Raw genomic sequence first — 144,179 nt, 5'->3', positions numbered from 1 at the left:
TTTTGCACATAGTGTGGGCTCTAAAAATGTTTGCTAATATTATCACATTATTATTTTTCTTAGTTGTCTTTGTGATTCCACTTTCTCTCTCTCCTTTTAAAGGAATGTGTCCCTCACCCAATGCCCTCATTATCTACACTGTATAATCTTACTGGTCTTTTGATTTCAACAACTATTGTGTTGTGACTGTCACATCCATATCTCCAGCTCAGTGCTCTACTAAAGCTTTATATGTATATATCTAACTTCCTGATGCAGATTTCTATCTCAATTGGCAATATGTTCTATAGAGGACAGTTGAGGGTAGGGGTGAAATCACCCCCAGTTGAGAACTGGTGGTTAACTTATACGTGGTCATTTGCATCTTTCCTCAGGTGACTGTAAACTTCCTGAAAGCCAGCACAATGGCGATTCATCCCTGTGTCCCTCAGACATAGCACAGAGTCTCACATATACTGAAGCCAAATATCTAACTTCCCAAATTCTCAATTTAGAACATCTCATTTTAATGAGGAATCGTATTTACACACCCCTCCCAAACAGTCTCTGTACAAACTATTATATTTAGTCCTGACTTCTTTAAAAAGGAAGCATCTGGAATATTTTAATAATGAGAAAAATACATTGTTAAGTGGATGGTGACTAAAATTTTGAGATAAGAGCATACTGTTAAATTTAGAAATCATATGAAACTTTTTTTTCAGAGAAGGTTTGAATAATAATACTCTATTAAAAGACTGATTTCCTGGGTTTTTTAAATAACCCAAAGAAATAGGAACTTCTAAAAATTTCACAGCCAGCCTAAATCTAAGACATGAAAAACATAATAAAGTACTGGGGTTTCTATGTTTGAAGCCATCACGTCTATGGCTCCATGTCAATTTATAATGGTAAATGTGCCACAGAAACAAATTCGTCATGGGAATTTTCACAGCAATAAATATCACAGTCTGGTGGCAGTAGATGGAGTTATGGATCACACCCTCACAAGTCTTAGGCCTAGTTTGGGGAATGTGACATGTGTAATGCACATTAGCTGAGACTTTCAGATCTTTTCATGCTTCAAAAACCAGACCAGATTGGCTGAATTGCAGAATATATTTGCTGCAACACAGTAAATTGTCCTCTTAAACCACACCCCAGCTGATTGTGGGAGACAAATTAGCTGAAATCAGATCTTCAAAACAATGTGATACACTGGGAATGAGGATCAATCTTAAAATAATTTCAATTAAAAAATTATGTTTTCCATTGCTTGAAGGCATGGAACTATTTAAATGGAATATGATTTACTGATAATAGCATCAATTAAAAGGTAAAGTAGTAGAACTTCAGGTTCCACAAGTGGTATATTATCAACCTTGAACTTAAAATCTTTATAATTGTGCCTCTTATAACGCTTTTCTTATGCTTCCTTTTTTTCACTATTCCTCCCCTACTCTCTCTCTCCCCACCCACACCAAAACAAAACAAAACAAAACTTGGTCACCTTGCCTTTTTCATTTTATAAAGTTCCTTTTCCTTCTTTTGAATTTTTAATTTAGCAAATATCTGTATTCTAGACAACAGCCCACACACCTCAGGTGGGCCCTAAAAGAGTCAATAATCATCTTATCCTTAAGGAATTAATAATCTATTATTAAAAACCACAAGTTCAAAATGATCAAAAAACCAGATAGAATGTGAACGTACTATAGAAGGGGAAAATGAAGTGCCATAGAGGTGATAGATTACAAGCAGAAATTGGGCTGGGATATGGTCAGGAAAACATCAAGTCAACTATTTTTTAATGTACATGAAAGCATAAAACACAGTGCATGACTCATGGTAGGCATTCAACAAACATTTATCTTCTTCCCTCCTATAGAGGTGTTATAGGCTGAATTGAGATCCCTCTAAATTCGTGTGTTGAAATTTTAACCCCCAATACCTCAAACCCGTACTTAGAGGTAGGGCCTTTGTAGAGGTAATGAAGGTAAAATGAGGTCATATGGGTGCTCTGTTCCAATATGATTGATGTCTTTGTAAGAAGAGATCAGGACACAGACACACAGAGGAAAGGCCATGTGAAGACACAGGGATAAGATAACCACCTATGAGCCAAGAAGAGAAGCCCTCAGAAGAAACCAACCTGCCAACAGCTTCATCTTGGACTGCTAGCCTCCAGAACTGTGAAAAATTGAATTTCTGCTATATAAGTCACCCGGTTTTTTTGTTACAGCAAACTAATATAAGTGTCAGTGAATACAGGAGTAAGAGGATCCCTTTAATCTGTATTTTTAAGGAGCTGAAGCTTGGGAATTTGATTTGTAAGTCAAACAAGGTTTGTGAGCTGAAAATGTCCTGAAGACCTGAGTTTTGATAAAAAAGATTTGGCTTTTGTGTTTGGATTGTGATAGTAGGGGAGACAAATTTGAAAGATAAGTTTGGGGAGCACTGGTCACTGGATCAGCCCAAGTACAAAATAACTGGGATCTGAATATTTTGATACAGAAAATGGAATTGAAGTAAAGTGTATTTAACTTAGCAACTGATTATATATTGGAAAGCCAGGGAATAAGAAAGCTCAATGGTACCCCGTGTTTACATGGTAGAGGTATTAAAAACAAAGATAATAGTATAATTTTTGTGAAGTTAAGAACATAACTGTTCTGTATAGAATGAATATGTTAAATATTTTATTCAACATATTAATTTATGAAAAAAAAAAACAGTAACACACACACACACACTCCTAACAAGGGCAATCGTAAGTGCTGAAGTCAATTTGCTAATAAATGTCAAATTGGTTAGTCTTATAAAGGGCAACAAAATTATTTTGGTCATCGTTTCCATAGTGCAGCAATCAAATATCTGTCTCTGGGACAAAATTCCTGTGTACTACGGGGTAGAGGATCGTTTACATGACTATCAGTTCTTTAAGTCTTAACTTCTTTATGACTTAACTTCTGTGCCTTCAGAGCTGTAAAATAACCTAGCCAACAGAAAGTCAATCAAAGGTACGTACTCCTATAGAATCATCTAATCCCCAGAGAGTCCCCTTAAACAATGCCCAGCACTCCACTGAGAGGAAAGATACCCTGTAATCTCTTTTGCCCATTTCCAAGTCTTGCGCTATTTTTTTTTTCCTGACGGTAAATACAGGAGAAGCGATTTTTCATTTTAGATATGTTAAATATGCAGTGCCAAAGAAACACTCTGGGGAGAAAGTCCAGCAGGCAATCAGAAATGTGTGGCTACATATCCGTAAAGGACCAGGTTTGAATAAATTTGTCAGTTCTGCTTGATTTTTCCACATACCTCATCAGTGAGCTCATTGAATTGGGACACAACCACAGGCTGGAATTGGAGGCAACTGCTAAGACTCCATTCCTGCCCTCCTCTGTGCTTGTTAATAACCTACTTTCTGTGATCCTTTGTGTCTAACAAGCTTAAAAGTCATGGTTCTGTGTTCTTGACCTAGCTTCTCTTTTTTCACCCTTTGATCCCTGGTATTTATTTTTTCTTTCTGGTATCTGGACCTCAGCTTTTCTCTTCTGCTAGGCAGGACCTCTGAATCCAGTTTTCAGCTGATGCGGAATTGCTTTCTCCATTCTAGACTTAAGAAAGAACCCAATTCTCATCTTTGTAATTTGGCTGGTGCTCTGATGATCCTTGCCCAAAAAGAGGGACTAGAGAAGTAGATGTGAGTCACCTGCACGAAGACGACATTTTGCATATAAATGTCAAGATTTGCAATTTTTCCTCTGGCCTTTAACTTCTGTGGTTCACTGACAGTCTCCTTCTCTTTACTCTCTTTGCCATGTGTTTTATAAATAGCTCTGGTAACCTCTAAGTAAAACAAGTGTTCATTCATTAACTCATTAATTCTTTCACTGATTCATTCGTTTGTCAAAAATTACTAAATTTCTCATATGTGTTAAACACTATGCTAGGTGCCAGAAGATATATAGATAAATAAAATATACCCTTGCCTTCTAAAAACTTAGCCACCGAGGGCTATAAAGCAATGAATTTTTGACCTTTTCAAGTACATTCCACATCTGCAACATGTCCACTTAGAAGCCCTGCACATAAAGGAGCCATCTGTCAAAACAGAGTAGGCTGTAACCCTGAATGGCTGGAAGTCTGAGCTGAACCCCAAGGAGTTCTCCTTATAGCATATCCAACTCTCTCCCTAAGGAGTTTGATAATGCCATAATGGAGCTAACTTCTTTCTAATCATAAATATCATCCCCTGGTGTTACCTCAAAGATCTCAATTTTCACAAAGAAGTAAAGTGGTGGATTAACTGATTTTTCCAATTATGTGATTGTTTTTGCAATACACTTAATGTTACATTCAAAGGAAAATATCAATAGCTTCTATTTCTCAGAAATTTGGTTTAGTTACTAGTCATCTAAAATTTTCAATCCAAAGCTCTTATTTATCTAATAATTTTGAAGAAACTTTAACAGAATACATTTATCCTAATTTTATCGAATTTATTTGATCAAAGATGTGTTAAACAATATCACCAAACTAACCAGGAAATTAGTATGAGATGAGAAAAGCACAGATGATTCTTCATACTTGATTTAGGTTAATTAAAAGAATATAAATTTCTTTTTAATGGAGATAATTGATGTGTTTCAATTAATATGAAGAATTGAAAGCCACATCCCTTCATGGAGAGAGAAGATTCTGTGGCTGAAGAAGCTGTATATAATTTAAATTTCATAAACAATAGATCATAATCAAGTTCTCTAAATCTTCAAAGGGACTAGGGATAACCAGCAGCTCCTTCCTGGCAGACTTTTGTTTCTTTCAAAAGTCCTTCCAATTCAAATGTCTTGAGGACCAAATGAAACTCCAGAGAACCAGGTGGTAGCTATGTTTGAAGCATCTGTGCTTCATCTGAGGCAGTGAGAGTAATGGTAGACTAGGGTCCACTGGTGTGTTCCCCCACCATCCTACCTCCCCTCTCCCCAAAAAGATCTAACTACAAATAAAGTACAAACAGGGAAATAAATACATAGATATTCATATAGGTAGGTATCTCCCATATATAACTGGGATATATGTACAGTGTGTTGCCTTTGGTTGTTGTACATTTTAGGATAGGCCAACAAATGATTTTGGAAAAAAGTTTTTCAAATCAGCATGGTAAGAAAATAACAATAGCCAAATAATACCACCACTGAAACAAACACACAAAAACCTTGTTCTGTAATTATATCTGATGAAGAATGCTTTAGAGAATAAACTTTAAAGAGGATAAAAAAATCCAAAGGGCCATATTTATTTTGAACAATGCCTTTCTGCCTCTTTTGCTATAGATACATATTTAACCCACAGATAATTACTTATTTTTTTATTTATATTTAACCCACAGATTATTACTTATTATCATGGACATAACAACATAAAACTCCATGTTTCCAGAATTTTATTTTTAAATCAACTTCAAGTAATCAAGATGTATGTATGTCATTCTATCCTTTAGCCACACAAAGACCTAGTAGGTAGCTTTGAAACATATATACATATCGTAGAGGGGTACATTTTCAAAATTTACCAAGGTCATTAATACACCAAATGTAAATGGTCTCCCATTTATCAAATCCCCTGGAGAAATCAGGAGATAATTGAAATGATAGATGAAGAGATGAAACTCTAGGCTAATGGGCTGTATATCAATGAATCAATGTCAAATTTATGAAAGGTTTTGGAGAATGATTCCTATTCTTTGCTTATTTCTGAAGTTTTAAACCTCATGAAGGTAAGCTGTAGAAGGACCAAAAAGTGAATTAAAAAGAGACTCTATCAATCGATCAGAAACATTTCTGCTATAATTTTTCTCATGGAAGTTTGCATATTCCTATCCTAAGTTCAGCAGAACTTACCACTATCTCTGCTTTTGAATTGTATTGCCTTCCTTTTTCTTTCTGGGAAATCCTCAGTTCATAAATGATCTCACCCAATGATCAATTCTACTTCTTTCCCCTGACAAATTTATAGGAAACTTCTATAAGGGAGGAAAAAAAGATAAGTATGCTGAATAAAGATTTAAAAGTAAAAGATACTTTCAATTTGGTTAAAAATAAGAATGCTTTCTTGACAAAAAAAGTCATTAAAATGAGTTTAATGTGATGTGTTCAATGGGGAGTCTGCTTGAGGATTCTCTCCTTCTCCCTCTGTCCCTCCACCTGTTCTCTCTCTCTCTCCCTCTCTCTCTCTCAAATAAATAAATCTTTTAAAAAATGAGTTTTGGGTGACTCAAAGTTAAACTTCTCAAAGAGAAAATTTATTTTCTAGAGCAAGTTATTTAAGGTGAAGTCAGACATGGGTCTGTGGAAAACAAATGGTACACTCAAAAACAGACTTTCTCTGCTCCCAAAAGTGACAAAAAATCAGCAATCCAAATCCTGGATGAGGGAAGACATGTTAAAATACAAATGTAAAATCCAACCATTAATGAGTTTAAGGAATGACAAACATGTTTTCTCAAGGCAAGTGGGTTTTTATTTATTGAACAAATACATACTTTGCTACCTTTAATTCTTTCTTTCTTTCTTTCTTTCTTTCTTTCTTTCTTTCTTTCTTTCTTTCTTTCTTTCTTTCTTTCTTTCTTTATTTTTAATTCATAATTTAAAAGCTGCCTGTGTTGAGTCATCTTTCCTGCAATTCAGGCCCAGATGTTGGGGCTCACTGGAACTGTCAGGGTTGCTCAGTGAGTCAGAGAAACACTGAAGGTGGCTGTGGGCACAGGTGATCAGCCTCAGAGGAGAGGTTCACGGGAGAAGACCTCCAATTCCAGCACAGGGTCAGCACCTTGACAGTTGTTTCTGTCAGAAGCCACATGGGACATGATCTTGCTGATGATTGCACCAGGCCAATGATAATTGCCCCTCTTAGGGCCTGAGCTGGGAAACATGATCAACCAAGGTCAGCCAAAAGAACAAAACCCTTGAACTGAAAAGGGAAGGGATGGCAGGCAATGTCTGGAAGAAATCTCTTCAAATTGAAAATGTTTGAATTCTAAGCTCTTTTAGAATCTGAAATTCTCGACACAAACTCCCCAAATAAATGCCCTGAAAGAACTTTAGTTGCTGATATGTACACTAATTAAGATATTTGCTGTATGTATTTCCATACCAGTTGGAAAGTAATCTCTGCCCTAAGGTCTCTGAGTGCCCCCACCCACTAGACTGCTCCCTTGGCCTCCCCTGGATCTTGTAGACTTCTCCTAGTCCAGATAATAAATTAGTAAAGTCTAGCAGCAGGGGGCTTTGAGGAACCTGGCAACTCTAGTATCTGCTTTGAACTTGTGGATGTCCTGTGACATACAAGTTACAAAATAATTTTAAATATCACCTTGCATATATCCCACACTTAAAATGAAGCAGTATGAATTCTATTGGCTTTCTTATCCCATCTTCATCACAACCACCTTTCCTTTCATACCAGTCTTCCATACACCTCACACAAAAGTAAACTTCCCCACCCCACCCCCGCCACCATCACCTGTACCTATGATGTTAACAAAAGAGAACATTAATATCACTATCTGGTACTGAATTCAAAGCTTCAATTATTGTCCCCAATTCCAATGGCCCTCTCTGAGATTGGCACAGCATGAAATAAAGGAAAAATGAGATGTGACTATAAAGTGATGAAACTGATTTTCACATGTGGCCTCTGGGATTTCCTTGATTACTTTTTAGTCATGCCTTATATTAGTCGGTAGGTAAAGCTAGCCTTCTGAGCAGGAAGATTTCTTACATGGCCCAAATAAAATATGCATTCTCTTCCTCACGCTCACTAGGGTTCTTTACATAGGAAAAATGTAGTGCTTATAGAGAACTCCAGAGCCTAATTAGGCTTTTTTTTGCACCATTAATCTGCTCTTTTAAACTATTTTGCTCTAAGAGCAGGACACAGAATTTTATCTGGCATAATAGAATACTATCAATGTCCCTAATGGTCAGCCAACCAATTAATGACCAAAATAGCAAAGCTATACTCAGTACACAGTTTCTATGAGGATAGAATTTTCAAAGGCTGCCAAATGAAGTAGCTGAGTGGCTTGGTCTTGTCACCACTAATCTCTCACGTAACTCTTCAGACGTAAGAACGAGGCAAAAGCAGCAAAGAAAGAATTCTGCATAAATAGTTCAAGACCGACATCTATCCTGGGGTTTTCTTTATTGGGATGAACCTCTTCCTTTACTTGTGCAGAGCTTAGAAATTGATGGCATGATGTTGGGGTATGTCTGAGAGGATGCTTCCTGAAATTTTATCACTGAACTTTGTTAATGGCACAGCCAAAGAAAAAACAAGAGTAGTATTTAATGCCAGAGTTTTGTTTTCCTCTCTGAACAAAAACCTAGCATCCTAAGAAAGTGAAATATGCGGTGTTTATGCTGTTAAGTCAACCTCCTCAAAATAATTTCAGCTCATACCAATTGTCTATTTATAGTTTTAAAAAAATCAGAGAAAGTCAAAGAAACAACCAGTGCAGATAGCTGCTCAATTCTCCTGTTGATGTATACATGTAATATATCCACATGGAGATAGCCAGGTAATCTTCATTAGTGTCATGTCAGTTTCTTGCAAGCATTTTCCCCTCTGCTTTATAGACAAAGAAAATAATATGCACATTGTTTTACCAATGTGAGATCACATTGTACATTCTCTTTTATAAAATATGTGGTTTAATTAACTTAATGATATTCCATGAATATTTTCCAGGTTATCACCATTCCATAATATTTTAAAACTATATTATGATTTACATAAAGAGTTTCCTATTAATGGGGCTCAGTTTATTTCTATGTTTTCAACATTATCAGTAATATTTCTATCAACATTCTTCTAGCTAAATATTGGTGCATATTCAGGCTTACAATATGACTCCTTAATGTTGCTGAAAACAGTCAGACACAATTGAGGCTAACCTGTCATTTGTATGCTGGTCTAAAAGTTCTGTCTTCAAAGGAAATAATGCAAGTATAGTCTGCACTCGATACTTTAATAGTGATTTCAGTGTTCTGTCCTCAGAGAGCTATTTCAAAGTGCCTGGAATGTGTGTACCTTGCATTAGAAATGAGTATCACAATATTTTGCATTTTAAAAAAAGTGTCTTGATTTTTAAAATTTAAATTTAAAGCAATGTTTTCAACCAGAGATAGTTGTATCTTCTGTAAAATCTGAATCATAGATTGAGCATAACAAATCACAGGGGAATGGCACATTATTCAATAATTTGTGTTTGAATAAATGATAAGCAATCTTGGGGAAAATCCATTTAGAGCCTCACCTCACACCATTTACCAAAACAGATCCAAGTGGATTAGAGTTAAATGTTTTTTAAAACAAGCTAGTGAAAAGCTAGAATTCATTAAATCTCTGAAGAGAGGGAGTTTTTATAATCAGAAGTTAGAAAAATCACAAAGACAATAATCAATGAATTTGTGCTCACAAAAATTTTTAAACCTTTGCATGTTATAAGCATTGATAAAATGAAAGAACAAAGTGTAATGTTTGAAAATATATCAAAATAACAGATCACCATCTTCACTAAAGAAAACACAATGATCAGGAGAAATCACTAAATAGATAAATCCTACAGAGGCAATTCACAACAGTGGGCAATTCCACATTTTAACAAACATTTTTGAAACACCATCCTCACTAAAAACCAAACAAAGCAAATGGATACAATAATAATATAGACTGTTTTAACCTATAAAAGATGGCAATTTAAAATATAAGATAAGGTACACTGGGAACATGTTTACTTTTTCAGATATTGCTGGTAGAAATACATATGGCTATCTATTGCTGGAAAAGACTATGTCAGTATGAATCAAACACTTTAAAAAATATGGAATAATAACAACATAAATGACCAATAATATTTTATAAATTTGAATACATTTATGTTGAATGAGGTTTCAAAAACTCATACATGCAAGTATTTAAATATATGCCACATACATGCTAGTATATAAATATAAAATCACATTAAGTGAAAATAATATCTATTCCCATAATTGGCTACCATAGTGTACCTGGCGTGTATAATTCAGGCAATAAATATTTGTTGGATGAGTGACATACAGACATATTTTAGTAATGTGTAGGACCAAAACAAACAAACAAACAAACAAACAAAAAAAAAAAACAAGGAGGCCAGAATGAAATGCACCAAAATGCTAAAGCATTTGTATTAGTATGGTGAGATTATGGGTGATTATTTTTCATATCCCTAATGTCCTTATGATCCTTTTTATTTTAAATGAAACTGATTTTTAAAAGCAAAATTATCATTCAATAAACATATGTCTTTGTCTCTGTCTTATCACAGTTTAAACACTTTCAATTTGTTCTATTTAACCGTGTGGTTTATTCTAATCCTGAGACCATTCCTTATAAAAGTATAGGGAAGGCAGGCTGCTTTCGAATATAGTTCTACTTCTTCAGTAAATAAATCTCGTATCTTATTTGGGAGGTAGGAAAAAAAAAATTCTGGAAAGAACTCTTGGGGGAGGAGGAATGTTTGAGAGATGGCTAGCATTTTTAAATTTCCACAATATTTTTATATTAGTTTTACCTAAATGCAATTACCTGGAATACTTAGCATGTAGGCTTAAGAACAGCCACATCAAAGCCTAGAGATACAAATAGATCAATGTTCTGGGATCAATAACAGATTTGCTAGAGTTTATAGTTTGTGCAGCATATTTGGTGGAAATCCAGATAGAGTATGACAAGCACATGCAAAACCACTGCAAATGTGCTCATTCCCACCTGAGGAAGGGAACTGTATGAGCTCAAACAGATCCATTTGCTAGTGCCCTCACCTTCTCTCTGAGCTTGGCTTCGTGTTGCTCCTTGGAAGTCTCTCTTCCATTCCTAGCCCTTTCCTCGCACTGCCTTTAGAACATAATTGATTTCTATTTTTATTCCCTTGATACTCTTCTCTCTGCCATGTAACTGGTGGTTAATCTGAACTGATGTGTCAATAAGTCTCCCCTTTCACATAGCAAGAACATTTTAACAAAGGCCTTCTGGTGATAATGCCTAACTCAAGAAGGACAAAGGGATTTTTATGAGTCAGCTCCAATGAATTGAATGTGGCTTCCTAGCCATTGTGGTGAGGACAAGATCTGATACCATTTCTGGTCTCAGAAGTAAAGATTACCCTGAATAGTAAGTTTGCCATTAGCGTAAGATGGGTCAATGATGGCACCTATATAGTGTTTGCCATTTCAGATTATCCTAAAAGTAAGGCAACTATTTCAGACAATTGGAAGGGAAGTAATTTGCCACACCCAACACTTTACATCATGCATGTGACTGGCAGTGGACTAGTAACACACAGCAGCCACCAAACAGGTATGAATTGCATGTATACTTATAGAAGATAAGAAAAACAAGCAATCCCAGATATTCACAATCCTTCACAATAGGTCAGTGGTCCCTACACATCCATCTCTAGACTGGTGATGATCTGCGACCATGTTTTTTGTGCTAATTTGCACCAAAATTTTTTAAATGAGAAAATGTATGATGTCTTTCCCACAAAGTTTAGCTCTTCCTCAGCTTAAAAATTTTAACTCCAAGATTGTATCATTCCTTTTGGGGGCACCAAAATGATCTTATGTATAAAACGATAGTAATCACAGGTAGATTTTTCGTCCTAACACCTCCACTATGTTAATTTCCCCATTAAAAAGTAAAAGAAGTGGAGATTCACAAAATCTAAAAGTCTTGGAAACTCTCTTCTACTTAGTAAAGGATTTTAGATGGTCTAAGTTTGCTTCTCTATATAATGTTACATTTTCAACTATGAATACACAGAAAATAAATATTTTTGCCATCTCCTTATTAGAAAAAAAATACTCAACATAGTTTCCTTCTTCTTGAGAATTCAGCGACCAAGGATAAGCTCATTATTTATTGTACTCTACTGTAACAATAAGGAACTTCTCATTTATATATTAAATGAACCCAGGCTACCCCATGACTTGAGTACTTCTATAAGGATTGTTTTAATATTTCTTTATCCTGCAGTTTTGATTTACCAACTATGAGTGCTCTCTGTTGGCTGCTTCCTCACCTAGCAACAGTTCTGGTAAGAACTGGGCAACACACTTGAGGGGTGAGAGCAAAAATTTATAACTTTGAGTGTTTAACCTCTGAGACATCTAATTTGGCTGGAGAAAAATGTTGGTGATGATTTTATGGTTTAAGTAGTATCCTAGAGAGGTACGTGGCAGTTACTGGAGACAAGGACACTCAACACCAATGCCTAATCCCTGCCTTGTTTTTTTCTTCTATAGATACCTGGAAGCTTTCTGCAGCTGGTGGTGGCCATATGACTGAGTGGCAGCTTATAGGATGTAAACAGGAGTCTGGCCAGGCTTTCTGGAGGCATTCCCTAACACAAGCACTGACCATCCTACTTGTGAGTCATTTGTTAGACTGGAATGTAGATGAGGTACTTGGAGGTGCAAAAGTTATCCTAAAACCGTGGATGAAAATATGAAATGAGAGCGAACATTCTGCAGATGCAGATGTGGGAAAGTTAAGAACCTGGGTACCTGGAGGCATTCTTGACCTACTACCAGTCTTGCAAGCCTTCCCCTAGATTACTTGTAATGGAAGACAAACCACTAAATAATTGTTTAGGTTTCTCTTAGTTATCTGCACTTGAGCATATTCTATACCATAGCTGAGTATCATTTACCTGATTTCTCTCGAGGTAAATATGATTAAATTTGTTTGACCCTTAAAATATTCCACAAGGAGATTTCAGAATTATAAAGTACACTCAAGGTCACTGAAAAATTGCTGAATAGAGTTTTATATGAGCAAAGTAAAAATGTATATCCAAAGTACATTACTAAGTCACCTCAGTTTTCACTTGAAGAGAAGTGTCTACATAAGCAAATATTCCCAAGACCACAAGCCAAGAGAGCTTTGTTTTACTACAAAATTATTCAATTCTGTTCTTCTCTTTCAAAACTCAAACTAATAGATATTTTTTTAATGTCAAATTGAATGTGGACATATTTTGAAAATTTTGTTTCTGGTGCATCTTTAAATGACAAGTCATATACTATGGGGAAAAATTGTAAAAAGTATCAGAAACTCAGAAGCACTTGTTCAGCATTCAAGACTGTGAGGAGTTTAAGCAAGTTGCAGAAAGCTTCACAATGGATTTAATAACTAACAATTTGGTGCAAATTGAAATCAAATGTGTTCCACCTACAGGATGTTTATCATTGATTTTCCCTCCTTCCATTTCAATAATAATGATGTTAAAAATTCTGTGTGAAATACCTTTAAACACTAAAGCGCTTATTTGGGGGATTAAAAAAAATCTCATGTAAATTAAATAACATAGAAATGTTTGCATCAGCTTCTCTTCATTTTGCATTTTATTATCTGATCATTCACAGAGAGCGCAAAAAGGAGAATGCTGAGGTCCATGTATTTAGTCTGCACAAATGTTTGAAGCTTTATACTAAAGCCTCCCCATTAATCAGTGTAGGCCTGAGTAGGAGTATCCTTGGCTGGTTGAAGAAATTCCCTAACACCTTACAGTTAGGCTGCCTGCACTGGGTGAAAAGGACAGGCATTGTTTATCATTAGAAAAATTAACAAATCTTACTCATTCAGAAGTCAAAGTTTGAATACAAAAGGAGGGTAATTGCCTCCAGTTTTCTCTTACTGAACAAAAATATCTTTGAAGTACTATCATAAATACTAGCTAACCACATTGTTATAAAGAATCAGAAAAAAAAAAGGAAAATCATGCATAAACCTACCAGCTAAAAATACAAAACAAAACACCTAAGTACTCTTAGCATTTCTTGCATTTTCCTTGAGAAATTTTCCTTTGCCTCTTTTGTAATTTATAAAATCATTCAGTATATATAGTTTTGCATTTTCCTTTTTATTGATTTCTCTTAAGAATTTTCATATTATTAGTCTTTATAATCATAACTTCAATGGCTATAATTCACATTTAATATAGTATAATTTTGGGATGCCTGGGTGGCTCAGTGGTTGAGCATCTGCCTTCGGCTCAGGGTGTGATCCTGGAGTCACGGGATCAAGTCCCACATCGGGCTCCTTGTGTGCAGCCTGCTTCTCTCTCTGCCTGTATCTCTGACTCTCTTTCTGTCTGTCATGAATAAATAAATAAAATCTTAAAAAAATATATAGTATAATTTTATTACTTACTTTTGGGCATTTAAGTTGTTTCTAGTACTATAATGTGTTGTTTAAAAATGTTACACTAAAAATAAGTCATATATCATGTTCTCTATTTTTGATTCTTTCTTTAGGATATATTTTCCAAAGTGGAATTTCTGGGTCAAAAGGTATGAACACTTTAATGGCTCTTTATATATACTGGCAATGGTTTTTAAGAAGGTTGCCATAATTACTCTATCAGAAATATATAGAAAATACTAAGAATTTAGACTAGCAAAGGGAATATGACATTTTGTACCTAAGCAAGTGGAAACTACTCAAATGTCTATTTCTTCAATAGCATTTTTTTTTCCATAGAGCATTCCTAGAAATACTTGTCTGTGTTGTTGCTTTCTGAAAAAGTTTTTGGTTAAATATTAGAAAAGAGTAGTCTCATTAATCTGTCTCATAAATACCCTTTACATAGTAGTATATTTAATCTTCTGTGATATCCTGCTAGAAATACAACTGTTAATTTTGTTTAATAACATTTCTCAAGCACAACTCCCACTGAGTGCCCACACCTTTTTATAGCACCTTTTCTCATTTGACTTAGAAACATACTCTAACAAACTTGCGTTAAGAAAAAAAAAATGAGGCACACATCCCATGCAGTTGTTTATTTTTATTATTTTTTTTTAAGATTTTTTATTTATTTATTCACGATAGTCACAGAGGAGAGAGAGAGAGAGAGAGAGAGAGAGAGAGAGGCAGAGACACAGGCAGAGGGAGAGGCAGGCTCCATGCACCGGGAGCCTGACGTGGGATTCGATCCTGGGTCTCCAGGATCGCGCCCTGGGCCAAAGGCAGGCGCCAAACCGCTGCGCCACCCAGGGATCCCCCATGCAGTTGTTTAAAAGACACACAAAATCCTCCTAAAATCTGAATCCATTCTAAAAAATCCCTGCTACAAAATGATGGCAGGAATAGCCAAAAGCAGCTTTAAAAATGCCTAGACATTAGCAGATCTGGATTAACCCAAACCTTGTCTGTGTGGGCCCCAAGGTTTCAGGTGTCTCCAGGTATTTGGGGAGGGCTAGAAACAGAAAAATTTATCTTTAACCAGTTGAGTATATCCTCACAAAAAGAAGTCTTTTTTCCTCTCCCTTCCTTTTCTTTCAGGTGTATTTAAACCACTTCTGATTTCTCTGATTCTTTTTTTGCAATGAAGCTTCTGCTGTGTTACAAATAAGAACATAACTATAGGAAAAAGAGAAGCCCTAGGGTAACAGCAACTTTTGGTAAAATATTTCACATGAGTCACTTGGCACTGGATGAGATCATAGTGAATGGTATCACTTGTTATTAATAGTAGTGTCTATATTTGTTCCTGGCTAATAAAAGGATTATACAATTTTTCCAAAAGATAAATTGGCAGTTTATTAGAATTTTCTTTCCGTTTGATACTGCCCCATTAACAACACATAAGTACCATCTTCAGGTAGTAATTTTCAATCACTTGTTAACAACATTAACTGACACAGATACTTAATAATAGTTTGACAAGTGAATAAGCTACACAGAATGAAGATAAACAGATCAAGTCCTAGGCCATTAAGAGCAGAAAACAGAAAATGTCAATAGGAACAAAACCGAGAAAAAAATAGAAAAATAAAATAGAATTCAAACTGAATAAATTAAACAAATGTCATCCACAAGTTCAATAACTTGCTCTATGTAAGAACCTGAGTCTCTGATATGTGAAATAACATTCAAAGATAAAATGAAGATTTAGTGGACTATCAGAGAGACACAGTCAAAAAAGATTGTTTTGAAATGTAAAACTGAGAAGTTTCATTAAAGTTTTCAACTTTATCTATATCCCTCTCTAATAAATACCTGGTTGATAAAGGAATATGGAACTTAGTTAAAGTAGTTTTAGTAGCAATATTGGTTATCTATTTAAATGTGGACTCAAAAGCCAAAAAGACATACATTGCTATAATTTATAAACTTTCGGGCTTTGAGAAAAAAATGTTTATTTTTCTTTAGTGTGGGGAAGAACAAAATTACCTTCCCTTCAAGGCTCTTCTGGCTGGACTAAGAATTAAATCAACATGAGAGGGATTAACAGGAAAAAATCCAATTTAATGTACAAGGAATCCACACAGATATGGTAATTCCAAAGATAGGAAAAACGAAGTATATGTGTCACTCTGAACTAAGGAGAAGGTGATAGGGATCTGTGACTTCAAAGGGAAGAAATGCAATTCATAGAAAGATGAAAAAGAGTAAATATTTGGTACATAAATGTTTGCTAGGTCATTCAGAAACAATGGGACATAGCATAGAGAGGCCTTTGATCAAATAGGCCTTGCTGGGTTCCTATCTATCTACTTTACCTAGTTCATATTATACTGTAGTTATCTATGGTCATAGCTCTCCTCCTGGAGCAGGTCCTCTATCTAAACTCTTTAAGGCAGTTGCGTGTCTGGGGGGTGTTATGTCAAAGTTTCTTCCAGGACCTTTTGGTCTTTGATTTTTTTTTCAGCTTGCATAATCTGTATGCCAAAATAACCCATGTTGGAGTGGCCTGACCTTGGCCCCTATACTAGCTTCTTCCTGCATAAGATATCACTTAGTGTGGGAGAGTAAATAAAATCATACATAGGAAGTATTTATGCAATGCCTAGCACATAGCAAATATTCAATAAATATCAACTATTATTAAAATATTATGAATTTTATTTGGAAACACAAATAACAAAATACAAGAGTAATTTTGGGTTGAGACCCAGACTAAAGTAATAGCTATATAAAAGAGCTACTAAACTTCATTTTGGGCTGAGGTCCAGAGAGACTGAGTGTCTTTCTGAATTGGCAAAAACCAAGAATTTTAATTCCTAATTGGAGTCTCTTGACATGACTCAGCAGTCCTATGCCTCGGAGAGTCATAACTGTGTTAGACTTGCCTTCTAATTTCATCAATGTTAACTTTGATTCACACTTAAAATGGCAAGGCTGGATCGACAATACATAGTAAGATCTTTAAGGAACTCACTCCTACAGGAATAAAGGGATATTTCCCAATTTTCTCACACCAGACTTAAACTGAGAAGGGACTACCAAATAATGTCAAAGGAAAAATCAGTATAATGAACTAATAGGGAAAGTACCAGAGAAATAGCAGTGTCTCACTGAGAAGACTTCTAAAAGTTTTCATTTTTGTTAGGGAAACTTGTCAGAGAACAAAAGCTGAAGCAGATTTCAGTCTGTATTAGATATTTTTCCTCATGGGTATTTACCCCCATGTTTCAAAATTAAAAGGAAGGAATCAAGGCCAGATTTTAGAATTTCTGAATCATTGAATGTAACTTCCCAAACAATATAGTATCAGATCTCCTTTCCTCCACATGAAGTTGAGATAAAAGAGGTAAAACAACCTGTTTCAAGGATATCAGTTCCAGGGATGAGGGAGCAATGAAAAGCTGGTTCTACCCCAAACCAACAAAGTTCTGGGATAAGCACTATAAAACATGTGTGTCCTATTTCCTAATATGCCAGATGCCAAGCTGATATTACATTTCTGTCATGAATTTGATAACCTGGAGTCCAAACCTACTGTCTCTTCCACCTTACAAAAACAGGATGGAAAGAACAAGGAGTGATATAGGAGATGCCATTTGCATCATAATCAACCACCTTCCTCCATAGCACTCAGATACCTGAGAGGAGATCTGGGGCCAGGAGTGCAGGAATGAGGAGCCAATGATTGGAACCTTCTCAATCTTATCTTTTTTGCCCATAAATCTAATAAATATATTTTAAAAAATATCTGCTCTCCATGCATATTTAATGGAGTTAAACCACATGTGTGGGCTGGGAAAACTGTAATAGACTATAATCTTTGAAATTACCCACATAAGTCATTCTGCATCACTTGTTCTTAATGGGAATTCCCAAGATGTCATTAAAAATGAGTTTCACATATAAGACTCATAGGTGGAGAGTGATAAATCAGATACGCAGTACCTAAACAGGGATGTTCTTACTGAGCAACAGCAGAGGGGAATGTAACATTAAGAGAATCTCTAAAGTTAAGACTATACTTAGTAGCCTTGGCCTCAAATAAATGGATCTGTGTATCCATGACAAGTTGATAGGAGACTTTCTTATTGCCCTGGAATTGATAACTAGCCCCCAAACTAAGTCCAAATAGATATTTAGTATCCTGTGTTCTAAAAAGAATTGGCAACAATTGAGACTTCTTAAGAGGTCATCACATTAGCTTTGCTACCCAATGGCTCCCAATCTTGATAAGCAGAAGGCTGAGGATAGGAAGAGTAGCTTGCATTTCTACCACTTTGTACAGCAGTGACGTGATTGCTGAGAGACAAAAAAATAGCATCTTGGCTCTATGGTCAATGCCTTCCCACAAGAGTGGCCTGCCTATTGAGGAGACCCCAGCTATGGGGTTCACCAGCTGACAGGAAATAGGGGAATTGTGAAACAGTACCAAAGATGTCAAGCAGGAGCCAGAATCTATATCAGGGAACTATGCTTTGGGGAAATTCCACAGCAACCTCTACCAAGACCACATATATGTGCCCCATGAGAAAGCCAGGAAGGGTTTTTGATACAGTTCCTGCATTTCCAGCTACCACCTATGGTGTCAATCTCCTCTATGTGGCAACAGCCACAAGTCTGGCTTTCTTATGGGAATCCTTGCCTTCTTCCCAAGAACCCAGATGTTTGTCAAGATACCAGGAGAGTTAGAACCTAAGAGAAGATTGAAAGAGATCTTGTGTTCTTCTTTAAAGCAGTTCCCTGGAATCTAAATAGAGAAAAGTGAAGTGATACAATTAGAATTTTAGAAAATACTGGATTGAGTTTTCAATAATCAAATATGACTGGAAAATAGGGATGCCTGGGTGGCTCAGTGGTTGAGCATCTGCCTCTGGCTCAGGGCGTGATCCCAGGGTCCGGGATCAATTCCCACATCAGGCTCCTTGCAGGGAGCTTGTTTCTCCCTCTGCCTATGTCTTTGCCTCTTTCCGTGTCTCTCATGAATAAATAAATAAAATCCTTAAAAAAAATGACTGGAAAAAATGGAATTTGAGATATTATTAGAGCTAACATTTGTTATTTTGTATTAGGCTCTGTGACTTCAATAGAGTAGTTCAATGAATTCTCACAATTCCTTTGAAGTAATACAATCACTCCCATTTTATAGATGTGAAAATTGATGCATTAAAAATTAAGTAACTGTCCCAAAGTCACACAGCTAGCAAATACTGGAGCCAGGCAGTTCAGTCCTCAGTATCAATCACCACAGTCATCTACCTGCCCAAATTAAGAGGCTCTAAGGGAGACATAAAAGTGTGCACGAAGGAGAAGACTGGGAAAACAAAACCATTTCTATATTACTCTACTGAACTCGGCTGCTCAATAAACTGGTGACATATTCATATGAGAGGTTTAATAAATATTTAATAAAATTTGTTCATTATGAAGGGACTAGGGACCATCCATCCTATTATTTTCAGATATTCTTATATTTCTAGACAGAAAACATCATCACTAGCCCTATCCTTTGCATTCTATCAACTGAAAATAATATTAAGAAAAATAAATACAGGTACATTTCTTATTTAACTTAAAGTTCTATAATTTTCAGAAAGGCATTTAGCTCATTTATCTAATTTTGTGATGGAAAGTCTGTGTTCATTGCTGATTAAGATATGAATGCTTGACTTGGGAAGAAATGGTCCAGTTTCTTTGTCAAAATGGAAAGAAATTTTGTTAAAAGGTACATATTACGAGCATCTCCTATATGTAAAATCAGTTACAATGATTGCATCTCCAGCTATTCGATAATAATGGGTGAGGTTTCCTAAAAAGTCTCTTTAAGACTGATTTGTAGAATTTTGTCCAAACCCCCAAAACTCCATAAAAACCTAGTCTTTGGAAATAATATTCTCATCAACTTCACAGATTATGACAGACAATCTATTGCACTTAGCTAAAATGGGTAAAGATTTAATTGCCTGTTCTTTCCTTTAATGACTCTCTCTGAGCCCCTGTTTGTGGGCTATATTTAGAATCTCCTATTGCAGATGCTTTTTTTTATGGTCATAATCTAAAAATAAATAAAAATAAAGATGTAAAACCTAAGACTTCTCTGTGTCATGTTATTTGTTTCCCCTCCTTGTTAACTGGGGAGCCTGTACTTCCTTTTGCCTTGTTCTTGTTTCAAATGTGTTATGAAAGGCTTCTTCCTTCTCCTTGGTGACCTGCTCTAATTGGAACTCATTTTGTGTCCTGGCCTCTCTGACTGCCCCACAGGCTTCTGCTGTTCCCTAACTCTCGTCCTTCCAGATCTGCCTTTGTTCTATTCAGCAGATAATTGCTTTTTGCATTTCAGATCTTAAAAACAGACTATGCTTTACAGATGGCAGCCTCCTATGGTTTTCTTATCTTTCTTTTCATCTGCATGGTTATCTCTAGGCTTTGCCTTTAATATGGTCGTATTTTTACTTTTAAAGAAATTCCCAGAACTCTTTCAGACCACTTTTCCTCTGAGTGTCCACAGGATATTCCCCTCAAATATGCTAAGCTCAAACGTGTGTCTGTTTTATCCTTCTCTGAATCTGCTCCTCTGTTTCTTCTCCTTCCTTAGTGTGCTGTCATTTCCCCACTACAAGTGACTGAAAAGGTAACTCAGAACTATAATTACTCTACTTGCCACATATTGAATTACTGGTGTGCTTGTAGCCTCTTCCACTGAAAACCAAAACTGTATCTTCAAGCAAATATTGTTCCCATTGTGATGAGTATAAGAAAATAAAACTAGAGCTATAGAATTCAGAACACTCTTTCCCAATGAGTGCATTTTCTAAAATCTGGTTATTTTCTTTCATCAAGGTCCTTTTATAGGAAGAGTCTCTCTTTTTTTTTTTTTTTAAACTCCAGTTCAGCTAATCATTTTATTTTTATTTACATATTTACAAGGAGCTTTAGGCTCACCCAGCACTTTCAGAGCAGTAAAGAGAATCAAAATCAAAACATGGTCTTTGCCCCAAGAGCTTACAATCTATTTTCACTTTTCCAGTATTTTCCAGAACTGTCCTAAATGAGTCTTTTAGGAGACAGTTTGAATATACAATAGTAATTGCAATATCTGCAGAACCCAGACAACTCAGAAATAAATTTATTTTATCCCAGACATAGCTATCAGGGTTGTGAATATGTAAATAGGTCCCAGCCTTTCACACCTGAATGAATGGATTATATCCTGCAGAAACCTGCTTGGTTTGAGAGATTTAATTAAGACAGAAATGCAAGAGTTTTCTTGGGACAAACAGGATTACAGCATTTCATAGATAATATGAAAAATTTTATAAACATGTCACAGTCACAAAACTTAACATTAGTTGGTTGGATATTCTTTCTGTGCTTCTGGGTGAATCTGAATTCAGCAATGAGCAAAAATCATGATAGCGATGAAATTCTTTGGCAGAGGGGAATGGTAGTGCGCAAACCAGGACTCTTCCAGCAAACAAGCAAATTGGAAACCTAAGATTACATACCCAGTATTGACTACCAGAAACTTCAGTGAAGCCACTCAGAGTTAAAAATGTCTCCAAAGATGGGGCACCTGGGTGGCTTAGTCAGTTGAGTGCCTGACTCTTGGTTTTGGCTGAGTTCCTGATCTCTCTGCTCAGCAGAGTCTGCTTGAGACCCTCTCTCTCTTTCTCCTTCTGCTACCCCCACCCAAATAAATAAATAATCTTAAAAAAAAAAAAAAACTTCAACTATGACTGCCTATATACATATGCATTAAAACTAAGGGAAATAAGAATTATAATCTTCTTGAGGGCAAGGAACATTTCCTATCTTGGTGGGCACTGGGTTTTGGTCACTGTTGGCACCTCATCCTCTTGCCTTCTATGTGATTTTCACATTATATGTGAGTTAGAGCCTGCACCGCTTGCCTGGCCTGTGTGCTTCCAGATTTCCCTGTTATTCCCAGCATAAAACTCGTGCTGCCCTCGGGTACTGCAATTACATCTCCGTCTTTACCACAAGACCATGAATTCTTTGATGGTGTCTTTGATCCCTGTATCCCCAGAGCTTTGCCCAGAGCCTGACACAAAATAGGTTTTTCAATAAATGCTGGTTGATTGAATAAATGAATTAAGGGATGGATAGATAGATGGAATTAATTGAACTGAACTAATCATAAATGGTAATTTTATGTTCTAAACTTAATCACTGTTCACTTTAACTCTCTCAGGAAATCTATTCATGTTCCTCATTTCTTTTCTCCCTAAATACACAGGCATCAATTGAATGATTTTAAAGGGTGCCATACTGATTAGGAATCCTACTTTTGCTCCTGAAATAGACATTTTAAAAAGTCCTTCTGTGTCTGTATCACCAAATATTTCTTTGCATAGGGTGAGTCACTGTTATGCCACTCAAGATTAAAAATAAATGGGCAACTTTGTTATTTGGTTCCATAGTAGTTATTCAGATAGGCTTTAATATCATTATATTATATATGAACATTTTATATACATAATCCTTTCATCTTTTAAAAGAGAATCATCTTTCAAAACACTCTGGATTAATCTAAAGTATTTCAGAGATTAAAAGGAGAATTATTTAATTCCATTTTGCATGTGGAGAATGTTATTTCTGTTTGTATGAATAGTAAGTACATTAATGGCATTTTTCTATGCCCCCATGCCAGGTATTGTGTGAGATGCGGGAGATAGAGGGCGATGAGAACAAAGGAAGGGTTAATCTCTAACCTCATGGATCTCAGGTCTCACAAATCCAGTGATTCTGGATGGCTAGATGATGTTCTTGAGATTTCACAGTCAGAGGTACAAACTGTTCCCCACTTTCTGCGCCTCCCTGCTCACTGGTGTTTGGTGTGCGGTTCCATGAGCCCTATACTGTCTGTAAGCCACCATCTCTAGCTTACTGCCTTCTGCCACACATCAAGTTTTACATAAAAGGGAAAATTAAGCTCTCATTCAACAAATAATTATTGAGTAACTGTTAAGGTAAAATGCAGAGTGCTAGAGGCATAATACAGTTTTTCATCAGTCTTTTAATATCTTCCTGTCAAGCTACAGGATGGGAAGCTGAGCGAGGGGAATCAGGAAATAGGAGCTTGTCAAGAAGAACACAATTGAAGTCAGAAACCAGAATCAACTCTTAAAAACAATTAAATCAGAATTTTTTATGTTACAAGGAAAATCATTCATGCTTTGCCTTCCCTTAAAAGAATAATCACAATGAAAACATAAATCTATGGTAAGAGAGATAGATGGTGAAAGAAAGACACGCTTTCATTTTTTTTCCCCTCGAAGCATACATCTGAATTTAATTGTGCAAAGTCAATGGTGTCAAGAAAGTAGCAAGTGAGTTTTGTTTGCAAAATTCCAATTTGCAAATGGAATCAATTACGGTAACACAAAGGCATTTATTGGCTAATCTTCTAGATAACTGAATCATAGTTTAATCTCAAAAATGTGTATCCATTTTCTCACCAAGCAATACATGCTGTCTTTTTCTTAAATATAGGGCACGATGTCCTTTTGGTTATTAAAGAAGTAAGCTACTGTCCGGAAACGAGAATTTCCTGTCCTCTCAAGGTCCTTCTAGCTGGACTAAGAATCAAACTGACATGAGACAGATTAACAGGAGAAAATAAAATTTAATTTTGTATGTACAGGGAATCCACACAGACATGGTAATTCCAAAGGCAGTCAAGCAAAATGAGGTATATGTGGGGGTAGGGTCTGGGACTTTGAAAGGAAGGAATGACTTCTCAGGGCAATAAGAAGAACAGATGTTTAGTAATTAGTTGTTCACCCTGCCATACAGATGGGTCACTCACATAAAATGTATCTCTGAAAGTCACCATTATTCTGGCAAATTTAGATCCTTCTGTGAAGTTAATGGAGGGGTAAAAAGTTTCTCTTGATCCTGCAGCGTCTTGATACCCTTCAGCTTAAAACAATCTTAATACCCTCGGCTCCTACAGTTCAGATGTGTTCTTGTTGTTTTTCAAAAGGCAATTCAACAAAAATCTTAAGGAATAAAGCAGTGACCTATAGTAAAGTATCATATTTTAACACTAGACCCAGTTGCCATAACAGCAAAATGTATCTTGCTTTAAATCATAGATTATCAGGGATTCTTTCTCATCTAATGACCTAAAACACGATCCACAACTCTCCTTGGTCCTTCTATGGGAAATGCAGCTGAAATGACACCAGTCACTGACTTCCTTTTATTCAGTTCCTGAAACTTTGAAAAAAGGTCAGATTTGGGGAGGGTCTACTTTATCTTTAAACAGAGTGTATATAAAGTGTGAAAATTTTAAAAAAGAGCTTCATTTGAAACTTTCAAACTGGAAGAAGAGAGGGCTCACAGATTTAGTGATGGCATAGCAGCTTTCACTGTGAGGTTCCTGGCATGGGTTCTGCCTAAATCAGCAGTTATCAGAATTGCTACCAACTAGAAAAAAAAATAATCTCTCACATTGCTGAATTATTGGTACAATGAGCAATCTCAGTGGCAACAAGAGTCAACATGGGCCCAAAGAATTAATCTTTCAGATTGTTTTTTCTCTGTAACATTTATTGATGGGAGAATAATAATAATAACAAAAGGATGCTGTCCATCAGTAATGACTAGTTAAATCTAATATTTCTATTTCTGGGGGCACCTGGGTGGCTCAATGGTTGAGCGCCTGCCTTCGACTCAGATTGTGATCCAGGGCCCAGGGATCGAGTACCGCGTCAGGCTCCCTGCATGGAGCCTGCTTCTCCCTATGCCTGTGTCTCTGCCTCTCTCTCTCTCTGTCTCTCATAAAATAAATAAATAAATAAATAAATAAATAAATAAATAAATAAATAAATCTTTTTTAAAAATAATACTTTTATTTCTGACTCAAATTCAGTCAACTAAGTGCAGTCATTTGTCTAATTCTCATGTAACTAGAAGAGGTGTTGTTCTATAGGTAAATTAGACAAGAAACTTGAGATACACACCTATACTAAAGTGTGGAAAGTAGTCAGTACAATAAATACAAATAAGTAACATTTTTAAGAAAAATAAAAAAAAACTCCATAAAAGTTTGGGGTGAGAAAAGTTACTTCCAGCTAAGGAGCTCAAATAAAAATATAAAAGTCAGGTTGGGCCTTCAAAGACTTACAGAACTGCACTATCTGTAGATGGAAAGAACGAAGGATAAAGGGGGTACTTATAGGCAAGGTTACTATATGGCTTCTGCGTGTTTATGCAGCAGGACAAAAATGATAAATGTTTACATCTCCTCAGTCTCCTACCACTTCACTGTCTTTGCCCCTTATCAGCTTCTTCCCCCTTCCACCCCAACCTCTAAATAGGATTGCCCAACTGGAAGATATTGAGTTAACAGACAAAAAAAGAAATGGAAGACAATTAAGAATAAAGTCCAGGAATACTAGGAGGAGAGAAGCACTTTCTTTAGAAGACTTGAAAAGGGAGCAGTGCCCTACGGAGGCAGTGGGTAACAGGCATTTGTTCCCACAACAGTCACATAACATTTTACTTTCCTTTACAGGTATGATGTTGAAGCTCCAAGAAGTGAGTAACCAACCTTGTTTAGGTTGAAGGGGTCAGAATATACCACTCTAAAATTTACCACTTTGGCAGAAGCATTATTTTCAGCTAAAAGAAACTGAAAAACACCAGACTCAAAGAAATCTCTCTTCTCTACCAACTTCCCCATTTACCTATACCAATAGATAATTCTAGACCCTTCTCAGCCCAGAGATGGCACTAAAGGATATCTATAACAAACCTTACTAGATAACCCTTACCTTCCACTAGTTTCCTCAAAAATTTACCTTCCACAGTTTGCCTCCCATAAAACCTCTTTCCTTTATCTTGTTACTTTTCCACAAATGTGCCATTCTTTGTTGAAATAGTATACAAGCCTCGGATTCTCTCCACTTCTCTGGATCTTCACTATTTTTCTATGGAAGCCTCCGTATGCATGTGCAATAAACCATTTTCCCTGTTAAACCATTTCTTTTGTCACTTTAACTTGCTTCCCCTAGGTACTGAATATAACAAGGTAGAAGAAAAAGTACTTTTTCCTTCCCCACAAGGTCAAGCAGAGGGGAAGCACCAGGATCCAAGAAGAAACTGAACTGATTCCAAACCTGGGATCTTCTCTACACTAAACATCTTCTGCCCTTTGCTTGAGCAGGAAGGTATGTGGTGTGTGTTGTGGCTGGGCCTTGAGGTAAAGAGTAGAGCAGAAATATGACTGAGAGGGGTCAATAGCAGAGGGTCAGAATATTTTAGAAATACTAGAAGTGTTCCTAGGTATGAAGGAAGTGACTTTTCTTCCTCCAGCTTCCTTAGGCAGGAAGAGAATTAGATCCCCAAAACTTAGCAGCAGAAAATGGTAGGCAAAGCGGTGACTTTTAGTTACTTAATGGAAAACCAAAGGAAGATTTCTGGAATTAAAATAGCTATACACCTTTTGGATTTATGCTTCAAAGCTGTGAATAAACACCCTCTGGTATGCCATCCTGGGCTCCACTGTCATTAATTCCCAGATACAGACACGACCTCTACTTGCCCTGGCACCACCCTGCTGCCTGCAGAGGTCCCAAGACAACTGATCTGGGGCCTGTTTTTTTTTCAGTTACAAAATGGGAGAATAGCATCTACCTAATGTTGAACCAGAAGTACAATAGACACATTCGTGCCTAAATGAAGCCTTCTCTTTAATAGAATCAGGAGAATCAGGGGAGGGGGTGGGGGTGTAAGAAGACACTGGAAAAAGAAAACTCAAGAGACCCATTACTGCAACTGTCTGAAGCACTTTGTAAAAGGTATAATTACCCCTAGAATATTTTTTTAATATTTATAGGAACTTTAAAACTTATCTCTCAGCAATCAGGAGAGTAGCCTTTCAGTGAAACTGCCTCATTTCCATCTCAACAATTATTGTCTCTCTGAGAATAAAAAGGGGAGAAGAAAACATTTGGGCACGTTTTGATTGTGTTTATTTCTTCTATTGTTACCTGTCATCTTCAAGCTCACCTCTTGTAATTTAATGACTTAACTTTGCTTACGCCAAAGGCTCCGTGTACCTTTTATTTAAGCTGAAACTTTGGTGCTTAAAAAGAGACCTAAGCAAAACATTTAACAGACTATTCCTGAGAGAGCTTAGAATTAAATTGTTAAATGTTCTACTATAATGAAATTTTGTATAATCAGCAGGGAAGTAGCTGTTGGCCATTTATCAGTTTTCCTAGCTGCATTTTTTTTTTAATGCACGGAAAGCATAATTAGAAACCTCCACAGGTGGAAAATCTTATATAATAATAGTACATTTTATCGGAATGGTGCTCTTTAACTCACAAATTTTAGAGCATTTTACAGCAATGATCTATTAGCAATAATAACTGTCACATCTTTAAATATTTTAATATAGAACTGTATGTAGAAGAAAGGAAGCAGTTACAAAATTCACTAGACTCAGGTAGGGAATCTTGTACCTATGATGTCAACTACTTTTAAATATGTGCAAATTGGTTAACATTTAGATCACGTGTGTTAGAAGGTATCCACGGACGGAAAAATGTACACTGGATAAAGTAACGAGAATAAGTAAAACTACTTTACACTTTCTTTTTTTTCTCTTTAAAGATTTTATTTATTTATTTTATCTTAGAGAGGAAAAGAGTGCATGTGCAAGAGGGGAAAGGGGAGGGAACCTCGAGCAGACTCCCAGCTGAGGACAGAGCCTCACAACCCTGAGATCATGACCTGAGCTGAAACCAAGAGTTGGACACTCAATGGACTGAGCTACCCAGGCACCCCAACTAATTGATTTTCAAAGCATTTTTCTTTTTTTTTTTTTAAGTTTTACAAATAAATATGTTTTACAAATAAATAAGTTTTACAAATACCCTTTAATCCTCACTACAGCTCTCTATTTTCGAGATGTGGCAACTCAGGAAGACAAGAGCTTTTCTTGAGACCCTTCATCTGATGACTGTCACTCATAATGAGATTCCCTCACACTGGGGCTTCTCCACAGAAATGTCGGTGATGGAGCAGATCATCTCAGCTTTCTGATTCAGTTTCCCTATCTGAAAAGTGATGTAATGCCTCCAGAAAACTAATTCACCTTCACCCATAGCTATAAAAGCTCTATAGAGTTGTCCAAATTCTACTCTAGTCAGGAAGAAAGGAACCTAAGTTGCAACTTACAAAGAATCTGTGCATTGTGAGAAAAATGAATTATGACTTTTATAAAAAGTCTTATCACCTTATAGAATACTGAGGCCTCTGAAGACAGAGAGCTGAGGCTTGTTAAATTAATTACACAAGGAGTCCATTAGACCGAGGTGGCTCTCATGCTGTGGAGGCCTGTGTAAGCAAACCTAAATCCAAATCTACAAAGCTCTCAAGGTTACAAAACCAAAACACTAAGGACAACCAACCAAACACAAACTGCCAACTAGGCTTTAAGATATAGCCAAATAACTTTCTTTGCTTCTCTATAGGTCTTTCCCCTGGCTCTGGTGGAGTGTTCCTAACCACTTTTGGTTCGGCACTGCCCTAATTTATTCATTTTTTGCTCAACTAAGCCTTAATGTTTTTAATATACCTCAGTTTATCTGTTAACAGGCTCTTGCTTCTCTTTTTCTTCGTTCCACTCCCCAACCCCTCCTTCTCCTTGTTACCTTTTTATTCACAACAAAAGAAACTTGGGTGTTTAGGGGTGTCATTATTTGTATGATAGAGTGGTATTATTTATGATGAGTTGTGGCCTACTAATGGCACATGAAAATAATTTGATGAGCCCTATCAACATTTTAAAAATAAAAGAGAATACAAAAGAAAATATTGGAAGGCAGCCTATTAAGAAGAATTAACCAAATTTGTGAGAAATGACTAAGAAAGTTGGACATTGTTGTCTTTCGACATCACATAGGTACATTTTTTAATAGACTCAACCAATCATTATATAGGGGAATAAAACTTTGACTTCGCTATTCATGGAAGGTCCTGGATTTAGTGAAAGTACATGCAAACATAAATTTTCATACGGTAGATATGCAAATAATCTCTGCCCAGTAGAAAATAAAGCCTTCCAGGTTGTGACTGGTTGTCTGCAGCACCTTAACCAGTTTTATAGCTAACTTATCAATCTTAATATCTCTATTAAATTCCCTATGAATACCCAGATCCTCAATGATCTTTGAGCCAATCTTAATATCTCACCGGTTCCCTCAATAATTAATGAGCTGAATGAAATCTTTGACATGTGTTCATTTTTGTATGAAAATCATGTTTTTGACTCTAAAAAAGATTGCACTTTGACAATCCCATGTCACGTGGATAAGTATTGCTTATAAAACTTTGGTTTTAATAATAGTATATAAATGAATATAAGCCACATTGTAAATTACATTTCTTATTATAGACCTTGCTCAAAAGAGTTTGAAGCCTCTGAATGAGAAAATTTATCTCATGACCTCTTGTTATTCCTTCTATTTCTCCAATTCAAATGATCCTACTTTATTGCTTCTCCTTGTTTTTAAGCTTAAGCTTCAAATAACAAATATTTTGTCATGTTTCCCTAAGAATTACCTTCAAGAAACCCAAATCCTAGGAGTAATTTTTAAAGTAACTGAAGTGTTAGATGATTGATAGCAAATCTCTTCCTGGGGAGGATAGTCCCCTGGGGTGTGAATTGGTGGTTAGGCCTGCAGCAGCAGACTGTCAATTGCTGAAAAGAAGCACTGCTTCGTGGCCAGCCGATTTGCCGGAAGAGACTTGGAAAATGTCAGAAAAAGGGTAAAAGCACAGAGATTACAAGCCCAAAGTAAATACAGTGGTGGCATGAGGCATTTATTGACTTAGCACAAAATATCATGTGGCATTTTACAATAACAGCAAGATAACTACATGGGAATTCGATTCATAAATAACTGAAATCCCAGTAATAAAGACAGTGAAATCAGGGAACAACTGGGCTATATTAAAGCCACAGCGAGAGGCCTGGCTCAGAATTTTCTCATTCAGACTTGGGTTCCATCTGCCTGTTGGCATCATTTTAACTTTGGCTTCTACATAAAGCCTTCCTTGTGGCTTCTCCACTGGGAACAGTTTCTCTTCTTTGATTCTCAACCAAAACAAGGAGGATGCAAAAGGGTGGTGAGATTTTTATTGGAAACTGTGTGGTTTTTTTCCAGCTATAATTTATTTTGGGAGTCTGCAATGATAGAAATTACATTGTTCTAAGGAAAGGGAAAAAAAGAATAACGAAGTGAATTGTAACTGGTAACATGGTAGGTGCTTTAGAATTCTCTGTGGTCTGTGTCAGAATAGCATTGTTTTTGCGTGCAGGCATCTAACAGTTCAATTGCAATTTGTTGTTGTTGTTCAGGAAGTCCTTATTCACCTTTTTTTTCATGCACCAGCACAGAGGCCTGTACCTGCACTAGGGCATATTCCAAACCTGATAATCTGGCAGTGAATAAATTGGACAGATATTATTTGTGAACTTCTTCAGTGACATGATTCATTCATGTTATCAGATATCAAGGTATGGCCACATACCTTGAGAGAAAGGCCACATACCTTATTGAGAAAGAAATCTTGATATGTTACATAAATTCCACTCCATTGAATTATGTATTACTTTTGGTGTACTGTAGTAGACATGATATTCAACTATATCTGTGCTCTAGCCTTTGTTTTGCCAACTAGGCATATGACCTTTCACTGGTCAAGTAAACCTCCTCACTTCAATCTCCTCAATTCAGATATGAGACAGTATAAATTTCATGATGAGATAAACAATAATGAAAAATAAGTGAAATAATATAACTGAATGTTTTACAGATTATAGCATGCTGAAAAAATGAAACATTTTAATACATATCTTTTAAAACATGTATATACTCAATATGTTTTAATTAATTTGTGACTTATAATATTTAACTTCAAGATTATAAGTGATGTCCGTCAAAAAGTCACTGGCACATTTGTAACTTATAATATTTAACTTCAAGATTATAAGTGATGTCCATCAAAAAGTTACTGGCACAACAATACAAAATTTAAGCAAAATTCCTGATCTCTCATGATTCATTAAAAATTGAACTACTATTTAAGTGTTAAAGGTCTCAAGGACAGATATAATGAAATGCACATCTAATCAAGTAAAAAAAAAAACCCAACTATATGATTCCTCCAAATCAAACATTCTTAAGGGGAGAAAACTGATAAACCTACTGGCAAAATGGGGTCTCTGATGGAACTGAGAGTTTTTGCAGTTTTTGCAGCTCAAAAAAACCCCATGAGATTATATGAGAGATGGCTGAGGAACATTTTAGTGCACAGACTTTAACATAATATCTTTCATTATATATAAAAAAAAATCCTGAGAAATTACACATTATATCCAATTTATTACCTAATGGCTTGGAGAAGAGACATGGACAGTTAGCATTCTGACAAGCCACTCCTTAACTATGGAAACAACCAATATAATGGGATTAATGCTCTCAGGTGGTAAGCAATGGCTTGGAAATTTATAACCTACAGAAACAACCAATTTTCTACTTCTCTGAAGACAGAGCTCCCATTAGGTCAACAAAGCATGACTTCTACAGATGCCCCACAACCACACTGTAATCAGATGGCATCTGCCACACACTGATTTATGTATAGAAGAACGCTTTAATATGGACACAAGGATAGTCTAGGGTGCGTAGAAAATATGGAATTTGGTAGAGTAGCCCAGTTCCTGCTCTCTGGGTTTGCCAGAGATTTATTGTAGTTTCCAGAACAGTGAATAACCTCACTTCATCAAGCTTCAAAATGAGCACGTGATGGCGTTTCAAAAGCCAAGAAAATATATACATTAATAACTCTCCAGACAATTGTTTGATCTAGGCTGGGTTGAAGTGCTCAGAAGAAAAAAAAGGATTTATAACAAAGTCCTAAAAAAATTAACATTGTAAATATTCCTTTAAAAAGGTTTGTGGTGCTTAAAAGAAATTTTGCTGTGAAAAAAAATTAAACAGGTTTTGTTTCTTAAAGCAGAACAGACTCTCAGAAAAAAAAATTATTTTTTATTCTTGTTGTTTGTTTTTATTCTTGTTGTTTGTACAGATAAGTGCCAAAACCATGTTTCTTTAAAGGTATTTCATTATAATTAATGATGTTTACATGACTGTGGATGAAGCTCACAACACGCAACAACTTTATGATGTGGACACTGCAGCTATGTCTATTTTTTAGATGTCAAAAGTAAAAATCCTGAAAGGTGTGACAAACTTCCTTATGATCAGTTAGCTTATAAATATTAGAAGCAACATTCCAGTTTAAATTTCATTAAAAAATAAATGAGCTTTCATTCAGAAAAGACTTTTTGTGCATATTAATCTGAATTACTGAAGATGCACTATACTTAACTTGGATAATATTTCAGGGATACATAATGAACAGTACATAAGCTTGCAAATTTTAAAGTATTTTTTAACCTTTCCTCAGAGACAGAATGTGCATGTTTCCTCGGCAAACATATTTGAAATCAGCACACAGCAAGCCTGATTATTGACACTAGTGAACAAAAAGAGTTCCTACAATTATGCAAGAATGTATTAGTGGCCAGATGTGCCTAAAAGAAAACCTTAATTCAACGACAATCAGTTTTTTCCGACTTCTTCATCTCTGAAAGTATGAGAAAGGTCTTTCTTGTTTCATTATTCCCCTTCTACAATAACCAGAAAAGATATCAATTATTTTTGCTGGACAGGCTGTCACTGCCCCTAGTAAGTAAATATGTTTTTAGAAGGTTTCATCTGAAAGGAAGTAAAATATATGTCACTTTCCTAATCAGCTGTCAGGCATCTTTTATTCTAACATGAGTTCAGAGAGAAAGATAGAATTGCCATTTTAGAAAAGTGATGGAAACTTTGGGTGTTTTCTGAGAAAATTATTCCAGAAGAGATGGTTTTCAAATGTGGCAATTGGGGCAAAGTATTTTTTCCTTTCCCAAAGAAGACTGAAGGGAAATGAGAAGATTTAAATGGAGTGTCTAATTTTACTCTACGTTGTTGATAAAAATGGTAAGTGGTAAATCATTAAGCATGTGTGATTTGGTGAATAAATTAGGGAGGACCAAGAGGTCTTAATAAAGGGCTCTCATAGAATTAATAATTGCATGGATAATCATTGTAAATTTATGGTTCTGGGTCTGAACAAAGTTTCATTCAGAAAAGGTGGGGATGGGCCAGACTGTTGAGGGCCTTTATGCCCTGCTAACTTGAAGAATAAACATGCAGATAAATTTTGCTCTATTTTTACATTTTTAAGAATGAAAGATGAACATGTTTCTAAAAGAATACAAAACCCAGAGACCACCCAAGGAAACAGAATAAACATAGAAACTCATTGAATTGTTTCTTTTGATCAATCTTATTAACAGAGGACTTAAAATGAAAGCTGACAAGAAAAATATTAACAAATAGTGCTTCATGTGCCTACCACATTTGGCTCTTCATCCCATATTTAACAGGAAAATTCAGCATTTTTTGGCTCATTCTGGCTAATTTAACACACAAAACAAAAACTAAACACAAAGATAAGAAGAAAAGCAGTAAGTATGAAGTTATAAGCAATTTTGCCACTCTCTGGTTCCCATTCACGCTTGATTTGCCAACAAAACAAAACTCAAAGTTTATTACCATCCTAGCTTCTTTCCATTCTTTCTGTAACTTCCACTATTTTAATAGGATAGTGAATTTTTATGCTGATCAATGACATGATTATGCTTCTGAAACTGCAGAATGTTTGTTCCCTCTCTGTACTGAATCCTTTCATGGCATTGAAGTGGGTGATAGCTTCTCAGGAAAGTGGGTTAGGACAAATGCAATTATTTTAGTTTGACATATTTATTTCTAAAACTAGAAATACTTTTTTTTCCTTGCTATGTCAGTTTGGTTTTCCTAGATTTACCCAGTTTAATAATTGATTCTATTCTATTCTTGACAGTCACAGCTGTCAAAAATACTCTTAAAATTGTCAATCTTTGGTCAAGATGAAAATCTCAATATTAACGAGAAAAGCTAAACTATATTTTTTAATGGAAGGAGGAAATCATGAATAGTCTGTGATTATGTTGTAAAAATATTTAAAGGACATTCTATTCTTAGTGGAATCCATCGAGAAAAGGACAATACCAAGATACCTGACAAATAGGGAAAAAAATCTTTTTTTTTTTAAGAAAAATAAGCCCTTTCTATGCTCCAAAGAGCTAATATGACACGTATACACTCTTACACATAAACCCCCTAATGCATTAACGTCTTAACGGAGATTAAAAGGAAAATTAGAGTAAAGTACTTTGATGAATACAACTCGCAGGGATATTAATGAAGCTGCTTTAAAAAAAAATAAAGACTTTGTCTTTATGGACATTTTACCTAGTTTGGCTTTTTAACGGACTACAGAAATCAAATAAGGATTAAAAGAAAGGGGATTGACAATCCTCTGGCAGATTTAAAATATTATCTATCTTGCTATTTTCAGGAAACCAATGATAATAGTTAATTGTTCAGCTTAGCATACTGGTCCACAGTGCAGCTTGCCACTGGGACATAAATAATCAGTGGTTTATAATTTCTTGTTTCCAATTATGCTAGGATGCTGACATTTCTGGAGACTTCCAATTTCATGGTTTTTCTGTGAAGACAACAATGACCCTACGGCTGAACACAAAACATAACAAGCACTAAGGGAAAGTAACACCACAATAGATTCTGCTACTAACCTTGCACATTCAAAGTGAACAAATACCTTTTTATTTTAATCAGCATGTTGGTGAGAAAGCTGGTTTTGAGTTTCATTTGCATTTTCTAAGCTGACACCAAGCAGCACTAATGGCAAATTGATGATTCTGTGTAATGGAGACTGCCTATAATTATTTTTTAATCAGTAAATAACATTTAACAGCATTTTCTAACCCGATAAAAGATCTTCCGTTGGTTGAGGAAGTCTTCACAGGCAAGCTCCCTGAAAGAGAGCACTTAGCAACAGCAAATCAAATGCAGCCCTTCAATGAAGTTGTTAGACACACAACATCAGCAACTGCTGCCATATCGAGGGCTTGTTAAAAATCGATTCATTCTAGTGATCAAAGCTGAAAAATCGTTCCACAGCCTGCTTCATATCAATAGACAATTTGTGCAGTACATCACACACACAAAAATAAAGTCTAGTAACAGTGGAGAACATCAGAAACCTGGCTTCCAAAACAATAGTTAAAATGGATTTCTGTCAGACTATAAAGGATGAGCTTAAAGAGATCACAGTGTCAAATAGAAAGGTTGAGCTTTTTAACATAATAAAAAATAATCAATGAAACTTCTTTTCTGGGTTCAATATGCAAAAAAAAAAAAAAAAAGTGAAGTCTGTTTTTTTCCAGAATGGAAACACAACATAGACCTTGACATGGAGCTTTTTTATTTTTAAAAATTTCTTATCAAGCAATACATTGCTTCCAATCTCCAGATATCTTAATATAAGTGACTATGTGTACTTATATGTGGATGTGTGCTCACATATACATAGAATATCAATAAATTAACTACTGAGATTTAGAAACATCATGGCTGATACGTTTCATTTTTTTTTAATCAAACAAAGTCCCATATTTTGGAGCTACCTAAACATAGTCACAGAATAAACAGATAAATTATTTTCCACAATTGAGAAGGGAGAAGTATGTCAGGTGTCCAAGTCTATTATCTTAATGCTATAAGGTAAAAGTTTCTTCTACATTTATGTGGAAAAGATTCCCTAGTTATTACTGTAAAAGCCTCAGCTAAAATTAAATCACACTATAGCTATTCCAATAAGAATTGAGCAATCAGTCATAATTACAGCCAAAATAAATGAATTGGAAAATAGCTGATTTAAAGAGGTCATACATAGTCTGAGTTTTAATTTGAAATTAATAACAGCATGAGTTGTGCCTCCTAATAATTCCTTATTAAAAATGAATAAAGGCAGTGCCTGAAAGTAAATGTTTCTTATTTCATCGTTTCATTCTCCTGATCACTGGAAGGAGTTTGAAGAAGATGGGGGACATGGTTATGGCCCTTGGTGGCCCCTCTCCTGTCACAGGATAAGAGAAATTGTGTGAGCAGGTAATGTAATAGCAAGAGGCAGAGAAATCCCAATTTAGTAACATTGGTCTGTTTATTCAGTTACCTCTTCCTCCCAGGAGTTCTCATCTACATCTCGGCATTTTCTACAGTCCCCATCATTTCAAAGCCTGGATATAAGGAGGTATGACAGTTGGGAATACTTCAGGAGAGTCTATCCTTTGGAGAACCCATGTTCTCCTCCAAAGCCAGAGACATCTGTGCCCTCCACCCTTGCAAGGTATTATCTTTGCGCTAAAATGTACCTCCTGGTACAGCACTGTCTATGCCTTGAGCTGTTATAGTTGCTGCATAATGATGCATCATTGCCTTTTATTTATTGTATTTTCCAAAATAGGAATGAATCCCAATCATAATTAACTCTCCCTTCTAAAGCTCCACATTTCATATGCCTTATGATTAGACACTCAAAACATGATTCTTGGAATCATGTGCCACATATTAATCTTAGATTGGATGTATCATAGAAACTACTCTCTAATGAATATTTTTCAAACCTCTGATTAGTTTATGTACATATCATAGAAGCCACTCTTTGATGAACATTTTTCAAACCCCTGATTAGTTTAAAAATAATTAGCATCTACTCTATAAAATATTAACCAGAATATGTGTTATAAGATTTCTCTTTCAGTTTGGGCAATTAGTTACTTCTAAATTATAATATCTCCTTTTTAACACTTACTGGGTTGCATTTTCTATTCTATTTGTTTAAGCCTCTAACTCAACCTCAGTGCCATGAGCAAATGGAAGACAGAAGCTGTACCTATTGGTCTTCACAGCATGGGTACCCAGGGTGGAGTTTACATAAAATAGGCTGTCAGTAATTATCTGTTGAGTTGATGAATAACTTTCCCTGCTCCCCCAGATGTTCACAGTGAAAAAATAAAAGCCTATAATTCTTGTGTGGTTCATCCTAATTTCCCCCTCTCCTCTCAATGCTTTCTAGCCATCTATGGACAACCCTTGTCTCACTATGCCCACCACCACTAGGCACATTTCCTTTGGAACATTCCAGTGACATTATTGGCCTCTTACCCCAATTTATCAATAATTTCCATTCTCCACTTACATTCCCAAGGCTGCAACATAGTGTACCCCTACATGTGTTTATCTCCTTTCTGTTCAGAAATGACATTGAAATCATTGGAAATAAATAAGTAATAATAATAATAATAATACCTAACACACACACACACACACACACACACACACACACACACACACACAAAAGAATGAAGAAGGGGACATCTCTGCGTGAGAGCTCTCGTTACAATGAGTAGATAGAGAACACTTAAAAAAGGAGTAGAAGTCAAAACCTGAAGTGATCACAAAAGGGGAAAAGGCCAGACAGAAAGGGGAATTGCCAGACAAAAGATTTGGGACTTGTAGTATCAGATAGGGGCTAATAAACAGAGGATTAACTGGAAGATTGCCAACAGAACTGTAAACTCCCAAGCCCACTACACATAGAACAGCAGAGAGACACAGAGAGAAAGAGAAAGTTGTGCAAGAAGAGGCAGAAGACAGAATGTAAAGTCTTAGAGATCACCTGGTATATCTCCCTCACTTATAAATGGCCTTCCGGAAATTAATTAACTCACATACCAAGTCAGCAAGAGTGTAAAACACTGGCCTTAACTCTAGCAGGTTTTCCACTACATCACCAGTTCATACATCCACCTAGTCTTCACACCCTGACATTTTCCTGAAAAATGAGTTTTACAGTCTCCTTACTACAGGAACAATTCTTGTGAGATAAGAAAGACATGATTTCCCACTTTTCTGAAGTTTTTTTTTTTTTTTTTTTTAATAAGCATAGTCCACAAAACCAGTTTCAAAAGGTCCTTTCAGAACTTTTAAGAAGTAAGGAATACTGCTACTTACTGGGTTAAGTAATGTTTTTAAATGAACACATCAGTTTTCTAGATATTGGCCAATATCTATACTGTATGCCGATATCTATACTGTAAAGTATACCTGGCAGGTTGTTTGGGACAATGTGGTAACCTCCTCAGTTTCTTCAGATAAGCTGAGAAGCATACTACCTACCTGAGAGCATAACTGAAGACTAATGGTGAAAACCCACATAAAATATTTAAATGCCTCCTTAATATATAGTGGGCTCTTAAAATGTTATTTTTTTCTGTTTCCAAATGAATGTGTATTACTTTATAGTATTCTGGGGTGCCTTATATGGAAAGCTTGTTTGATAGATTAAGATTCACTTTATTAGTTTTATTTTTCTTTAAAAGACCATGGATCTTTATCTTAATTTTATTAGCATGATATCGTGGATAGAAGCAAAACATGTTAAATCTTAAAGAAATGTTTTACATTATCTAGTACAACTGTCCCCACTTACACACAGAAATATTCCCCAAGGTGTAAAGTGACTTATCTAACATCATGCAGTCAATGAGGGGCAGAGATAGGACTTGAATCCACTCTTTTCAATTCAAATATAGAGCTTGACATTATTTTAATTAATTTAGCTAGGTTTCATTTAATTAAAATGCTCAAGGTTCCTTCCAGTATTAAAATTGGAGGATTTGAACAGAAGATAAGGAACATTTTCTGAGCACCTACCAAGTAGCAGGTGCTGTGCTGTGACTCAGAAGAGAATTTTACTCTTGAATAAGAGTGTTGATCCTATTGCTAAGACTGATATAGAGACATAATCATAAATTATACCATATATTCTGTGGGAAATGGTCTATTTTTAAATCCATCTAAATCACAGCATTAAAATAATAATCAGGAAAACAATATGGCAACATGAAAAATGCTGATAGTGTAATATTAAATGAAAAACCAGACTATAAAATTGCATCTCTTCCATAACTACAACTTGAGGTACTAGCCTAAGAGTTTCTTTGATGTCTTCATCCTTATCATCTTCATCTCTGTGTGTCTCTGTCTCAACTAAGAAGCACATGTTGAATTAAATCACATTAAGAAGGGGGAAAAAAAAAACATGAAGCTAGTACTTCTTAAAAGCCTGAACTAATATACAAAAATGATAATGGTTGCTGTTGGGTTATCAACTAGATTATGAATAAATTTTCCATTGTTTTCAACTTTTCACTAAATTACGGGTATAAGAGAAGACTGTCCTTGATTTCTGACCCTCAGTTCAATTCACTGAAGTGTTATAAAGATTAAGGTATGATGCTTTCAACTCCCTATTTCCGTATAGAGAATAGGTCAGTTTTCCTTAACTTCCCAACTGCAGAGGAAATTTAGTCAGAAGTGAGGAAAATCTATGCTTTACTAATATGTACTTCTTTCCTATCCTGCATTATTATGCATCAGCTTCTATTTCTTTTTCAAGTATCAAAAGTGTCAATCAGGAAAAGATACAGTCAGCTGAGAAAAACGTTGTCCTGTAGAAAATGGAATGAAGCATTCATTAAAATGGTCACAGTGACAGATAATACATGTTTTAACATTTCTTTACCATTTATTTCAAAAGATAAAAAAAATCAAATGTAAGAAAGCAGCCATAGAATGAAAGAAAGGGATAAGAAATGTGAAAGGGAGAACTCTAGACCAGCTCGCCATGTCTACTTCCTCTAGGTATGTTCAGAAAATATAAATCAAGTGTTTATTTAAACACACACACACACACACACCAAATTTGAATTGCATGGAAAATCTTTGCAGTGTTGAGAAAAATTACCCAAAACTTGGAAAGAAAACAAGAAAAATTACTTGGTTCCTTTCAGGGTCATGCTGGAGTCCTAAGAGGACTGCACAAAGATTATTCAATTCTCTAGAGCAGTTTCTCAATTGGAACATCACTGAGATTTTGAGCTGGATGACCCTTTCTTGGGAGTGTAGAGGAGGCAAGGAAGTTGTCCTGTGCATTGTAAGATGTTTAGCAGTATTCCTGGACTCTACATGCCAGAAGCTAGTAGCACCTTCCAGGTTGCCAGGATCAAAATATCCCCAGCCTTTGCCAAATATCTGTTGGAGCAAAATCACCTGGATTCCCAAGAAGTACAAGAAATACTGCTCTTGGGAAATTTACCATTGTTTCATATACTATTTACTTTTGTTAAGGCCAAGAGTTGGTCAAATTACTTTTGTAGTTTTTTTTTTTAATATATATAGTAGAGGTACAAATGGTTTTTCTCTGGTAGAACAGATATACTCAAAGGTTATGATTTTATTGCCCTATTGGACATTCATCAGTATTTTCTATAAATTCAGCAAACTTCACATAATTCGCAATCAACTAAATAGTCTCTCTTCCTTTAAGGCTCTTTGAATCAACTCTACCTCCTAAGAGTTCTCTCATTAATGAGTTAAATAAACCATGATGTATCCTTATTTGGTACTTGCATGAAAGTCAGGTTTTTAAAAAATTTTAATGGTACTTTGACAACAGGTCCTTTTAAAAGAAATATGCGTATCATCGTTTCCCTTAATAAACCACTTTCATAAGCCACAGTTACCTATGGGTTCCTGACTGCTATACTAACAACTGTAATTTTTTTCACTAAATGAATGATAAGAATTATATATTTGTAGATAAAGAATCTATATAAGTTCTATTTAACATTAAAAAATAAAATTACTTAATAATACAATTACTGTCCGTATGGAGGAAGACCACAGTAAAAGCAGCAACCAGTAGACAAAACAAGCTTTGTTTCAGCTAACAGAACAAATTAGAACACTTAACACAATTACCATACAACTTTAAAAAGTAACCACTACTAACCCCACCACCAAGCAGCACACATACGAACTACTATGCTGATGTAAACATGCATGAATGCTGGTACAGACATAAGGGTCCCTGGCTAAATTCTTCCTGAAGCTGTAATAAAACAGCCATGGTTGTAGGGATGTGGAATGAAAGGGATTAGATTCAGCAATGAGACCCTGCAAGTCTCACAGTTTTAAAACTGGAAGTGAAGGAATGGATTGCTTTTTATAGTAATGTGTGACTATTACATCTAATGCTCTCCAGCACTTGCTAAATTCCTCTAAAAAAGACAACAGGCCCCTCTGGCTTAGGTGAAGAATCTGGCTGGCAATGTATAGCACAGTTTAATTTTTCTTTTCCAGGTATTTATTTTCCAGTTATCTTTACTTACAATAAATGATACTGGTTTTCCATTTTCCTTGTAATAAATTTAAATTTAAACAAATAAAATAACATGATAGTACAGATAGTAGAATGATATTGCAAAACTTATGAATGCGTTAAGTAACTAAAGTTTGAGGAACACTCAGAGAAAACGGATATTTAAAACAGGTCTTGCTTTATAATTGCTTGACCTCAAGCTTTCTTTTTAGTGAATTATTAAAAACAATCCTCTCTGGACCGCAGTCTTATAGGCACAGTAGTGTGGAAAGACCAATGGTTTGAGGGTGAGGAAAACCTTCCATTCATATTCTGGACATGTCATTACCTGGCTGTGAAATCCTAAGTGGGTAAAACCACTGGACAACAACTTTATCATGTCCAAAATTCAGAACACTTGATTTCTAAGGATCTTTTAGACTTTAAAGTGCAGAAATTGGCTACTATGGTTACACTGATTCACCCTCTTTTACACTCCTATTTTGCATAATAGAGTTTAGCACTGATTGATTTTTAATTATTTCATGCCTGCTAGTTTTATCTTTCCAGCAATACTTTAAGATGGTTGAAAAGAGGAATTACATCAAATCGTCTTTTTGTAATTTAAGGAATAGTTTATGCAATACTGGACAAAGTCAATTACTCTGTGGTCATTGTTTGGTAATTGGCTAGCTGTTACCATTCAGCAAAAATCTGATGAGTGTTTTTCTTAAAAATAAAGTGACAGGATCTCTGGGTGGCGCAGCGGTTTGGTGCCTGCCTTTGGCCCAGGGCGCGATCCTGGAGACCCTGGATCGAATCCCACGTCGGGCTCCCAGTGCATGGAGCCTGCTTCTCCCTCTGCCTGTGTCTCTGCCTCTCTCTCTCTGTGACTATCATAAATAAATAAAAGTTAAAATAAAATAAAATAAAATAATGTGACATCCATAGAAATAGCGTAAAAATTGGAAAATAGTTTTGGTTCACTATTTTGTAGACTGTTTATCATATAAGTACTAGTGACAAATTAAAATTGTTCCAAATATATAAACTTAGGCTACTAATCAAAACCTACCATATTCATAAGAAAACTAAAAAAAGGTGCATTGGTGAAATCTTAACCTAAAGGAAATTGTCTAAATGACATATTCTAGAACTGTGCTGTCCAATAAAGTGTTATTAAGGACCTATAGCTATATAAATGAAGAAAAAAAAAAAAGCTCCTCAATTGTCCTAGCCATATTTCAAATCCATGACTATTGGCTACCATATTAGACCTAAAATCTGGTAGGTCACTTCCATCACTGGAGAAAAATCTATTGGACAGTACTTCTCTAGATCATCCAAGAGAGGTTCTTTAATTGAGAAGACAGTTAAAAGGGAGCTGAGTTGCTCCAACTCATTTCTCAACCAAGAAAAAGCCTGAGCAAAGAATTTGCTCTAAGTATCAGAGTCTAACAAAATGGAGATGTGTCCTTTATTAATTTTGCATATTTATAGATTAAATTATCATAAGTGAGACAAAGGAATACCATTTGTAAAGAGAAAATGTATTACAAGCATGAAAATCAAGTAAGGCAATACAGAAGAAGTCTTCATTGGAAACAAATTTCGTATTTCTCTAAGTAAACCTACCAAAATCCATGGCCAGGAGGTATATAATATATACTTAACAGAACTTGCTTTTCTAGCTTAAATTTTTATGCCAAGAATCCAGGTCTTCAGAATTCTAGTTGAAAAAATAAAAAGCAATTTTTTTAAAATCTTTTTTTAAAATTTTTATTTATTTATGATAGTCACACAGAGAGAGAGAGACAGGCAGAGACACAGGCAGAGGGAGAAGCAGGCTCCATGCACCCGGAGCCCAATGTGGGACTCGATCCCGGGTCCCCAGGATCGCGCCCTGGGCCAAAGGCAGGCGCTAAACCGCTGCGTTACCCAGGGATCCCTAAAAAGCAATTTTGAAAGGGTTTCTATAGCTTAACGGATGACAACCCATATCAACACTACTATGTGCTCCCCTCCAAGCAAAATTAAATTAAATTTAAAAGTATAGGATAAAAAAGAAATCACACACACACACATATATATATGAATATATTGATTGGAATATATATATTTATTCCGTATATATCTATGATATCTATATCTATAATTATTTATCCATTCATATATATCCCAATCTTTTATACAGAAAAAAAAAATGCAATTCTAGCAAATCACTAACTCAGTATATTTGGCCCTATAGGTAATCAGCTGTGAGTGGGGCTCGGTATGTGAAAAAGATGTGGTTAGAAAAATAGTGGGTAGATGCCAAAGCATAAATGAGGACCCCAGTCAAAGCTGTTCTCTTGCCCTTGCATCTCTGTCCACCTCTGTTCACTCCCAAGGAGCTAGTCCAGGATCATGGGCAAACTGACCACCACAGTTGAAGTGGTGTGGGGAGAAGAGGTATGTGCTTAAGGAGGAAGAAGCTTCGTATTTGTACAATGTTTTAAAAATCATTGACAGGTGTCAAATCATTATGTGTCAACCGGTTCCTGTTATTTAAAAGGTTCTAAAAAATTCTATTGGACCAGAAATATAAAATAATTATGAGTTTATCTCTGTTTCTTATTTCTCTCTCTCTTTAATAAAACAAAGTCGCCCTGAAGTTTTTGTTCTCTGAAAGGCCTGTATAAACATGTGTGGCATCCTCTCATCTCAAAACTGTAGATATTCTCGCAGCCTCTGAAACCAAGTATGGGTCGCCTTCCCGCTGTGCACCAGGTCTCACCCACACTTGATTTCATGGGCCAGGAGAGCACATCTGGAACTTCTTACAGAGCTCTCTGAAGTCAGGAAAATCAGCAGAAGAAGGTAAAGGAATAAAGCAAGAGAAGATACAACAAAATCATTGGATAAGTAACATTTTACAAAACAGCTGGTATAAATGGCTCAGAGGAAGATATTTCTGGTACAATTTTCCATTCAGATTATCTGTACTATCTCCAAAATAATTTGTAATGACAAGTAAACATCCAACAACTCTTGATTTATTTTATATATATTTCTTTATTGCCTATTTCCTATCATTTGGGAAATCCAACTACACAGTTTCATTCAACATACTTTATACCAATCATTCCAAACTTAAATGTCTAACTTTCTCCATCGCCAAGCTGTATTTACAAGGCCTGCATTTTAATATAGTCTATCTAATGTTGGCATACATTCGCATGTGCTACCAAAAGAGAAAAGATATAAAAACACAATCTAAGGTATATTGCCAAAATATAAGTCCACCGAATCTCTTCAAACTACCTTAAGCTTCACCTGACGAATCTGATTTTAGAAAATGTAGAGCTTTCCAAAAATCATACCATGTAATTTTAAGAAACTCTAAAGACTCAAGTAATTTTTATTAATTTAGGATATTATACATATGTATCACAAACTTTCAATATTAAAAGGAAAACAGAAACTAAGTTACAGAGAAAAAGCATGCTGATATGACTTATTTCCAAATTAGCAAAATACAATTATGGTTTACCACAGATAACCAAATAAAATAAAATCATAGATGTGAAACACAGTTGAGCTAAAGGATACCTTAGAAATAACCCCCCCCCCCAAAAAAAAGAATAAACCCCATAATCCAATTCCAATCCCAATTATTTAGAGACAGCAGAGCAGGATTTATCGGCCTTCATTTTAATCTGAATTTGGAAATGGGACACCAGAGGTTGCTGAAATCAGTGGCCTGTGTCAGTCCAATGTGCCCAAGCTTCATGCTTTATGTTCCTTCCAAAAAAAGGACAAACTAAGGACATTTCATGCTTGATCCTGACAATGGTCCAGAAACCCCCTCACTCCATTCCCTCTCTGTTCCTACGCAGTTCCATTTCTACCTGATTCTCTGCTCAGCTTCAGTTCATTATCAGCCTTACACCAACATTTAAACCTAGGGATTGTACTTTGTATCTTACCTTGATCTTCAGTGTCCTCTAAAAACTTAGTTTTGTGGTTGCTTCTTTGGCTTTTACCTTTCTGGCATCTTGAGACAGAAAGATCCATCTTGCCTGGGCCTCTCACCTCCACTCTAACCACCAGGACCACCACCCCTCTACCCCCAACACACCATGATCTCAGACTCTGTTATAGACATCATACCCCGAAGTGACAAGTAAACATCCAACAACAACTCTTGATTTATTATATATATATATAATATAATTATTTTATATATATATAAATATATATATATTTCTTTACTATTTCTAGTTCTTTACAAGGTCATTGGACTTTACTTCTCAAAACACTATGCTTTAATTCCCACCTGGCATTTCACTAACACTGACTTCTTTGTAGAAAGTTTCATGTCGGGATCCCTGGGTGGCGCAGCGGTTTGGCTCCTGCCTTTGGCCCAGGGCGCAATCCTGGAGACCCGGGATCGAATCCCACATCGGGCTCCCGGTGCATGGAGCCTGCTTCTCCCTCTGCCTGTGTCTCTGCCTCTTTCTCTCTCTCTCTCTCTGTCTCTCTCTCTGTGTGTGTGACTATCATAAATAAATTTAAAAAATTTAAAAAGAAAAAGAAAGTTTCATGTCAAGGTAGCATTTGCTCAAAGGGCACAGGCCACATAACAGGGTCATTGCGCAGACTATCACTCATACAGGACGTGGGGTGAGAGAGTGGAACTAATGACACAGGAGATGAAAAGGGACTCACCAACGAGTAATTAAAATAAAATGAGCCTCTCAAGAAGAGGGAGAAGGGAGATGAAAAATTAAGGAGCTCCTAGAAGTCCATTATCACCAGAGAACAAGGAAGAGGGAGGGTCTGGGGAGAGATGCAGAAACTGGTGGAAGATTAGGATTGCAGAGGCCACACTGGGACAGGCCATGAACACAATGCCAGAGAGTGTGGGTGTTTTACCAGAAGTGGTAAGATACTAGCAACTAGTTAGAAAGTAGCAGCAATGTTCAGGTGAAAAAGAACCTGAATTTTGATTTGTAGCAGTGAAAGAATGTTGAACATCCACTGAGGCTGAAGACTGGGTGTTGGGATGGAGGAAGAATGCATGATAATATCCGGGTTTCTAGCTCATCTGAACATGGGGCTGCAAGGCCATTGATTGAGAGCAATAGAGAAAACACAAAGGGGTTTAAAGAATGCAGGCAATAGCTTGATTTAAAATATGGTAAATTGGAAATAACAGAAAATACTGGCTTTTAAACCCCGAGTAATAGTCAAGACTAACCCAAGGACATGTAAAGACAGAGTGATGACTGGAGGAAGAAAAAACAGGTACTTCAAATGGAATGTAATGAGAAAGTAAAGGGGAAAAAAATCAAAAGAAAGAACATGCTAACTTTTGCACAGGCAACAGGAAGTCATTTTATCATACTAGAAATACTTTAGCACAAAGCATTTGTATTGTGTTATCAGATCTCAGTTTTTAACTGTTTTTGATGTTGACATAGATGATATTTACCTTTCTGTTATCTTGAAAGTAAACTTCCACTTAGTTTATAGCAAGATTGAAACAATTTCCAACCATACACATACAGGTCCATAACTGAAATAAACATTGCAATATGGTTTTGTATTGATTTCTCTGTAGTATAATTAACTTGAGGACCTCTAGTAATCATTTGCTTTCCTTTACGCTAAAGTTTAGTGTAAAAATTGCTTTTCCCATATTCACTCAATAGGATTCCTCCATGAAATCAATTAGGGAAATAAAATAAATTTGTAGAGCTCATTTATGCACACACATCACAGAAAAGAAGATTCTTTCTTGTTCTTGTTTACTCATCATCTATACTTCAGGACATAGCACTTTGTCCATAAGCAGAATTAAGTTTCAGTATAATTCTTGAGAAATATAACAACTGGCAGATCTCACCTTGCCGGGGGCTCTAATCTCCCCACTTCATTGCTATTCATGGTACTGCACGGATTACATGCAGATAAGTCTCATCAGTTTCTGCATTATGCTTTGGACTCCTAACATTATTTCCAGGAAAGTCTGATACATACCTTTTTAAGAACAGGTGACCATCACACAAAGAAACAAAACTTTAATATACCAACCCTCCCATACACACATACACATAAAAGACACCACAGGAAGCTGATTATATGTGAAAAGTAACCATTCACATAATCTTTATTAAGCACAGCACACACCTCACCTAAAAGGACTTGGAATCCTTAAACTAAAAAGGCCTTTTGCTGCAGATTACTTTAGATTTAGCTTTAGGATCAAAGGGATAATTTTATTTTATTTTATTTTTGATCGTTGGCCTTAACTTTGAGTTTTGTTTTTTCCGTAGTTGGAATTTTTCATTTCAATGCTGATTTTTTTAAGAAAATCCTGGAGACATGCGTTGAAGCAAATAGTCTCAACATACAGAGAAGGCTTCATTGAACCACTTTTCTGGATCTTCTGGAATAAATCAACTTTTATAACTCTAACGCCAAAGATCTCATGTCATCTTAAATCTTTGAATACCTGTATGTATTCTTTACTCCACCTGTAATTACTTTTTAAGGAAAAAAAGAGAAAAAGAAATATTACCTATTTGATGGCTTCACCCAGTCTGAGACATTAATCTTTCACTTCAGATACAGTATTAGATTACTCTCCCCACTCGCAATCAAGTCTTGATTTGGGATGACACTGTTGAGCCATCGCGACACTTTTTAATCAGCTACTTTTGAAGGTCAACAAATAAATAGTTCGATTATTTCAAGTCTTTTGTGAGTAGCTCAGATGCAAACACTTATTCTGTTAGCTATGGAAAATATTAGTGAGAAAGGAGCTTTGCTAGTAACAAGCAAAATTGCAACAGCATCATTATACAAGCTACATTTCTATCCATCCCAGATTACTCTAGAGCCTTGTAAATTCCCTAACTATAGTGGCTAAGAATTCTCTCCTATATAAAACCCTGCAACTGGACAAATGGTTTGCATACTATTTGCAAATATGTTTTTCCATTTCCTGGGGGTAATATATTTAAGAATTATTAAAAAGAAGGTAGCATAGTCCTTAGTTCCTTTGAAAAGCCTCACCAACTTTTAAACAATGTACTTTCAACTCTAGCTATAAGTGAGTTAAGAATAATCCCACTGGGGAAAGAGAGTACAAATTACAAATCTCTAGTTATGAAGTTTGTTCTTTTAAACAGAGAACATAAAAAAGCAATTGATATATGAAAATCCTTTTACCATTATTTTATCTCTAGCCATTCTATTATCAGAGTTTCAATACTTATATTAGCTCAAAATAATGTCCTCTCACTGATGCTATTTTGCCCTCTATAAATATATTAAGAAATTAGTAGCCCCATCAGAAAATTAGGACACTTCCTCTCCTATCCAATCAAACAGGAAGGTTAATAATTTTTCCACCTTGAGGCACTGCCAATTTATCAGCTCTGGCTGGAGGCCCCTGCCCAAACCCAACCTTTCTATACTATATCCCCAAACCTCATTATTTCAAACCATTCCTCAAATCTCTAACCCTTAAAGCAGTGAGTGGTCCTAAATCCTGGATGCACATTAGACTCTCCTGGGAAGCTTTTACAAAATATGGATACCTGGAAATTCTGATGTAATTGGGCTGGGATAGGACTTAAGCATCAACATTTTTATAAGTTCCCCAGGTGATCTAAGGTGCAGACAGGTTGAGAGTACCACTGCCCCAAAGCAATCGCCTAGTAGCTCCATCATCCGTTTTTACTGCCTATTTCCCCAAACTGTATATCTAACCACTTTCCCTTCACAAACACATAGAATGAGAGATCCAAGCATTCTGATTTCCAATGCACTTCTATCAAGTAATTTGAACAACCTCACAGCATTTTCTATATACCAACAGAAGAGAACTTCTGTAGTTTCTATTTTCAAACAACATATTTAAAAACAAGGGGGAAAAAAACAATAGAAAACAAATATCTATTATACATGCCCTCAAATATTCAAATATTTTGTTTTTCCAAACCAAATTTCCACAATTTCCATGCCTACTATTTCCCACAGTTATTCATCATTAATTAAGAAACACACACACACACACACACACACACAGAAAAACCCACCTTGCTTGGTTAAAAATAAAAGGTGGGGATCTTGTACTTTAGAGATGTGAGGAAGGTCAATACAGTAGTGTCCCCTAACGAGAAATGCTCTACCCTATAACTATATCCTTTGCAATGTGACTTTACAATCTGTCCATTGAGATGTGAACTTTTTCTACCCCCCTTAAAAATGGGCTGATTAAAAAAAAAAAAAAAGGCTGGTGTTGTGATTTGCTATTATCAAAGAGAATATGATGGAAGAACCATTGTATGACTTCTAAGGCTAAGCCTTAAGAGAAATGCAGCTTCTGTTTTTCCCTTTTGGAATGCTTCCACTATCTGAAGAAACCTATCTAGCCTAATAGCAAATAAGAGGCAGTATAGAGGAGGGTGCCACAGTCAACAGGCAGCATCAACTGCCAGGCTTGTGAGTGAGATTCTTTTGGATCCTTGCAGCCTCGGTTAAGCTGTCAAACTTCTACAACTGCCATGAGTGAGCCTAGGCAGGATCATTGGCAAGATGTGCAAGAGAACCCACCGGTTGAGCAGAGACCCAAACTGCAGAATCATTAACAAATAAATGGCTGTGGTTTCAAGCTACTAAGTCCTGGTGTGGTTTGTCATGTACCAAAAGAGAACTGATATGGACGTTTATGTAATATTCAAAGAATCAATGACTACTGTGCTTGTTTTCATACACCTCTGTTGTACGCTATTTGTAAGTAGCACATTTTTGAAGTCTCATTTTGAAACACTCTTCATAAAGCATTTTTTCAGTTCAATCTCTCCCCATTAAGCTTCATGAATACCACACATTTGAACATGTGATTCTCATGTTCTTCCATGATTACTCGTAAGAAAATAAACAACTACCATAGTCATCTCTAAAAAAGTCAGTAAACAAATTAGCCTGAAGTTCCCCTGTAATTACTAATATAATTCACTTCATTTTCACTTAGAGAACAAGGTATAAAAAGAAAAATTCCAGGAGGGTTTAAAACAAAATTGTTCTGTTGCTGAACCTGAGGATATTTCCAAGCTTGGCTACCTCCAATAACTTTTACAAACCGTTTCACCTAATGGAAAAAAATCTCACAAACATTCCTACAAAAAAGAGTGGTAACTGGAATATTTTGCAAATATTCCATCAGAATCTTCCTTCAGCATGGACCTAGGTTATGGTTGAATGGAGGCTTTGTGGCTTTCTTTTCCTATTTTTGGTTTTATATATATATATACGTATATATTTTTGTAGGGATTTGGGGAGTAACTTTCTGTATTCATTTCCTATTGCTGCTATAACGAAATTAACAAAATACACTTAAACATCACAAATCTATCTCTTACACTCCTAGAGGCCAGAAGTCTGAAATCAATTTCCCTGAGTCAAAGTGAAGGTGTTGGAAGAGCCACGTTCCCTCTGGAAACTCTATAAGAGAATCCTCACCTGGCCCTTTCCAGCTTCTAGAGCTGCACTCCTTGCTTTTCTTAGTTCATGGGACCTTCTTCATCTTCAAAGCCAGCAGTGCAGCATCTCCAGTCTGTCTTTGCTCTTATCATCACATCACCTTCTCCTCTTCTGTGGTCTCCTCTCCCTCTGTTTTCCCCTTGTAAGTACACTTGTGCTTACATCATTGGACTCACCTGGATAATTCCAGGTAGTCTTCCCATCTCCAGATCTTTAATTACATCTGCGAAGTCCCTTCTGCCACATATTCATGGGGTCTGGAAAATTGGAATGTGAGTGTAGTAGGCATTACTTATGCTATCACTATCTTTGATTCTGTTTGCTACGGGGGTCAGGATTCTTCAAGTAATTTCTGTGTTGAATTAGCTTAATTAAGGAAAAACAATGAAAACCCTTAGTTTACTCACCCCACATGGTAGAGAGTAAACTTTCCACTTAAACCAAGTGACAATCAAGTCATCACTGAAGCTTATCTAAAGTCAAAATGTGACTAGTTAAAAAGAATGATTAGTTAAAAAGTCATTTAGGTGAACTGTTATTTTTCCAGCCACTTATTCTACTTAAAAATATGATTGTAAAAACAAAAAAAAAAAAAAAGATTGTCATCATTTGCTTGCCAAATTCAATAAGAACTTCAGCTGGAATGGTTGCTTCAGAGAATGCTCGGTAAATATTGCTTTTTGTTTCAATTTCAACACAAACACAAGTCAGTAGTTTCCTGTTTAACTTTAACTATCACTTTTTAAATGTATTCTTACCTAACACAGTTTCATTTTATTAGCAGCATAAAAACAATCTCACACAATAATTTTTCCACTGACAATGTTGCCTACTTGAAAGCATCATAAACTTATAAGCAGATTTATAATTCATACATTATTTAAAAAGAAGATATCCTTAATACATTTTATCTGCAAAAGAAAGTAATATATTTCCATTGAAAATTACGTTAGCAGAGAATGATCCGAGCATGTATGCAGAAGTATTCTAACCATATAACTAGATTACAATATTTACATGTATGCAATCTCATTGACTCCGAGAATAAGTAATAAACTACTTCTAATCTCTGATAAAGGGAATATTTCATAAAGTAAATCAGATAAAGAAAACAAAGCATTAAATGCAAATACTTATGAGAATGATAGGAAATCAGATGTGCATTAAAATGTCTTATTATAGAATAGATAAGATAAACTTAAGAACATAATCTAAAGTACATTCAAAAGCAACAATGTGAAAATTAACTGTTCACATTTTAAGGTATCTCTCAGACTGTTTATTTTTCAGGTAATGGAAATAAACAATAAATGGTTGTAGTGGTTTTAAGAGTACAGATTTAGGAAAGTTAATATCCAAAGTCAAAATATATTAACCAAAGGTCAGAACTAATAAATATAAATTAATAGCAGTTACTATACAATATATTTAGCATTTTTTTAAAAGGCAATATTAGTTTCTTCTTACTAGTGAGAGAAGAAACTCAAGTCTTTATCCTATTCTCTCCACAAATTTTACTAAAATCAAAGAGCTCAACTGTAAACACAGAAGTGCAAAGAAAATAGGACCTGGGACATCAGCAGACAATATATGGCAGTCAATTCTGCAAGGAGCAACATGGATGGACACAGGGTACTGTGTTAGCCAGAGAAATTTCACTGCCTGGGGAGAGGAAGGCTATTTGCCAGTCAGATGAAAACCACACACAGATGCACAATTTCTGCTAGGCTTGGGGAATTAGTTACCAGGACCTAGGAAGTCCAGGGTACAGGAGGATTATTTTTAAGTACATAGAAGAAAATTCAGACTCTCAGATCCTATTTTTCACTCATTAATTGCCCTTTTTCCACCTTCACTGAAAATTGGAAGTTGACTTACTAAAAAGATTCAGGGACACTAGCAGGGGTGGGGGTGAACTACTATACTGAAAACAGCTTAAATATACTTGTCCATATGGAATGAGAGCAGAGGATTCTTTTCTGGGGAAATTAAATGGCCCAAGAAAAAAGAACTAGAGATTCTGACTGACATTTGTGTGTCATCAAAAAAAAAAAAAAAAAAAAAAAAAAAGCTGGTCTCTGTCCCTGTCCATTTACCCAAAGATAGCTTCCTTCATGCACAAACATATGGAGTTTCCCATCAGTCTTTTCTGTACTGTTTGGTACCAAGATCAGGACCAAAAACAACACAAAAACCTCGGAGGAAACAGATAAGACAAGAAGAAACTAAAGTCTGTGTGTGTGTGTGCATGCACATATTTGGTACATGTATCCTCAGACATAAAAGAAGGAAAGATGTGTAGATATTGCACCTATGTAATTTGATCAGTAAACCATAACAAAAGCATTTAGAAATAGGAAAGGACTCTTAGAAATTAAAAGATGGTCCAATAAAAAAATCCAATATAAAGGTTGAAGAAATATCTCAAAGCATATAAATAGGGGCAACCCCAGTGGCCCAGCGGTTTGGCGCCACCTGCAGCCTGGGGTGTGATCCTGGAGACCCGGGATCGAGTCCCACATCGGGCTCCCTGCATGGAGCCTGCTTCTCCCTCTGCCTGTGTCTCTGCCTCTCTCTGTGTGTCTATGAATAAATAAATAAAATCTTTTTTAAAAGCATATAAATAAAACAGATAATAGAAAATAGGATATCAAAAACTTACATATAGTAGAGAATCAATCCAGAAGATCAACATCTGATTAATGGCAGTTCCAGAAAGAGAAAAGAGACAATACAGAGGGTCAGAATGATCCAAGAAAATAGAATACAATTTTCCAGTACTGAAGGCATGCATTTCTGTATTAAAGAGTCAGCCAAGTGCAGAGCACAAATGAATGAAAAAAAGGCCCACATCAGGATACAATATTGTAAAACTTCAGAACACCAGGTAGAAAGAAAAAAATTAGAAAAGCCTTTAAAAATAACCAATCAGATACAATAGAGGTATTAGGCTTCTCAAACCAGAAGCTAGATGAGAATAGAATGCAGCATTGCTTTTAAAATTGTGAGGAACAACTGCTTTCAACCTAGTATTCTTTAAGCATGATCAATTACCTGTGGTGGTATAAGAAAGCTTTTTTTTGAGAAAGTGAGGATTTTAAGGAATTTACCCCTCAATCAGTCTTTCTGGATAGTTACTAAGAAGTGTTCTCACAAGAAATAATTAGGAGATTCAGAAAATAGGGAACCTAATATAAGGAAAAAACAGAAACAATTTCCAGAGCAGTGATGAAGAGAAATCCCAAGCATCAACTGTGACAAAGTCAAGGGAAAGCAGCCCCACTGGAGCAGTGGCTGGAAGGCCTCAGAAGAACTGTCTTTAAAGAGAAAATAGGACTGTTAGATTTCTTGCTGATTTGGCCTTACTGAAGAGGGCCTATAAATTTTCTCTGAAAGTTTGTGCTAAATTAGGGTTAGTTACAAAGGAAAATAAACAAACAAGAAAAATGAAGCAATTACTGGCTCCCCCCAAAAATATTGCTTTAATAACAACATGTAACATAAGTTTTGGAGGGTGGAAGAGAGAAAAATGTATATAAGATGAGGTGGAGTTAGACATGAAGGAAGAAAAAAAAAAATACAAAGTAAGAGAGCTCAATTCTCATTTTGTATAGTAGAAAGATGGACCATAATTGGAATAGGAATATCAGAAAACAGTGATAAGGTCATATTATTTAGAAATATAGAAATACATGGGAAGAAACAGCTGCGAAAGAGTTGAAATTAGGTCCAATCTAAGGAACAGAGACCAAGGAATGGGAGTGGTGAGTCAGCAGATAGCTTGTTAAAACAGGAATCTTAGACCTTGTATTAGTCTGACTTTTAAAACTGTGAACAGGTACAACTTCCATAAAATACAAATACATTTTTATAGAAAGTTAACATCTAGTGAAAACCCTATAATCCATTAATGACCAGCTCTTTTCAATGCTTGTATTGAAGAGAGTAATCCAAACATGTTTCGACATTGTATACCAAATGTCACTTGATTCATTTGATTTCTAGCATTTTTAGGACTGCAATTGTAATTTGCAGTAGCTTCAAGATGGCTCTAAGATAATTCCAAAGCTTTCAGCATAAATTGGCCCTCTTAAACACTGTGCATAAATTTTCTCAGGCTCAAGCTGACCAAATGGCAGTCAAAATGAAATACAGACAGGATGTTAATATTGTCTGATTGCTCAGTGAGCACGTGGGAAAACAAGACAAAGTACAACTACTACTCCTATCCTTAGAAGGAACAGTTACCTTTTGGGATAATTATGTTGTCAAATGTATTAATTCAAATGCAGAAACAAATGCATCTATTATGTGCCAGGTATGGTGCTAGGTAAATAGGTTATACAAAGATACATAAGATGCAGACATTTCATTCATGAAGTTTAAAATCAAGGAAATTAAAACACTAGAAGTTCTCTTAACTGACCTCCATTTATGTGACCTGTCATACTAACCCTCCCTAGCCATTTTCCTCCTTTAAACACAATGACTGATGTCCATGACATACTGAACACTCAAACTAGTGACTGCTCTTTCACCATTAGCTTCTTAGCCCACCAACTGAGTTGTATGCCTATTTGGGGGAGGAAAAATTTTCTTCTACCCTTTTAGGTTTGGTAGGTAGGCCTGCGAAATAAACCGGCAGAAAATGGATTAGCAAGAGAAAAACATACAGAATTTATTAATGTGTATATTGAGCATATACATGGGAAAACTCAGTGATGAGTAACTCAAAGAAGTGGTTATAACTTGGGCTTATGTAGCATCTTAACAAAGAACAATAATTTTTTACATAAGTGACAAGATGAAGGAAAAGGAGCTTAGACTTTAAGGGTGACCAATCACAGGAAGATAAATATATGGGAACATTAATGGTAGGTAAAGGCTAGTTAGTAAGATTTGCTTGTGTAGACAGACTCTCAGTGGCATCTTTTTTCACCGATTAAGTTCTTATCTACTTCTTGGTATGGGAAATGGAGGGGAGAACATCTTCACTACGAGAATTTATGTTTTTCTTTTAGAACATATTTTAAATTATATATTTTGATTACATATTATTAAAAAATGCAATTTGGAAATTAAATTTAATAAAATTAAAGTTTTAGGGAGCCTTGCTAAAGGTGAAAAGTTGAAAAAATGCTGTTCAATTAGATATGGGGAAAAAAAGTCATAAAAACACAGAAGGATTTTTCACTTAACTTTATAAACATCTTTACACATTTGCTTCTTTTTCAAGAAAATGAAACTGGATAAGGAGAGGGTACAAAATGGATGAGGTTTATACTAAAAATACAACACAAAGCATCCCAGAGAGGGCCCGCATTCAAAGAAAAAGCCTCAATTCTTCATTCAAAGATGAATCATCAGAAGTATATTTATATGTCTTAGCTTTAAATAAACACTTAAAGTTGTATGTATCATTAATCTTAGTTGTATGTATTGACTTTCCATACTCTAGCCATTGGTCCATTAACCAGCCAACTACAGTTCTGATCTTACTGAATAAGAGAGCTTCCTCTGTTTGCAGAAGTCACTTGGATCCTGAGAGGATGTGTTTATAACAGATTTCCTTGGAGTGCTGATGGATATACTGTTCTAGTCATATTCTTTCACCTTATGTCCCCAGTTGTGTTCTGTAAAACTAATTGATAAGGTGCATTTGCAAGGTGGCTGGCAATGATTAGCAAAAACAAATAAACAAAAACACAGAAACACAACAAACCAAAAACTGACCCAATTTTAAGGATTTCACATAAGATCGCATCCATTTGAAAACGATTTTCTAAAGCACTGAGCTGAGTATTAACATAGAAAAAAGTAAATTCTATCAAAGAAAAAATATGCAGATTATCAAGAAAAGGAACATAAAAGAGAATTGAATACTAGAACATCAGGTTAGAATGATCTTTGTCATATAACCTATTCAATTCATTAAGGCTAGAGATACACCCAAAACTGGAGAAAAGGGAGAACACAGTTCTAAGTGCCCATGGCAATAGTGAGTGTTTTCTGATGGCAATAGAAAATATGTCGCCTCACATCTTTACCTATTAGGTCAAAGGCTTTGATTTTGGCCATCATGAGGAGAAGTTTGCAAGCTATAGCATTTTCCATGTGACAACTTAGATTTCCTTGAAATGATTCAAAATAAAAAAATTAAAAATAAATATGGTAGACAACTTATATTTTACTTCCTTTGATTCTTATTTATGTTTAATTAAATTAGACTATATTAACTCAAATAACTCTTATTAACTATATTTAGGGAATGTCAAAATCCAGCCCTGCAACATAAAACAAAGATCCTTCAATTTTATGGAATATATCTCAGAAATCCCAGTTAAATTCTCATTTTCTATCAATTTTCATTATAAATCAAAGGCATTGGACCAAAAAAAAAAAATAAATCAAAGGCATTGTCCCACATGGTAGATTCATACTAGATTGGCTTAAAATATTGTATAAATTCTGAATTGAACTTGAAGTGTTATGACAATTGTCATAGAAGAATATGTTTGGCCTCACAAGAGTTGGAACACTGGCCTCACAGTTTACTTCACTTTCCGCATATGGTTTCACCAGCATCTGAAAATTCCCCTTCCTCATCAGTCATTCCTCTCTTCTGGGAGATCTATGCCTTTCTCCATGCTACTCCACATTCCAGATTTTGCTCTCTACTTTTGTCCTCCTAAGAGTTGGCTAATAGAGCTAACCTGTAATATCACAATTTCCCACTGCGGGGTCACATGAAATAATACTCTCTAAATATTCTTAAATTTGAAATGATGAGTTACATAAAATAGGGTTTTCTTTCAATTCTGTAAATATTATATTCTGTGTATTGCATTAGAACATAGGGGATGCAACCTAACTCTTTTCAAAAAAGAGAAATTTATATTCATATCCTGTAACCTAGGTTATTAACTAGTATGGTGTTTTATAAAATTGCATCCTTCTAAAAAATTAAATATAGAAAAATTAACAAAATCATAAAACATCAGACTGTATGGACATTTAAAAATCATCTATTCTGGGACACCTCGGTGGCTCAGGGGTTGGGCTCCTGCCTTCGGCTCAGGTCGTGATCCTGGGATCCAGGATCGAGTCCCACGTTGGGCTCCCTGAAAGGAGCCTGCTTCTCCCTCTGCCTATGTCTCTGCTTCTCTCTCTAAGTCTGTGTCTCTCATGAATAAATAAATAAAATTTTTTAAAAAATCATCTGTTTCTATCACTCATGCTTGAACCCTCTTTACAATTCTCTGACCAAGAAGTTGTTCACTGGTTTCAACATTTCCCAGAAGTAAGGAATTTTACCTTCTAACGCAGCCCTATTTCATTTTTAGAAAAAACTATTACAGAATTATTGTGAGAGAGGATACAAGCCTCCCTATTCTTTTGATCCTTATCCAGATAAGGCAAGCCTCTGTAATTCAGAGCCAACCATTTATTTCCCAACCCTTCCTCTCTCTTCCATCGTCCCAGCCATTTACTGAAAGAAACAATGAAACTTCAAGTCATGCTCCCAAAATCTTCAGTTTCCTGCCTATATCTTTAGAAATACCAAAGATATCTTCTTAGAGTTTTCACATATTAAGTGTCATTAGCCTCGCTACTTAAATGGGCATTTCATCAAATTCTACCTCATATCTTTACCTATTTTCCTGTGCATGGAATTATCATGAGCCAGTTTTGTTCTAAGAATACTTGCATCTATGCTTCTCACTCAAAAGAGAAATCTCTAATTACAACCAGTTACTAGTTTGAGAAGAAGAAACAAGATGTCACAAAGACACGTTTTTGAATCCTCAAGCATGTCACTAATAATTTAGCAGTTGGTTTTTCACCAAGAGATGTAAAAGCAAACAAATAAGCAAATCTGATGTTCTTTACCATGCAATCAATACAGATGGTTACCAGGGTAAGTGATTACTAATAAAGTTGGTTCTACTAATGGAAAAATTCTTACAAACTGAAATGGATGGTAGTAAAAAACAAGAATTAGATTGTTTTTAATAGATAGGATTTTCTCTTCTTCATCAACATAAAAGTAAAAACTGTTAAGATTTTTATGTCAAAAATTAAGTCCAAAATATCATGATCTTACCAAACATGAGCATTTAATTTTAGTGGACTCATGTTCACTTAAATAAGGGACAATGAAGTTATTTTCTAAGGAAAAGTCTGTCACTTTTATGATCACATAAAATTAATATTTTTGTAAATGCTCTCTTTAAACTGTAAAATACTTATAGTATTCCATTATTGCTATTAATTTCTCTCAAAATAAATCTCTCTGTATTTCTGAGATACTTTGTTTTACATCTAAAATCAGTCTGCATTTAGATTTTCCATCATAGAAAAATTCAAAATGAATTTGTTTATTGAAGGTTCAAGGTACAGTAACTTGTTCTCCAGATTTTATATAGGTTCTGTCATGGTTAATTTGCTTCAGGCTTTTTGTATTATTTTGTTTTGCTGATTTGGCTTTGTTTTCTAGTCCCTACCCCTTCAGAATGCACTCTCTTCTGTCCTTTGTGGATCGATCTACAGAAACGTGCTACCTAGCAACTGCTCAGGTTTTCTATCTGCTGTTTGCACAAGTTGTTGAAGCAAAGCATGTAAAGGCTGGAAATTTGATGGAAAAAATTATATTTTTCCTTCTCTCATTCCTAAAAAAAAGAGGAGAGGTATTCAGCCAGAAGTACTCCAAGTAACTATATAAAGTAGAGGCACACACACACACACACACACAAAAATCCCTCACTATGAGAAGAGTGATAAAATCTTTGTGATGGAGTTATCCATCATCTATGCTGCAGATGTGTCAGTGGCCTAGAGAGCAAGCAGCCATGTGTCCAATCATGGTCATGAAGAGGACCTGGACCTTTTTCCAGAACCAAATAAACTCATGTTAATTTATCAGCAAAGTTTTCGGTCATTCCTTAGTAACTCTATTTTGTTCTACCTGAACTTTTCCTTCACTGAAATGAAATAGTATAACATGGTTGCATTTTCCAATTGGAGTTGAACATAAAAGCCAAATATTATTTAAAAAAAAAACTTCAAATTTCTGAGATTGCAGAAAGTTGTTACCTAAAAGTGTTTCCATCTCTTTGAATAATTTATGAAAATTATTTCCATACCTGAGTGGATATGACATTTTCAGCTTTACAGTTAAGAGCACAACTCAACAGCCCCTTTTATGAGGCTTTATGAAAAATGAATATGCAGATATGGTTCTGCTTTCACATAAGATGTAGGGAGGAGAATCTACTTCAAATTATATGCATAATATGCTTATGATGGGTAGCACATAGAGAAAAAAAACAACACATTAGTCTATTAGCATATAAACCAAGCTATTAAAATAAGTGACAAAATCTGCACTACAGAAGCGAACAGTATAGCTTAATGTCCCAAGATGAGCTTTGCATTCATACAGACCTCCATTAGAATTCCATTCCTGCCTCACACTAGTATGATAAATTTAGACAAGTCACCCAACCTCCCTGAAACTCAGTTTTCCCATTGTGAACTGGGGATAATAGTGTATACTTTATCAAGTTATTATGGAAACTAAATGACATCACTCTATTCATTCAAATTTCTTTGTTTTTATAATAAATTTATTTTTTATTGGTGTTCAATTTACCAACATACAGAATAACACCCAGTGCTCATCCCGTCAAGTGCCCTCCTCAGTGCCCGTCACCCATTCACCCCCACCCCCCGCCCTCCTCCCCTTCCACCACCCCTAGTTCGTTTCCCAGAGTTAGGAGTCTTTATGTTCTGTCTCCCTTTCTGATATTTCCCACAGACTTTCTTCACTCAGCATAATACCCATAATACTGAATACTCAGTTATTCCATCCACGTTGAAGCAAATGGTGGGTATTCTATTCATTCAAATTTCATTAAGTTAGTCTATATTATGACATATGTCAGGCAGTATTCTAGGTACTAGGGATACAGTAATGAATCAAAGACAGACCATTGAGGTGGTGACATTTGTCCTGAGACAATGAAGGATAAAATGGAACCATCCAAGCAAAGAACACTCTAGGCTGAGAAGCCGGCAAGTGTAGAAGGAGTCTGACAAGATAGAGTAATGGAAAAGAGGCCAGGGTGGCTAGCAGACAACAGAGAGTGAGGAAGACAAGTTTCGGGAGACAGGTAGGGTAAAACCTATAGGACCTTGTTGTTGCTTGGTCATAGTTTACTAGGACCTGTAAGTTTATAGGCACACAGAAAGTTTAATATCTTTCAGGTATGAAATTAATAATGTTTTAAAAATCAGAGCCATCTGATTTATTTTTCTCAGTCATTTTTTCTCTCTCCAGGGCTGAGACTGCTGCTCGGCCCATATCAATTCCACCTAATCCATAGGACCAGTTTTGAAATCAAACAAGAAATGTAAAACACTATAGAACAAGGAATATCAAGATGAATTAACACTTCACTAGGCTAAGTTTCCAACCATGGGGTCCAGAATTCCCCCCAAATGTCTAGGTGGGACCAGTCATACTTCATAAGTGCTGACCCTATGAGTAGACAAGACCAGCCACATTGTTGCTAGATAAGATATACCCCCACCAGAAGAAACAAAACTATACAGCTGGAGAGGAGCAGGACTGGGGTAGAGAGTATCTAAAAGATTGAACATTTTCCTAAAAGATACTGAGTCATCCAAAATAAATCATTAAACCTGAAAGCATCAGTGATGCTCTAAGTTGACAAATTAAAGTTTGTTGCGTAGCCATGAAGGGGTTCAGAGCATGCTACCCCAAAATATATCACTCTGGCATAAAGATTATTTTGTGCTGAAGGCAATTTAGAAGAACTAAACATAGGGTAAGGTTTTTGCAGGCTCTCTCTCCCACCCCACTCTCCCACCACATATGCCTGAAAGCAGATTGTAAATACATGCATTCCACTTGTGAAGGTGTTCCCCATTCACTCCACACACCAGAAAGGAGAATAACAACATCACTGGAGACAAAATAATGTCAAGAGTGTCTACACCAACAGATCTTGCTAACTGGTCCATACCTACAATTCGTTTCACCATATATTTACCTTGCTACAGTTTGCAACCTCTAGAAACTCAAAAGACCTTCTCTTTTGTCTTGACACTTCTCTACAAATTTATTGTTCTTCTATTAAGATGCTATATGAGCCCAAGGTTTTGTTTGTTTGTTTAGGATTTTATTTATTTATTTGAGAGAGAGAGAGGGTGATATATATATATATATATAGAGAGAGAGAGAGAGAGAGAGAGAGAGAGAGAGCACGCACATGACTATGGGGAGGGGTAGTAGGAGAAGGGGAGGGAGAAATAGACTCCCCATTGAGCAGGCATGCCCCAGTGTGGGGCTCAATCCCAGGATCATGACCTGAGCCAAAGACAGATGTATATGCCCAAGTTTTAGCTACCTCTTTGAGTTATTCATTACTAAATTCTGTGTATGTCCAATGTACATGTTAATGAACTCAATGTTTCTTCAATATCTTTTGTCAGTCTAATTTGCAGGGGCCCGGGCAATGAATTAAGATGGACAGAGGGGGAAAAAGTCAAGTTTTTCCTTCCTTACACCCATCTTCCTTATGTTCAGTTCAATGAGAGCTTATTAATTCTTAAAAATAAAGTCAGGGAACGCTTGGGTGGCTCAGTGGTCGAGCATCTTCCCTTGGCTCAGGGCTTGATCCCAGGGTCCTGGGACTGAGTTCCGCACTGGGCTCCCTGTGGGGATCCTGCTTCTACTTCTGCCTATGTCTCTCGCTCTCTCTATCTCTCATGAATAAATAAATCTTTTTTAAAAATAAAATAAAATCAGAAACAATTCTATATATGTCTGCTAATAATTACTTTATAATACATATGTAAGACTTCAAGTCATATCAATCTATGTATTTATTATATAACACAATGAAAATTCAGATATGTGTACTTATACAGAATTCTTGTTGAAAATCTAAAACCAAAAAAGGCAGAAAATATTCACAAGGTACTTTAAGCAGATGATTTGCATTAAGAATTTTCAGCCAAATTTTAATTCCAGTTGTTTGTTTGTAATAAAAACACCTCAAAATCACGAAGTTTAAAAACAACAAAAAGGACTGATGGCTTAATTGTAAATGTTCCAGATATGTAAATTTAATATATAAAAATGGAGTAAAAGACTTTTCAAAGAATAAAATATTTATTTCAGTTGATTTCTCTAACCAATCCAATACATCCTTTCCTCTTTCATCTGTAATGTTAATATTATAATTGTTTCAGTTATGATTTTTCATTTTCATAGCTTCTTTTCTCTGAAGTAATCCTTTTCTGGGAGAGGAAAGATAACCTAATAGATTTTTCTATTTTTAATTTCATGCGTTCTGTGAATTTTTAATGCTAATGCGTTAAAGAATCCCTCTTATTTAAATAAGATATTTGATAAAAAGTATTTCAGATAATCTTTCCACTAAATCTTTAACAGCAAAGCTTAAAAAAAAGTTATTACCATATGCTCTTTAATGCCTAAAGCAAAGATCTAGTATGGAATTGAGAATCATAATGAGGTCAATCTCAATTCCATCAATGTTATGTTCTATTAAAATCAAATCCAATCACATTCTTCATTTCAACCCAGCATGGCTTGGCTTTGAGGTATGTTCAGAAATGCACTTAAATTAGAAGAGAAACATTAACATTTTATCACATGAATACCACTAATGGCTCTGAAGATTAGCAGTAACACATTCTGGAGACATCCTCCACTAAAAATGTACTTTTAATAATATTCCCACACACCTAACTGTAGCCTTGGGAGGTGTGGTTTCAACTAGCAAAGTTCAGGAGCTCTTGATAGAAGAAGAAGAAGAAAGAACGACTACCGAAGAAGAAGAAGAAGCAGACAGAAGAAGGAATAGGGCTGTTCTTCGGCTTCCTGCTTCGTTTTGAAATCAAGACCCCAGTCGACCGTACTCCCTCACCCCTCCATCCGACCTCACTCCCTCCTCCCTCACCTCGCCCTCCCTCCCTCCTCCTCCCACTCCCTCCTCCCTCCCCTCCACTCCCTCCCCGCCGCCATCACGCCCTCACTAAGAAGAAAATCAATGAAAACCCTTTAATCAGAAACTGAGTCCATTTGCCATTTCACCAGAAAATGATTCTTAATTTATATAATGTCCAATTAAGTGAAATAAAGTATTGTAATTCTCTGGTGAATATTGGATTAGTTATAATTATTTTTTTTTTTATTTTTAGAAGGACTTTTTGGAGGGTGAGAGGAGGATTTTAGATTTTCTCTGCTGCTTTGGTAGGAAATGGTACAAATTCATCCCAATCCTGCCACTCTTCTCTATTTTTTATCTGTGTAGACATATAGCCCATAGGCTTAAAACATTCACTATTACAATCTTAATTTGACGTCTAAAGAAAGCTGGTCCCAACATAAACAGTCTCAGAGTTAACCCTGTCCCATATGCCAACAATATGTGCATCACTGAGAACAAGGAAATATGATGGATAGACCTTAGCTTACAGCAGGAATGTATTCTTTAATACTTTATTTCCTTTGAATGAATTCAATTTCTTGAGTGCCTTAATCATAACCAGCACTGTTCTAGATATGTCCGATATAAAAGCCATGGCCTCATGGAGATAGTAATATATATCTAAAGACCAAAAATGTATGGAATTAAAGACCTTTTAAGCTGTAAATTCTCTTAAAGGTCATGAAGAAGGAGTCATTTTACATTTGTAGGAACTAAAGCCCAGAGAGTTTAAGTGCCTTTGCACACACCACAAAGCTAATTAATAGTCTGCTGGGACTAGACTCCAGAAGCCTGACTTTTAGCCATTGCTCATCCTGAATATGAACTGAGAGAAAAGCTGCAGGGAGTGCATGTTATATGTGGACATCAACGCTGTAAAAACTCAAAGTGTGGAAAAGACTCAGGGAATAGCCATCTTTTCTCTCTGAATTCCAATTACTGCTGAAATCACCTGCTCCTGGAGTCTTAATCCCTAATAATTCAAGATGAGCAAATGTGCAATATTCTAAAGTATGTTGAAGTAGGGATTCCATTTATGCACATGAAGGAAACCAAAATATATCACCTCAAGATCTGCCTCCTTGACATAAAAATTATTTTGAACTGAAGACAATTAGGAGGTAGTAAATGCAGGAAAAGCTCTTTCCACCCTCCCCCTGTCATACCTAAAGGCAGGATATAAATTCTCCTTTTATGGGGCACTTGGGTGGCTCAGTGGTTGATCCACTGCCTTTGGCTCAGGTCTTGATCCTGGAGAGTCCCGAATCGAGTCCCACACTGGGATCCCCGCAGGGACCCTGCTTCTCTTTCTGCCTATGTCTCGCGTGTGTCTCATGAATGAATAAATAAAATCTTAAAAAATAAAAATAAATTCTCCTTTTACTGGAGACAGACTCTTATCAACCCAGAGTTGGCACCAGAGGAATTTGTGGACACACTTAACTCCATTAGTATCCTCTCATATATTTACCTTCCTACAGTCTGCCACCTTTGAAAGGCTAAAATCCCTCTTCTTTATCCTGTCATTTCTCCACAAATTTATTGTTCTTCACAAGTTTAAAAAGGCCCTCACCAACCTTAATCTCCCTAGAATTGTGAGCTAAAACGTGAGCACATCAAACTGGACCCTTCAGAAATATGTAATGCCACAGTTTCCATTGAAGCTTGGGCTGTCTGGGCATCAATTCTGAGACCTTTTTAGGAATGTTTTCTCAGAGGAGTCATAGCAGTTGGTGATCATCCATTGGCCATAAAGCTTCATGTCTGCTTTATGCTCTAGAAGCAAGTCAAAGTATGGGAAAGGGAAGATAGTAGAGGGAAAGTAAGAAAGCCAGCATTAGGGAACTTTAAAGATGGAATGAATTACAGGTGTGAATGCCTACTTTTGTTATCAGCAACAAATTTTTATTTTATTTTTTTTAACTTTTTTTATTTTAAGAAGGCTCCATGCCTACCACGGAGTCCAACATGGGGCTTGAACTCCTGACCCTGAGATTAAGACTTGAGTTGAAATCAAGAACCAGATGCTTAACTGACTGAGCCACTCAGACCCCCATCAACAAATCAAAAAAATATATATATATTTTCAAACCATTAGTTCCTTCCTTTGAAGGTTATTCTGTAATGTCTAAAAATATAACATATGGAGCCTAGCACAATAAAAATTTTTCTGAAACTATCATTTTTTGAGAGCTCTAGAGAATAAATTAGATTTATTTATTTTTATTGGTACACAGATACTGTACTAAATCTATTGCCAACCAGTTCTTTATTCTAAATTCAAGTATCAGTTATGTAAATATATTCTTAACTATTTGGTCAGTAACTATGAAAAATGGTTTAAATATGCCTAGATGACTTTACAATTGAGGATAATGAGGAGAGCTGTGGATCTTCATTTGATAAATGGGGAAAGGCAAATGAGAGGACTTCTCTGATTCCCTTATCCCTATGAAGTCTTAAAACATATATATTTCAGAAATCAAGAGGGAGGGAGAGGGAAGGAAGATGGGAGGGACAAAGACTCACAGAAAAAGAGAGATAAAATAGACCCCTAGAACCTGGAACAAAGGGTCAGCAATTCCAAGTGATTCAATCAGAACCCCTTAAATTTTGGGATGGTGGCTGGAGGAGCCATAACTTCATAACTGAAACAGAGCACAACACATTTAAAACCATTTTATTAAAACAATGGATGGAGATAGTAAAATATTTACTATGGGAAGGGAATCAGTAGATGGAAATTCTTAAATATAGTAAATTTTTTAATGAATTTTAATTCATTAATATGATGCATATTTAGTGTGCTTCCTTAAAATTGCTTTAATTTAATATTCATAAAATATTTATGTAAAAGCATTCAGTGGATTACTCCTTACCTCTGTCCCCTAATCCTCTATTTTCTCATTAAATCTCAAATAATTCAAACTCTAAGTTGCTTACGCAAGAGTTTTTCAGAACCCTAATCATTATGATAAATATGTCTCACATATTTTCTGCTTTGTAATTTATCATTATTGCCTTTGTTAAATTGTTTCTGAAATCCAACCATTCTACTAAATCTTCTCTGATGTATTAAAAGATTATGATTTTCCCACCCCAATTAAGAAATTTCCAAGACTCACTCTTCACATGCCATTACCTGAAAGACACTCATTTGTTTTATCCTTATCGAGCAGAACTTTTATAAATCATGTTGATATTTCATAGAGCCTCCATATATTTTGGAAAGGCCACCATATTTTTTGTCTTATTCAGGATGGTTTTTTTTTAATCTAATCAGATTGACAATGTCCAAGTTACTGCCACAAAACTTATAGCACTCAACGCCTCATTTTAATACCAATAAATAGTTTTCTAGCCATTAATGTGAGGCAGCCATGGATTCAATGCTCTGTATTATTTCCCTAGTAGTCTGTTTTTAGTCCAATGCCATCTTATAGTAGAAGACGGAACCTTGCAAGACCAAATGTAAAATCCTGCAAGACCAAATGTAAAATCACTTGTAAAGGACTTTGTGAATTTCAATGCTTCCAAAGATTGGTGTCTTGCCATTACCCATGCCCTCTAACCTAGACTTTTACAATCTAAGAAGAGAGCTTATAGGGCAAGATCAAAGGAATGTGTAATCTTTAATGATAAATTTTTAACAAACTATATATAAAATGAATCATGTAAGATTAATTTACAAATAATTATTTTCAGTTGCCAAAGGATGAAGATCTATTCAAGAGTATGTAAGCAACTGATGAGAATTAAAATATAAATGAAAGAAAAGGACAGGAAAAGGAAAAAAAATAATCCCTACCACGTTTTCTTAATCTCCCAATGCCTGTACCACAGTAGAAAATGACAGGAATGCATGCATATATACACCCACCCCAGATCACACACTTCCATATCCTTTTCATATTGATTAAATGCCCCCTGAACTAATTTTGTGACATAGTATGTTTGAGATGGAAGATGGAATAGAGCCCTTTAATGTAGTAAGCTACACTCTGCTGGAATCTTAGATAACACCTGAATCTTCTGAGAGCCACAAAGTTTTGCAAATTACATTGATTTCTTTGATTGATGTAAATTGCAAGTGACTCTGTTATTGTGTCAGGCAACTCTCAAATGGTTCCTGCTGACTCTGCAATGACTCACTACATGGTCCAAAGCACTGTAAGGAACACATCACATCTTTAACCTCAAGCAATAGAGCTCAATCTGCCTTGTTTTAAATTAAACACCCCCTAAGTAATTGTGCTCAAGAATTGAAAAGTTTTTGCTTCCTTAAACAGCAAGAGCATGAACTAATAGCATTGCCTTTTATAATTTTGAGAATAAAAACCATTTGGGGGACCTGAGAAGAAAGGTAGCCTTCAAGGTGTAGGCCTCAAAGCAAGGAATGAAAACATAAAAGGTGTTATGGTCTGCTTTAGACATCTTAGAATAGAGAATAATGGTCTCAGCTCCTGTCCCCATTCCTCCTGTGATCAGAGCTCCATTTGCAGTTAATGGCAACTCCTTCTATAGGAGGTCTTTTAGAGGATGTGTGGATTCTGAACAGAATCAGAGAACTGAAAAGTGTCACTGAATGTAGCCTGTGGGCTGCTCACCACTTGCAGATTCATAGACAACGGAGAAAAAAGAAGCGATACAATCAGCAGGTATTCCAAGAAGCAAGCAGGCCTGAGATGGTATCCAAGTGGCACAATGCGACACAAAAAGACACAATCCTCATGCAATGAGGTTTAAATCCTGGCTCCGTTGCTTACTAACCACAGGAACTTGAGAATGTCTTTAGGTCTCTCTGAATCTGACTTTTTTCACCTGACAAAGGACAATGCTAACTCCTACATTGCATGGCTACTGTGATTGTCACGTGAGGTAAAGTCCGTAAGAACTGAGGACAGCATGAGGCTTCTAGAAAGTGCTCAATAAATGGTAAGTGTAAGGTAACAATGGTGGTGATGGTAATGAAAAGGATGCTGGCATGTGATGGCCACTATTATGAAGACTACTCATAATCCATCCAGTGTGTCATGCTGTTTCTTGCCCTGGAGCTTTTATAGACCCCATTTGTTCCCTTTTATTTGCTTCACCAACATAACACCTCCTCCTTCTGAGAAATTAGCCAAAGCATTAATGCCTCCGGGGAGAGGCATGACCTGAGTCCATCTGATTTGGATGTCCCTCTTCTACTCTTTACATCAACCACAGCAAAGCGTAGATGGCTCAGCGAAAGCCGCTTCAGGAAGGCAAGTACTACAATGGGATTTAGAGATGATTGGGTTTCTATATGATCCAGAACTGTGATAAGGGATGAGGACAGATGAATAAATGAGACATGATTACAGGCCATAGAAATGCTCCCAGTCTAGACTTAGAGCTACACCAAAATTGTAGCAAGAGCTATAAACAGAAGTATGTATAAAATTCTGTGAGAACACAGGAAGAGGACATTAATAAATTGTAGGAAGACAGAAGGAGAAGTTTTCTGGAACATTTCAGTTATAAAATAACCTCTGAGTTAGACCTTAAAGGGTGAGTACAAAGAGTTCCCTGAAACGATCTTACCACAACAGCTTGCCTTCATATTTATACAGGCCAACCATCTCTAAGGAGTATCAGGGTCACAGACAGCTCTCACTGAAGTAGCGATAGATTATTCCACTTATAAGCAAATAATGGACAAAGAAATAGAGGGGAGTAGCTTATATTTAGCCTTTCATTTGTTCCAAGGGTGATTTTTAATCAAAGCAAGTCTCGATGATGTGAGCACAGAGGCAATTTGGGGCGCTAATACCAGCTCAGGTGGTAGTCAGGTTACATTTGCTTCTCAGTGCTGGAATTGCTGGGTGGTTAAATGAATTGATGATTGCAAATTGCTTTGAAAATACACAATGCTGAATAAACACCATGAATTACTGTTGTTCAATATACTCAGGAGACAAACTTGTCTCCAAACAGAAGGTCTCAAAAAGATGGACTACATTTAAAGACATTTAGGAGATTTTTTTCCACAACAATGACAAATTTTTTAGCTAGATTTATTCTAAAGCCATCATAATGCCTAAGGATAATCTTTTTAAAATGCCATTATAACAGAATAAATCTGAAATTGCTCATAAATGCTACTTACAAGAAACTAGAAGAAAAAAATGCATTAAACTAAAACAGTTTTGCCATCTAGCTTAAAAATAAATCATAAGACAAAGCCTCTCCTGGGAACGGTAGCTGTGATGGCCAAGAGCAAATAAAAAGAAACAAATTAAAACTAACCCATATAAACATATAGAGCGGGCACTTTTAAAAAGATGTTGGAGGAAACTACTAGAAGAAACTCACATTTGATTCAAATAATCATTCTTTCCTTATTTCAAATGGTTTCAGCAAGGCTGTACATCCCACCAACTCTATCCAACATTTGCAAAAAATTAAATAAAAGTGAGATTAGTCATATAATAATGGTAATACTGATATTACCTTACATTACTATTATACTTTCCAGTTTATACAGTAAATTTATCTAATTTTTTAATGAGATTTATTGATTTGTTTGAGAAAGAGAGAGAGTGTGAGCAGGAGGAGGGGCAGAGGGAGACAGAATCTCAAGCAGACTCCATGCTGAGCTTGAGCTAGATGCAGAGTTCCACTCTTGACTAGGAGATCATGACCTGAGCTGAAACCAAGAGTCTGGACACTCAACCAACTGTGCCATTCAGGTGCCCAAACAATCTAATTTAATACTCAACATGCTGTGAAGTGCATAAGACAGGTGCTATCTTTATTTTTTGGAGGGGTAGCTATTTTGTCTTTTTTCAAAAACTTCAAACAAGCAATTTGGGCAAAGAAATTATATGATTAGAAAGGTTGGAATCCCAGAGCTGACGGGTGTCAGAATCTAGATTCTTCTAATTTCTAGACTAGTGACCTAATGATACTATTTTCCAAACACTGAGTAGATCTTTTAAACATTTTTATCCAAATAACAGAGGGAGTTTTGTGGAAAGCTTTGAAAGAAACTGGAAAAAAAATTTCGTCTAATATCACAATAGAATTAATATTTATGGTACTTAACTACTAAATCAATAAAATAATTTTAAGAAAAATGTATTTCTATAATAAAATGGAGAAGTAACAATGAAGTAGACAAACCTTTCTCAAACCGTATCCCTTAGAACACTCATTCCATAAGATTCCAGGAAGCTGCATGAAAAACATTGTACGGTAAAACATATTTCGGAAACACTGCTTGGTAGGTCTTTTCTTTTTAACTCGCAATCTATATAACATGCAAAAAAACTCTGAGAATATCTGAAGCCAGAAACTTGTCTAATGGCCTCCAAAATTCACATATTCTATCTCTGTGATTCTTAAACTAGGGTATACATTTACCTGAGTCAAGGATAGACTATCATATAACAGAAATACCCAAAACTACAAAATAAGTATGGTACATGGAATGACACTATTGTTATTTTACTAGTGAATAAAAAGGATGTAAAGCATTATTTTTAAATTAAAACAACCAAAAGACTGTTGCTCCAAAGCATTTTGCTGATGAAGGCTGCTCCACCTCACACCCATACATCTGGGAGTAAGAGTCCACCTCCCTCTGCAATGAAGATTATTTCCATGGAAATGTTTGAGAAGGAACGGTATCTGAAACCTGGAAAGAATTGGCATGTCCAACAGTCAAGGCAACTTGAGCACCTCATCAGATCTGGATTTATCAGTTAAAAATAAAAAGAAAGAGATCAAGAGAAAAAGAAGCCTAAAGTAACACACCGTTAAAGAAAGCTTGTTTGCCCACTGATCTTCCACGGAGCCACATATTTTGTTGTCATTGTGAATGCAAACTGTAGTCTTAGTTACTCGGATTTAAACAAGCTCAGGTATGAATCTTTTACATCTGTTTTAGGGTAAGTGTTCAATTCTGTCAACTAGGAACTTGCAGAGAGTCTGTTAGAGATCAATTAGCAACAACATTAAGAAGAGTTTTCAAAAAAAAAAAAAAAAGAAGAAGTTTTCATAATTTCTAAGTGAGCTGAGAAGTTTTCACAATTCCTAAGTAACCTAAATATTTACAGCCATGGATCCTGTTGTTTCTTGAATATATATAGCTTTGTATTATAAGTTTCAGGGGGAGTGATAATTTATTTCTCCAGTTTGAAAGTTCTAAGACTGGGGGTTATTTTGAGCTAATAACACGTAGAAAGAAAAAGAAATGCAATTATAATGCAGTAAACTGAAGTCCAGAGACCTGAACCCTGGTTCCTGTTTTGCCTTAAACTAGCTGTCATTTAATTTGCTCAGCTTTGTATAGCTAACACATGGCAATATTTGCTGAGATGATCATACAGTTCATTCCCAAAGGCAGGCAACACACATACACACACACACACACACACACACACACACAACCCCAAATCTAACATCATAATGGAGAGCATAGTAAAAAGACTCATTCCCTAGGATTTGGATTTTTCCGAAATGTGACTCTTACAGTATGAAGCGTATTTCACACACAGTAGGCACTCACTAGCCAATTAATTGAACTGATATGGTAAGGGAGGGACAAATATTTTTAAAAGAGGCACCAAATCAAAAAGGCGAAAGAAATGGTAGCTGGCAGGCATGAAAAGAAGGGTAATAAAGCAGCAATGTAAATAGAGATTAGAAACAAAATGAAGTGAGGCCTGCTAATTACTGATAAGGAAACAGAAAGAACACTGAGAAATTGTGAGTGAATCTGTGGCGTGAAATTTCACACACAAACAATAGAACCTTAAGGACTTCAATCATTCTAAAAGTGATCCTTTAACATTAGTAAAAACATAAATGTAAAAACTAGAAGAGGAGGGAAAGTAATTCTTGTTTTAAGAAACTTAAAAAAGTTCCATCAGAGGAAGAAGACAGGAGGTTTACTATAGATTATTTCACTTTTACTAGATATGGGAGTTTTTCTTTTCCTTTCTTCTTTTTTTTTCCTCTTTCTTTTCCTTTCTTCTCTTTCTCTACTTATTTTTTTAAAGTTCTAGTAAACCAGTTTTTTAAAAGAATATAAAAGATTTTTAAGTGTTATAGTCCCAACTGACTAGCTTCTACATCTATTTTAATAAGCGGAAAATAATTAATTTGCGGCAAATTCGGGGATAAATACACCAAAGTTGAATCCATAATTCATTTATTTTACAAAATAATTTACATGATAGGATAGGGAAATTAATAACGTCAGGATTTCAATATTATATTGATTCAAAATCCAATGGTATCAATAAGTACCTTATTGTCAGAGTTTAGGCCAATTCATAGGAGTTCAGGCAACTGCAAAGTTAGAAGGAGTATAGTTCCCAGACTGCCCTCACTTCTGACACTAATTGCAAGGATATTTGGGATATTCCAAAACTACTCTCTTCCTTGATAATTCCCAAAAAGGACTCACAGAACTCACTGAAAGCAGCTGTATCCATGGTTACAGTTTATTACAGCAAAAGGATACAGATGAGTATCAGTCAAGGGACGAAGCACAAAGAATTCAGTCAGGAAAGTGGCAAACACGGAGTTTCCATCATCCTCAGTAGATGCTACCTTCCTGGCCTTATGGGACAATGCACACAGAATGCTGCCAACAAGGGAAGCTCACCTGGTACTCCAGTGTTCAGAGTTTTTATTGGGGCTCCATTATATGGTATGACTGATTCATTGCCTACATGGTTGGCTTCTATCACCTGGTTGAGTGGTACCATATGATTCAAAGCCCCTATCCTAAATTGCCTGTCTTTCTTACATCCTAATTATGATCAAACAATGAAGTAATAGATATAAAGGTACTTCAAAAGATCACAATTGCATTACAAACTAATTACTAGCTTTTTTCCTATGTTTTTTCTTAAAAAATTGGAAAGTCCTACCAAAAAAAAAGCACCATGCTGTAATATAATTAAATCATGCTTTAATATTCAGAAATTCTTTTAAATCCATTATTCATGGAAAATTGACAGTTTTGCAATTAATTATTATGTTGCGTATTAATAAGTAAAATCTCAATGAAATGCATTACAATATGACATGAACCAATAAAAGCTATTTTTATATCTTATACAATATCTTGAAGGTCCAAAGATAAAGCAACAATCTTACTATGTAGGACATAATGAATTCAGAGTCTATCACCCATTCTCTTTAATGCCCCCAAGAGATTACCTTTGGCTATATTTGCCCTATGTATTAGCTCTGGAAACTGCTAATTTGTGGGCACAAAGAGGTTGATCTTACTTGAGAAGAGGTGATTTGAAAACATAGGAGATGTTACTTTCTTTTTTTGTTTACCCACAATCATCCAGTTTTTTAAAAAATTAAAATTTAGCTGCAAAAAATAATAGGACAGCACATTACTTTGAAAATGTACTTAAAGGGGATTTAAAAATATTATAACTTCAAGTTTCCAATTATGCATAGAAATCTTTTTTCTCTGGTTAATAGCATTTTATTAAAACTAGCAACTTGGTATGTTCTTTCATTTCCTTAACATGCAAAGAAACCTATTAGATGTCACAGGAATATAACAGCTTAAAGAATATCTATAAATTTAGAAAAACCATAGGATGATCTATAAAGGTGGAGTTGTAGAGAGGGCATATTTGTTTGCCTGGGTAAGAAATATAAAGGAAATAAAAGTGGCATGGAACAAAGGACTCTCACTAGACTAGTAAATGTGTAATTGCACCTTTAGATGTGTGGAGTCTAAAGTAGCACACCGAAAAATGAGGGCTAAAGTGAAAAAGCTTTTTGAAGCCTTTATCCACTCATTGTTCTCATCATGAAAGCAACACCAATTCTGAAAGTCCACCCTTTCTTGTTCAAAAAATGAATGGAAGGCCTCAGCTCCATTCTAGAATTTGAATATTCAGTCAAACAACAAAGATCAAAATTTTGCCCATTAATAATAATTATATGTAGAACCGTAGGGCTTCCCTGGGTTCTGCTGTTTCTAAAATTAAGTTTTCAATTTTCCCCCTCAATTTTCTGGGCAACCCCCATAATCTTTCAACAAATTCCAGTGTTCTTTCACTTTTAGGTTAGAAGTGGTTTCTGATTCCTACAGTCAAAGAGCCCTAACTAAAAGAAGTCCTGTGACCAAGAATGGTAAATAGCTATGGTGCAGATACCTTTGGTCAAGATGATCAATGCAATTTTTTTGTGTGTTCTTGAGGAGAAGCTCAGTTCTGTAAGAAATCCAAAAAGTGTTATGAAGACATGGTTTCTCTCTCTCTCCAGTAAGCTTTAAATATAGCTAGGGACAGAGAAATCACACATGGGATATGGTTACAGAACTAGGAATAACTAAGTTACTAAGAAAAAAATAGGCCCAATTTTCTGTGCAACGACAGTTCTAGAGAGGGAAAGACTGGAAGAGAACTAAATCTCAGAGACTTTCTGGAGGAAGATCACGATTGAGCACAAACTAGAATCTAAATCAATGGAGTAGGAGTAAATGAATTTCAGTGAAGAAAAGTACTTAGTGCATACATACACTTAAACAAGAGCTATCACATCCTTCAACGAATGGCTTTGGAGGGATATAATGAAATAAAGAGTCTGGCTCCTCATTGGTAAAATGCATGTTCGTAATGAAGTTGGCAGTGTTCAGGTTCACTAAAAAAAGGTGCACACACATAAACAATTTTACCTCTGCCAACACCAGATAGACTTTGTCCAAAGGGCTCTGCTCAGTCTTCAGAAGGTGGATGAGCTAGAGGCTCACATGAAAGAGTAACAGGATAGACCCACAGGGGTAAGAAGATGGAAAAGAGGAACAAGAGAAGCGTGAAAGAAACGGGTTGTTAAGTATAAGGAAAGAAGATTACAGGAGACAACACTTCAGAACAGATTTCAAGTATTTCAGCAGCCAGGCTTGTCATCAATGCAAAAGACAAAGTAAGGAATAATGACAAATGAAAACAACCCATGTTTTTGTACAACATAAAGTCTTAGATTTTGAAAGTAAGTCAAGCTTTTTAACTTGCCAAGGAGTTTTGTTTGTTTGCTTTAAGGGCCCCATCAGACATAAATTTCTATGAGTCTGAGATTTGATGTATGGCTTGACTTAGGGATGAACTACTCCCTGGGGATAGCTGTTCTACAAAGGCTAAGAACATGGCAGGAAATCTAGTGAGACTGAGAACATTTTACTTACCAGTGTTCATATTACATATGGTTCAGAAGACATATATTGATAAGTAGGGTGACTATATAATTTATGATTCAACTTGGGACTCTTTTGAGAATCCTAAGGGGAAGGTTATTAATAATTACGTTAGAACAGGACACAGACCAAATACATATGTAGTCACTTATTCAAAATCTCTCAGGTAGGGAGAGGGAGTAATGCCCAGAAAGCATTTCCCTTAAGAGTAACAGTAGTTTAGCCAGGTTATCTGTTTAGCTGAGTTTTATTCAGGTCTTTGGCCAGAGTGCATTGCTTAGGACCAACCACCAGAGAGGAAAGGCCCATTTTTTGAAATATGTTGATCACACATTTCAAGAGTATAGATTTGAAAAGGCATTAAAATTTACTAATCTGCATTTACAATATCAAAAATGTATATTGAATAGTAAGAAGAGGTTCTGGAAAGGCAACACACCATTTTCTCTAAATTTCCCATCTGCACAACTACGTTTTCTTTCTCTTCACAAATATTTCCCCTTGAAATCCTTCCCCAAATTTGTCCTCATCACAATTTTGTCAGACATGCCATGCCTTCATTTCGTTTTACCTCCCAGACCCTGAAATTAATGAAGAAAGCCCCTTACGTATTCATGGCTACACCAAGCAAGGTAGAGCCTCCTGGAGCCTGTGTGACATTAACCAAAAAACATCTGATCCATCTGTGGCTCAAACAGTGAGCTGGGCTAGATGTGGGAATTGAGGGCTGAATCATCCAGTTTTATTCGTTAGCTGCTGGTAGCACCAGGTCGTTTCCAAATCACGACTGGAATTGTTCTTCCTATATTTAGCCAGAGACAGAGACGTTGTGCAAGGAGACATGTAATTTGGCCCATAGCCATAGGCCCCAACGGTCAATGTGACAGCAAAAGAAATCTCTGAGGCAAAGATTTAAAACTCTGCTTGCCTCTAAAGCAAGGAAGTGATCACCTTGTGGGAAGGGATCAAGGTATGACGAAATTTGCGTTTCTCATCTCTCCCCTACGGAGAGAGGCAAATGAGTAATAATGGGTGCACATCTCTGATAGGGTGGCCACTACCTGAGAAGGCAGCAAACTGATATGCTCTGGAGCCTGAAGAAAGTACATGGTAAGGAGACCTCATTTGCCTGGAGCCTTTGATTCCACTAACAGTTCTGTAGAAAATCCAAGTCAGGAATGACAGAGGTCGGGTTGCTGGCTCGTACCCTCCCTTGGTGACAGCTCCAGGCAATTTTACCATCCAGCTGTTCTGTTTTTCAAAATGAAAGTAATTGGAATTGAACTACAGAGCTTTGCTAAAACCTTAGCAATTAACAGTGCAATTTCCCAAATTGCACTGTAATGGAAAAGTGTCCATCAATCAACCCAGTGAAATAACACATTTTCTCACCAGATGTGAGATTTAATATCTTCATAACTCCCTGGATTTACCACTTATGAATTGTCAGCCTTGCCTCGAGCTCTGAGAATTAATGGACTACATCCCTGCTATGCAAGGATGGTTTACAGTTGTAAAATATCCCTACCTTCATTTTAGATATATTTACCAAAATGTTCTTCTTTAAGATGTAATCAGAAAACATGCTAGATGGGAAAATTTCATTTCTATTTACTAGGTTATATATTATCATTGTCTAGATAAATATAGTTCCCGGAGTCTCAGCACAGCACACTCTTATAACAGGAACAGCCAGTTTATCACTGGCAGTGAACAATAAATAACGGCGCAAAGATGCAGTGGCTTTGTTTTAAACTTTAGGATATCCTCTACGGTTTTCTGGAAAGAGAACCAAAAATATTCTAAGTTTCTAATTCTGTATATATGTACAGGTCCTGCTCTTCATCCTGGACTAAGAAGATAACTCAAAGAATCCGCATGTGTTCGTGGTGTCACTATGGTTATCAGGCACTTCGATTCTCATTTTAGCTTTCACTCCGATCCCAAACACCTGAGCCTTGGCCATGATGAAGCTGCCTCCTGAAAACAGCCTGGGTAGACTCCTGAGATGCCTGAATCTCCAACTCTCCAGGGTTGGAAACTTATTCTTGCTTCCCCCCGACAGGGAGAAATGCCCTAACAGGCCTCTCATGGGCTGAAGTCATTGAATAAATTATTCTTCTCCTAAAGTGTTGTTTCGGGGCCTGTGCAGTAATATGTGCAGGATGTCAAGTAGGCAAAGAGGATGAGTGGGAGATGCTATCGGAGATTAAAGCATGGGGGGCTGTGATAGCCCTTGGGGGAGGTTCTTCAGATGTCGGAGATTGTCTTCACCTCACAAAGGAAATGTGTTGTCAGACATTGGGGTCATCTGGATGATTATAGTTTTTTCAGGGCAGAAAAAAGTCACAGAACTCCAGCATTTTAAGGGAATTTAGAGACTATCTATTTCAGTTCCTAATTTCATAGACTCATAAAATGACTCAATGAAAACTGTTAATCGTAACATCATAACGGATACCACTCACTTGGCAAAACATGTTATACCACATAATCTGTCGTTCATTCCCCATTGAAAACACCTAATTCTCTTTGACCATATTAGTTCATTTTAGAAGTTAACACTTTCTTTCTTTCTTTTTTTTTTTTTTGGCAAAGGAAACATTAGAGGTAATGTAGGGATCACCTTGTCTAAATAATAAAGAAGTCTGACATATCTCTGTATGTTATTCTGTCAGAGATTAAAATCACAAAGCAATAATCACATAGTAAGAAACAATTCAGAATCCACAAAAAACAGACCAGTGAAATACAACTGAGACTGGTAAAATCAATTTAAATGATTATTATAAGAATCCTCAAAAATAGAAAAACAAATTGCTAGTTAATAAATGATACTGATCTGATGCAATATTAGTATAGAGAAATTACCTTTCTTGTATCACACAATGTATTAAGTCCAGATAAGTCAGAATTAAATATTTCATTGAAAACTAGATAGGAGAGGGGAAGAGTCTCTTTCTAGCTATGGAGAAGAGATAAACTCCTGATATGAAAGAAATGGAGTATATTAGGATCTTCTCAGAGGCAAGATGGATGAGCACATTATGTAAACCTAAGTCCTCTGAACTGTACCATGTGAAGGAAGAAGACAGCATAATGAGGCCATGCATGAAATATATCTAATGAAAACACATTGTCATATATCTGTGTGTATGTGCATATACATCTGTATACACACGTTTGTGATGGTGTAAAGTATTAATGTGCCATTTACACCAGTGTCCAGACTTCCCCTCATAAATAAAGTAGATAAACTCTCACAGGAAGAAAGAAAGGACTACTGGAAGTGGGGAGGGAGGAGGTAGGCAACACAGCTTTACGAACAACTAAAAATGATAACTAAAGTAATGCTACGGTATCACTGCTCACCTACTAACATGGCAAATGAGACAGAAAATGATAAAGCTCAATGTGAGGCTTTGAGGAATTAGAATATAGACCTTAGAGGTCTCCACCTGGAAGCCCATCCACAGGCAGGAGCAAGCTAGCAGCAACTTTCCCCCAACACACACACACACACACACACACACACACACACACACAATATTCAAAAACACTTTAAAGTTCTTGCTAATGTGTAAAAGTTGTGAAATTTCATATAAATCCTGGATTTCCAGAGTCTCTATAAAAAACTGAACAAAACTGGAAGTCCTATGCTAGCACTGCAACTGTATTTCCTGTAAGTTAACACCTAGGCAGAGCTGAGCAGGGCCGCTGTTCCTGCTAGATGGTCCCCAACCAGGTGAGCTGTCACCCCCCCCCACCCCCCACACTCTGCTGTCAAATGTCTGGGCAGCTGCAATCACTTTTCTATCATGAGAGGGGAGAGGGGAGCTTCCCTAGCTCACTTAGGAGCTGAGTTTGAGATTCATGATTTACACCTTGCCAAAGTCACTAAAAAGTTGCTCTTTCTAAAAAGCTATCTTGAAATTTTAAGCAAGAGTTTAAAATCTATTAATATCCCTTGATATTAATATCCTTTGATATAATCATTTTACTTTGGGGACTTTATTTCAAAGAAACCAGCATGCATCTCTCAAACACCCCTCCCTGCCTTTCCCAAAAAGAAACAGCAAATGCTCACTCACAGTGGCAAAAAATGGAAAAATCTAAATGTCCTAACAGTATATGAATGGCTAAATAAACTAAGGCATAGCAACTAGAGAAGCTTTCAGGTACTACTACAAATGAAAGGAGACTAGGTGCCTAATTTGATGAAAATGTGAAAAAGGTAATTATTGAGAAAAATGATCATATCAGGTAATACCAAGTAGCTAAAGGTCTCGGACTTTATACTGATAGAGAGAAGTGAATGTGGAAGGGTGCTGACTGAGTTCAACACGTAAGAGATATCTTTCACATAAAGGTATTTGCAGTCATAATAAACACTCCAAGAGGGGATACCTGTGCAGTTCCTCAAGTCCTTTAGAGGATCGAGTCGTACAACTAGGACAGGCAGTTATGACCACTTGCTTGTTGCAGACCTCTCGCTCAGAGTCCATGTGGCCCCTTTTGTAGGTTGTTTACTGTGTCCACACCCTGAGGATCACATACTTCTTCTGATATATCAAATTGAAATCTCTCCTGAGTTCATTGAAAAAATTTTGACCTGAAAATTTGAAAGGATGGAACAACTGACCTACACTCATATAAAGACATTACTTATGTTTGAAGCCAGTAGTCAAATTCTAAATATTCTATGCCCTTACAAGGCAGTGAGGCAGGGATGTGCAATGGTTAAAGGCCTAGGCTTTTTTTTTTTTTTTACCCTTATTTTTTTTTAGAGAGATTTTTAAATTTTAATTGATTTATTCATGAGAGGCACAGAAAGAGAGGCAGAGACATAGGCAGAGGGAGAAGCAGACTCCTCTTGGGGAGCCCGATGTGGGACTTGATTTCAGAACCCCAGGATCATGCCCTGAGCTGAAGGAAGATGCTGGTCCACTGACCACCCAGGTGCCCCAAAGGTATAGGCTTTAAAACAAGATATAATTGCATTTCAATCCTATCGCCAAATCCAAGCCACTTAACCTTTCTGGTTATCAGTCATCGTATCTGTCTGTAAAAAGGGGGATAACAATTTTGGTCTCATGAGGAATTTGGGGAGTGTAAAATGAGCCAGTAAGTGTGAAATATGAAGTGCTTAGTTTAGTGTCCAGTTTTAACAAGTTATTACAGCAATCGTGATTATTTTTATTAAAATACTATGTGTTAGTTTTGCTTTCCTATGAAAAATCTGATATAAATCTTAGTTTTCTCTCTGCAGTAGTCTTTTTCTCTTCTTAGGACGCTCTTAGAATTTTTCTTCCTCCTTTCCAAGTGTGACTTTTGCTATAGGAGGCAAGCATTCTGTACTGTTAGCTTCTAACACAGTGTTGGTATCCTAAAGAGTAAGGTAAAGATTCCAAAATAATAGTTGTTATGCCCAAGGCATGACAAATTTTACTATTTGTCTTATAGAAACCTTAAGCTTCTCTGAAGTTTACAAAAAAAAAAATCTAGAAACTGAAGACTATATGAGAATAAGTATTTCTTAGGAGATCATTATCACCACATTAAGAAATCAAGTAAGCTGTAATTTTGTCCTCATGCACTCCACACCTTCTCTCTTGAAAGAAAACCAGTAGACAGGAAATATAATCTGATACAAATGCTAAAGATGTAAGCGTGAAATTGTCAATTAAATTCTATTTATTTACTTATTATGTTTATTTACTGGTTCCTCATCAAATTCTGTTTTTAATGAAGCCGTCTAACATTTTTTTTCTCTAATGCTTTAATAGGTAACATGTGTTTCTTTGCATTTGATCTTAAAAATCTTATAATGAATCAGCTTTCCTTTTCTGTTTTAAAATGAAATAATTATACAGACTCCAATTGAAATTAACATAAAGTGACAAGAATATATTTGTGACATCCACATCATTAAATCAGTAAGGAGTCCCTTACTCTTTGGAGGCAAACATGCTTCTGACTCATGTCCAAATAAAATTATCATAGATATTTTCTTTCAGGGGTGCCTTGGTGGCTCCACCAGTTAATTTGCCTTCCACTCAGGTCATGATCCCAGGGTCCTGGGATTGAGCCCTGCACAGGGCTCCCTGCCGGGTTGGGAGCCTGGTTCTCCCTTTCCTTCTGCCTGCCGCTCCCCTACTTGTGCCCTCTCTCAAATAAATAAATAAAATCTTTAAAAAAAGACATTTTCTTTCAAATGGAAAGATACATCCACTTAAAATTGAAAGTGATGATAAAAACAAAATGAAGGGACATTCTGATTCTTTTTAGTCTTCATTTGTGACTTTAAACGTTTCCACTCCACAGAGGTTTCAGTGGAAATCTGTTAGAAGATTCATCTGAGGGCATCTGGTTGGGTCGGTCAGTTAAGCATCCGCCTTCAGCTCAGGTCACAATTCCAGGGTCCTGGGATGAACTCCTTGCACTGGCTCCTTGCTCAGTGGGGAACCTGCTTCTCCTTCTGTCCCTCCTCCTTGCTCATGCTCTCTCTCTGTCTCTTTCACTGTCTTTCTCTCTCAAATAAATAAATAAAATCTTAAAAAAAAAAAGGTTCATATGAGTTTGTTACATTTGGGAGTGGGAGTGGGGGTAAGTATGTCCTCTTAAGACTTAATAGTGTATTCACATCCAAACAGAGCCTTAAAGATAAAATTATACTACTAAAAGAAATATGGTTATATGTTTTTTAAAAAACTTCAAACAATCTATATTTGATACACAATCCAACAATATATTTGTTCTGTGATTGTGTAATTAAACAATGACAATTTATATTTGTCAATTAAAAAAAAAAAAGGAGGGAGAAGGAGTGCCATCTTGTGGAGAGACCTACCATATCCAAGCAATCTCTGCCCTAAGCTCTTGTTTTTTTTTTCCCAAACAAAACCAGGACTTCCTTTTACCTTCATGTACCTTGCTTTTTTTTCTTAGTAGAAAGGAAATATATTATTTTTCCAATGGAAAGAATACTATAGGTTGGAATATGCATGGAAAAATCACTACTGCAGTCTGGACAATGTTAAGAAAGAAGTCCTGGCTGGGATGCTGGAACATTCAGAAGAATGTACAGACGTTTTACTACTGTATATGCAATTACCAAAGCAGAAATATTCATTCAAAAAAGGGCAGATTCTAATGGTGACAAAACAACTATGTGTGTGACAGTCTGGATCCCTCTTGAATCTCATCAGCCCTGTCATGTTAAAGAAATTGAGACAGTTTATTAGATTCAGCATTTCCAAATTTCATAACCATGGGCTCATCATACCAATGCATTCAGAGACCCACTCATTTATTTTGTTAGATTTATTTAATCTGACGCTTTCATTACAAAGGAGGTTCTTTTCAGTATATTTTTAAAGGAGAACTGCTAAATAATATAGGAATAATAATCATCACTATGTGAATTATACTGGTAATAATCCTGATGATGATGATAATAATAGCAACAATAATTTATTGAATATAGCATGACAGTGACTTTAGATATGTTTTAAAAACCTTTCCTAACAATGCCGCTAGGTAAGTACCACATTATTTTACGTTTAAGAAGTTGTCTCCTAAGATTTAAGCAAATTGGCCAAGATCACAGAGCTAGTCGTAGCACAGTTGGGATTTGAATCAAAGATCACAACTTTTCTTGACACCAAGTTTACTCTTAGGTCTGAAATTTTTGAGACTTTGGAAGTAACTGCAGTCATAAACATAACCGTCTTGAAAAATAAAAGCCTTCCAAAGTATGGCCTTAAATCCCATTTTAATTATTCTGGACATGCACCATTTTTCCAACATCCCAGCCAGGACTAGAATTATGAAAATCACTGCATGCTCCACTGAAAAAGTTTCATTAGCATAGAATGCAATCTAGCTGTTCCTTGGTGGGGGACAAAAATTATCCTCAATTGTAAAAGCTTGTTAACTAGAGATCGCTTTTCAGTTGGACTATCCCTATTCAACATTAGATAAATGCTAATTAACTATGAGCCATGAAATGATTCAATACTAACCTGCACCCCAAAGCAGTATTTTCCAGGTTTCAAGTTCTGTACCTGATTATAAAACTTTCTTCTTTGCTCAGAATAGGAATATTTCTTCCATAAATAAAAATATATTGTAACTAAAATTTCAATAATGTAAATTTAAGAAGTACTCTATATAATTCTAATTCTTTTGCCTTTGCTAGAAGTATATATGAAACTTTGTTTTTTGTTGTTACTGTTGACATGGTATCTTTTTTTTTTTTGGTCCCAATTATCTGCCTTTGTAATTTTTAATAATAAGACACATATTTAAGTGATTAGCATAGGCACTTATTAAAATTACAAATACTATTCATATTCATACTAAGCATTTTTCTGATGTTTCTTTACATTAAAGCAAGACGAATCTCATCTGGAAAACACACACACACACACACACACACACACAACTAGATCCCAGGAAAATGTTCATCTAAAAATAAAGAAGCTTGTGGGCTTTTTCCACCTGCCTCAAGGTGTGGATACCAATAAAGGCAAATTAGATAACACATTTTTCTTTATGCATACTCCTTTTATTTTTATTGCTTTAGTTTCTGATCAATTAAATGATTAACTCAGGGATATCTCTGGACTTCATTTTTCTCATCTGATTAGAATAATGATCTTTAAAATTTTAGAGCAATGGTTTTCAACTTGTGAGTTTTAGACCACTGGCAATAAGTGGAATGATTGTAGAGTCTGGAAATTCTTTTGTGTAAATATGCTTGAATTCTTTTTTATATTGGTTGCATGACAGGCCATACATTCTCATACATATACAAGGATAAATACATTGTTTACCAAATGTCTAGGTTGTTGCTTTTGACTAATACAATGAAAATTCATTTGACAGTTTATTAGCCTCATTATTATTATTCTGTATATTCTCAGTGACCAAGATTAAACATATAACTATCATAGATTGGGTCATGTTGGGAAATATTGTCCAGAGGTGACATTTTTCTTGGTGATTGTCATCTCAGTGTCACTCAGAACCAAGAGCAGCTTCATGCTGCCCAAGTATAGTTTGGTAAGGAGAAAAGATAATGAAAAAGAATGAATGCAATGTATCAACAACTAGCAATGGCCCTTACCTGGTTCACTACTTTTGTCTTTCCTCTTCTAAAATAACCTCAAGGTCTGTCCAGATCAAAGATCACACTTGAACAGCTAATGGAATGTAGCAGTCTTCATGGGTAAAAATGTCCAAGAGTTGAGTAGCCCTATATTTTTTTTTCTGTTATTTTTACACAATGCTCCAAACTAATCTTTGGAAAATTTTCCTAAAGAAGAAAAAAAACTTCCCTACTCTCAGCCTCCTTCTTCTTCAATCTTTTTTTTGAAATCATGGGCTTTGGCTTATTTTTACCCATTATTCAGGAAATGGTCAGTGAGAAAGTACAGGAGGGACCAGAACAGCCACTGTTTGATTTGGGGCAGAAAGGCTGAGCTATGTAGCCTGGCATCCTTCGCACTGAAGTGCAGAGACCACTGAGCCTTCCTGCTAACATGTGCAAGTTCAAAAAGAATAATTTCAATGTAAAAGTTCAGTTGGTCGCTCTGTAGTGAAATAAATTATTTCAGCTGCTACATTTTTGAAGTTACTCTATCAGAATTTTAAATCCTTTTCCATACATCCCCTAAGGGCGTGTGAGCTGAACCAAGCCTCTTTTCTGTTTTATGATTTCTAGGCTGACGGGAGTTCACAGAAAAAATAACTTCCGAACATCAATCAAGCCCTGTCCGTCTGCTCTTTTATTCGACATGCTTCCTTTTCATTGTAATAATATACTCTTTTTTACATTTAAAACATGAGACATTCAATACAAATCACTCGTTAAGAAGAACTTTATACGAAATGTAAAACTTGTCAAATGTAGGAAAATAAATAGAAATCATGGAGGAAAAAATGAAAGCAGTATAAAGATTCGGTGGAATTATTTTTTTGTACTTAAAGTGAGTACAGTTTTACAGGCATTTGAATGCTTTTGTACTCTAATTTTAAACAAAAGTATATAGAGTGCTTTTAAACAAAGGGAAGGGAGGAGGGGAATATTACCAAAGAAAATGGTCCGGCACAAAAATGTATGCTACGAAAGATTTATTAACACCAAAGTACTAAAAATCTTTAATTCTTAAGGTTTTTCTAAGTGTTTCAAGTAATTGCTTGGTCTGATCCTGAAAGGAAGTCCAAAGTGAAGTGGTGACTTCTTGAAGCATAGTGTTTATCCAATTGCAGGTTACAATATCGTAGCAGGTTGTGAAACCACTTTAGTGACTTTGGTTAATGAAATTGAATAGAGTAGAACGCATCAGAAAATATAGGCCGGCATTGCACATAACAAAGTTAAGGCTTTTTTAAATTAAAAATGTATATGTACTAGTAATATAAAATGTATTATTTACTGTGTACTAGGCCAAAATTAGTGACAAAATAATACCTACAACTTATCTCTCTGTGCTCAGAGGATCATGGTTTGCAAGTTGTTTTGGAATTCTTCTATAAAAATATAATTACAATATAATTACAAATTTTGCATAGTGTAGGTCACTTAATCCAAAGAAAATATGCAAAACCCAATTTGTTTGAGAAATAAATTAGTCAAGAAACATGACAATTTTGATTCTAGCTAATATATCTCTGGTAATTAAAAATATAAACCAGTGTTGCCAACATATTTAATTAAGATCATGTTCAATATGAAAAGGGCAACAAGCATCTTTGGAGAACCACAAGCACACTTCCAATATCTGTACATTCTGAACACTAGTTATTGGTTTCCATTAAAGCCAAGATTCTTATACTATCTGTAGAGGGAGCTAGTTAACAATCAACAGAACACCCAATATTTCTCATCATATATGGATTTTTAAGCACTTTAAGTTTTGTCAAAATATTTGGTTTGATGATAATGATGATAATACGATATGCAACAAAATTAATGATAGCTGCATTTCTCTGGGTAACCCACTATATGAGTAGGCACTATAACTTTATCTCATTTAATTTTCAGAACAATCCTATGAGGTAGATTTTATGGCTTCCATTTTATAAGAAACACAAAGTTCTGAAAGATTTAATAATTAGTGAAATGTCTCAGAATTTAGACTGAAAAGCCAATGTTTCCATTACCTCTCAGGAGAATGAAACACAAAACATTCAAAAGAATGAATTTGAACCTGTACCTCATGATATATACAAAAATTAACTCAAAGTGAATTAAAGAACTAGGGACGCCTGGGTGGCTCAACGGCTGAATGTCTGCCTTTGGCTCAGGGCATGATCCCAGGGTCCTGGGATCGAGTCCCACATTGGGGTCCTGCATGGAGCCTGCTTCTTCTCCCTCTGCGTATGTCTCTGCCTCTCTCTGTGTCTCTCATGAATGAATAAATAAAAATCTTTTTAAATTTCTTTTTAATTTTTAAAAAAAGAACTAAAGATAGCTCAAACTATAATACTCTTAAAGGCGGGGTGTCTGGGTGATACAGTTGGTTAAGCGTCCAACTCTTGATTTTGGCTCAGGTTCTGATCTCAGGATCCTGAGATCAAGCCCCATTTTGGGCTCCACACTCATCAAGGAGTCTGACTGGGATTCCCTCTCTCCCTCTCCCTTTGTCCCCTCCCTCCATGCACTTGCGCGCACTCTCTCTCTCTCTCTCTCTCTCTCTCTCTCTCTCTCATAAATAAATAAAATCCTTTAAAAATAAAAACCCTCTTAGAGGGTATTATAGACATAAATCTTTATGACCTTGGACTACGCAATGGTTCTTTCAACCTGACACCAGAAACACAAGCCACCAAAGGAAAAAATTAGAAAAATTAGACTTCATCACAAGTAAAAACTTTTGTGTTTCAAAGGACACTATAAAGATAGTGAAAAGCCAATGGGAGAAATATTTCCAAATCACATTTCTGATAAGGGTCTAGTATCCAGAATATATAAAGAATACTTAGCTCAACAACAAAAAGACAACCCAATTGAAAAATGGGCAAAAATGGAACCCTGGGAGGCTCAGAGGTTGAGCATCTGCCTTTGGCTCAGGGCATGATCCTGGGATCCGGGATGGAGTTCCACATCAGGATCCCCCCCGCATGGAGCCTACTTCTCCCTAGCTTATGTCTCTGCCTCTCTCTCTCTCTCTCTCTCTCTCTCTCTCTCTCTCTCTCTGTGTGTGTGTGTGTGTCTGTGTGTGTCTCATGTATAAATAAATAAATCTTTTAAAAAAAAAGAAAGAAAAAAAATGGGCAAAAAATGTGAATAGACATTTCTCCAAGTACGATATACTAATGGCCAGTAAGCACATGAAAAGATGCTCAACCTCATTAGCCCTTAAGGAACTGTAAATCAAAAGTATCAAGAGCTATCACTTCATACCACTGTGATAGCTATACACTTTTTTTTAAGTGGAAAAAGGTTTTGAGGAAGGTGTGGAGATTTAGGTACTTCCATACATTGCTAATGGAAATTTAAAGTGGTGCGGCTACTGTGGAAAATCAGCTCCTTAAAAAGTTCAGAGTTACCATATGACCCAGCATTTCCACAACTAGGCATCTTCCCAAGAGAAATCAAAACATATGTTCTCGAAATATCGTACACAAATGTTCATGGCAGCATTATTCTTACTAGCCAAAAAGTAGAAACAACTCAAATGACTATCAACTGATGAGTAAATAAAATTTCCATTAACAAATTAATCAATAAACAAAATGTGGTATACTTGCACAAAAGAATGTTATTCAGCCATACAAAGGAATGAAGTACTGATAGGAGTTAAAATATAAACAAATGTTGAAAACATTATGCTAAATGAAAGAAGCCAGAGAGAAAAAGGCTACGTATTATATGATTCCATTTATATGAAATGTCAAGGACAGGTAAATCGATAGAGACAGAGAGGAGACCCGTGGTTGCAAGGAGCTGAAGGGAGGCGAGAGTAGAGAGTGACAGTGAATGGGTATGGAGTTTCTTTTTAGAAAATATTCTAGAACTAGATGGTGGTAATAGTTATTACACAATTCTTTGAATATACTAGGAATCACTGATTTGTATACTTCAAAATTGTCAGTTTTATAGTTTATGTAAATTATACCTCAGGAAAGAAAGCAAACATAGATTGGGAGGGCAGGTTGGGTTCAGGAAATGTATCTTGGAAGGGAAAATAGTTTGAACATAAGGCTATGTTTCCACTCAGTTATTCCACAAACATTTATTGAGCACCTGCTGTGTGCCAGGCATTTTGATAGTCCCTAGAGATATGGAGAAGACCTAATTATTATGGAACTCTGGTACTTTTGGAGAGACTGTAAGATTATTTTTTTAAAAAAGCAATATTGCCTGGATAACAAAGATAATTTAAAGAACATGATAAGAAAGTTGCAGAGGTGAATGGTATCTCCTCTCTAATTTTGGTTGGAGTTGGTGAGACCAGTGGATTAAAATGATATAAAAGCATTAGTATAGTGGAATTATGTTTATAATTTTTCTTTCTAAATGTTAGTTGTCATATAATATGCCAAGTGTACAGCTTAAAAACATTTAAACAAACCTGTATTGATGTCTTTTTCTGAAGCAACCCTCCCATACATTCACTTCACTTCATTGTGACTTGACTTGTTCCTTCCTTCATATTGAGTGCCACTGCTCAGAGCAGAATGGAATCAAGGTCTGAGCGTCCTTGACTTTTCTACTTCCCCTCCATACATTTCGTGGAATGACTACTGGCTCTTAGGGCACTAAGCAGGTAACATGAAAAAGGCCAGCATAGAAATATGAGTATATATATTTGAAACCTAAGTCATTTTCTTTAGTAGTCAATTATGAATATTTGTTTCTGGCTTTCTCAGACTGACATTTTCCCATTCTTTCTTAAAGGATGCTTTCTAGAGAGTGAATATAGGGTTATTTCTGGTTTCATGGTCACAAGAACACTATATTATGTTATCAGCATTTAGTTATGCAAAATCGATTTAAAAGAATCTGTTTTAGCTGCTCAGCAATTTCTCCTGATAATAAGAACTAAAGTCACTACTGTTTTACAGATGAGAGAAAAGTGTGTCTCCCCTCAACCCACAGATTCTCTGTTGAAATGCATCTACGAAGCAGTTCACAAAAAGGTTATTCAATTTCATGTAAAAATGTTATAATGCGAAATATTTTTAGAAGATGGTTCTTATTCCCTGAGTCATATCCTAAAATCCTCTAAATTATCACCACCACTACCACCACCACCACAACTACCACCACAACCACCACCAATATCATCATCTCCTTGAGAGAATATCTATACCTATCTATAAAGATTTATGCAATGTTAACCAACAATGCAGGAGGCCACTGAAGCTACATATGAGGAAAAGCCAGTGGTTGCAGGACACTCCTAGTAAAACTAACAGCAACAGAAAAATAAAAGCCTAGGCTGAAACCTAGCTTGAATTGCCTCTGTGGTTACCATAACATCCTTGTGGTCTCTAGACCACTAAAAGCCAGAATGCTTTAAAAAGAAAATTCATATCAGACATAAGCAACTGCCAGATATGTAAGATTGCTTTGCTAATACAACTAATTTTGTTTTTGTTCCTCTTCTAAAATGCTGAGATTTAGCTACATCCATCAATTGAGATGAATATGATTGCAGCTTTTGTACTTGCAGTACAACAAAGCAAGAAGGAAATAGATTTCTATCATTCTTTTTCTCTGGGGTTGGTATATAGTGTTTCATCATCATAAGAAGAAAGAATATTAGAATAGAGGTTGTAAAAGCATCAGAACGTGTAAGTCCATGGTCAGCTTTACTCTTGGCTTTGCTAGAGAACATAGGCCACGCAAAGCTGACCCTTTCTTATATACAGAATGGACTAAGTATAATCAATGCCTTGCAAATTTATTAGGAATATTTCATCAGAAAAATTATGTAAAAACATGTTATAAAATAGAAAACAAATACATGCTAACTGGTTATAATAAGTATGCCATTTAAGGAGAAACAAATCATTTTCATGTTTTATCCTTTTAATTGCAGAATTTATGTTAGATGAGGGCAGGGATTTCTCTCTCTCGGGTTTTCATTGCTATATCACCTTGAATAATTCCTGGCACAGAATAGGAACTCAGTAAGTTTGCTGGTGCAATAAATGAATGAATATGTAATGTGCCTGTTACTTTCTCTTCTGTTTTTTCCTAAAACATATATATCTAATACAAAAGTATATTTTATTTCTGCTCCCTATACAGAATAAAGCATAAATGTCGTTTAATTTAATCAATTGCCTGAAAGCAATACAAGAACACATTCTCAGAATAGAAAGAAGTTCAATACTGTGTATAAATCAGTACTGACTGATCACATGTTACACTAACAAGAAAGGAGACTTTGAGATATTTCTAGTGATTTCTTTTGATTTATGTATTAGAGTTGATTTTGTACCTCAAATCAGCAGGTAAGGAGGGACAAAACTTAGTAATATCTGGAATCTCTAAATCTATACCTCATCGCTCAAAATATGTGCACTGATTTTTTTGATGGCTCATTGGAATCACACAAGAGAAACATAACCATGGTCATCTAACTTTAAAAAAAAATCTCTAGGAAAGGGGACTTCAGTGAAGGAATTAGAATAGCAGACACCTTTCCTGTGAAAGGAAAGCATCTGCATTTAAAAACAAAATTTGAAAATACATTTGATATCCCCCTGTGCCAACCACGTTTCAAAAGAGTTTTTTCACATGGCCACATTTAAAATTGCATTAGACAGTCATTCTATTTCTGTTTTATATAGGAGATGACAGAGGCAATTAACTTGCCAAAAATCCTGTAACTGGAAAGCACTGGAGGCAGACCTGAATCCGGGATTCTGGCTCTACCTCCCATGTCCTTCCCTCTGCATCTCTCCTGCCTACTTACCCACGGAGGAAGAGAATCAGAACAAATCACCAAGTCACATTCACCATGGAGATTCTTCTATAGACAGGCAAGTTAGGAAGCTTGGATGGACATCATAAATTCTACTGGCCAATAAGAATCCTTGTTGGCTGATTTTAAAGCCATTAGCCAGCTGGATGGGGAAAAAAAATATGGTGTATAAACTTGCTCTAGGGACATGGATCGATGGTCAGTAGCCACAGGGGACTCTGAGAGTGCAATATGGTATGAGGCTTCTCAAATTGCTCATGGCCTGGCATGGACTCACCTCGTTCCTAGGACACAAAATTGTCCAGTTGTCAGGAAAAAGGGAGTTACTAAAAACATAAGCAAGTAAGTTAAAATTAGGTGCTATAAGAAATCTAGAATAGCCGCAGACCCCACTTTTTGGTAACTGAATAATAGAGCTCAATAGTTTCAGCCAGGAATTAGGAGGCAAGCTGGGCATGTATCCATGTACTCACAAGGTAGATATGAACATACTTCATTAGCTTATAATTGTTAGAGAGAGAGAAGAGGAGAGAGGCATGGAAGGCATTAATACAGGAACTAGAAAAGGAATCCATGGACAGGGACAGTGACATCACCTGGGAAGCAAGAAATACTCTGTGAGCAACACAGGAGACCCAGTGAATGAGAAGAGATGTGAGAAAGGCTTGTGTCACCATTCCTGATGGTGAATTTAACCCTCAGTGTTGGAGTTGGGGGATGGGGTAAGAAGAAGAACAAAAAAAAAAAAAAAAAGAGAGAGAGAGAGAGAGAGAGAAGAGAAGAAAGCAAAGAAAAAAAAGAAAAGAAGTAAAAGAGACTAACTTAAGCCTCCATAGGAACTCTTTCAAGATCCAGAAATCGTTATCTCTGTTTCCATGGTGGAGATGTGTGGATGTTCCTGGACTTCCAAGACCTAATTTGGCAGGCAGTTCTTTTTTTTTTTTTTTAAAGATCTAATTTTTATTTTATTTATGATAGGCACACAGTGAGAGAGAGAGAGGCAGAGACACAGGCAGAGGGAGAAGCAGGCTCCATGCACCGGGAGCCCGACGTGGGATTCGATCCCGGGTCTCCAGGATCACGCCCTGGGCCAAAGGCAGGCGCTAAACCGCTGCGCCACCCAGGGATCCCTTGGCAGGCAATTCTTACAAATTTCTCTAGTGGCAGTCAGTTAGCTCCTGCTGTGAAGTCTTGTACTTTCTCTTGTTCCCTCAAAGATGCTGTATCTAAGGAGGAAGAATATGTGGCAATAAAAAGGGAGCTGGCCAGACTAGAGTTTAGATCCTGGCATCTGCATCTAGAACTCACATTTCTGTATGATCCAAGGCACTTCCTTGAGCCTCTGAATCTTTCTTGTTAAAATGGTGTTGGTACATATACCTCTGAGGGTTATGAATACTGAGAAATGTTTGACGCAATATCTTCTTCTACAAAGTACATGTTCCATACAGGGTAGCAATAAAATCACCTCACCCTCATTATTATTAGCTCTGAGTAGCTTTCCATCTTGGCTTCATTTTTAGGTCTACATGGAGGACAAAGGTTATATAATACCAATAACCTGGCACCAGGTTCCAGACTGGTGGAAATCTGTAGAGATGGACCCAAGGCAGGTTTTATTATAAAGTCTCCCAGGTGCTCTAATATTCACTTCTTGTTGAGAACTACTACTGCTCCATTTTGAGTCGACTCTTGTTCCTACAACAGTTCTGACTCCCTCTGGAATGACCTGCCTTTAAAACCAAAAGGGACAACACTTCTGTACTCAGAGGAGGATTTAACATGAAGTTTCTGAAATGTAAGCTTGAAGCCCCCTCACTTCCATGAGCCCCTTCCAAGACTAAAACTAATTAATATTCATAATTTTGCATAATTTTTATTAAGTGTGTTCTCCTGCATTGGCTTAGTTTCAGGCTGTATGCAACCCAAATCCCTGAAACTCTGCTCAATTTCCCTTGATGTAAATAATGAGCCTCAAATGCTTAGCTTGTGCCTGGACTGAATGTGCTATACAAACTTGGCATTGATTGCACTATTTGTTGATCTTCCCTTAATATTTGAAGTGTTGACATTACCTTGAATTCCCATTAACTCTTATTGAGTCCTTTGTCTTGTAAAGTTCACTTTTCTAAACTTTTTGTTTTTAGGCTACCAAACGGTCCAGCTAGAGAAACTGTATCAACCACCAGCTAAGGGCTAACCTGGCTACGCCATACTCGTAGACATGCACCCTCACTGGTGGCTTGGGAGAATGAGGAGGACATTTGTAACAAACTGACTATAATTCTGGGTCTTTGCCCAGAACTCAAGAGTAAAAATTAACATTTCCTAAAAGTAACGCTGCTCAGTGACTTCCAATATAGTATGTTATCTCCCCAATGGAAATAATCATAATTTTTATAAGTAATTTTCTTTGTCTATCCAGAATCAGAAATTGTTCCATTTCTCTCAAACTCCTATTCCCCAGAAAGCTTAGTTATTTTGTTGTCCATTTTCTGAAAGAAATTTCTACCCCAAAATAATTGCATGAACTACTCATTTTATTCATAAATGCTGTTTTAAGAGGCATTGTTCTTACTATTCTTTTATATTTGGGGCTTATCTCTATAAAGTAGTATGTTTTTCAGTATGATCCTCTGAGGGAAAAAAATAAAACCTCATCACCTAAATTATTCTGTTATTTCAAAGGCTGACAGTTCAATTCTCTGTAGAAAGATGTAGGGTCAAGATGCATGAGCAGAAGTAGCAGATTCCAACCCAGTGTAATTTGGTGAGGACAGAGGGGAAAAGGGGCTGCAAATCATTCCACTAGCTTCTACAGGGACAAACATGTCTGCTGATATTTTTTTTCAATGAAACATATATCCATTGAATGAGGGCATTATTCTACATTAAAAGCAAAATTAATAGGCAGAAAGCAAGGAATCTAAGGAATGGGACCCAGAATGGGAAATACTGAAAGGGAGAAAAGCTTAGGAATGGTATGAAAGCAGGCCTTGGGTGTCCTAGTAGAGAGAGCTTTGGTAAAGCAAGGAAACATCATACTAAATGGTGGTTGGGCATGGTGTGACCACAAATATTTTCTTTTTTTTTTTCTCTTTGGAACAGAAACATACTTTGAGGGGGCTGTTCAGAAATAGGCAGCGATTTCAAAAGCACAAAACTTTATTTTTATTATTTTTAAAAAAGATTTTATTTATTTATTCATGAGAGACAGAAAGAGAGAGGCAGAGACACACGCAGAGGGAGAAGCAGGCTCCTTGTAAGGAGCCTGATGTGGGACTCAATCCCAGGACCCTGGGATCACGCCCTGACCTGAAGGCAGATGCTCAACCACTGGCCACTCAGGTGTCTTATAAAAGCACAAAACTTTAAAAGTAGACTTTTTTAAAGGTAATTCCCCAAATGTCATTTTAAGCAGATGTCTGTTTTGTTTTGTTTTAATTAAATCATTATTTTGGATTTAAACTATTGACACCATGTTAATCTAGACAGTAAATATTTGTTATTTCATTAAGAAATCTTATCATTTAGCAACAAGAAAATCAGAGCTACACTTTGAAATAAAAAATGAAAAGATTTACCATTTCAAGTTAATTTATCATTTCTCCTCCAGTATACATATTTTTGAAAAATTATTTCATGTTTTTAATATTTTGGTTTCCCTTGTTACCTTTTTTTGGCTTTCCTTAGTTAAGAGTGGTGCTTTTTCTTTGACTTAAAATTTTTCAGTATCTGAGGAGCCACTAAATGTCCTAGATGGCATCTGATCATCTGTGTTTAACAAGAATGGGGCTGCATCTTTAGGAAATGGCATTCTGAATTTTGCTGAGTCTTGCTGAAATTTGCTAAGTTATTTAATTGGCACACAAATGTTTTCATCTACCTAAAAAGGCCTAATTGACAGAGTTGCAGCATTAGCTAAGTGAAAATAAGACTATTTTTTGCAAAATTTCCTTTTGTAGCTCTTTGCTCTTTATCACCAGGTGACAAAATTATGCACTTACGTGGGGAAGTAGTTTAAATACGGTGCCAGCTGTGGCATATGACTGCCTCGGGCAGTTAGGAATGTTTCCACTGACATCTCTGAGAGAGAAAATCATCACTCAATCTAACTATAAAAGCAACATAGAGACAAAAATCAATCATTCTAAAATAGCAAAGAAAAATATCATGTATCATAAATATACAATGGCAGCTATACATTAATAATAGATATTTATTTCTTAAACCTATAAAATATTATGTCTCCAAAGAGTAGTAATATAATATGTGTACATATGATGAGTATAATGTTAACCAATAACAAACATTCTAATACTTGGGTATAAAATAATTATTAAATTAAAAAACAGACTTTTATATTTTAAACCCTTTCGCAGATGAGAATAACAGATTTGGAGGCATACAAAGTTAACGCTTAAATGCATATCATTACAAAACACTATATGTGAGTTTGCATTTTAATAAGATCACTGAACACTCAGAAATGTTTTACAAATTGGCTCCAGTCCACAAATCTTTAAAAATGACGGTCATATTTGCCTTTACCCTATGCACCCAAGAACCATTTCAACTTTTCAGGTGTTTGCTCCCGTTTTTCTCGAGAGGATACAGATTTCAGATTACTGCAAAGTTAGGCTGGCTTTAAGCTAAACTCCCATTACTATCACCTTGTAAATCAGACCTCAGCTCTCAAAAAAATATATTAAAACTTAAGTAAAAATTACTAAGTTCAAAATCTGTACTTCCTCAATATCAATTTCAGCGAGGCCCTATCACCCATTTTCCTTTTTTACATTGGGTGAAGTGGAATTTAAATCCTCAAGTTATTTTCTGTAATTTAAGAATATTAAAAACACAAATAAACAGAACCACTAAATGCTCATAATCTCAAGAAAAGCAATCACGCTGCACAGTAAAAAGTCATCCTTAGAAAATCAACATCGAGGGACAAGAGAAATACATAAATGTATACACACAAGCGTATATAAATACAGGCACAGATTTGTGGGTGGTAGAAATTTGGGGCAGGTCCCTTTTTTCCCTTCTATTTATCACAAAACCCAGGCTTGCTTTCCAGCCATCAGTTATTAGGTAAACAAGCAACAACAATAAAAACAGGACAGATGATTATTTCCAGTCAGAGTTGATCTTCTTGCCTACTTTTTCAGAGTTACGCAGAAAGGGACAAAACCCATGCCTGAGAAACTATAACATCAGAACGATCTGCTCTCATGATGACAGACTATGTTCTAGAACAGGGATTTTTGTCAAGCATGATAAAATCTGCTCATAAAAGCACTTCTGTGGGCAGGTTGTATCCCCCTTGTGATCTTTACACAAAGCTGAAAGAAGAAAATGAGTTGAGGATGTAGAGATACAGGATCATTCTATGCGAGTTTTATGGCCCTAAGAATAGATACTTTATAACCTACCTTACATGGGCTCTGAAAGGGGTGCTCACCCCTTATTTATGGGGAAGAAGAAGGCAAGTTGAAAACTCTCTTTTGTGAGGAAGAAATATTTTCTTGGTTTCAGTAACGTCACAATATAACTAATAGTGAAAATATTCCCACTAAATTTAGAAACTTCTCTTAAAAGAAAGTCATATTAAACATAAATGGACATGTCCATAATTTTCAATGATTAGAAATAGTTACTTCTGGAAAAAAAGAAAAAAAATACTTCCTTCTGCTGAGAAACAATAGAAATGCATCAGTCTGACCTGAAGGAACTACACTATTATGGTTAGTATCTCTTGCTCTTTATGATTAGTGTCAGGCACTCTTACAGGTTGCTATGATTACATATTTTCTTACCTGTTAAATGTGGTTAATTGGTGATAACCTGAAAATGTTTCCCTTCAATCTTCTCCCAGAAGATATACATATGAATAGTTTCAGTATCCCTTGATCTGCATTTCCAACACATCAGCCTCTTTAGTCCTCCCAGCACTAATTGTTACTTCTTTGACAACCCCCTGTGAGGCTGTTAGTGCCTCATAGTTCATGGCAGGAAACCCAGCAAGAACATTTGCACCTTCTCGTCACCAAACCTGCCAGTCTCTCTGCATCTGTACCCATTTTCTTGACCTTCCTCCTGTGGAAGACACATTCAGCCCCTACTCAGATGGCTATACCCCTCACTTGAGCTCTTGTTCTCTCCTAAATTTACCTCCAGGGACATCATTTTAGCAATTATCCCCTATCATTCCTGCATTAATATTTCTTTTCTTTCAGCTGGAGTATTTCCACCAGCATGCAAATTGCTCTAAGATCTCTTCTTCAGAAAGCCTATTTCTAGTTTTCTCATCCTTCTCTATTGACCACTGCCGTCCTCTGCTCCACTTTCTCATATGACCTGTCACAAGAGTGGTCTACTGGCATATGCCTTTCAATGCCTGCTGTTTACTCTTCTGCAATCAGGTTTCAATTTCCTCTCCTCCACTGAGACTGCTTTTACCATCCCCAACTGTGACTTGCATATTACCAGCCTAAATTATTCAATTAGGAGCCAATACTTTTTAACAGTCTTCTTTTCATTCGAACATTTTCTTCCAGTTGGTTTCTGTGACTGTGCACTCTTCCTTCTAGACTACCTAACGAAAAGGTACTCTTAGATGTACCTACATCTTGGGGGAGAAGGTACATATGGTCTTTGCTGAACTCTGCTCTTCTAGGAGTCTATTTCTTCTTTTATTTATTGGATGCCATAGAGCACCATAGCATTAACTAAGACCTATCCATTGAAGGTGCCTATATTTATAACTTCAACTTGAACTTCTCTCCTTCATCTCCAGACAAAGTCCAATAGGATCCTTGACATCTCCACAAGAGAATGTTTGGGTTCTATTTGTAAAACGTTTTTTTCCCCCCACAGCCTCCATTTCTTATTGTACTCTCTACACTGCTACTCAAGTTAAAAACTGGGGAGTGACCTTTTCTTTCACCCCAGATCTGAGCTATCAGCAATACTCATTGGATTTACCTCTGAAATGTATTTTAAAGCATTCATCTCGATCCCCCTACTACTACCCTGGTCTGAGTCACAATTGTGTTTCTGCCAACTGCCAGGTCCTCCTAAATAGCTTCCTCCTGCTTTATCCATTTCCCCTTGGAAATCCATTCTTCATGCCAGCCAAAATGACCTTTGGAAAACAGAATTAGAACAGGTTACTCAGCTGCTTAGATTTTTAAGAGGCTTTTCAGTGCTCTTGGAATAACCAAGTTCTTTCTGTGGGTTCCAGACACTTACAGTCTACTTGTCTGACTTCATTTCCTGGCATCCCCTTGTTACAGAGCTTCGGCCTGTTTCTTGGCTATGCCAAGCTTGTTCCCACATCAGGCAGTCAAGTTTTCTTTTTTTCTGGCCCCGGAAGATCTCCCACATCTCTCATGGTGGGGCATCTTACTGTGCAGTTCTCAGCCTGCCTACCCCCTCCCCAGAGAGGCCTCCTGTGCCTGTCCTGTGGTGTGCTGCACTCCCCATTACCCCTAGCGCTCCTCATTCACTACGCTACCTTTTTTATTTTTATATATTAACCATTATCTGAAATGATCCTATTTAAATAGTTACTAACTAGTTTCTCATCTTTTTTCCCTTAACAAGGCCGTGAAAGCTTCATGAGAAGCTCAGGGACCTTTTCTGCCACGTTCAGAACTGTGTCCTCTCACACCTTAGGACACTCCCTGCCAGCTTGTAGGTATGCACGCACACACACAAAGACAAATACAGTTGAATAAGTGATCAAATAGGGATGATTTGCATAGTGGGTGTCCAAAGGGATATGCTCTGTGTCACGACATCCATACAGTGTGGCCAGAATCATCTGAAATATTCTTGTTGTTGTTACCTTATACAGGTGCTCAATGAAATCTCTGAGGATAAACATTTCTAAAGTGATACAAACCTGACATTGGTATGTTGTTTCTCTTGTGGTTCCCAATATTTACCCCTCTGTTTCTCAGGAAACGTTTTAGTGATGGGAAGGAGAACCATAATGGCTGTAAAATGTTCCAATATAATTGTGGTTTATGTGTATTTTGATTTATATTAACCCTATCTTAGTAAACTGTACCACTTACCATTTAAGTGATTAAGCCAGAAATGTGGAAAATCTTCTTGACCTCTCCTCCTCACTCACTCCAGCGTCACTGAACCCATCACCAAGTTTGTTGATTCTACCTTCAAATATATTCTGAAAATATATGCGTGTCTTCATATTTATTGTTACTATCGTATCCACCACAGTTTCATTTTCCTTGAGTCACTGCGATGTGCTGATCTTTATTCATATTCTTACTAAACCCATTCTCCATACAGTAGTAACAGTAGTTCCAATGGAACTGGAACAGTAGTTCCATTGACACTCAGTTACTTCAATAACTCAAGCTTTTTGCCAATCCAGGGCCTTTACTCATGGTACTTTATCTGTCTAAAAACCCCTTCCCCTCCATTTTCATTTCGTTGTGGCTTTCTCACTGTAGTAGATGCTCTAGTGTGCTGCTTAGATTCCTCTTTAGAACTGAGGTGCTTATTCCCATGCCACTGGGAATGTCAGTGACAAAGGGCTCTCAGCTGAGTTCCTAACCAGGCATTATCCCTGTTTCAGAAAAGCTCTTGTCAGAAATCATGCTCTTTCTGAAAGAGCAGTCCATACCCAATGCCAAGTAAAGTATCTGTGTGCTGGTAGTGGGAGGATGTTGTATAAATGCCATGCCAGGCCCTTTTTCTTCAACACAGGGACAACTCAAGTGCTTCCCATCAGATTGTCTAAGAGCCTTTCAACTCTATTATATTTCAACCTCTGCCCAGTTTTGCTTCCCTTAGCTTTCTTCATGTCATCTTTATGTCAATCAATCCCTTGATCTCAAATTGTACAGTCTATTTCCTAGGAACCCAATCTATGACAACACCTTTTCAAAAAGCTCTTTCTTAACACCTATAACCAAACTTAAATACCTCTCACTCATCCTACTATATCCATACACACCATTATTTTCTCTCACAGTATCCTGTTCTTTTCTTTCATAAACCCTTAACTCAATTTAATTAATTAATTAATTAATTAAGATTTTATTTATTTATTTGCGGGGGGGAGGGGGGCGGGCAGAGGGAGAGGGACAAGAAGACTCCATACCAACTTGGAGCCTGATGTGGAACTTGATACCATGACCCCAAGATCATATCCTGAGCCGAAACCAAGAGTCAGATGCCCAACCAACTGAGCTACCCAGAGGCCCCCTAATCTCAATATATAATTCTGCATACTAAAAGCCCCATAAGGGCAAGAAGCATCTCTATTACAGTGCTTTGTATATATGGTTATTGAATTTAAAAACTGCACCCTTTTTCAATAGTAGCTATCAAGGCATCAACATAACATCCTGTGTTGTACTGGCCTCAGATCTCCAGACTACTCAAAGATGCCAAGGGATCATTGTCACTATTGAGCAGAGGATTATCATAGCTGTAACAATTCTAATCCAAACAGAACACTATGAAGTCTAGCTTCTCTGTCACAAACTAATCAATTTATCAAAGATATTTCTTATTTTCATAAATTCAGCAAATATTTAAGACAATTAAAAACGTAAAGGTTCATAAGGAAATGCCTCCCAATGACGGAATGCACTTCATTTTTAAAAATCCAATCTCTTCAAAGTTTCAGGCACCAAAATACAGGTGAATCTGGCCTCTCACCCTTCAGAATATAGACCATACAGTCTCAGGGAGAGGATAAAATAGTTACCTTTCAGTTTCTTAAAATTATAGAAGGAAATAATAACAGAAAGAATCTCATACTCATGAGAGAAATCAAGTACAGATACTTAGCATATGTCCTTTCAGATATCAGTCACAAAGGTAATATTCTTGCTGAGCAAAGTGATTTTATTCTGACCTTGATCCAAGCCTTAAATCTAGCCCAAAGCTACTGATGAATTATATTTGAAAAGTTTTCCAAGGTAATTATTATGAAAAGTCCATTTTAAGAGTCATCTTAAAGAACAATATCATACTAGGATAATAACTTGATTTTTTTCCTTCTTTAAAGAATTCCACAGAGTAAAGGGCATTGGGTCTACTTTTTATAATTATCATATAATCACTGGAACTATGAATAGTATCCTCTATTCAAGTGTCTCAAATGCCTTATCCTCATTAAGTTTAATCAATTGAAATTTTTAGGCCTTGACCCTGAACTCAAAATATGCTTCCAATATTTGTAAGTGAATATGTGTGTGTGTGTGTGTGTGTGCATAGTGGATTTAGTAGATTTTGTATAAGTCATACATATTTGGGAAAAGAACATGGCAAAGGGAAATTTTCACTCACGGTAACTTCTAAATAATGATGACAATTTAAGCAATTAGAATATGAACTCACAAAAAATATGAACTTACACAATTGGAGAACATCAATGACTGAACAGACATAAGCTATTCTCAAATAAAAATAAATGAAATTCAGAATATGAGAATGAAAAAGACTTAACATTGTTTCTTGCTTAACAAAGCCCACTAGAATGGGACCATTAGTTTCCTTTTTTTTTCCTTTGGAAACAATATACTTCAAAGAATCCTAGACAAATTAGTGCTCTTAGTTTAGATATGTTCCCCAGTGGTGAGAAAAATAATTATTTAATAGTAATTTTTCACAAAATCCACTAATCATTTGTTCATGAAAAAGAATAAAAATTAAAACTTTGTATTTTAGAAGAAGATAAGAGGTAAATAAAACTCAAGTGATCATTTCATTTAGCACTATATTAACTTATAATATTTTACTACCTTAAGTGTATATTAATAAAATATTTAAAACGTATATTTGTGTTTTGTGCAAAACACAAAAAGTACATCCCTTACTCTCAAGGAGCACAGCCCATTTATAGCATGATCTACTAAATCAAAAATGCTTCAGAGTTGTGGACTAGAAACACATAGGTTCCCTTTAGTGCATTTTAGATCCCGTGGCCCACGTTTTTTATGGATCATAACATATATATAAAGTATCTACAGAGAAACAAATCTGGGAGAATATATGTTAAAATGTTAACAGGGATTATTATCACAGACTCAAACTTTCTATTGCATCTCCAAAGAATTCATGTTTTTTTATAGTAAGCTAATAAATTAGTCTTGCAAGCAGAGAAAAATAATCAAGGAAAGTGTTCATTGAAATGGACAATCAGAACTGTTCAGGTAATCTCTGGGCAAGTAATTTGGGGGAATCTATCTGTTAGTATTTGGTATAGAATGAAAATGTCTTTTCTTTTTTTAAAATAGAATATGTATTTAATTTCACAATGGCTGAATTAAAATTTTATTAAGATCTCATTTTCATCAAAGATACATTTATCTGAAGAAAAACTTTCCAACCAAAAGGAAAATCCTTAAATCACTAGAAAACATTGCCAAAGTCAAAGAGCATATGTGAAGTATATATTCTCTAGCCAAGCTGAAACTTATCCAAGCTATGTTCTTTGCTAGAGTCATATCACAGATGAAAAATTTGAGATGTAAAAATGTCCTCTAGTTTCCTATTTCTTCTGAAATCAGAAGTGCCCTGCTAACCCTATCCTATATCAGTAGAAGTAGCAACAAACCAAGTTAAAAACTGATAAATTTAGAAGTGACTATTACTATTATTATCTTAAGAAGAATCAACGCTTTATTAAAAAGGATGGGATTCAAACTGAGAAAGATGAGCATTTCCCTTAAAGGTATAATTTGTTTGACTAAAACCATAATTAGTGACAAATTTTTAGGGACATATATTTTGTATCATGCAAAGCATATTATTTATCACTTTTATATTAAAAAATGGAAAACATATTTCTACTCTATTTTCTGACATTAGCTGTTATAAGGGAAACTATAATAAAAGCTTCCATCACCAGTAGTGGATTTCTGGTGCTGGAAAAGATAGTTAGAAAACATTTGAAATATTCCTTCATTTATTCACTCATTCATTTAACATTCATTAAATAGTAATTGAACTCCTTATATATATTCTAGTCATTGCAATTGGTTATGGGCAGATAAAAACTACCAGGATCTCAGCTTTACAGATATTAGTCAAGCTTTATGACAAAATAGCCTCAAGAGTGAATAACAATCCACCAAGTCAGAAGAGAAGTAATTGCAGCAGAAGACAAAGGCAAGGAATCCTAAAATGGCAACTCTCCGACAAGGAACTGCAAGGATTTACGTTGAACCATAGAACACTGTTATTTTGCAGCTAAAAAAGGCAAGATATCTACACTTTTCAGACTCATTTTCCTACTTAGGAGTGACTCAATGTAATGTACACCTGAGGGAAAGAGGCAGAAGAAGGAGCTGGAGACACAAGCAACATTTATGTTGAGCCATGTTTGGCATGCTTAGGAATTTAAACTAAGCCTTCTTTATCAGTGATTCCCAGACTTTGAGAGCACAGCAATTATTGGGGCAGGCTGCTAAAGTCCAGATTCTAATTGAGTAGGTATGGGGTGGGGCCTGATATTCTGCATTCCTAACAAGCCCCCCAACGATGTCCACACTGTCAGTCCTAGGAGCAACAAGACTTATCCATTGAGCAACAAGACTCTAGGGGAGTGGGTCTCAAAATTTCTTGTGAATAAGAATCTCCTGTGAAACCTGTTGAAATGAAGATCTGTGGGCAGTTTACTGATCCCATAAGATCTGTTGTAAGTCCAAGAACCACATGTTTTTTGTGAGTACCCCAAGTGGTATTGAAGGAGGTGGTCCTTCACCAGGGGACACACTGAAAAGTAGAGAGTAGGGAGGTGCTCATTCTTTCATTGTAAAAAGCCAAAGGATGTCAAGATAAAAGAAGGGTGAAGAATATTGATTGTTTATTTAAAAAGAATAACAACAACAAAAAGGTAAGGAAAGGACCACATGGAAGTATACAAGAAAAGCTTCAATTAGTCAAACTCTCCCTCTTTGCAGATGACATGATACTGTACATAGAAAACCCAAAAGACTCGACCCCAAGATTGCTAGAACTCATACAGCAATTCAGCAGTGTGGCAGGATATAAAATCAATGCCCAGAAATCAGTGGCATTTCTATACACTAACAATGAGACTGAAGAAAGAAAAATTAAGGAGTCAATTCCATTTACGATTGCACCCAAAAGCATAAGATACCTAGGAATAAACCTAACCAAAGAGGTAAAGGATCTATACCCTAAAAACTACAGAACACTTCTGAAATAAACTGATGAAAACACAAAGAGATGGAAAAATATTCCATGCTCATTTAATGCAATCCCTATCAAAATACCATGGACTTTCTTCAGAGAGTTGGAACAAATCATCTTAAGATTTGTGTGGAATCAGAAAAGACCCCAAATAGCCAGGGGAATTTGAAAAAGAAAACCAGAGCCGGGAGCATCAAAATGCCGGATTTCAGGTTGTACTACAAAGCTGTGGTCATCAAGACAGTGTGGTACTCGCAAAAAAACAAACACATAGATCAATGGAACAGAATAGAGAATCCAGAAATGGGCCCTCAACTCTATAGTCCACTAATATTTGACAAAGCAAGAAAGACTATCCACTGGAAAAATGACAGTCTCTTCAATAAATGGTGTTGGGACAATTGGACAGCCACGTGCAGAATAATGAAACTAGACCATTCTTTTACACCAAACACAAAGATAAACTCAAAATGGATCAAAGATCTAAATGTGAGACAAGAATCCATCAAAATCCTAGAGGAGCACACAGGCAACACCATTTTGGTACTTGGCCACAGCAACTTCTTGCAAGTCACATCTATGAAGGCAAGGGAAACAAAAGCAAAAATGAACTATTGGGACTTAAGATAAAAAGCTTCTGCACAGCAAAAGAAACAGTCAACAAAACTAAGAGACAACCTACAGAATGGGAGAAGATATTTCCAAATGACGTATCAGATAAAGGGCTAGCATCCAAGATCTATAAAGAACTTACTAAAGTCAACAACAAAGAAACAAACAATCCAATCATAAAATGGGTAAAAGACATGAACATAAAATGGGTAAAAGACATGGGTAAAATCTTACAGAGGAAGACATAGACATGGCCAACAAGAACATGAGAAAATACTCTGCATCACTTGCCATCAGGGAGATACAAATCAAAACCACAATGAGATACCACCTCACACCAGTGAGAATGGTGAACGTTAACAAGACAGGAAACAACTGTTGGAGAGGATGTGGAGACAGGGGAACCCTCTTGCACTGTTGGTGGGAATGTGAACTAGAGCAGCCACTCTGGAAAACTGTGTGGAGGTTCCTCAAAGAGGTAAAAGTAGATCTGCCCTATGACCCAGCAATTGCATTGCTGGGGATTTACCCCAAAGATACAGATGCAGTGAAACGCCGAGACACCTGCACCCCGATGTTTATAACAGCAATGTCCACAATAGCCAAACTGTGGAAGGAGCCTCGGTGTCCATCGAAAGATGATGGATAAAGAAGATGTGGTCTATATATACAATGGCATGTTACTCAGCCATTAGAAATGACAAATACCCACCATTTGCTTCAATGTGGGTGGAGCTGGAGGGTATTATGCTGAGTGAAGCAAGTCAATCAGAGAAGGACAAACATTATATGGTTTCATTCATTCGGGGAATATAAAAAATAGAGAAAGAGAATAAAGGGAAAAGGAGAGAAAATGAGTGGGAAGTATCAGTAAGGGAGACAGAACATGAGAGACTCCTAACTCTGGGAAACGAACAAGGGATAGCAGAAGGGGAGGTGGGCGGGGGGGTTGAGGTGATTGGGTGACGGGCACTGAGGGGGCACTTGACAGGATGAGCACTGGGTGTTATGCTATATGTTGGCAGACTGAACTCCAATAAAAACAAACAAAAAAAAAAGAAAAAGAAAAAAGAAAAGCTTCAATCAGGAAGAAAAGTGTTGGGTAGCCCGGCTCAGTGGTTTAGCACTGCCTTCAGCCCAGGGTGTGATCCTGGAGACCCGGGATGGAGTCCCACATCGGGCTCCCTGCATGGAGCCTGCTTCTCCCTCTGCCTGTGTCTCTGCCTCTCTCTCTCTCTCTCTCTCTCTCTCTCTCTCTCTTTTTCTCATGAATAAATAAGTAAGATCTTAAGAAAGGAAAAAAAAAGGCTCAAATTTTAATGAGAGCCCAACTGTATCAGTAGCTGAACTGTATCTGTAACTCTGACCACTTGGAGTGCAGATAATTTCATGATTCTCGCCAAAGGCAGAATCTTTGGGCCTAGTAATCTATTCCAAAAATTCTGCTACTAATTATAGCTCATAGTTCTTGGAAAGAATATATGGCATAAGTGTAAATTTACCTAGGATAAAACGAATGCACAGATGTTTCTGTAGCCTGCTGCTGAGTATGCTCTCACCAAAGAGAAACTCCTTAGAGTCTCATAAAATATCTATATATTCTGTGCACCATACACTCAGTTTAGGGTTGCCTAAATGGGTTTAGGTTGCTCAGTGGGCATTATAAATACGCTGAATGAGAAAACTTTATGTTACTGTTTTCTATCTTTTGTTGAACATTCATAACATAAAAAATATATATATATCATTGTGGTTCTAAAAACTGAACTTAAATGTGTTCCTCCACAAGGTTCCAGGACATCGCCATGCCCAGGGAAGACCTAAAGCCAGGGAGGTGTGGAAGAACACTTGTTGCCATATAAACCTGGTAGCTGACTTGCATCAGGTTGGACAAAGAATTTATGAGGTCTTTTAATTGAGGTATCAGATAGATACCAAGAGGTAGTATCAACTTAAGTTTGATAAAATCTAGGCTTTTCAGTGTTCTTTTTTGTTCACATGTGTGGATATAAAACTAGAGAGTTGTATTGACTGGCATTCCAAATCCTAGGTTTTATACATTGCTTTTATTGAATTGGGGCTAGGAAAGAAAATGCAGCAGAATTAGAAGGTTTTGTCATTTAATTTATCATTTTTCATTTTTAAAAATCAGCAATGTACTTTTATCATCATAACATTTTAAAAAATGAATAGAATTTTTACAACCAGAGTTAAGAATCATGGGTTAGTAACTCTTAAAAGCCTAGCTTGGGAACTCAAAAAAACCAACGGGGAACAAACTACACCTTGGGCTATCTCCTTGTTTTTGTTTTTTGGTTTTTTTGGTTTTTTTTAATATTACAATTCTGCCTAAAACGATTTTAAAAGGTTCATGACCTCTGCAGCAGATTGTATTTCCAAAGATAACTGCAACAATTTTTACATCCCACATGCTCTTCTCAAATGTGAACTTGACACTCCACCAACAAGAAGAGGAGTCTAACTTTTCCTCTTCTTTTTTCTGGGTTGGCCTTAGTGATTTGCTTGACAAACTGAAGACATCAGAAGCAATGCATTGGGATTTCTGAGGCTCAGTCACAGGCAGCTTTGTGGGTTCTCCATTTGCCAAGCCAAATGGAGAAGCTTGTGTAGGGGCTCTGGTTGACAGCCCTGGCCCACAACCAGCATTAATCTCTCCCCCTATTCCCCTTTCACCCTCTAACCTTTTGAAAAGCTATAAAGATCAGACTCTCACTTATAGTCAGTGAAATCAGAAACTCTGAGTGAAGGCCCCAAGCATCAGTGTTTATAAAGTAATTTCCAGGGGGATGCCTGGGTGGCTCAGCAGTTGGGCATCTGCCTTCAGCCCAGGGCATGATCCTGGAAACCCCAGATCAAGTCCTGCATCAGGCTCCCTGCATGGAGCCTGCTTCTCTCTCTGCCTATGTCTCTGCCTCTCTCTCTCTGAGTCTCTCATGCATAAATAAATAAAATCTTTAAAAAATAATAATAATAATAATAATAATAATTTCCAGGTAATTGAAATCTGCAGCCAGGGCTAGAACCACTGACTTGTAGCATGAACATCCCTCAGATGGAAATAACCAATCTCCGTATACTCCCTCTAGACCTATAAACCTGAAAAATAATAAGCAGATATTAGAAAATTGTATACACAAGTGTCCCATTATTATAATAAACTTGAAGACAGGGCCTAAGTAATATTCCTCGAGTCATGTATTTTTGTTTTACTTGTCTAATTAATAAACCTATTATGTGCATAAATTTAATAATATATAATAGTAGGAATTCCAAAAAGATACTACTTCTTCCATGAGATTGTTCATTAGTGCGTAATCTAGTAAAGATAAATACTTGTGAATAAATATTCAAAAAATTAAGCAAAAATACAGTAATTGGAGTAAGTAGTTCACAAAAGGGTTATCATTCAAGGAAAGCCTCAAGGGCATGCAACCAGGGCAATTGCAAATGGCTTTAATGCTCTGTGGTTGCCATCCTGAAATTCTTAATCATTTTATCATTTGAGCTTGTGTTTTATAAGTGAAATCCAATAGGCCAATGGATCACAAGCTTGGAGCCCCAATCACACAGTGTCCTGCAAACCACTGGATAAGCTTTTACCTTTTCCTCCAAGACCAGCTCCCACCCTACTATGGGCTTTTGCTGCTCTCTGCCAGGGGCAGGGATGACAGGGTTGCTGATAGGGAACCTGTGTGTAGGCACAAGGAGGCAAGTCAGGTATGCCCCAACATTCAGGTGGACTGCCGGCCTCACAATGCACTTAGCAGTCCACCTGATGAGAATCTCTTGCCAACCCTTGTCCACCCCCTAGTCCAGGTATAGTGCTAGAGGATGCAGTCCCTTGGGAGTCACCTGTCCACAAAACTGTAGGAAAGGAACATTGACTTCCTCACTCTTAGGTGAGGCCTTGCCCCTCCACTTTACTTTTGCACTTAGCTCCACAAATAATGTATTATCTTTGCTTCTGAAAAAGTGATGCTTACATCAACACTCTGTGAGAAATTACTAAATCACAAACTCAGGCAAGTCTATCTACAGCATTTTGTTTCAATTACGTATGTGTGATGTGTTAGGTAATAGCATAAAATTGGACTAATCACTCAATCACATTTCTCAACACAGATGACAAAACAAAACTGATGTGCATTAATTGGATGGCAGACAAGTGATGAGAAAGTACCAGACAGGCAGGAGAAAGATGAAACAAGAAATAATTTCTCCTATTTGGAATTAGAAATTCCCCAACTTTTTCAACTGGGAATTTGACCTTTGTCTTTTTGTAAATTGGAATAAATAAACAAAGAAACAAATCTCAGGCAAGAATAGGTTGAAAAGTTGGGGTAACGGTTTTAAAATATCTTAAAATAACCCCCAAGTCACACAAAAAAAGAATCTTCTGATTTAAAATCTGTTATTAGAGTATTCAAATTCAGCATCTAATTCCTGGTTTTAAGAATATTCATCGTGTGACAAATGACTCAATTACATGAAGATTCCCAAGATCAGCATTCACCTTTATCAAAGGTCAGTAAAGAGTTTGATCTAACAACCAGAGTGAGGTTGATCTTTGCTAAGACATAGTGTGCTAAATATTTGGAATTCTTTATGTGATTTACCCTGAGATGAAATTTAGTGTTACAGAACTCTATCTCTGGAAACATTTCAAGAGTTTTTGTGACTCGAAGATACTCATTACAAGACAGTTTCACTCACCGGGCCAGTGTTATATTAAGGTTTCAGCTTACCAAAATATTTCATTAACATCATATCACAAAAGTCTGGGATTGGATGATTTTTTTTTCCAGTTCTCTTGACAAGTTCCCACTTATAAAATGGTTGCCATTTCTGGTATTAATTTGGAAAGGAAAATAGAGCAGAAAAAAATTAAGAAACATAAGTTGCATGTTTCTCAGCATCACAGCCAATAAACTGTCTCTAAAACAGACTGGCAGACATTCTGAAGTGCTAGTAAAACAGCACTTCCCACAGGCAGGGGAACATGAGAAGCCACACAAAGAATGCTGAAACACTTCGAAGAGGAGAAGCCATTTATTGCTCTTCTCACTCTCTCACTCTTCAATGTGAACAGCAAGTAAAGAAAGATAAGTGCCTTTTGAGACACATTTCCTAACGTGTAACAGAAAACTATCAGTCCCTAAGCAAAGAGATGGCTGCCCTTGTCTTTGATTAATTAGGTTATGAGTCCTGAGAGGATCAACCTGTATATTCAAGGACTGCTCAGGACGCAGAAGAGAGGATAGAAAAAGTTCAGAGAAATAAGATTCTAAAAACAAAGAGACTCAAAGGTCCTCTTCTTATCCTCATATCAAATATCAGAATAAGAAAGACAGAAAACTGAAAGGAGTTTTCAAGATTATTATCTTCTCCATCCAGGGCCACTGAGATCACGTCCTTTAACCTGCATAATTGCTCTTGATAAGAACTGGGCCCAGAATAGTAAAGGTCTTTACAAATATTTCATCGATGTCAACTCTAGCAGCAGAAAGGATGCCATAACTTCAAAAAGAACATGCTACTTTTAATCAGCTAGAGTGCCTCTACCCCATTCCCAGTTTTCCTGTCTTGGAAGTGTAATGTTTGAGAACATAGCATGGGATTTCTAGTCTGCTTTTACCACATTTTAACTGGATGGCTTTGGACAATGTGTCACATTTTGTGAAATTGAAACCACCAGTGAGTGTAAGATAAACTAGTATTTTATGTGCCACTCAGAAAAAGAAAACAAAACTGCCAGTTACCATTATAACATACACTGATAGTAAGACCTGAACCAATTTGGAAGATGTGAAAAATGTGTGCTGTGGTCTGAATGTTTGTGTCCCTCCCCAAATTCATATGTTCAAAACCTAATGCCCAAGGTGCTATAATTAGGAGATGGGACCTTTGTGAGGCAATTAGGGCATGAGGGCGAACGGGATTAGTGCCCTTATAGGTCCGGCAAAGCTTTATAGCCTCTCTACCATGTGAGGACACAGTGAGAAAGTAGAAAGAAATCTGTAAGCCAAAAGAGGGCCTTCATCAGAACCTGATCTGGTACCCTGATCTTGGAATTCTAGCCTCTAGAACTATTAGAAATAAGTGTTTGTGGTTTACAAGCCATCTAGTCTGTGGTATTTTGTGATGGCAACCCCAATGGACCAAGACACATGGATTTCAAAATGGATGAAACATGAGCCTCAGTGCCTCTAAGCCACATCATCTTACCTATCTCTACCTTATTACGTGGCTAGAGGCTGATTTACATTCTTGAGAATTTAATTAGATGAAGTGGGCTGCACAGCAGCTAATGTTTCATAACCTTCCAATCAGGTTTCACTATTGCTGTTGTTGTTTTTAATTGAATATACTTGAGCCAAGTGTCTTAAAGAATCTATCCAATATGTGAGGTAGGATCATTGCACTTTGACCACAGTAGACTAGTAAACAATCTTATGAAAATTTCTACTACAAATCCAGTGAGCTTACACAATCTTCTTGAGAAAAGCAGAGTTGCAGAATTACCAGAATGCGGTGCCACAAACAGAATCACCAGAATGTTTCTGACCACTTCTTGGCTCTCCCACAGGGTCCTCTATTTTAAAAAATGCAGCCAGCTGGGCCCCTCTCAACTAGGAGACCTGAGATGATCATAGCCAAAGGTAGTATGACTGCAGGTCATGATTAATATTGATCCTTTCTTTCTTGTGTGGTACAATTGTTCTCTGTGCTCATTACATGAAATTCTTCTCTTTCTACTTGTATATAGGGTGAAAAGGGAGTATTGGGGAGGGATTGAAAATGCATGTACTTTTATAAAAAGTTCTTAAAATTTTTGACTAGCAGTCAAATTAAATCAGCTAAGTGAATCTATATACAGGTACAAAAGACAGATTCAGTGTTATTTTCCTGTGAGTGAAACACGAGAGGCTCAATGTCTTTGAAATGTACTTGTAAGAAACGTGATTGGCATCAGCTGTGAGGACAGAGTGACCAATATAGAAATAATGAGAAGGGGAGGCCTGAAGGCAGAAACACCATGAAGAGTATGATGAGTATGTGCATGACTGAAGATCAATATGCTCAGAAGATGATGGAATGGGTTTCAATGAGGGAAAAGAATGATTCAGAGAGCTCAAGTGTGTGCAGGAAGACCAAGAGGACTGGTAACCTGACACCTGCCAACATTGATGCAAATGATGTGGGAGACAAGTAGAGGTCCTGTCCCTTATACATTGGCTGCTTTTCAGTACAAGATAAAGCAGGCTATGGGTATGAATGAATAAATGTGTTATTTTCAGAGCCAAAGCCTTTGAATCTTCAACTTCAAACACATGAGTCAATTCTGCTAAAATTAGTTCTAATGGGATGGCAGATTTGTCTAATGCCTCATGTGCATCCACAATAATCAAGCCCTAGAAATAATGGTTAAGCATACCATCTCTTCTACAATTTAAAAATCCAAAATAATCTGCACTAGACCTGAACTATATCCATAGTAACATCACTATTACACATTTTCTTATCACCAAAGGAATTTGGCCTTATTGAGAGGAAAGAAAGGCTAGAGCTGATTTCTTTACTTTTGAGATTATCAGAGGTGTGAACATCCCTTGTTCCAGCAATGGGGTTGAAGACTTGCTTGGAAAAGCTTCTTGACTAGTCAAGTGCCCAACTCATTTTATGAGATGCCTGTATTTCCTCCTTTGATTTTATTATTACATGTCCCCTAAATACACATTACACCACTTAAAAATTATTTTGATAAAACAAGCATAAACCTTTAGGAATCTTATGTCTTTTCCCTTTCCCAGCATATTTGTATCTAGAAGATCTAGACCCCCAAAATCATCATGTAATAAAATTTCAAGATTTCTGTGAAAGTAATTCATTAATACTTTAAGAAATCAAAAACTTCCCAAAATAATTTTAAGCACTTCCTGATGGAAATAGCAAATTAAACAACATATTTGCAATCTTTAGGCATGTTCTCATGATGTTGCATGGATTGACCCTAAGTTTCTATTCTAAACATTTCAGGGAAGAGCTGTTTTAATTGTATAAAACTTATACTGTGCAGAATGGAAAATTATTGGTTTCTACTGGGAAGATATGAGCTATTCTTTTACCAAATATACATGGTCCCTGACTCTACAGAACTTAACATCTAGAACCTGTTGCAGACAAGTACACATACAATTAAATACAGTAAAATAAATCCTGCGATAGGGGACATTATTATGGGAGGGGACATATTAAAGTGGCACCCCACTTAAGAGCAGTAGTTTAAGGAAGTCTACTTAGAGAAAGTACTGAGTAACTGAGGCTTGAATTAATCCTAGGACAAAGAATATGAGGCTTCCAAAGCACCTCCTTTGGTCTTCAGGTTTCCCAGATATTCACGGTACCAAATCTCTCCACTTTCCTCTTAACCTGAGGAAGTGCCCTCAAAATGTCAACCAGTATTCTATATTTAACTATTCCTAGTGTCTTATTCATCATTCTTTTGGTTAAAAGTAACAGAATCACTTCAACCTAGTTAAAGCAAAGAAGGGAATGTCTAGAAAAAATATGAGATAATCACTGAAATCTAAGGAAGGGGGAAAACCAGAAGGAGCTCAAAGAAGGAATAGGAAAACAGCAGACATGTAGGCAAGTTCTGCCTCTTTCTCTCCCTCCCTCCTCTCTGCTCCCACTTTGATTCTGTTTCTCTTGCTTCCTCTCTCTCCCCTGTCTCCTGATGGATTCCCACTGCTATGATGTACATGTACACAGCTGAGTAGTACCTTCCGAGCCTGCGTTCATATGTTGTCATTTCATAACACCCATTTCTCAGGCTCAACAACACATGTGTTTGAAAATAGATTCTGATTGGCCTTACTTGTATGAGGTGCTCATTTCCTCTCTGAAAATCCGTTGTGGCCAACAGGGTGAGGTCATGGAGTAGAGGAGGGTCTCCTGGGCTCATCCTGAAGGTAGGATGACCACATCTCATACAAAGAAGCTGATGCCATAGACACATCAAAAGTGTCTACCATATCTACCTCTTCAGGAATATTATTCCCTACTCTTCTCTTGGCCTTTTTCTGTCTTGTAATCACTTCAAGACTAACACATCTAGAAATTCACCACCTCACTCTTTCCATGCATTTCATTTCTGCCTCAAAATCCATTGCAAACCCTTTTGAACAAGTGTTCGTTGTCTTGCTTTGTCAACTTCTGAATCAGTCCAACAACTCTCACACTACAAAAAAAAAAAAAAAAAAAAAAGCTGTATTTGTTATCATGGGATCCTTTCTTTTCCTATCCTAAAACTCCCTCCTCTCTTGGCTGTTGAGACATTGCGTTAAAATGGTTCTGCTCTTCCTTCTCCTACTCTCTCACCTTTTAGCTCTTTTCCCTTGGGGAATAAAATGCATCTAATTCAATGGTTTTAATTACTCAAATCTATATAGCTCAGCCATTGATTCCATTGTCCTCCTAGCCCCCATGCTTCAAATCTTGTCATTACCTTTATCTCATTAGCTCCTCACTGCCAGTCATTCACCATACCCTGCTGATCCTTTCTTTGCAATGTCTTTACATTTTTTTCAAGCCACACTGAGCACCCTAGTATAGGTTTCTCATTACAGCACACCTGGATAACTAGAATAGTCATTTTTCTAGTCTTCATGCTTTCATTTCTGTCATGGTAACTCTCAAAAATAACTTCCTTAGCCAATATTATATCAACCTGTTTCTCTGGTCCAAGAAACCAAGACAACTATTGCATCTCAAAATAAAGCCAAACTCTAAAGAAAGATTTGAAAGCTGTATATTAACTGGAACACTGCACCATATAATCTATCCTCAGTCTGGTCCCTCCTACTCCAGCAAGACCAGCTTCTTCTTCTTTTTTTTTTTTTCCTGTTCATACTACTGACAGTCATGTTCCAGCTCATCATATCTTTTTAATCCCCTTTCCCAACTAGCTCCATCACATTTTTTTTAAGACCTATCTTGCTTCACTCTTCAATGACCATTCCCTAAGCCCCTACATAGGGTTCCTTATACTATGTTGTTGATATTGCTTTACAGATGTTCTTGAATGTTTACTTCCTTGATTAGATTGAAAGACTAGGCGTAAAAGAGACACAATGATTTTCATGGGGTCAGGCATACAACAGACCAGTGGTTGTAAATAGGCAGTCTACTGGTCAAAATAGACTGAGATGCTATGTATCTCATAAGGTTAACATACACACACACACACACACACAACATATATATAGTTATTTTAAACATTTAAATATCTAGATATTTCATCTAAAACACGGGTTTCCACCTTCTTTTAAAACTGGGAATACATTCCAAATAGGCAGAATAATCCCCCTCCCTCCAAAATCCATGCCATAATCTTTAGAACCTGTGAATATGTTATATTACATGGCAAGCAGGAATGAAGGTTCCTAATAAGAGATTATTATATACCATATGATTCCTAATAAACTGACATTAAAAGAGATTATCGCAGATTATCCAGCTGGGCTCAAGACAATCACAAGAGTCCTTTAATTGTGGGAAAAAGGAAACAAAAGAACTAGTGTCAGAGTGATACAAGGTGGACTGCTGACTTTAGAGATTGAAGGGGCCAGGAGCCAAGGAATGCAGATGGCATCTAGAAGATGAAAAAGGTAAGGAAATTGATTTTTCCCTTAGAGCCTTCAGAAGAAAGGCACCTGTGCCAACACCCTGGCTTTAACTTAATGAGACCTTCAGATTTCTCACCTCTAGGACTGTAAGATAATACATTTATGTTGGTTTATGTTGGTTTAAGTAACCAAGTTTGTAGTAATTTATCAGAACAATAGGAAACTAATACACATACACACATCAGGTCTCTGTTGCTACAACGCAACAAACCCTGGGAAGTAAGTGGTAACTGTACACTTCCCAGTTCACTATGGTTACTGCCTCTTCCTACCGTTATCATAATAAGCATTTGACTTCATGACTCCTAAACAGCATTCAATAACTGGATGGCTAAAAGAAATATTAGCGCCATTAGGTCTAATATTAAAAGCTGCAGTTTTTTGGGGAGTGTGGTTATTTTCTGGTTTTTGTTATTGTTTAAATAAAAGGTAGTGGGAAAATGTGCTGACATGGTTGAATAAGAATTCTAGAATATTATATCTTCAAAATACAGCCCCTAGAATTGAAGTTTAAGGGCTGGCTGTAGCTTTATGTGATAATATTATTGCTGAGTAGAAATATCTTGATGGAGTACAGCAGGATTTCAGTAGGGCTGAATAATTTGATTAAAGCACAATGTGCAAGCATTGAACACTATGGCAAATTTCAGAGAGAATTTCCAAGGCCTCGTAAACTTGAAACTGAAAGAAAAGTTGAGCATCACCACAGTTATCCACAGACAATCGAGCTAATTAAGCATGTGTTCTTCATCCTGTTATTTAAGAACATCTGATAGCAAGTGTTCTGCAAAATGAACAACTCCATATGTCCAATACTATCCATTTCTATGTGCTTTACAAGTCTGAAGAGATATTACACAGCGTGATTTTTCCAGACCATATTCAGATGTTTAAATCTTTTAATAATCATAGAATTGCTTTGTTTTATAGAGTAGTCTGAAAGCCTTAGAGCACATTTTTGTGGTGGATGGTGAAATGATTATTTCAGCATTATTGGGACTTGAAAACAGGTAAACAGAAAATCTAGGCTGCAATGAATGATTTTAAACAAAACGGACTAAAAGGGTAGAACTGAAAGCCTGTAAGAATCTACTTTTATAAGCTGAATTAAATTTTCGGATCAATGTGACCTCATAAGAAGACCTCACCTCCAGGTCTTAGTCAAGTGGATGTACCACGAGACACATAGCAAAGTCTCGGTGCTGTCCTATCACCCATCTGGATAGACTCAGGTAACAATCACCCTTCAAACTGTTCTGGATTGTTTAAAGGCAAATTGCATGTTAGAGAAAACTGTTTTATACAAACACTTCAGAATATGTAATTTTATATCGTTATTTTAGCACTTCCTTTCCCGTACAATGATCATTCTTTCAAAAAGAGTTTTTTTTTTTTTTCCAATTTTTTTTTCCTGAGGTAAAGATTATGGAAGTTAATAGATGTCATAATGACGAAACTCCAACCTAATTTCCCTATTCAGTAATTCAGGCCTTAATTGCCATAGATTTGTTATTCTACTTCTGAATCTTTTCCTTAGAATGGCTGCCAATCAAGTCAACCTACTGAATATGAAGTTTCTAGGATGGGAACCCAACTTGTTCCTCAGCTAAAAGAATCTCTGTACTTGTGAACTTATCAAAGTCAAATCTGAACCCAAACAAATAATAGAAATTTGAAAACTCACTGTTCCACGGCCGTTTGGCACTATATTGAATAAATTAGCCCAAGACCTCTTCATGGAGTTCTGTAAAAAAAAATAAAAATAAAAATAACTGCTTGAGTTTTTCTCCTCACTGTGAATTCATTCTCTAAAATGGCCACTTTTGAAGCCATTAGCTTTTTCAATAATTAAATTTGAATCACCAAGGGAGACTCCAAATTCAAGTATAGAGCTAATACTCATTGAGTCACTGCTATTTGGCAAGCATTTTCCTAGGCACTTTAAATATGCTTTTTAGTTAACAACTTTAATAGTTATTTATTATTATTTTCCCCAATTTTCAGATTACCAAACCAAGGTGCAAACAGGTCACACAGCCAAATGAGGTGAGTGGAAAGCCATTTCAACTTGTTTTTTCCATTGCCACAAACGCAATGCCCACAGACTATACAATTTTATATAGACAGTGCGGTGAAGCCTCTCTAAGCAACTTTTTATGTGTCTGTTAGCTACCAGGATGTCTTCTTTAGAAAAGTGTCTATTCATGTCTGCTGCCCATTTCTTAATTGGGTTATTTGCATTTTGGGTGTTGAGTTTTATACATTCTTTATAGATTTTGGCTACTAACCCTTTATCTGACATGTCATTTGTAAATATCTTCTCCCATTCTGCGGATTGCCTTTTAGTTTTGTTGTTTCCTTTGCTGTGCAGAAGCGTTTTAACTTGATGAAGTCCCAATAGTTCATTTTAGTTTTTGTTTCCCTTGCCTCTGAAGACATGTTTAGTAAGAAGTTCCTATGGCCAAGGTCAAAGAGGTTGCTGCCTGTGTTCTCCTCTAGGATTTTGATGGTTTCCTATCTCACACTTAGGTCTTTCATCTATTTTGAATTCATGTTTGTGTAAGAAAGTGGTGCAGTTCCATTCTTCTACATAGTGCTGTCTGGTTTTTCCAACACCGTTTCTTGAAGACACTTTTTTTCCATCGTTTATTCTTTACTTCTTTGTCGAAGGTTAGTTGACCATATAGCTGTGGACCCATTTTTTTAGTTTTCTATTCTGTTCTATTGATCTATGTATCTGTTTTTGTGCCAGTACCATACTGTCTTGATGACTACAGCTTTATAATACAGCTTGAAGTCCAGAATTGTGATGCGACCAGCTTTGCTTTTCTTCCTAAGATTGCTTGGGCTATTTAGGGTCTTTTGTGGTTCCATAAAATTTTAGGATTGTTTGTTCCAGCTTTGTGAAAAATGCTGGTGATATTTTGATAGGGATTGCATTGAATATGTAGATAGCTTTGAGAGGCATAGACATTTTAACAATATTTGTTCTTCCAATCTATGAGGATGGAATGTTTTTCCGTTTCTTTGTATCTTCTTCAATTTCTTTCATAAGTGTTCTTTAGTTTTCAGAGTACAGATCTTTTATCTCTTTGGTTAGGTTTATTCCTAGGTGTCTTATGGTTTTTGGTGCCATTGTAAATGCAATCAATTCCTTCATTTCTCTTTCTGCTCCTTCATTATCAGTGTAAAGAAATGCAAGATTTCTGTACATTGTTTTTATATCCTGAGACTTTGCTTAATTCATGTAGTAGTTCTAGCAAGTTTTTGGTGGAGTTTTTGGGGTTCTCTACATAGAATATCATGACTGTAGAGAAAAAAACTTTCAGTTTTTCCCCATTGAGGATGATATTAGCTGTGGGTCTTTTGTATATGGCCCTTATGATGTTGAGGTATGTACCATCTATCCCTACTTTATTGAGAATTTTTATCAAGAATGAATGCTGTATTTTGTCAAATGCTTTTTCTGAATCTAATGAGAGGATCATATGGTTCTTATCCTTTCTTTTATTAATGGTGTATAATGTTGATTGATTTGTGAATATGGAATCACCCCTGCAGCCCAGGAGTAAATCCCACTTGATCATGGTGAATAATCTTAATGTACTGTTGGATTTGATTTGCTAGTACCTTGTTGCAAATTTCTGCATCCATGTTCATCAGGGATATTGGCATGTAATTCTCATTTTAGTGGGGTCTTTGGTTTTGGAATCAAGGTAATGCTGGCCACAAAGAAGGAGTTTGGAAGTTTTCCTTCCATTTGTATATTTTTAAACAGTTTAAGAATAATGGGTATTAACTTTTCTTTAAATATCTGGTGGAATTACCCTGGGAAGCTATATGGCCCTGGACTTTTGTTTGTTGGGAGATTTTTGATTACTTATTCAATGTCTTTGCTGGTAGTTTGTTGGTTTATAGGAATTTTTCCACTTCTCCAGATTGCCCAGTTTGTTGGCATATAATTTTTCAGGTCTCTTATGATAATTTATATTTGTTTGTTGGTTGTGATCTCTCCTCTCTCACTCATGATTTAATTTATTTGGGACCTTTCTCTTTTCTTTTTTGATATGTCTAGCTAGGGGATTATCAATTTTATTAATTATTTCAAATAATCAATTCTTCGTTTTGTTGATCTGTTCTATGTCTTTTCTTGTTGTTTCCATTTTATCATTTATTTCTGCTCTGATATTTATTATTTACCTTCTGCTGGCTATAGGTTTTATTTGCTGTTCCCTTTCTAGCTCCTTTGGGTATAAGATTAGTTTATGCATTTGAGACTTTTCTTTCTTCTTGAGGTTGGCCTGTATTGCAATATACTTCCCTCTTAGACTGCCTTTGCTACATCCCAAAGGTTTTGGGCTGTCATGTTTTGATTTTCATTTGTTTCCATTTCTTCTTTAATTTCCTGGTTAACCCATTCATTCTTTAGTAGGATGTTCTTTAACCTCCATGTATTTCTGGTCTTTCCAAATTTTTTCTTCCGGTTGAATTTAAGTTTCAGAGCATTTCATCTGAAAATACGCATGATATGATCTCAATCTTTTTGTACTTGTTGAAGGCTGATTTGTGACACAGTATGTGATCTATTCCAGAGAATGTTCCAGGTGCATCAAAAAGAATGTGTATTCTGCTGCTTTAGGATGAAATGTTCTGAATTTGGAACATTTTTTGGAACCTGTTAAGTCCATCTGGTCTAGCGTGTCACTCGAAGCCATTGTTTCTTTATTGTTTGTTCCCTTAGATGATTATCCATTGCTGTAAGTTAGGGATTAAAGTCCCCCTACTATTATTATCTTATTATCAATGAGTTCCTTTATTATTAATTGATTTTTATATTTGGGTGCTCCCAAGTTGGGAGTATAAATATTACAATTGTTAGATCTTCTTGAGGGATAGACCACATAATTATGCTATAATGCCCTTCTTCATCTAATTACAGTCTTTGTTTTAAAATCTAGTTTGTCTGTTATAAGTATGATGACTCTGGCTTTCTTTTGATGTCCATTAGCAATACTCTAGTTGTTCTCCAACTCCTCACTTTCAATATGCAGGTACCTTTAAGTCTAAAATGAGTCTGTGGTAGGCAACATATACATGGATTTTTTATTTAATCTATTCTGATACCCTAAGTCTTTTGATTGGGGTAATTAGTCTATTTATATTCAGAGTGAGTATAGAAAGATATGAATTTAGTGCCATTGTGTTACCTGTTGGTGTTTCTGGCAATATTTTCTGGTCTTTTCTACTCTGTTGCTTTTGGTCTTTTCTTCCTCCTCTCAGAGTATCCCTTAATATTTCTTACAGGACTGGTTTAGTGGTCAGGAGCTCCTTCAGTTTTTGTCTAAGAAACTCTTTATCTCCTTCAATTCTGAATGACAGACAGCCTTGCTGGATAAAGTATTCTTGACTGCATATTTTTCCCATTCAGCCCATTAAATATATCCTGCCATTCTCTTCTGGCCTGCCAGATTTCTGTGGACAGATCTGCTGTGAACCTCATCTGTCTTCCCTTGGAGGGTAAGGGCTTTTTTCCCCCCCTCTTGCTGCTTTCAGGATTCTGTGTATATTTTTGTGAATTTGGCTGTGATATGCCTTAGCATTGCCTGGCTTTTATTGGGAGGGAATTTTTATGTTGTTCCCTTTATTTTAATGGGAGTTCTCCATGATTCTTGGATTTTGATGTCTGTGTCCTTCCCCAAGGTAAGAAAATGTTCAGCTATAATTTGCTCAAATAAACCTTCTGCCCCCTTTTCTTTGTCTTCATCTTCTGGGACTCCTATGATACGAATGTTATTACATTTTAAGAAGTTGCTGAATTCTTAGTCTACTAAGTGATCCATAACCTTTCTTTCCCTCTTCTTTTCAGCTAAGTCTACTTTTGTGATCCATAACCTTTCTTTCCCTCTTCTTTTCAGCTTCATTATTTTCCATAATTTTATCTTCTGCATCATTGATTTCTTCCTCTGCCTGGTCCATCCTCATCATTATATCATCCAATAGGGTTTGCATCTCAGTTATAGCATTTTTAATTTCAGCCTGACTAGATTTTAGTTCTTTTAGCTCTGTGGTAAGGGATTTTCTAGTGTCTTCTATGCTTATTTCAAGCCCAGCTAGTATCCTTCTAATTGTTATTTTAAATTCTACTTCAGACATCTTACTTATATCTGTATTGATTAAATCCATAGCTGCTAGTTCTACTTCCTACTCTTTCTTTAGGGATGAATTCCTCTATCGTGTCATTTTGTCCAGGAAAAAAGAAACAAACAAACAAACTAGATCTTGGGTGTGTTTTGGTCTGCTGGTTAAAATAAGCTAGATCCAAAAATTAAAATAATAATAATAATAATCAATAATAATAAATATATTAAAATTTTTAAAAGAAACAAAAAATATTTTTTAAATAGAAAAATAAAAAATAAAAAGGAAGCTAGATCCTACTTCCTCTAGAGCTGAAGCTTTGCAGCACTCTATAATCAGTAAGCCTGGTGCGAGGGAGGTGTTTGTATTAGTCTTCTGGGGAAGAGGCCTGTTGCTCTAATCCTCAGGCTGACTTGCCCTAGTGGAGATGGGCCTGCAGGGCACAGGGGGACAGGGCTTCGTGTAAGCACCTCTGGCCTCCACGAGGTGGAGCTGTTTTGCTCGCTGAAGACTCTCACAGCTGATGTGATGGGCTAAGACTTCCCGCCCTCTACTCTTCAGGAAGCCCTCACAGAAGAGCAAACAATCAATCACCTCTCTTGTGTCCCTGGCTTCTGTCAAATCCCTGCCTTCACCCTTCCTGTGTCTGAGTTTATCTCTGGTGTGCGACTGGGTTTCAAAACTCCAAATTTTAGCAGCTCCCACCACAAGGACCTGCACTGATCCTCTGGGGGAGGGTCTTCCCACGCTCTCGCCATTTGCCCACCAGTGCCCGGAAAGCGGTGGCAGGACTGGGCAGTGGTTCAGAGTTTATATCAAGGCCGAGCAGGTACCCAACTCACTGCCCTCAGCTGGAGTCACTGCTCCTATGCTCTTATGCAGCATGTTCTTGTGACCCAGGGGCTCCTCAGAGCACGCTGTCCACTCCAGGTCTCTGTCCCCCCTCCCCACCTGAGCACCTTTAAGTCAGGCATGACCCCTGCCGAGGTAGGCTTCAAGAATGAGAACTGCAGATTTTGTGCTCTGCTGCTTATAATTCCTTGTGGTAATCTCTGTAAACAGGCTCCCTCCCCTCTGCAGCACCTTATCTTATCTTCTCCAGATCTACTCTCCATACCTCCTACCTCCTAGAAGGTGGTCACTTTTCTACCTGTAGACTTGCAGGTTCTTTTTTCTCTTGGTCTTCTGGTTGATTTCTTGACTATTCAGAATGACTTGATAATTATCTAGATATGTTCAAGGGAGGAGGCAAGCTTAGGGTCCCCCTATTCCTCCACCATCTTAACTCCTCTCTTGTATTACACATATTTTTAAAAAATATTTCATTTATTTATTAATGAAAGACAGAGAGAGAGAGAGAGGCAGAGACACAGGCAGAGGTAGAAGCAGGCTCCATGCAGAGAGCCCGACGCGGGACTTGATCCCGGGACTCCAGGATCATGCCCTGGGCCGAAGGCAGGCGCTAAACCGCTGAGCCACCCAGGGATCCCTTGTATTACACATATTTTAAAACACAGTTTTATGCACAGTAATACTGTCATTTATTACCTCTAAATAATTACCACCTGATTCCATTTTCAGACTAAGAAGCTATTGTGGATTCAATTAATTCTTAAGCCTTTACACATTGATGAGGTCTCTACGTTTTTTTTCACAATTACATGTTCTTGGTTCTTCTATGTTTCTTCTTTAATATGGTTTATTTGCAGAGGCTTTTGGAAGGCTCAATTCTTGAACAATGTAATACAGTTAAGTAATTAATTAGGAATGTCCTGAAATAAGCCTTTTAATTTCTTTTTGTTTACAAGCCTTTTAATTTCTTTTCTGTTCTTTAGACATGCACATACTCTTTCTAAAAATTATTTATTTATAATTTTCTTATAACTTTATTAAAATGCATTATAACTTGTAGTTATTAAATGTAATAAGAACAAATAAGAAAATTTTAGATCCCATAATAAAAAAAATACTGTTAATATTATTTGTGTATTTGTGGCCTCCTTTCTTTCACATAGAAAAATATTTTCCTTAAAACAAAAAGTATGGTCTATAGTTTTCTTTTTGACTTAATTTATCAAGAATAATTTTCTATGTAATTAAATCATTTTAGATCATAGTATTAATACCTATTTAGTATTCTACTGTTTAAATAGGGCATAATTCGATGAACCTTCTATTGCTGAAGATACAAGGTGGTTACCAACTTTTTGCTATTATAAAATGGAATTGCTAGGTAAAAGCATACCCTTCCCATATATGACTCACCTCCCAACAGCTCTCATGATAAAAATTAACGTCCTCTGCTGTAACAAAGACTTGTCATTGTATTTATTTAAGATGTTTGTCAATGTAATCATCTAAGCAGTAGATCATTTATTTAATTCACTTGTGCCACATATTCTTCTCTTCCTAACTTATACTGCTGTCTCCCACCTATGCCTCCAAGCAGCAAAAGTGATTTGCAGTGAATCACTACAAAAATACATTTTATCAGCCCTTCACAGTCTTCAGAGTGGAGTGATAATGGGCCTCACAGGCCTGCTGACTCAATGAGGTGGATGGATTAAAAGAAGAAAAAAAAAAGCACTTAGAAAAACAGATACTTTTGAGGGAAAGGACGCAAATATGGCTAAGTGCACACCATGCAGCCAGCTCACTCTCCTTTCTTTTACTGAACGGTGCTTTTACTGAATGGACAAAGAGGGCACAGGGTTCATAAATAGACTCTCTAACAGCACTTTCCAAGCACTTCAATTCAATTATCATGAATTAACTTTAAAAACAGCATTAACTTTTCAGCATATACAATGTGCCCAAGAAAAACAACTTACTTAGAAGTCTATTCTGTATTATTAAATTTTTCTCCCTCTTACTTGAAACCAGCAAGTTGCCTTCAAGAAATGTTTCTGGCCGCTGATGGGATGTTACTTATTTAAAAATGGGGCCTACGACTATCTCTGGTTTGAAATGGCTGCTGGATTAGACAGCACAGATTACTAAGAGAAAAGTACGGTCCATTTCTAGTCACAAATGTAGATAAAAATGTGTTTATACTCAGAAGTGTGTTTCTACAAAAATGTAGGAAAAAAAATCAATTCCCTGGCCACTGCACCTGGATGCTCTTGGTCCTCAGGTCTACAGATGGAAGTCTTAATAGCTCACCTGAAGACGATCAGTGACTGATTATAACCCACAATTATAATGTGACAATTTTACTTTGTATATTTCTAGAGCCAGAAAAATTACACATTTCATTCATAGACCCTCTGCTTGTCATCAGTGTACTTCAGAAAAAAGATCTGTAATTAAATTGCCAATTCTTCAATTAGAGAAAATCATATCAGAATCAATTGAGAGGCTTTTTTTTTTTTCAAATTATTCATCTCTGTGGTTCCCACTACTTCACTTAGACATCCTCGTACCACTCGAGAAACTGCTGGCACGTGCCTCAGTTACTAATATGACAGGAAGTCTGCTGTAGTAAGACGGACAAGGAAGTCTATCGCAGTATCATAGAAAAGGAAGTGAATTGTTTCATGGGTCATTCCAGCCAGATTCTAGAAAAAAGGACAGGCCAATAAATACTTCCTGAACACTTGTTACATGCCAGGCATTAGGCCAGGTAATTTTATTTCATTAATTCCTCACAATGATCTTGTGGTGATATCATTAAGTTTAATGATATCAAAATGATATCATTTCAAAAATGTGGGAAGAGGACAAGATTTGGCAACATTTCTAAGGATAAATGGTTAACACATGGCAAGATGATCTGGAACAAAAGTCTTCTTATTCTGAAATCAAGTATCGGTTTTGTACTACAGAGTACACTTTTCTATGTGCCGTATACTTATATCTGTTAGGGGTGTCTCCCCAACACAAGGGTAAATTACTACTTTATAACGTCACAGTTTTCTATATCCCTTACTACCAGCAACCAAAACATTTATTATTACATCTCCTCACAATGAAAGAAAAATCTCATATTGTTGGTATTTTAGATAATATCAGAATGATACTATAATCTTTTCCTGATATTTAGAAGATACCTGATTCGTTCTATAAAAGCATCAGCAAATTATATGCAACCTCTCCTTTTAGGTGGCAATCCAGCTGCAGATGTGAATCTCATATGTTTTTAATTGATTCTTATTAACTTTATTTTTATCAGGTGACAATTTTTAACTGCGCCCGTAATTTCTATGGCCGTATCTACGGTGCTCAAACATATTAAAATTTTTAAGGAAGCTCTAATGCAAAAATTCTCTTTAATCTTGTGCCCTACTCTTTTCTACTGGAAAATGCATATTTTTAACCCAAAACAAAACAAAACAAAAAACTCTTATCTAACACTTGTCCTTTTTGCAATCAAGAAGAAAGTTGCAAAAGTTAGGAAAGGCAATGTGAGAAATAAAAATCCAATCTCTGTACTAGACCAAAATGCTTCGGTAACATTCAGGCAACAACTGCAGGATTTTATAAATAGCAACAGTGTAAATTAATCAGTATATGCAATTCACTATTTAAAGTCTGCCATGAAGTTTAGCAAAAGACAAAATTAATTTATCAGCCACCTTTATTTTATTCATTTTGGTAATTTATCACATGCCAGTCAAGACAAAGTGATCCTATACATCGTATTTGAAACCCTTTACTAGTACTCACTAGATTTTTTAGATTCCAATGAATAGGACAAGTTAGAAGCTCTTTATCTTTTAAAATGAAAGACTTTCCCTCAGAAGTACATCTTAATAAAGCAGAGATTTTTTTATTATAATTATTATTACTAAGAACACCTCTCAGTAGTCCTGGGGAAACATCTGCCCCTTCTAATGAGTAGGACAGGACTCATCTATTTTATCTGCTACCATGTGAATCCCTGAGCTCAGTAAAATGAACACAGGAAACTTTTAATCCTTGTAACAAGTGAAAGGTCACGGGTAAAGTCTGCTATATTTTGATACTGACGTTCAAGGCAAAAACTATGTAAAGCAAGAAAAATATGCATCTGTTCTAATGAACTCAATGATTATAGTAGCATCCTGAAACCTATTTTAAGTTACTACTGAATTTTACTAAACTCTCAAAATGCACCCAAGGTTGAGTAGAAACACAACATATAGTCTTAGATTCAAAGAATTTCTACTCTTTAGCATTTATTAGGTTTACTGACAGCCTCACCCACTGGTTTTCAGACATGCTCCCACTTGTCTATCCCCAGGTTTGGGCACAGCATCGTTCAAACTGGGCTTCTCACCTTCCACCTCTGATTTAGCAACAAAAACAAAAATTCATAATTTTTTTCTAATTCTTCAGAGTATAGTATCTTGGATCTAGAAATTCTCTATTTAGTCTGCTATTTTGCGCTCAATGTTTGTATATATGTTTGAGGCATAGACCAACCAACACACTCTATTAGCTTGCCTTCTTGGAGAGGAGAGTCCTTCTCAGCTGCAACAGTTAGACATGAGGAAAATCAGATATGGAGGATAAGGAAAGATTCCCCTTCACTTGCAGTCAGGTCAATATTTAATATCATTAAGTGCCACCCTCTTGGATCCTCCTAAGTAAAAACTTCTGTAACACTCGCCCCACGGTTCATAATTTACTAAGAGTGCATATCATGCCAACACCTTGCTGCTCTCATTGAATAGGTTAAATGGTCTTGGGTGGCAGGAAGCATATTCTATTCACCTTGGAATCATAGTTCTTATTGGCTTGAATCTAATTTACAATTATTTGCCAGCTATTTTCTTATTAAAAATTAATAGGGGGGGATCCGTGGGTGGCTCAGTGGTTTAGTGCCTGCCTTTGACCCAGGGCATGATCCTGGAGTCCCAGGTTCGAGTCCCACATCAGGCTCCCTACATGGAGCCTGCTTCTCCCTCTGCCTGTGTCTCTGCCTCTCTCTCTCTCTCTCTCTGTCTCTCTCTCTCTGTGTCTCTCATGAATACATAAATAAAATCTTAAAAAAAAAAAATTAGTAGGAAAAATTCATGGTTTTCGCCCAGTGAGCAAGCTTATAGGAAGATGACATCTGGCCAATTTTTTTACTAACCGGAAACATTGAGAAAAGTTGGAATAGGGCAAAAAGGCAGCTGGATGTCCTATTTAGTGCACCTTTCTTAGTTACTTTGCCTTTCATTGTCTTAGAGGTATTTTATAATCCCGTAAACTGTAGGAAACTGAAAATAATGCAAATCATTCCTATCTATAGAAATGCAAATGAACTGAGTCTCATGAAATGTGATTCATTTTTGCCTTGTGGATAGAGCAGTTTTGCCTCTACCTGTACATTCATTTCAGCTTTCCTTATTGCTCATAGGGATGTTTCTTTCAAATTTCCTTTGAACTAGATGTAACATCTTACTAATTTTCCCATTAATTAATGAGTCAAATAAAATCTCTGATATATGTTCATTTTGTATTTATATGAGAGCTGCAATTTTATCTTTTTTGTAAATCATCTTTCAATAATACCTTCTTTTTTTTTTTTTTTTTTTTTTTCTAGCCAGATCATGCAAGTCCCAAACTTAATAAGTGGTTTTGGAGACTTTACTCACTTCTTCAGGGAATAGTGAATATATTTTCTGACCTGAAGTTCTTAAATTGTACCTGAATATAATTATTTGATATATACTAAGAAAGCAAATATGTAAAATAACAGAAAAAGTATCCTTTAAAATTTATCCTTTATGTTACAAACGACAGCCTAGGAATCAGTGTTTTAAAGTCACAACAACAAATTGGAGAGGAACAGCTTCTATTCCTACTCATGTTTGTTGGAAGGACATTTTCCAGATCACCTTTCCGAATCTATTTAAACACTAAGCAGACCTGTACATTGTTTTCCTATTTCCCTTCTCTAAATTAAGACATAGACTTTAAGATTTTGTTTTAGAAATTGATCTTGGTGAGGAAAACAAGAATTATTCAGTGTTCAGTACCAATGATCTAGCTGTGAAAATCTGTATACTGAAAAAGAATCTGCAAGATAAAGAATGAATCTATTTTTTTTAAGAGATCTTCTCCTGTATGACAAAATGTTAATCATCAGATTCCCAAACCATTCTCCATATAATTATCTTGACCATGAAATCCTGGCAAATTTCCAAAAGAGGAAATTAATACTCTGCTCACCATTGCTTGAAGGATACTCTCTTTGGAGCATTTGAAGTGATAGAGCTCATGTATATAGGTATAAGACACTCATGTAGTTCCTCCCTCAGGTCCAGTTTTGCCACACTGGAAATAAACCCATCATTGGGAATTGTTTATGGAACAAAGCATGGAACATACTTTGCAATTTTATAAAACACTCAGAGCACAGAAAAGGTGCTGTACAAAACTTTTTCCAGCTTGCTTCATTAAGCCAATAAACCATAATGGTCCTCTAGGAGATATCAAACTTTATTGAACATAGCCAATGAGATTGAAGACAAGAGGGGTTTATTAAAAATGTGTCCAAAGTACTGGCATATTTTCATACTAAAAAAAAAAAGCCTATAAAAAGTTTTCAAATTTGTATAAAGATTCTAGCACAGACATATACATATTGTACCACAGATCTGGTTGTTTCTATATTTTATTACTTATTTTCATCAAAAAGAGTTTTTGAAGGTCTTTTTACTTGGTTCCTAGACAATGAAAACACCACAATTAACTTTTACACTAATGAACTGTTTCAACGAATATTTGTGAATGGCCTAGGGAACCATAATTAAAAAATAAATTTGATGAATAATTACACTTTTCAGAAGCCAGTTATTAAAGCCAAATGGTAGAGTTACCTGTTTCATTTTAGCAAGGTATATTAGAGTAAAAATATGAAAAACAGTAACCCTGAAGGAAAAAAAAGGTTAATCATAAAATATTAGATGTATAATTTCATTTCTACAGAGTTCCTAAGCAAAAAAAAAAAAAAAAATTCCCTTTCACTATGAGGTGGGAAAGGAGTCTCATTACCTTCTGCTATCTGTTTTAGATGGACAATCTCTTTGAACAGCTAAGAGTCATGAGGCATTTCAAAGAACATGACCTCATTATCCAAAACTTAGAGGAAGCGATAATGACTCAAGAGATGAATGTAACGAACTTCATTTTCTGGGATTATCAACTTTAATTAACAGAAATTATCCAGCAGAACAGATAGCTACCTAATGCCTAAGAATGTACCTAGAAAAAAAAAAAAAAAAACACACACACACACACAGTGAATTCACTCCTTTTGCTGTCTATGTATAGATAATCATAAAATGAAGACAGGGATTATAGTTTTTGGCCTAATATATTTATTCTGTAAGAAATAGACTTGTCTTCAGCTAATTAACATAGGCAAATTCAATATACTATTACAAAAATGATGTGAATTTTAGTAGAAACAATTTCAATTTGATCTGTTTGCCATTTGCTTGATGGAAAAAAAATAAACAGTTAACCTGTTCAAGAATAATTAAAGGAAAACTCTATTCCTATTTTAAGAGATGGCCCTTGCCAGAATTCAGAAGCTGTATTTGATGCTCCATACCCCTACTTGATGTAAGGTTTTGTTTTGTTTTCTGATCTATAAAGACTGACATCAAAGAGCATAGGGGATTTAGAGTAAGAAGAAGACATAAAATTACTATTCCTTCCTTGATCTAATAGTTTTCCTGATAATTACCAAGTAAGAGGGCACTGTCACTTTGTTCTTATAACAAAGAAAATCATTTATAAAGGTCAGTAAAAGGATGGATAAGTTTCATACTAAAAAAGAAAGTGAGAAAGTAAAATTAAGAAGTGATTTAAAAGTTGACATTTCAACTGATGGAAGGAGCTAAGAGTCCAAGGGCAACAGTTCTATGTGAGTTCTTTTAAAATACCTCAAACAAATCAGAAGATCATGCTGTTTTAAGTATAATTCTAACCATTGTTTTCAGGGCATTTATGAAAAAGATATTTCATTGTAGATAGAGGATACACATTTGAATTGAATCTCAGTATCTAAAGCTACATGGTTTGTATATATTTTGCAATATAACCCAAAGAAACATTACATAAGAAAGAAAGAAAAAGAAAGAAAGAAAGAAAGAAAGAAGAAAGAAAGAAAGAAAGAAAGAAAGAAAGAAAGAAAGAAAGAAAGAAAGAAAGAAAGAAAGAAAGAAAATTAAAATGCCCCCAAAGAGTCCTATTTTGGTCAAGAAAAGGGGGATGATAAAGGCTTCCCCACAAAATATATGTTAAGAAATCATGCTTTTAAAAGTATTAATGGTTTCTGTAAAATTTAATGAAATTATCTACTCCAAACTAATTTTTTTACAAAGGCAATTAAATCAACAATGTTTTCAGTCCTATAGAGTGAATATTTATCACATTACTTGGAGATATTATTTTAATTCACAGAAATCCTATGAAACTATATGATTGACCTCTTGGCATTTCCAATCAGAAGATTCCATTCACAAACTCAATTCATTTAATTATTTTGCACTTAAAATTGAATTAAAGTTTCTTGCCTACTTCCACCACAGTAAAGGGAATTGAGTCTGAAACTAACTCAACTTGAATTCTGTTGGCATATAAAATTAATTGGTTCAAAAATTAGTGCTGAGATGGTTACTGAAACCCATGATATAAAATGTTATCACAATTGATAATATAATGATATAATAATCTCATTAATGCCGAAAATTTTTGATGACCCTAGAGTCCATGCCATAGAATTATCCCTAGTTTCATATTTTAAAAACAGTTTATTTGGTAGTTCAATAACTAACCCCATTTGGATAAAGCTTTCCCTCACCATCAAAACAGAACCCCCACCTACCTTCCTACCCACTCACCCACACCCACACCCACACACACACACAAATGAGTTAAAATAATGGTGTTGATAATGTTCTGATTTAATTGAAGGGGGGTGAGAGTTTACCTTTTTGGTACTTTTTAGAAGTTTTGATCTCTTTTCCTGCTAATAATTCTCACTGCAATCCTCAAAGACATAATTGTCACCACACTAATAGAAGCATTTTCTTTAGAATAAGAAATTTTCATTTAAATTAAAACTCTAAGTCAGTGGTATTCCAGCCATTAATAAGCTAGCTAGGCAAACAACTATTACTTATTACAGTAAATGAAAGTAAACTCCAATGTAAGCTTTTTAAAATTATTTTTTTAATAATACATGTTCAAAACAGTAAATTTGGAAAATATATAAAATTATTTAAAAATATACTCTCATTTCTCAGAGAAAATCACTCTTCACAAATGACCACTGAAGACTCTTATTTAATTATTTTACTTTCAATACTATTATTTTTGGGATTATAAGTAGTTTATGAATTCTAGAGTAGAAAAGTGAATTTTCCCTTAAGGGAAATTTCCTTCTTCAAGGAGCCACTTTGCAAGGCTTTTAGCTAATGAGGCATTTGGTTGGTACCCTCCACTGTTATCAGTATACTCGAGGCACTGAGTCTTCTTTGCACTTATAAATCGGTTCTATTGGCAAGATTGTATCATTATATCTGAATTTCTATATTTTCATTATCAATCATTCTCAATCAGGATATTCAGGGGAAATTGGACTTGAGATAGAAAAGTCTTCCTCCTCTCTCTATGGCTGCTATGCATTAAGACAGAGACTCTAGATATGGAGCCATCTGGAAATTCCTGTCTCTGGAAGTTGAGATAGTACATGGAGACCTTCTAAGAAGGTTAGATATAAGGTACATTTAGGTTATAAGTGGTATGAGCTACCACAGACAGAAGCAAATCCATGTTCTTCTCCTCTTATTCCAGTACCTTTAGTAAAGTCTAGAATGATTGTGCTGTGGGGTTCTAAGAAGAGAAGAGCCCCACTTCAAGACTAAGGGAGCAGTGTTGGCCACAATCACCAAGATGAAAAAAATTAAGTCCCTGTGACATGGAGAACTCACAAAGTCCATCAGCAGCAAGGTCAAGGCATGAAGGCCAGAACAAAGGCTAGAAAAGGGCATGTTATCAGGCATGGACAAACCCATGAGAAACTCTGAGTCTTATAGATTGGCTGATGTATAGAAATGACATAGAATCATATTTTAGGGTCCCAGGTACTTCCACTTTTGAAGATTTTTTTAAATTTTATTTATTCATGAGAAACACAGAGGGAGAGGCAGAGACTTAGGCAGAGGGACAAGCAAGGTCCTTGAGGGGAGCCTGATGCAGGACTCGATGCCAGGACCATGGGATCACAACCCAAGCCAAAGGCAGATGTTCAGCCACTGAACCATCCAGGTTCCTGCTATTTCCACTTTTGTGTTCTGCTTTTGTTTTAAATTTAACACCATAATATGAACATCTGTATATGTAACTGAATTGTCACTGGATATGTAATTTTATTGGTTGCATAATATTCCCCTGTGTGAATACTACAAATTAATCATCTCCCCTTAGTTAGGGCTTAAGTTATTATTTTCCAGTTCAATAATTTAGCTACACATATCTTTATAAATAAATATTTTTCTGTATCTCTGATAATTTTTTTATCTGAATCAGAATTCCCAACTCTGTCTAAGGGGAATATTTCAAGTCTATACCTAAGCCAGGAAACACTGATACCCAAGAAGAGGCTGTCCACAGAGGGTCTGAAGGGGAAACTCAGGAGTGAAAACAAATCATTCTTTCAGAGCATAAGGCAGTATCTTTCTCTTCCTCATTTCTAGTCTGTTTCAATGTCCTGATTTTCTCTGCAGAGCCACTTCATTTGCTCCCTTGTAAGTCCTGTTCCCCCAAAACTCAGTTTTTAAGTTATTCCAGACTCCTCATACCATCTCAACCCTCATATTAAACCCAAGTTTCTTCTTCCTCAACTTAACTGGGATAGTTTTTGTATTATTTTTTTCAAATCGCACACTAAATTATACAGTTGGCACAGTACTGGTTTTCTATGGCATCACCTCCAGTCCAATTATCTGTGGGCAGAGAGTGGCACAGTCTTGTGTTTTATAAAGCACTTCCTACCAGTTACTCTGACTCATACTGGTTTTGCTAAAAGGCAAAATTGGGTATCAATTGAAATTGCGTAGAATGTTGATAATAGTCTGTCTTTAGATATAAAGACTAGTATTTCTCTATTTGTTTAAATATATGAAAGAAATCTACAAATACTTGCTGGAAGATATGTATTACATATTTTATATCGGGGCATTTTCTTTTCTCATTAAGTGATATCACCATCTAACTGTTTAGTTGGAAAACATGAGTTATCTGGTTTCCTCTTTGATTCTTAACATCTCACTACCAATCCATTATTCTGACCTGTTGTCCTCCAAAATATATCCCAATTAAACCATTTTCACACTCTTTATTCTGATCATTTTACCACAAGCCACCATTATTTCTCACCTGAACTACTGCAATGACCTCCTAATTGGTTTCCTTTTTTCTCTAACCTCCATTCCCCACAATCAAACAGGGCAGCCAATATGAGCCTTTTAAGGTATAAAACAGGTCAAGACACACTCCTGCTTAACATCATCAAAAATCAGAATTCTCCAAATTGAAGCTAAGAAAGGAATTCTGGTACTCTAGCCTTGCTATGAGTTGTGAAGCACCAGAGCTGTCCAGTATAGGACACTTGCCTTGAGAGAAGAGATCTCTCAGTCAAAGAGGAAGGGATAGGAAGATGGGACAGAATTCTGGTATCACTTTATTATCTTTATCCCTGATGTTCCTGATGCCAGATGCACCTTCTCCATCACATCATTTGATTACACAGGCTAATCCAATCTTCTTTTCTGCCGGAGCTATTCTAAATTGGATTTCTCTCACTTGCATGGAATCTCAACACTTCTCATCAACGTGTCATACTCTGGGATGAATGTTAAAATCAGATAAGTACACTCCCTTCCTTATCTTTTCTTGGGTAAACTCTAACAGGTATTCATTTTTCTTTAAACATAATCGAATCCCTTTTGGATAATACATATAAGTAAAACATCCAGATATTATATGCATTTCTAGTTCTGGTTCTTATTCCAAGATCAGGTCCAGCACTGTTCATGCTTCTGGGACCTATTGACCAGGTGGCATTAATTGTAGTAGCAGCAATAAAAGTAGTCAAGGAATGAGAGTATAAACTACTGGTTCTCCAGGACTGGCAGTGGGTCAATTAATAGTATACTGACAATAATGATGGAAGTCGGAGTGGGTGGGGGGGGTGCAAAAACTAGAACTGGACAAAGGGAGAGAGAAGAACTAACAGGTTTGGAGCTGTAGAACTAGGCTGGAATTGAGGCAGACAACAAAAAGGTTTAGAACCGGAAGCATAGAGCTCAGGAAGCTGATCAGAGGAAGCAGGTCTAAATGGAGACACAGTAAACGGAAAGGGTAACAATATGCACAATATTAAGAAATATCATTCTTAATATGGTTTTAGGCATTCAGAGGCATATCCAACAGATTTTGTCTTATAAATATTAGGAGTATTAAATACTAAAATTTAAGCACTGTTAATAAGAGTCCCAGTTCTGGACTTTTAGAATTAGGATGGCTCGAGTGAGGCAAAACAGCCTGGATTGTAATTATTGTGTCCTTTGATGTTGCATTCATAGATTAATTCTATGAGGCTGTTCATCTGATTCCTGGGTTTAAATGACAACAAAAAGAATTTAAGCTAATGATGAAAAAATCTTTTTTGACAGTTCGAGTTATTAAACACCGAAATAAGTTATAAAAGAGATTATTGAATCATTTTCTCTCAAAGCCTAAAAGAAAGCATAGATTCCCATCTCACTGGGTGACTTAATAAAGCAGCTTTTATTGGAGGCAGATGGAGGACTGAATAACTGCCAAATTCCTTCAAATTTGATGATTCAAAGCCTATACAATTTGAAAAAGACTTTGAATCGTGTGATGGAGTTCTTCATAGGCACCAGAAGTCTACATCTGAAAGCAACCCTAGAATACTGGTGCTCATCACTTCTGTACTTTCATTTCTAACTCAAAACTCTATTTGTGGTGGAAAGATATAAGGAAGCAGGAAGGAACAGAGGAAGAAGAAATAAAAGAATATTTATTATGTTTTCAGTATTTACCTACTTGGAACTATACAGAATCAGAATTAGAAGTATTTCATGAGCAAAAAATTATAAATATGATATAGGCGTCTATAATTCAGCCTGTGGCATAGGCTATCACTCATCGCATTCTTCTACATAAAACACTGTCATCATGGCACAATTTTACTTTGAATCAAATAATAAGCAACACTTTTGTCATATTGGGAGACAGAGGAAGAACTGCCTACGTAAATGCCAAAAATTTTAAAATATCTCCATCTGACATTACAACATGGATACTTAATGGTTTCAGGTTCAATGCCAGAAGCTGGCTTGAATAAAATCAACAAACTACTCAAAAAGATTATTCAAAAAAAAGTTTAAGTAGTCTTTTAATAATGAGCTGCTTGCTGTAAATGTTTACCTAAAATATTTACAAGAATTTCCTGTGTTCTTTTAAAACAGAAATTGAACAAATGATTTTATGAGTTTGTGAAGAATATTAGATTTTTCTAACATCTTTTTTCTCCTCAGACCTAGCTTCTTTTTTTGTATACACTAAGTGCTTAGAAAATTTGTTCTTAAAGGCCTCGCATCTATAAGTGTACTTTTGATTTTATCAATCTAGTGATTGGGTGGGAGAAGATAAAATCTAAGTTTAATTAACACCAATGAAGAGAACACTTGAAAAGTGTGGATTACTTTGAGACTTAAATATTAAGTTGCGCCACAGAAACATTATAAATACAAAGGTAAAAATTGGAAGAAAGGAAGATTTCTAAGAAAAATGATTTCAGGTTCTCATTAAAGTTACCCAATGAATTATAAAAGATACACTTTTTGAAAAAAGAGAGAAGGAAGGAAGGAAGGAAGGAAGGAAGGAAGGAAGGTAATTAAGGAAGAAAGAAAGAAGAAAGCAAGAAGAAGAAAAAACGAAAGAAAAAAGAAAGAAAGAACGAACCGAAAAAAAAGAAAGAAACTCCGACTTAATCAAGTCCGCCTGCCTTCCTCCTCCTTCCTTCCTTCCTCCGACCAAAGAAAGACCCGCCCTCCCTCCCTCCGCCCCCCCCAGCTCAACCTCCCTACAAGACAGAACGAAAGAAGGAAGAAGGAAGATTCATCTTGCATCACTGAAGTTTTTGGCACAAAAATATGTAATTTGTTTAGCAACTTTAATATACAGTGTCACGGAAGATGACTCCTTGGAAGCAAACAAATGACTTGTAAATCTTAAGTACACCAAGCTGCCTGTGAACATGCAACTGTAGTGACATAAAGCCCCACAGAGTAAATGGTGCATCACTCTGATTCAGTGCTTGCTGTCGTTTTCACAAAGATACATATACAACCAAAGGCAATGTATAAGTGATTCGAGAAGGATACCGAAGAGATGCTGAGCAAATATACACAACCATATAAATCCACTCTCCTCCGTAGATAATTTAGAGGCAGAAATAAACCATGTTATTATAACGCAATATAGCTACTCTTGGTACCATAAAGACAATAAACATCAAAAAGACACTTTGAATGGCTCTGTGAAGTCATAATGGAAATGACTTTCATATGGAAAATGCTCAAGCACTGTTTTCAAAGATTAATTCACTTGAAATTGATTTGTTTAAAACCATTTCCAACTTCTACATCCTCATATGCTTGGTTCTTGGTCATTAAGCAATGAACCCTTTTGATGTTAGACCACATAATCACATTAGTAAAAACTGAAATGTACAGCAAAGAATTTTATTAAAAAAGTTTAACTGCCAAAGGAAGATGGAAATTAAAAGCATTTCTATCCAATCACTGAAAATTGTATTCTCTGTAATTTCCTGGGTTAAAGTGCCCACAACTACAATACATCTGTACCATTTAAAAAATAAAGCAAAGAGCATTCTATTACCACTGGCTACTAATACACACAGAAGTGTATTGTTAAGTAATAGAAATTGGTTGCTATGGATAAAGTTGATTTAGCTAATTCAGGAATATTATCTCAGAATTGTAGCAGTGGCCAAGAGCAGGATTGCAGGTCAGCCTGTGTTTTGCTACTTCCTCATGGTGTGTCTTCTGAGAAAAGTTACATAGAGCTTTGTAAGCCTCAGTTTTTTCACTGTAAACATAGGAAATAAAATATGTTGTTTAAAGATACAAACTTGGAACCGGTAGGCAAGTAAGTCCTGGAGATCTAATGCACTGCATAGTGATTTTAGACAATAGTGTATTATAAACTTCAAAGTTGGTAAAAGACTAGATCTTACTTCAGCCCACCACAAAAGAAGAAATGATCAACATAGGAAAAGTCACAATCTCACTGGTCTTTTCATAAATGAAATAGAGAATAACTAAAATGTAAAACTGCAAAAAGAACTTTATAGTTTTTTTTTTTTCAGTTATTCAATAATCTAGAAGCAAAGCTGTTAGAGAAAGTGGGGAGAGGTAAGGAAGGAGAAAAGAAGAAAAAACTAAAGTGGGGAAAGAAATATTAACAAGAATCTGTGCATTCCCCACATCAGGTATCCATATATTATCACATTCAACCCTTGGAACAATTTGGTGAGATGTTCATTTCATGCATAAAGAGTCTCAAAGAAAGGTACCTGGGATTTTTAATCCGTGCCCCCCTTTTCCATCTCATAATGCTTCCAAGAAAGAAACTATAAATATGTAATACTAACAGTAACAATAAGGAATTTTTGAAGTTCGTAAGATTTACATTTAAACCAGGGACCAAACCATCTCCTAATTTGGTCATAATTCTAATCAACATTAACGGTTTTGTCTTAATAACTAACTTTCAGTTAAGATCTTAAAGAGAAGTTCAAATTGTGGCCCCAGCATTCCAGCAAGAAATGATGCTTAACAACAATGAAGGAAAGGTTGGAAAAGTATACTAAAACAGTTTTCCATAAAGTGGGTCTACAGATTACATGCTAGATTCTTAGAGTGACTGACAGGGCAGATTTGCCAAAAAGTCAGCTCAGTTGAAGCCTCTGGGAAACTTACTGTGACATCATACCTACGGTTATACTTTTAAGTTCAGGTTATTTCTTTCATTAAGACCCCTCTCAAAATTGTCTTAGGTCCTATAACACTTAGATTTCTACCCACCCCCCTCTTTCTGCCTATCCATTGCAGATTCCTGGGTCCCATGTAGACTTATTAAAAGCAAATCTCTGGGAATGGAGCCTAAAATGTCTTTATTTTTCATTGTAGACCCGAGGTGATTTTATATGAACATTACATTTTTGAGAATCGATGTCCTAGAGATATAATATGAATTGCAAAATACTGAACATTATGTTTATTCATTTCATTACTAACTCTCCATTATTCACATTACAGCAGTGTAAATAAGCCCGAAACCTATCCTCATTTATATATCATTATTTGTGCTGATACTTATTTTTGAACATGAACTTGTTTGTTGTAGTGATTTTAATTGTTCCCTGCCTCCAAAGACAGGACAACCCAGAATCTGGGAATGTGACCTTTGGAGAAAGAATCTTTGTAGATGTAATTAATTAAGATAAGGAACTCAAAAGGAGATCATCCTAAAGTACCAATGCCAGCCCTAAATCCAATAACAAGTGTCCTATAAGAGATAGATGAGAAGACATGAACAGAGAAGAGGGAAAAGCCATGTGAAGATGACACAGGCAGAGACTGAAATAAGCCACACAGAATATTGAGAGCCACCAGAAGCTGGAAGAGGCAAGGAATGATTCTCCCAAGGGGAGTATGGCCCTAATAACCCCTTGATACCAGACTTCAGACCTTCAGAAGTCTAGGATAAATTCTTGTTGTTTTAGGCCACCAATTTTATAGAAATTCATTCTGACAAATTCAGTTTCTAATTCATCTGTGCATTCCAATGTTTAACATAATATGCCATTATATTATGAAAACCTTGGCTCTTCCTCTTGAATTATTTTCTGTTTAGCTTGGCTGAACTAGCTTTTCCTTGTCAGATGCCTGCTTCCTACAGACAGATCTTTCCCACTAGCAAGGTCAATCTGGAAACAGTCTGCTATTTGATGTACCTCTAAAAGGAACTTAACTTCTAGGCCATATACATAAGCACCAGATACTTAACTTTCCCTTCAATGCTACCCAACAATGATGGGGGATCCCTCTAACTGGCTCTTCTTTTGGATCCTTGGCACCTGGCAACTCAGTCATATTCTTTGGGGAGACTGTAGTCAGATCCTGAATCCCTGCGGATGTTGTGGTGACCTTTGAGTTCAGTGCTTTCACTTAACTTCTATCAGCTCTTTGACTCTGTGTCCAGTAACCTCCTTTACTGTCTGCCTCGAATTTCTCTACTTACATCATAGATTTCAATACTGTTGGCTTACTTATAAAGACCTGAAAAAGGTCTTTAACATTCTGAGTGAAAATACTGAGGAGCTTAAAATGCCCTAACCCACCAAATTAGCATTCAAGGTAGAAGAAAATCAAGATGATTTTGAAAGCAATCAAGTATTATTTGAAAGGCTACCTTGAGAATTCACTTCAATAAATGAAAAACTCATCCAGGAAAAAGAAATGTTGACTATAAGAAAAGAGGATAAAGAAAAGCATCATAAATGTGGTCATTAATTCTAAAGATGTTTATGAAACTTTTGGTAATTTTAAAGATATACAAGAAAGTGGAGGCATAATACAAAGGAATTATTAGGTACAATATAGGAAATATAGTCAATGGTATTGTAATGGCATTATATGGTGACATATGGTAGCCACAATTGTGGTGAGCACAGCATAACATAGAGTTGTCAAATCATTATGTTGTATACCTGAAACTAATGTAACATTGTGTGTCAGCTATACTTTAATAAAAACTATTTTTTAGAAGAGAATTATTAACCTCTTGGTGAAATTGCAGATGGTAACACAGGAGGTATGCAGGTATAAATATTGATTAGCATTAGATGCTAAACAAAAAAATAGTTTAAATATGCATTTAATTTTTTAAGGGTAAACATTTAAAAGTAAAAATATCACTGGGATCTGAGAGTGATCTAGATCACTAGCAACCCATTCAGATAATCCAAAGCTACCAAAACATGTTTTCTGTCAATGTGCAAAACAGTCAAATGCATTTCTGAGGTCATTCATATCACTTTTCCTACTTTTCAATCTGATTAGAAAGATACTACTACTTAATCAGATCACCTAATCTAATCTTTCTTTACTTTCTCTAATCATTAATAAGCAGTTTATATGTCCTCAACTCATTTTTCTTCAGTTTACTTTAGCCATGGGACATAGTAACATTTTTTCTCCAACGTGGGGCAAATGCTTCCCAGCGATTCTCAATCCCCCTATCTGTTTCCACTGCAAACCAGCTCTGGCTAACAGACATCTTGCTTCATGGCCAGAATTAGTTCCTCCTTCCTGTGATGACCATGTCATCTACCTTTACCCTGATTTCTGTATATTCTCAACTCACACCTCAAATCCTCAATGTCATTGTTACTACTTCCTGTCCCTATTACTACTTCTTGAGGCAGTGGGGAAGGTGGGACATGAGGAGACTTAAAACAGTTTCTTGAAAATTCTTGTGGTGGAACGACCTTGAACAATCTGAATTCTTCCAGTCAAAAGTATCAGAAATCACCTCTGTATTAAAATATGGAACTCCTTTTATGGCCATAATATTTGCACTATTAGTTGTTAAAATAGATAAACTGAAAAATTTATTTCATTGAGGTCATCCCTAATTCTATCAAACCAAATGAGTTTATTACTATACATATATGTATCTCAAGCATAATTATGTAATTTTTTCAAGAATCATCAAGCACAAGCAAAAATTTTAACACTGTCCAAGTCAAATATTACCAATATCTTAAAGATGTAGAACATTTTACTAAGTTGTGAAAAATGTTGAATCATCCTCTTCTTTTAGTTTGCTAATAATAAAGTAATTATCTTGTGGTAGATAATTTAATTAGTGCTTACTGCTTCCATATCTAGCACTGCTATTCGCTGAATTATATGAAGAAACTATAAAATTAATGCCACAAAAACAGAAAGGCCACTAGGCTATATTAGAAAAATATTTTAAATATATCTATATTTTAATTTTTAAATCAAATCTAAATTAGTTTTGCAAGGATGCACAAATAAAAGTTAATGCTGTTGATGATATTTTATTATGGATAGGCTATTCAAGAAAATGTCAGCTCTATGTTATTTTTCCGGTTGAAGATGACATTTATGGCAGTTTCATTCATCCATCCAGCAAACATTTATTGAATGACTTACTGAATGTGTTAGAGATACACTAGGCCAGTGGATTTCAAAGCCTTTTAGCAATGAAACCATTACCACAAATCATTATGTAACACAAATAAAATTGGAGCTAAAATCAAGACAGCCAGCCCCCAGCAGAATGTTCATAGAAACTCTAAAGCTCTGAAGAACACAGTTTAAAAAACAATGAATTTGCCATATAAGGACAAAAAGGATCCAGTCTCAGCTTTTCAGGACACATCTATTAAAGAATAACAATAGTATTAATATAATCCACTAATTTACTCATTTATTTATTCAACAAATGCATTTAAGTACCTACTATAAGTCAAACATTTTAGTTCTGAAGACATAGCAGTAAACAAAACAAAGCCATGACATTTATATTGCAGCAAATGGGGCCAAAAACAAGCAAACAAATGAATAATACAGTAAGCAATAACAACTGTGATGAAGAAAATTAAAGAGAAATAAAGTGAGGGGGTTTCATCTTAGATAAATTGTTAAGTGACCTTTGAATAACAGCTTGTATGGAACCATTTGGAGGTTAGTGGGAAGAACATTCCAGGTAGAGAAGCAACGCTTCTGAGGCAGGAGTTTAGATGTCAAGGTCAAGGAAGGGCAGGGATATCAATGAGGGTAGAGTGATAGAGTGAAGGAAACCGGAGCCAACAGTTGGGTCATAAAAAATAGTAAAGGCATCAATAAGTACTGATACCCCTCACCTTCCAAATTCACTCTCTCTCTGAAATCACGTCTGAATACATCTAAATTGAAAAGCAGAAAAGGTAACCATAGTTTATATTTACATATAATGGGAACCCATTAGAATGTTGAGAGCAGGAAAGTCACATGACCTGATGTACCACTTTCTGTAATTATCTCAGCTAATGCTCTAAATGATCCTAAGTAGCCATATTTGATTCCCATTTTATAGATGTAGATAAGGGGAAGAGTAATTTGCCAAGAGA

The 144,179-nt window shown here is 36.1% G+C and overlaps 1 long non-coding RNA gene and 1 other non-coding gene across 2 annotated transcripts; both read right to left on the bottom strand.

Annotated features, from left to right (window-relative positions):
* Nucleotides 1-44,258: 44,258 nt before the first annotated feature.
* Nucleotides 44,259-44,348, bottom strand: MIR551B (microRNA mir-551b). Its single transcript, NR_049502.1, has one exon. It is a non-coding gene; the product is annotated as a microRNA mir-551b (primary transcript).
* A 3,387-nt stretch (nucleotides 44,349-47,735) lies between these two features.
* Nucleotides 47,736-96,390, bottom strand: LOC119867454. The gene is made up of 3 exons (XR_005383593.1): nucleotides 96,275-96,390; nucleotides 51,058-51,335; nucleotides 47,736-48,071 (listed from the first exon to the last, which is right to left on the bottom strand). It is a non-coding gene; the product is annotated as an uncharacterized LOC119867454 (long non-coding RNA).
* Nucleotides 96,391-144,179: the final 47,789 nt, after the last annotated feature.

Source organism: Canis lupus, chromosome 34 (assembly GCF_011100685.1).
Source record: "Canis lupus familiaris isolate Mischka breed German Shepherd chromosome 34, alternate assembly UU_Cfam_GSD_1.0, whole genome shotgun sequence".
Taxonomy (NCBI): Eukaryota; Metazoa; Chordata; class Mammalia; order Carnivora; family Canidae; genus Canis; species Canis lupus.
This window is presented reverse-complemented; position numbering and strand designations above follow the sequence as displayed.